A 144,179-nucleotide genomic window follows, 5' to 3' on the forward strand; every position below is an offset into this window, starting at 1 on the left:
TGATACTCAAACCCAAATTTACTTTTTCTTTTATCTAAAATCTCAAGATAATATATTTATATATATATATTTCTTATACTTTGTCTAAATTTTTCATTTTTATTCTCCATCTCACTTAGATTTCCTTGTATTCACGTTTGAATTTCTGAAATGTTTTATCACATTCAATGATAGTTTAACTTCACGGTTCAAATGATTGAATTGTATATACAAATATTCGGATGTGAAATAAGCATACCAAAGAATAATAACAGCCTTTCTAAAACCTGGTGACATATTCTTTTATAGGAACTTATAGTAATCTTTATAAATCGGCACAAATGGATGCTTTCATATTCATTCTCTGTGTATTGTTCAAATATTTTTCTATTTTTAATTGATACAAAAATATATTAATATGAGAGTACTAGATATTGTATTATTTTAGACCAAACGAAATGGTATAACGATAAACTAATAAATCAGATGTTTGTAATTAAGAGTTTGATATTAGTTTACACACACGTAAGTAATTTATAATGTTGTATGATACATTCCTTGTGAACTTGACAAAAAAGGTATAATTCAGGAAAAAAGGTGATATTATAACTATTAAAGCGCATACGTGATAATTACGTTGTACAGAAAAGATGCTATATATAATTTTAAAATTATATATTGTTTTACCTGAAACATCCTTTAAAACTCAACCCTTTTCTCGGCTGTTTTTACTTATTATATTGAGCTCCCTTTGGTTCTCTAAATTCCAAAATATATATATATATATATATATATATATATATATATATATATATATATATATATATATAAAGGAGTAGTTTCACCTTTACATTATAATAGATTTCATGAATTACAATAAATAAAATATATAATGAAGCTATTCAACTTAATTTCTTTCAATCGATAGTTAATATTACATGCTTTTAATTTAAAGTGCATAATGTAGATGACGAAACATCATTTCTCGAGTACAGATATATATAATTTTAAAGCTTTAGTAAAGCTAATGTTGATTATTTAATTTCACATAAGTACTCTCATATGTCCATCTTCTAAGATTTCTGTCTAGAAGCATCTTTGTTGATGAGTAAAATTACGTTAGTACTTTTGTTCTTTCCTTGAAGCCTAAATTTTTCTGATCCTATTTGGGAAGCGGCATCATCTTTTTCTAAAGTTTTGCGAACTTGCAACAAATTGCCTATGATATCCTTTGTCATCCCACATTTCCCATGAACCTCATAAGGGGTAGGTTATGAAAATCACACTAGAAGGCACATTTCACGCCTTGAAAGGCCCCAGCAGAAGCTACTTCGTATATTGTCTTTTTTCGAAACTCTTCATTTACCAATAAAGTAATTATACCAAATCTACACTCTTGTGCCCTCTTCAGCTTATGTGTGTATATATATATATATACGTGGATGAACCAACCAAACCCCACAAGGCATCCTTTGCTTTCAGATTTTACAAGTTCAAGAATACTTGCTTTGCTCCCAAAACCTGGTTCACCATGTCACTGTCCAATGGAGCTGATGCTATTTCCAAGCAGCAAAAACCCCAGCTGCCGAACCCCTTTGATCTCACCGACTCTGAGATCCTTGAGAAAGTTTATGTCACCCACCTCCATGATGATGACAAGTGCGATGTAGATGTCCTTTTCGATGTTGTGTCCAGTGTTGTACTTAAGGTACGATGTAGTTCACTTCCTTTCATTCATTCATTCTTCCTCCGACAAATGCAAATCTTCCTTGATAGGTTGTTTCTTCTATATATAGATTTATAGGTAGTATCACCTTTTCAATGTATATTAGCTATAAATATTCACACTACGGATGTTTAATTATCGTATAAATCTAATTAACGTAATTGGTTGTATCGTGAGTGACAGACAAGGTTAACTGAAAGCAAAGCTTATCAGACCGTTTTCCAACCAGAGTTTCGTACAATGAAGCTGATTTCCTGTCAGGTTATCTCATGGCACAATCATTATTCCTTACTTTATTTCCACATATATTAATATGCTTTATTTTTGTTCATTCAAAAAGGGTGAGTTCGTTTGTATTATATTATGATCTCGCGTTTGCAAAAGCACAAATTTAATATACTTCAAGAATATTTTAAACAAGTAATAGAATGATATGATAACAGATGATAACCACACCCCGTGGTGAACGTTACGTGCACCAAGCGACAATGTGCATTCTTCATCACCTCAGAAACTACTCGTGGGATGCCAAGGCACTAGTGACTCTAGCTGCTTTCGCTTTGGAGTATGGGAATCTTCTGCACCTCAGTGATGCTGCAACACCAGATAACCTACTTACAAACTCCTTGAAACAACTGAATCAAATTCAAACCCGAAAGGACCCTGCCACCATTTTGGTGGCATTGGTGACGAAGGTGCTTCACGACATCCAAGAGTGGACAAGATTGTCTTCTTTTGGTTATGACATACTGGATGTGCCATCTTTGTCTGATGCCCTTCATGAGGTTCCTGTTGTTGTATATTGGATAATTTCTTCCCTTATTGCTGCCACCGGAAACCTCGTTGGTGTGTCGTAAGTTATCTTCTCAACTGTCACTGATATAATTCACTAGTGCATGTTGACGTACGTGATAGGTGTGTAGAATATATATATATATATATATTATAACTGATTATAACTCAAATTCTTTATTAATGTATTTCAGGGACTATGTATTATCACATTTTGTGGGAAGGCTTTCTTCTGCTGCTTCTAGATTCCAGGACCATCTTAAATTGAGCCGAGAGCAAAAAGGTTGCGCTATGCTTTTTATTGTATTTAATTTTATTGGAAGCCAATAAGTATGATGAAACTGATCATCAGATGCTAAAAAGAAGAATATCTATTTGTTGCAGGTTATGCAGATGAATACTACAAGCGAAAAAAGGCATTTTCTAATCCCAAAGATATTGTAGAACTCTTAAGGCTTCTGATCCAACATAATGGATCTAAGGTCCAAATATATGATGGCAGCATCAAAACCACCACGGTTAGTCTCTAAGAAATTTAGACTCCTCATCTTTTGCCTGTCTTTTGATATGATATTAATATGCCGATTAATCTATCTAAAAGTTGACGACTGTGTCAACATATTTTTATGAAAAAAATTAATCTAGCCTTTTTCACTTTGCTATATTGCCAAATTGGAATCATCTAAAGACAAAACTAATGATGATGTCTTTTTCTTTTTGCTGTATGTTCAAAACAGGATATTGAAGTCTTCGACCAGAAATATGTCTTGTTGTTCATTTCAAGCCTCGACAAGATTGAAGATGAGATTTCACTTTTGAATTCACTCTACGACAGACTGCAGGAAAATCCAAGTGAAATAATAAAAAACTACAAGAAAGAGGATTTCAAGATTTTATGGATTCCCATTGTGACTTTCTGGGACGACAAGCAAAGACTCAAATTCAATGCGTTGAAGGATACCATCAAATGGTACGCAGTGGAGTTCTTCACTGAGCTACCAGGCACTGACCTAATAAAAGAGAAATTTAATTACAGGGGTAAACCTATTATCCCAGTGCTCACCCCTCTCGCTGACACGTTGAATGAAGATGCTATGGACTTGATTTTCCAATGGGGAATCGACGCGTTCCCCTTTAGGAAATCTGATGGTATTGACCTCACTCTAAAATGGAAGTGGTTCTGGGATGCAACAAAGAAAGCAAATCTTGGAATACAGCAGGTAAACCAATTGTTCACGGCTGTTAGTTAGATATAATAGTGCATTACTTTTTAGGGATAATCATAGAGATTGATATGAAAATTAACTAATTATGTAACTTTGTTTTCAACGTGAATTAGGTCACCGGAGACAGGTATATTTTCATCTATGGAGGTTCTGACAAAAAGTGGATCCAAGACTTCGCAGTGGCAGTGGAGAAAACAAAAGGGCATGCAGCTATCTTGAACACAGATACTATAATAGATCACTATGAGTTGGGGAAGGATGACCCCAGGGTTGTTCCTCGTTTCTGGATCGAAATAGAAAGGAAGAGACTGAAGAAGCATAAGGATGTGGTGGACTGTGAGATTCAAAAAATTGTGAGGACCTTGCTTTGCCTTAAACAAGACCAACAAGGATGGGCTATTCTCACCAAAGGCTCTAACGTGAGGGTTCTGGGTCACGGTGAGCCTATGCGTCAAACTCTGGTTGAGTTTGATGCATGGAAAGACAAAGTGTTTCAAAAAGAAGGCTTTGACGTGGCCTTCGATGAATACTATAAGATTAAGCTTAACGAGGTATACGATCGTCAACAATGTGCTGTTGTTAAAAATAATGCAGATGTTCTAGTGACTATAACATGCCCAAATCCCACATGTGGACGTGTGATGGACGTGACTTCTGTTAATTACAAGTGTTGCCATCGTGATGCTCCAAACAGTGGCAACATCTGAATGTGAAGGGGAGGGGAAAGAGGTTAATTCTTAGCATCCACGATTTGGAAAACCTTTGTATTTGGATTTCTTTTTGCTGTGTCGAGTTACTGTCTATGCATGTCTTTTGTGTCAAGATGAAAGCTATATAGCCACTTGATTTGCCCATGATGAATGGGAAAATGAATAATGGCTTTGCTTCATCTTTATCTCCATTGTCAACTATAAAATTGAATAAACTTAGCTCTGCATGTTCATAAATTGAGCCCTTCTCTTCCTTCACTTTTGTGTTTGGAGCTCACTTTTTTAGTTTATGATATTGATGTGTTATATTTTCTTTTAAGTGTGAACGTGAATGACTTTGGTTACTAGTAATACAAACTCCGAGGCTAAGTCAACTGTTCCCACATTTCATTATGACGTGACTACTCAGTAAAAATTATTTTTTATAAATAAAGTGCAATTTATAAAATAGCAAAAGAAATGAGATATAAATAATTTAAATTAGTTTTAGATTATAAAGTATTTTAATATGTTAAAGAGCTAAATATATTTTTAATCGTAAGTAAATCTTGATTTTATTCCCTAAAAAATATTTCTAGGTTTTGTAGCATGAACTAAGGTTTTTAACATACGGTCAAGTGGTTTGTTAACTGAATGAGTTTAATTTGTTTTCAAAAATATTAGGATTTCCTTTAAAGAAAATTATTTATAGGATCAAGTTGTGTTGTGTAAACACAACTTTATTTTGAAGAAGTTGCCTTGTTTATGGATAACTTTGAATTATGGGAGTGAATAATTTATTTGTAAATTAAAGTTTACGTTAAATTTAATTAACGTTAATTACTCTTAATCATAAGAAATATCATTTCACATAACTAATTCAATTAAAATTTTCTAAGTAATTAAATTTTGAATTGAAATTATCATTGCTTTTGAAAATTTCGGTATAATTGAATTTGAACCGAAGTTATTATTTTATGTGATGATTTTGAACTAAAATTGTAAAAAGATAACGATTTTAGTTCAAAATTCAATTTCTTAAGAAATTTTAATTGAAATCATCATATAAAATGACGATTTCTTCTAATCAAGTGTAATTAGTGTTAATTGAATTATGTGCTCACGACGTAGATTTTAGTTTACAGAGAAGCTGTCGTCATTTGATGATTTCACTTTCATAATTAAAAGTCTTCTATGAACATAATGACTTTTTCAAAATAAAATCATGTTTAAATAACATGATTTAATGTAATTTTTTTTAAGGGAACCAGGTCGATAATTTTGAAAATAAATTATCCCTATTGATAAAAAATCTACACTATGGAAATGTCCAGTATTAATGTTATGATACAATGTTAATTCTTTGAAAACAAACACTTTAATATTTGTAAAATAAATTATACTTTATCATAAAATAAATATGAAACACTAAAAATAGTTATTTTAGATGAAAGAAAAATATTTTACAACCACTAAAATTCGAATTCCTACATTTTATAAAGATTAAAAATGATTATTTTAAAATAAAATAAATAGAAAAACGAAAAAGTTTATTATTTAAAAATAAAAAACTCTCTAAATTTATAAGAACTCAAAGCTATATATACTTAAATTTACAAATAATATTTACTCTAATAAAAGTAATAAAACATATAATGGAATTCATTTAGTATGATATTAGAACATACACGCAATTACATATACAATTTATGTCTCTTAGAAAGGAGAAAAGTGAGGGAGTTTTTAGTTTTTAAGCTCTATTTCGAGGTTTATACTTTATTCAGATTGATATTTTGGAATAAACGTTGAATAGAACAATGATCCTTTAACACATAATTTTTTTTTCTATCTTTTTTCTTTTTTTATAAATAAAAAAAAAATTATTTTTATAACTATTTTACCTTTAAAGTATTATTTCTCGTTTGAATTGAATATGGTAACAAAACTCTCACATAGTCACTTTAGCTCATTGATTTTTTATACTATTTTTTCATTTTGATTTTCCAGATTTATTTTGTATTTTAATATATATTTATATTAAAAATATAATTAATTATATACATACTTTTAAATCTTTAATTATTTAATTAATGTTTTTATATGTTAAATATTTTTTTAAGATTAATAATTAGTTTGTAAATATTAATGATTAAAATAACAATATTATTATGTATTTATATGTTTTAAGTAACATAATATAAAATGTCAATTACTTATTTATTTTTTAAACTTTTAATTTGATAAAACAAATTAGTAAATTATGTGAAATAAATTAAAGTGTATTAATGGATTAAAAATATTAATCCAATTAGTTAAACTATAAGGTGATATAACATGTCAATCATGATCTTATAATTCAAGACTTTACTTCTTATTTTATCATTAATATAGTTGTGAAGTGAATAGTTTTTATTTTATGTTTGATATTGTGATGTCTGTAACATCCCGATTATATAATAACAAATATTACATAATAAAGACGTCAACATTCCAATAAAGAGAACAGTTGGATCATGACGTGTAATTAAAGTACGAAATTACAGTCATCTAAAATAAAAGAAACGGAAAATTTAAACTTAACCAGTTTACAGATTCGAACACTACACGTGTTCCGATAGGAATTCCTAAGAAGACTACTCCGCAACCTTAGTATCCTCCAGCTCTTGCTCCAAAGGGATCTCCTCAACAACGTCTGCTCCCATCCAAGTGGATGATCATCGCCAGAGAAACATATCCAAACAGCACACAACACAAACAATGCAAGGGTGAGCTAGATATAAAAAGCATGTTATCTCATAGCACATTTAATTCATGACATCATACATAGGAACATATATAGGAACAATTACAGCATACTCATAACCCACATCTCATAACATCATACGATTCATCCTTACGCCTACATAGTTCAGCTGGCACTCCCCAACACTATGTAGAGTAAGTCACAACTCATATTTACGCTCGCATAGTTCAGCTGGCACTCCCCAACACTATGCAAGGTAAACACACACGATTTATCCTTACACCTACATAGTTCAGCTGGCACTCCCCAACACTATGTAGAGTAAGTCACAACTCATATTTACGCTCGCATAGTTCAGCTGGCACTCCCCAACACTATGCAAGGTAAACGCACACGATTTATCTTGACACTCGCATAGTTCAGCTGGCACTCCCCAACACTATGCAAGGTAAGTACACCCCAAATCACCACCATGTCTCCTTTTCTGAGGATCATGGAATTACGTCCACCACCATGTATCCCCTCCTTGAGGACCATGGAATTACGTCTGTGAATTATACTGTTACTGACAAATACCAGATATCCCCATATATTACAGTAAATCCAACACACCTAATAAATTCACATATTTTCACATAATTCTCATCACAGTATACATTCCAAACATTTGTACACGTAGTTCAATTTAATAGAAGAAAACATTAGTTATAGGGTACTATACGAACGAGCACTATTCACCCGACACCTTGGAACGAACGTTTCTGGACGAACGCCATTTAACATTTTGCACGAGCGTCTCTTCAAAATGGACGAACGCCATCTAACAATTTGGACGAACGTCCTTTCCGGATGAACGAACGTCAACAAAACAATATGGACGAACGTTGTCTAAGCAATAAGGACGAACGCTAGCTTGATGATTTGGACGAACACTACAGGACGAATGATCAACAACCGGCCGAACACTTGGACGAACGCTACGGGACGAACGCTCAACAACAGGCCGAACACTCTTTTGGACGAACGCCACGGACGAACGCTCAAGGTCGAACACTTCTTGAACGAACGCTAGGATTGATACTTAGGTCGAACGCTCACTCCGATTGAAGGACGAACGCTGCACTTATATGAAGGACGAACGCTCAGTTGGACGAAGGCGGACGAACGCGCAGTTGGACGAACGCGGACGAACGCTCGGTTGTACGAACGTGGACGAACGCTCACAATCACTACAGCAGGCCGAACGCTCAACTTAGAATAAAGGCCGAACGCTTGATCGAGCCATGTGGACGAACGTTTAATGTGGCTCAATACGGACGAACGTCCAATTTGAGTCAAATTGGACGAACGCGCTCCGCAGCATCGCGCGCTCAGGCGCGACAGATGCAGAATGCAGAATTCTGCAGAATGCAGAATTCTGCAGATTTGAGGTCATAACCTCTCTTACCATTTTCAACCCTTTTTAATTAACTTCTAACACCCTTAATTCATGTTTTATACTAGATTCGACTTACCTAACTGATTATAACCGTTCCTTATTCAATTCTTAAGGGATTCATACTCAAATTCAACCATAAAACACCAATTTTCATAACTTTGATACTCAAAATCCAATTCTACCACTTTACACCTATTTTGATCAATTTGATGGTTCTAACAAGTCACAATACAGTGGGTGAAACTGTTCCAAAGGCTCAATAACACTCTAGACCCCAAATGCTCAAAATCACTACCTCACTTCCTCTCCAAATGACTAAAAAGCTATGAAATTCCAATTTCCTTCAATTTTAAAACATACAAGATTACATACATGAATCAACACATCAATTTCAGTCCAACCATACATACAACCACAATTTTCCAGCATCCTACTCATGCAACCACTATCAACATCCAAAAATCCAACTCCCCTTACCTCTTGAAGACCTCCTAGCAAATCTTGAATGCAGTGAAATTCCAAACGTTCTCTGCCTCACCACTGGATGCAGCACCCAACACTTCACTTGAATCTACCTTCCTCAAGCTTGCAGCTGCTACGCCGGATGACTTCTGCCTCACTTCTCCCAAATCTGCAGCAAGCTTACTCTCTTCCAGATTTTTCCAACAACTCTCCTCCTCTGCAGAACTCCCCAAAAATTCCCCTGAATTCACGAACCCCTCCCTTTAAGAGGAAGAAAAAGTGCACTCCACTGCTGAACGAACCTCAGTCGTTCCCTTCCCCTTCTTAGTGTTGTGCCCATTATGAAAGTGAGGATGGTGGTCTCATGGTGGTTGAAGCACTTCAAAGTGGGAAGACCCACCATTCACCAGCTGCACCACTCTGCAGACAGGGAGCCCTTCCACTTTCTCCAAGTGCAGCCGCCCCTCCTTCCACTTCCAGGAACGTGCCTCCCTTCCCCCACCACTTCTTCTTTTATAAAATTAAAAAGGACACTCGGTTCTTACATTCTCCCCAACAACAAAAATTTTCGTCCTCGAAAATTCAGCTTAAAAGAATAAGTGGGGGTAAGCTTCTCTCATCTCGTCCTCTAACTCCCAGGTAGAGTCGCCCGTTCCACTGCTCCAGATAACTTTGACAAGTCTGACATCTCTTCCTCTAAGTTGTTTGTTTTGACTCTCCTCAATCCTTATTGGTTGCACCTCAACTGACAATTCCTTTCTCACTTGCACACTCTCAACCTTAAACACTGACCTTAGGTGATCTTCATGCTCATGTGAAGGAGGTAAACCAGAAACTTCTTCAGGAAAAACATCTTAAGAAGTCACTCACAATCACAAGTTTCACAATTCGATTCTCCTGTGCCGCAAGATCTGAAACTTGAATCGGTTCCATAGGTAATAACACTAAGAAGCACTATCATCTGCTGCGCTACTCTGATCCTTATACTTCCTTACTCACCAATTTACTTAAAAGAACACTTCCTTCATGATGAATGTAACCAGCAAAAGATCACCCTCGAAGAACCTTTTTCAGAACTTTTATGACCTTACAAAACTCTGAAAACTCTTCCCTTGCATAATAGCCTTGTCATTCATTTCCTCAACACTGTTTTCTACTCCACAAAACGACCATGCCCGAAATCACTCCTGATTGTTAAGACTTATACTAGACTATGCCAACATGTCCTCTATTTCTCTTCTACGATTCTTCAACCTTGTAGTTCTCCCTATGATTATACTGAGTCCAAATATTATTGCTCTAACTCAACCTCCATCTTCCTCTCGCACTACACGACTTAAACAGGAACCACCCAAAAATTTCGGACGCTGGTGTTGCCTAAGACCCCACTCCAAAGTGAATTCCAGTTCTCCAAGTTATAAAATCCCATACTTGTTGCAGAAAACCAACCAAAACCTTTACACCATAAAGATTTATCTTCTCTTTTTCACATATCCATGCTAATCTCTTTTGATTCCCACACCCCTTTTTCTTCACTTCTAATTTGATCCACAATTGATATATATATAACCGGTGACTTTTCTTCTTGAAATATGAAGCTTCTATTAAAGACTATAAAGCACTAGAGAACTTGTTTGAAACAACAAACCTCCCTTGAATCACACCTCAAACTTATGAAAGAACATCATCATCTCTTCTTCATTTGCAATTTACAGACATCTTGAATTCTCATAACACTTGCTTCCACCTTTCGCTCAACTATACTTGATGCACCACCTTCGTTCTCCTTCCCTGTCAAGAAACCACTCCAAATAAACTTCAAACTTGAGCCCTTAGATTAACTCCACAAACGCCACAACACTCATAATTCTTCTTGCACTCATCCCGTCCAGATTAACTTAAAACCTGCTTCGTCAAGAATTGCCCTCTTCAACTCGGAATCATCAAAATACCAACCCTATCTTTAATTCTCTAAACCTCAAGATACTCTTAACTAACAACACCAATACTCTGACCTTATCTGAACTTACCAACTCACTGCCTTCTACAATCCATCATTCAACATCCACTTCTCTCTTGATCAAACTCAGCCGAACACTGAACATCACTATAAAACCATACCCGAAGAAAATTAACTTTATCACAATCTGCAACTTCATAACTCTAAACATCTCAACCAACCCAAACTTCTCTGATTATTCTCGATACCTCCTTTAGCAACTTATACTACAGCCACCCTTTATCATCTATTCTAAAACCTTTCTCCATCCACTGTGCTCTTAATTCTCTGACCTTATACTTTCTTACCAAACTGGTATTCTGGTGTACTCCTTCCTTCAACCTTTGAAATCTCTCATCTCAGCCAATGATCAAACATTTACTAATCTTGAAACATTTCTTCTGAACTTGACTATGCATTCTCCAATAGCGATTAATGCTTAACCACTCCATTTGGTTATTCAACTCACAGTCCTATAATACTCCAATTCTCCTCACACACTTCATGTTCCCTTAACTTGGAGATCTGGCTTCTATTACACCCTCCCTAAATCCGTTCTATGTTTTACACACTGCTCCTCAAACCCTTTTCTTCTAACCTCTGACGTTATTGATACACTGAACTTAAACTGATCTCTCAAACTTTGTCACACCCATGCTTACCCAAAGCTCATTTTATTCTAACCTTCAAACCTAACTCTTCTTGTGGAATACACGGTATCTGACCTTCTGACTTTGTTTTCTTGAAATTTTCTTCATCCATAACATTACTTCCAAACTCTAATATCTTCACTAGCCCTCCGAAGCTTAACTTTTTAGTCTTCAATCTCCTATCTTCAAGGCAAGAACTTGTCTCAAATGCTTAACCCAATTCCAATAAAGGTATACAACTCAAGTCGTCCTCGAATATGCATTCCAATACTACTATAGAGCACATAACACTACCACAAAACAAGAACAAGACAGGAATTTCTAAGGGAAACAACACTGAAACTCTAACTCTTTCTCACCTCAAACCTTCAGAATTAAGAAAGGAAAATCATCTACGATAAAAGTCATGAGTGTGCACCCCCATTACTCTTATCAAGACGTTTTCTGTTCTTAAAACTTCTAGTCAGATACACACCTCACAATATAGACTTGAAGAAATGGTAAATCATACCATCCACACCCAAGTCTTCACAGAGAAGACACGGCAAACCCACAACACAAAGGTCATCCTAAGGACGAACTGCTCTGATACCATTAATGTAACATCCCGATTATATAATAACAAATATTACATAATAAAGACGTCAACATTCCAATAAAGAGAACAGTTGGATCATGACGTGTAATTAAAGTACGAAATTACAGTCATCTAAAATAAAAGAAACGGAAAATTTAAACTTAACCAGTTTACAGATTCGAACACTACACGTGTTCCGATAGGAATTCCTAAGAAGACTACTCCGCAACCTTAGTATCCTCCAGCTCTTGCTCCAAAGGGATCTCCTCAACAACGTCTGCTCCCATCCAAGTGGATGATCATCGCCAGAGAAACATACCCAAACAGCACACAACACAAACAATGCAAGGGTGAGCTAGATATAAAAAGCATGTTATCTCATAGCACATTTAATTCATGACATCATACATAGGTACATATATAGGAACAATTACAGCATACTCATAACCCACATCTCATAACATCATACGACTCATCCTTACGCCTACATAGTTCAGCTGGCACTCCCCAACACTATGTAGAGTAAGTCACAACTCATATTTACGCTCGCATAGTTCAGCTGGCACTCCCCAACACTATGCAAGGTAAACACACACGATTTATCCTTACACCTACATAGTTCAGCTGGCACTCCCCAACACTATGTAGAGTAAGTCACAACTCATATTTACGCTCGCATAGTTCAGCTGGCACTCCCCAACACTATGCAAGGTAAACGCACACGATTTATCTTGACACTCGCATAGTTCAGCTGGCACTCCCCAACACTATGCAAGGTAAGTACACCCCAAATCACCACCATGTCTCCTTTTCTGAGGATCATGGAATTACGTCCACCACCATGTATCCCCTCCTTGAGGACCATGGAATTACGTCTGTGAATTATACTGTTACTGACAAATACCAGATATCCCCATATATTACAGTAAATCCAACACACCTAATAAATTCACATATTTTCACATAATTCTCATCACAGTATACATTCCAAACATTTGTACACGTAGTTCAATTTAATAGAAGAAAACATTAGTTATAGGGTACTATACGAACGAGCACTATTCACCCGACACCTTGGAACGAACGTTTCTGGACGAACGCCATTTAACATTTTGCACGAGCGTCTCTTCAAAATGGACGAACGCCATCTAACAATTTGGACGAACGTCCTTTCCGGATGAACGAACGTCAACAAAACAATATGGACGAACGTTGTCTAAGCAATAAGGACGAACGCTAGCTTGATGATTTGGACGAACACTACAGGACGAATGATCAACAACCGGCCGAACACTTGGACGAACGCTACGGGACGAACGCTCAACAACAGGCCGAACACTCTTTTGGACGAACGCCACGGACGAACGCTCAAGGTCGAACACTTCTTGAACGAACGCTAGGATTGATACTTAGGTCGAACGCTCACTCCGATTGAAGGACGAACGCTGCACTTATATGAAGGACGAACGCTCAGTTGGACGAAGGCGGACGAACGCGCAGTTGGACGAACGCGGACGAACGCTCGGTTGTACGAACGTGGACGAACGCTCACAATCACTACAGCAGGCCGAACGCTCAACTTAGAATAAAGGCCGAACGCTTGATCGAGCCATGTGGACGAACGTTTAATGTGGCTCAATACGGACGAACGTCCAATTTGAGTCAAATTGGACGAACGCGCTCCGCAGCATCGCGCGCTCAGGCGCGACAGATGCAGAATGCAGAATTCTGCAGAATGCAGAATTCTGCAGATTTGAGGTCATAACCTCTCTTACCATTTTCAACCCTTTTTAATTAACTTCTAACACCCTTAATTCATGTTTTATACTAGATTGGACTTACCTAACTGATTATAACCGTTCCTTATTCAATTCTTAAGGGATTCATACTCAAATTCAACCATAAAACACCAATTTTCATAACTTTGATACTCAAAATCCAATTCTACCACTTTACACCTATTTTGATCAATTTGATGGTTCTAACAAGTCACAATACAGTGGGTGAAACTGTTCCAAAGGCTCAATAACACTCTAGACCCCAAATGCTCAAAATCACTACCTCACTTCCTCTCCAAATGACTAAAAAGCTATGAAATTCCAATTTCCTTCAATTTTAAAACATACAAGATTACATACATGAATCAACATATCAATTTCAGTCCAACCATACATACAACCACAATTTTCCAGCATCCTACCCATGCAACCACTATCAACATCCAAAAATCCAACTCCCCTTACCTCTTGAAGACCTCCTAGCAAATCTTGAATGCAGTGAAATTCCAAACGTTCTCTGCCTCACCACTGGATGCAGCACCCAACACTTCACTTGAATCTACCTTCCTCAAGCTTGCAGCTGCTACGCCGGATGACCTCTGCCTCACTTCTCCCAAATCTGCAGCAAGCTTACTCTCTTCCAGATTTTTCCAGCAACTCTCCCCCTCTGCAGAACTCCCCAAAAATTCCCCTGAATTCACGAACCCCTCCCTTTAAGAGGAAGAAAAAGTGCACTCCACTGCTGAACGAACCTCAGTCGTTCCCTTCCCCTTCTTAGTGTTGTGCCCATTATGAAAGTGAGGATGGTGGTCTCATGGTGGTTGAAGCACTTCAAAGTGGGAAGACCCACCATTCACCAGCTGCACCACTCTGCAGACAGGGAGCCCTTCCACTTTCTCCAAGTGCAGCCGCCCCTCCTTCCACTTCCAGGAACGTGCCTCCCTTCCCCCACCACTTCTTCTTTTATAAAATTAAAAAGGACACTCGGTCCTTACAATGTCAATAGTCTTGTTGCTGAATTTCAACCAATCAAACAACCAACCTAACTTAACTCATCACCACAGCTTAGATTTAGACTACTCCAGTTAGCCATGTACTGTTGTCGAAGAAAATTGAAAGGACAAAAAAGTAATAAGTTTTGATTAGTTGGTTAATAAATATAAATTTTCCTTATGCTTATCTTAAATAATAATATAAATTCAATTTTAAGTTTGATATTGGTTAGGGACGAGAAAATTAAATATTTATTAGAAGAAAAAGTCATAAATTTAATAGCTTAAGATTTTGATTTAGAAGTGATGTTTTGTCTTATTTGTATTTAAATTTTTTTATTTCGATTCATCAATAACATTAGAATATATTATCTGTATTAAATAATCAACTCAAATAACTAAAGTATGAGTAAATAATCATATATATAATAATTTTTGTATTTTTCTAATAAATATTTTTCGAAAGACTCATAATTAATATAAGAGTAGATAGTTTGTTTTTATGATTTGTGTGATAAAACAATGTTATAAGAAAATTAACATTTGAAATAGTTGTGATTGAAGATACAAATTGTAAGTTTATTTCTATTCTTCTAGTCACATACATGTCATTAGAAAATACACTTTTTAGAAAATAACTTTATAAGATGTAATTGGGAAAAACCTTATAAATCACAAATAATTTTTTTCTATTATATACTCCTTATAACTCTTCTTTATTAAATATTTCTTCTTGTCCTTAGTAATTATATATATATATTACGATCAAATTTCTATATTCTTATCTTTATATTTCTCAAAAGGGTTACAAACAATAACTTTGAGAATTCTAATGAGTCTTCGCATTCTTCAATATTATAGTCACTTTAATAACAAAATAAACAAATATATAATCTATTGCATCCAAAATTAAATTTTCTGATATATAAACTTATCCTTGCATGTTTCATATTAAAATTAACCGTTTATAAATATTATTTTTATTGATATTAATAGTTGATTGCACAATAATATATGGTATTATAAAGAGATCAATTGTTTGGGCCTGAGAGGAGTTTGTGAGTTGTAGATTCAAGGAGCCGCCCAATTTCTTTTTAAGTTATTATTATTTTAAATATGATAACTGCAAAAAGGAAAAAGAAATAACTGCGAGAAAAAAGAACAAGAAATAAAATGAAATTGTTGGGTGAGATGATTGGTGAGTGAATGGGAAGTAGTAGTCCATGTCCATCCAGCCCCCTATCCACTGTCGTTTTGGCCAAGCAAAAATCATAATGGATATGTATTTCCACAGAGCAAGGTGAGTAAGTAAGAAGCAGAACACACCAAAAACAGAGCAGAAAGAGAAGAAACTAGCATCACCATTTTCTTTCTCTGCATTCACTAATGCCAATGTGATTATGGCTGTTGTACCCACTCGCCCATTCTTCGATTCATTTCACTCTTCACCGTTCTTATGCAACTCTCTCTTCCGCCACTCCCTCACACCCTCTCCCAATTCCACTTTCCCCCGTCCCAAATCACTCATCATCTTTCGCTGTAATCCCGCCAAAAGTTTCTCCTCCGAAAACAATTGGTTGAAACGGTGGAGCCACCCTGCCAACCAATACCCCCGTCCCAAACCGCCACGCGCGGTTCTCGACTACCAGGGTTCCGGAAAAGGGCACGCGTCAAACGGTTTTTCGAGCTCTGACGAGGAGGGTGGTGGTAACAGCCGTGAAAGCACAATGGATAGGATTGTGGAAAAATTGAAGAAAATTGGGTACGCCGGTGACGGGATTGAGAATAAGGAGAGAGTGATAGAAAAAGGGTCAGTGGAGGATATATTTTACGTGGAAGAAGGAATGTTGCCGAATGCACGAGGTGGGTTTTCTCCAGAATCTCCATTAGGGTTTGGAAGATTTGGAAGGGATGATGGGGAAGCGAGGTTTCCGTGGGAGAAGCCAGAGGCTGAAGAGTTAGAAGAGAGGGAAGCCATAAGAAAGAGAAGTAAGACCTCTCTGGCGGAATTGACTCTTCCCCAGTCCGAATTGAAGAGGCTGCTCAGGTTGACTTTTGAGAAGAAGCACAAGACAAGAATTGGGGGAGGTGGGGTTACTCAAGCTGTTGTGGACAAGATTCACGAGAGGTGGAAGACGGCAGAGATTGTGAGGCTCAAGTTCGAAGGCGAGGCCGCGCTCAACATGCGGAGGATGCATGAAATACTGGAGGTTTGTTGTTTATCTCTGGCTTCTTGTGTGTTTTTGAAAGTATTGCTTTTGTTGCAAAACCTGTAGGGTCCATAGTGGGAATGAGAAGTGCATGTTTATTAAAGTGAAGGATGAAACACCTTTGTGAAGTGTGTATAAACTTGTTTTGGATAATTAGAATAGTTGTAAAATTGCCCATGTCCGTGCAACTTGGGAGCTTCGTAAAATTCTCTGAAGTAGATAGACCAACAGTGTCTTTGTCATGTCTTCTGTGTATGGAAGTAGTCTTTTACACCAGTAACAGAATAGGACTATGAGTTGTATTTCAATGAGCTTCCCCCAACCCCACTTTTTTACCTTCTTATGCTTGTTTCTGTCATATATTTAGCGCCAGATGGATGCCGAATTGCCATCCAATTATTATTATTTTCTGCTTTAGACATGTCAAATCAACTTGGGAAATACGATTGACAGAATAGCCGGTGACTTGTTGATATATATACATATTTCTTTAGGATTTAATCCTTAATTGCTATGATCAATTCATGCTCGTCCAAGACTTCCCCTTTCCTGGGATTGGAGCTGGGCAACCTTATTATGAATTATATAATATCAAACAGGTTTTTCGTAAGATGTTTTCATGACCTTTTCTGATGTCTGTAATTTTTTCTTTGGCCGTGACATCTATTTTTACAAATTTTCCTGTGTACTGATAAATAACTGAGTCGAGAACTAAGTGTGTTTGAGTTTGGTAATACTTTTCGTCTTCAACCTTAACATTTGTCAGAGAGATGAGTTTATCCTAGGGATTGATTTGAACACTTAATCTGTAGAATGTGTATATTGCCAACACTGCTTGCTGTGTGCCATTGATTAGAATGTGTATATTTCCAGTTTTTCATTATATGCTCACTACACTACTTTGACTATCAATAACTATTGTTGTATTCTTGTTTATTCTTAAAATCACATTCAGAGAAAAACTGGTGGTCTTGTAATTTGGAGGTCTGGCAATTCTGTTTCCTTATACAGGGGTGTGAGCTATGAAGTTCCTTCAGTACAACAAAACAAACAAATGTATAAGAAAAGCGAGAACTCTTCTAATTTTTTGCCAACACCTTCTTATAATTCTGTGAGGAGTTCTCCCAACATTGCTTCTAATTCTGAAACAAGTGAACCATTGGCAAATTTGGAATCTATAAATGACCAGAAAGAAAGAGATTATCTTCCCAAAGTCAGTTATGAACTTGAAGTAGACAAGTTATTGGATGGTCTTGGCCCTAGATACACAGATTGGTCTGGATGTGATCCATTACCTGTTGATGCGGATATGCTTCCTGCAACTGTTCCTGGTTACCAACCTCCCTTTAGAGTTCTTCCTTTTGGTGTGAGATCAACACTTGGCTTAAGGGAGGCAACTGCTCTACGACGGATTGCAAGGACCCTTCCTCCACATTTTGCATTAGGTTTGATGTTGTTTCCCTTGTGCATGTGTAGTTTTTGAATTTTATTCTGACTATACTAAATTAATAATGATATTTAGGTAGAAACAGACAACTTCAAGGATTAGCTGTAGCAATGATTAAATTGTGGGAAGTAAGTTCTATTGCAAAGGTTGCCCTCAAACGAGGTGTACAGCTAACTACCAGTGAGAGAATGGCAGAAGAGATCAAGGTGATTAATCATGCACTTTCCTATTCAATTAATCAAAATTATTGTCTCTGTTTTTGTGGCTTTGACTTTTCATTATTCCAGAGTTGGTTTTCCATTTCCTAATGCATAATCTATCCTTTTACGTATGAAAATATTCATAACTTGTGTCATTGGTAGAAAGAAAGTTTGTAGTTTTTCAGTAAACTGGATTTTAGAAAGTATGTTTTCCATGCTTGGTTTACCTTTTAATAATTAACATTCCTTGGAAATAATGTTTCCCAGGAAATTGTGTTTGGTCAATTTTCCTACAGGAAGAGGCGAGAACCTAACTTTCCTGGGTAAAAATAAAAACTGTATGGAAAAAATATACAATGTTATCCTTATACAATCTTTAATACTTGGTTGTAGAGAGGCTCTAGTAAAATGTCGACCACTATCCATATTGGTATAGATTCATATCAATGTGAATATTATGATGAATAAATAATGTAGATTAATGCACATATTGGCATGGTGTTGGATGAAAAATTTTGCTGCTAGTGTGCCAACATATCAGATATGAATATCGCGTTACTTATTATTATCATTTACTGACATAAACTTTGGGTAGTTTGTTATATGCATTTTTAAGTACATATAGTTGATGATTTGTATAACATCCCACTATTTCTATTAATTAATGAATGACATAAACTATATATTTCTATAAACTTAATTTAATATTAAAAAATTATGGGTCCTTGCAATTTGTTGATCAATGATTGGTTTGTTTCTGGCTACAGAAATTGACTGGTGGTATACTACTGTCCAGAAATAAAGATTTCTTGGTCTTCTTTCGAGGAAAGAATTTTCTATCAGCAGATGTCACTCAAACCTTGCTGGAGAGGGAAAGAACTGCAAAAATAATGCAAGATGAGGAGGAGCAAGCGAGATTGAGAGCATCATCACTACTCATACCGAGTAATAATACATCAGAACTGTCAGCCGAGGCAGGGACACTTGGTGAAACTTTGGATGCAGATGCAAAGTGGGGGAAAACATTAGATGAGCGTCACAAGCAAAAAATAATGAGGGAAGTAGAACAACTACGGCATGCCAACCTTGTTAAAAAATTAGAACAGAAACTTTCCTTGGTAAGTACATTAATTTCCGATAATCAAGGAAGCCTATAATTGTCGTGCCAGTGGCTGTTGCATTTGATCTCTCATCATCCTGGGTGATTGTAATGATTTTTCCTCAAACGATAATTTTTTTCAACTTAAATAAAACTGATAATTGAGCTGGAGTTTGACTACTGGCTGAACCATTTCATAATATTTTGGTGAATTTTTAATGAAATTGGAAGGGGGATTTCTTTTAAGTGAAGTCTCATTATGTGTTATTGAAATAGTTATCAATATTTGGTGGAGGTTGCAGTACAGGCAATACTGCATTATCGATGCCTGTTAATTTGGAAATTAACTTCATTGGGCTGGTAACACTTTCTCTAGTATAGATGTAACTTTAACAATTATTTGTGAATGCCCCCTTCCCAAAATAACTCACCAACGGACTTTCCCTACTTTCAAGTTTACTTTTTCCTACTTAGATTCGGTAGTAATAATAATGTAACTACTCAAAACGCACCATATAAAAGGTGAAGAATCATATTTGTCTCCTTAAATGATGACATGGCCAATCAGCCAATGATATGGAAGAGAATGAAGTAAGGATCGTTGTAGGAAATGGGCTAATGATTAATAGAACAGAAACTTATTATTTATGTTTTCATCTGATATTTGTTCTTCACATTATCAACGAGGGTAAAACTTTTGTTACAGCTATTAGACTTGTTTAATTTTCTAATGTGTTTAATTAGGCTCTCACATAAACCCTAGACAATAGATGGTTTTAAATATCATTACAGTGTCTGATTCGTGTAGGTCTTGATAATCTTTTTTGTCTCTTTCTGTATCTAACTTCACTCTAGGATTACTCTCTAAGTTTGAATTTTTTTGATTGTAATCACTGGATTTTGGTTACCAGGCTGAAAGAAAGTTAATGAGAGCTGAAAAGGCCTTAATGAAGGTGGAGTTGTCTTTGAAGCCTTCAGAATACAAAGCAGATCCTGATAGTATAACTGATGAAGAGAGATTTATGTTTCGCAAATTAGGATTGAAGATGAAAGCCTTCTTACTTCTAGGTAGAACTCTATTCTAAATTAATTTACATATTTTAGGACCATTTGGCTCACTTAACTAAGTTGGTTGGAAGAAATCAGATAGAGAAGAGTTGATCTTATAAATCTAATCCGTGGTAATGTTTTACCTAAATATTTCATCTCTAAAAGTTGAGAATCCATTCTTAAAAGTTTATAAATCAGCTTTATCTCTCCTTAACCCGTGTCCTTCTCAATCATTCCATTTCTCAGGTTACCGTGTGTGGCCTATACAAATCTAATAATAACTTATGGATTCAGGTAGACGTGAAGTTTTTGATGGTACTATTGAGAATATGCACTTGCACTGGAAGTACCGGGAACTGGTCAAGATAATTTTAAAGGCTAAAAGCTTTGAACATGTAAAGAAAATTGCTCTAGCACTTGAAGCAGAGAGTGGAGGTGTTCTGGTCTCAGTTGACAAAATTTCAAAAGGATACGCTATAATTGTTTTTCGGGGTAAGGATTATCAGCGTCCTTCAACGTTGAGACCCAAAAATCTTTTGACAAAAAGAAAGGCTTTGGCACGTTCAATTGAGCTCCAACGACATGAGGTACATATACAAACTCATACTTTATAATATCATTTTTCATTTAGATCTGGAGATAAACATTTGCAGCAGACAGTTATACGTTTCACTGTACCTCAAACAACAATTTGCAGCAATATCAGCCCACACGGCCACTGGATTATGGAGACCAAAATAATGGATATTCTATTTTTAACTTCAATAGTAGTAAAATAAAATAAGGTTTTAATGTCAGTCTAGTTGGTTTATCCGTCTCTCCCTCCATGCAGACCTGTATGCACATTCATACTTGTTGAGCCAAATGATGAATTAACTCTTTCTGTTGACATACAGGCGATCATGAAACATATTACTACTATTCAAGCTAAAGTGCGGAAGCTAAGATCCGAAATAGTATGTTTTACTGATCTTAACATTTTTAGTATTTCTTTGCAAGCCAAGTCGTATGTTTAATGGAACACCGGTTTCCTGATGTTATTTGGCTTGAATCACTTACCATATGGCTTAAATCACTTTTATAGGAACAAATGGAGAGGGTAAAGGATGAAGGAGATGAATCCTTGTATGACGAATTGGATTCTGCCTATGCTACTGATGATGATAATTCTGAGGTTACTCTCTGTCATAATAACTCCCACAAAAAAACTTAGGATACTGTTTTTCATTATGTTGCGGTGTGTTGATTCTTTAATGTGTAGGTGGAGGATGGTGAGGACGAAGATGAGGCTTATCTCGAGACCTATAATAGCGAAAATGGCAGTGAAATTCAAAGTGAAGTTGAAAATGATAACATGTATTCTCCAATATGAGGAATTTGCCTCACGAAATTGAGGTCAAGGATCATGCGATCTGAGGGGACTCCTATCACTTCTGTATTACAGCTTCAGATCGAACCACCGAGAAGAACATGCTAGATTCAATGATATTGTTATAGGGCACACAATTAGATACGGTCCTGAATCTAATAAGAAGCATTGAAGTTTCCTTGAGATGTATGTATATACATTTGTTTGTAATGATATTCTCTGGAATTGAATTAATTCCACGGGTCTGTTAATACATGGCGGATGACTTGGAACACGGTTATCTCAGGGAATATCTGCTCACTTAGAATTTCGTTTCATGGAGTTTATAACTTGCATCGGATAATTTATTTTTAGATTTTAGCACGAAAACGGCGCAGTAATCTTCTTTATCTTGATAAATCTATAGTATTAATAGAAATAAAGCTAAACTTCAAAACATAAAAGTGATAGTTTAGCATTGTTCCACTGTATCATGCAACAATTTGGTTAAAATATTTAGGATGATTTTTCTATTTTCTTAATCGATTCCCTCAATTCTTTTTGAACATCTGCCCTTGAAGGTGACAGAATAATATCACCCCACACCGAACCAGGTTTCGTTATGAGATTGGGTTCTTTATGAAGTTCGAGGATGGAGTCAGCTTCAGGATTCAAATTGCGTAATATTTCCAAGCATTTGAATTCTTCAGGATCTACAAGTAGATTGTGATCACCATCCTTCCACCCTATAAGCTGTAATGTATTACAAAAAAGTTATTTTCATGACATTTTAATATTGACACTAAAATCAAAGTTTAGCCATGTGTAAGATTGTTGAAATTAACCTTTGGTGGACCACCAACAACATTTGTGGAATAGAGTCTGGCATTATCAACCAGATTGCAGTATTTTGGAAATGCATTAGCAAATCTTTTGTGAGATTTTAATTGGGAATTCACTCTTACTGCCCTTCCTGTCATAATTGCTCTCCTGTAAATTCCAATGTGAAATGTTAACGGTCAAGTCACAAAACCAATTACCTAACTAGTCATTTGGTAGAACTAATATTATACCTAATGGCTCTGACAACAGCAAGATAGCCATCACAAACCACGCCAACTAGCTCAATTCTGTAAGGCTTCCGTGTGCGTGGTTCTCCATTAGACACTTCCTTTGTTTGATCTTCTTCTGTGTCACCTACTTGCTCCCAGTAATTTTCAGTGATTGTTCCATCTTCATCTACTTTATATCCTACTCCCATTCTGTATCTGTACTTATGAACATTTCTTGCCATGGCAATAGTCTGTTCTACAAATGGCTCCCATGATAAGGTACCATCCATTATTACATCCCTACCTTCGTTAAGAGCTGTCACCAACAGCGATGACGCAGCATCAGTGGAAGATTGATGCACCTATATAGAATTTGATAAATATAAACTATCATCAGTTAAAAATAATTAATAAGGATGTAACTTGAACCATTCGTCATGTCTAATTTATAAAGGAAAACTTTATGTAAATATGTAAATGTGGAGGTTCTTTATCATCTATTTGTAACATTTGTAACATGTGGCACACATAATAAAGACAAACTTAGAGGAAAAGTGATAAAAACAACATGAGAGTGCTTAAACAGATACCAATTCAGCAGTTTGGAGCATGTCACCATGATGACCTCTAGAGCTAAGGGCCCTATATATGACGTCACTCTCCTTAAATGCATCTGCCTCAACCACCACAGCATTTGTAGCCGCCCCAGACCAAAATGGCCTGCCAAAGTCATTTGATATGTATAAATAATTCTTATTATTTTGAATTGAGACAAAATTTTGTATAACAATTAGTATTAGAGAATGGAATTAGGTCGAGTGATACTCTTTAAGAATGTCTTTAAGCACAGTGCTCTTTCCAGCTCCCATACCACCTCCCATAAATAACAAAACTGGACTCCTCTCACTCAAGGCCATGGGCACCATCACGTCTGAATATTGCAAGTCACCATTTATTGCTTTCATCTCTTCCACCAAAGTAGAAAACACTCTTGTCACCTGCAAATTCTTGCTTACTCTTGCAAACCTCTGTTTCCTGCAAACATACCATCATGTTGGCTATAACAAATATTTAATACATGTATATTTATTTCCATAGGGCATTCCTCAGCTACTTAGAAGCAATATATCTCATCAAAACTTTGAAAACCTTTAGTTTCATTACAATAATTAATTTGAACTATTTTAAAAATAATTTGTACAGATGAAAGAAAATAAAATTTTACCTTGTAGCTGCCAATAGAATTTCTTTTAGTTTTTTTTTGTGTTGAGACTCGACACTCAAAGCCTGTAAATCAACCAATAAAAAAGTAATGATTAATATAGTAAGTTAAAAAGAAAAAGCACCATTAGCCAAGCAAGGGAAAAAATGTTTTACTACTTTGAAGAAGCTAATATGAACTTTTAGATGATTGTTATTTATTGTATTATAGCAACCAAACCCAACTAATGACAATTTCAAACCAACCTTATATTAAAATTTGGTACAATTGATTGTAACTAACGACCATCATAGACATATATTTTCTTTATTAATTTGTCATGTGTTTAAGGTTTTGTTTTAGAACGTATTATCAAATAAAGGAAGCACTCTCCATCGAAAGCAAGAGTCCCACTAACTTTCTGCTTAATATTAATGATAACCATGAGCGTGAGTGTGCTTGTAATATCATTCAATTTGTGAATGAAAATTCTTTAAGTACTGATTTTATATTTTAATGAATATTTGTTTGAAATTTAATGATGAAGTTTAGCTATTTGTAATATTAAGATATCTAAATATTTTTATTGAAATATTTTTGTACAGGAAAAAAAAAGAGAAAAAAAAAGATAAATGAAGAAGAGTTAAGATATATATACCATACTAACAAGAGACGTAGCTTGATTCCAATGAAATGCTAAATAACTGAGAATGCATCTCTCAAATTCGTCAACCAATTTCATATAGAGAGAATCAGTGTTGTCTTCAGTGGCATTGGAAATGTATTCATAGATGTTTTCGTCGCATTCTTTGGACTTTCTCAAATACTCTTGGGCCAATATGCACAGTTCAGGAACTTTGGTAGCATCTTCAAATCCCATTTGTCTTGCTACAACCACATCAATTATACACAATATTATAAACATTACCTAACATATATTACGCACAAACCTACCTATTTATGTTTGTTATTAATATAAGATTTTTCATTTCAACTATTACAACCATCTCAATTAAAGAAAACCTTTTTTATGTTACATTAGTAGTTATTCTAATCACTGAGGTCCATCCGGGATGATTCCTCTGAAAATAGAGTGATATTTTAGTCTCTCTATTTATATGTCCATAAATATTTACTTTTATAGAATTAAGTTTTTTAATAAATAAATATATCAAAGTGGTGGATTGTAAAATAAGTTTTATTTTTCATTATTAAGATTATTTTAAAATTATTGAAATTTAATTAATAAAAAGGCGATTAAGAAAATTAGATATATATCTACAAATAAAATAAACTATCTTTTATTATAACTAAGAAAAAATATTTTCGAAACTATAAGCGTCTTGTTTGGATATCATTGTTGCTTATAAATATGTTCAATCATGATCGTCACATCTATTATTTCATTTCGTGTACATGTTGGAATATATAATACCAAATTATTTGGTGGAGTTAGCATCTAAGACAAATAACGACATATAATAAACTTTAAATAGTTCTTGATTCAGACGTGATTAGAACTGACACATCGTTCGATATCTTTTCGTATCACAGACGAAAGGGAGATGGTCTAAAACTTCACTATAACTTTTTATTACATTTTTATTATAAATAATTATCTATTTTAATTTTAAATAAATAAAAACTCAATTTTCCACTATATTTTATTTTTTAATTCTAGAATAACTAAACTAGTTATTAAATCAAAATAAGAGCAAATCAAAATTTGATTTCAAAATTTAAAATAAAATATTTTATTTTAAAATTATTAAAAGTTTCATTCTTAGAAGGTGGCTTACTTTTCTTTTTGACTCAGTTTTGAAAACTATTTTATTAAATAAATAAACATTTCGGAAGCAAAATAAAAATCTATTAAGTTTCTAAATATTTACAGAAGAACTGAAAAAAATAGAAAGAGGGTAAAGACATTTTCCCATCCCTTTCTCTTGTCTGATTTTTTCTTCCATGTTAAATGCGTGGACTATCAGCTGTGAGCTTGGTTTCTGATTATATTACTTTGGGAGGATTTATTTAAAAAAAATAAAAATACATTTATAAAATAAAAATCAACCACAATCGAAAAATTCTAGCTTGGGAAAAAGTGTGAATTTTTAATTTACTGCATAAGAGTGGTAGAGAGAGTAGAGAGGAATTGAAACCCCCAAAGCAAACATCTTACCAAAATAGTGGGAGAATTTTTCGATCTCTCCAAGACGACCAGATTCGGTCCTTTGGAGTAGTGGAACCACCTTTTTGTTCTTCTTGTTCTTCTGATCTCCTATCACCGTCGACCAGTGGCTGAAGGCCGCGGCAGTGACGGCGGCAATTAAACCGGCCGAAACAACAAGAACATGAGACAACTTCATTACTTTTCCAATAGAACAATCTGAAAAATTTTGTTCTAATATTAATGTCATAAAAAAATGATATAGATGTCATAAACTTGTGCATGAATGAAATGAAAAAATCTAAAAGGAGAAGAGAAGAAAGAGCAGCAGAGAGACCACTGACCTTGCTCCATCTTTCTTGAGTTTTCAGAATCAGAAATGACAGCTTCTTGGTTATCACATGCTTAAATATTGACTTAAATGGATAAAACAGTAGAAAAATAAATAAAATAAAACTGTCAAGAAAAGAAACATGGAGCATGTCCAAACCATAATTTTTTACCATCCTGTTCGTGTGATTAGATTTAGAAAATGATAAAAATAAAATATTAAAGAGGTTAACAAATCTAAATATTTAAATTTAGCGTAATACTAAAATGTTGGATTAAATATTTCTTTGATCTTTCTAAAACATATAGGGTTGACTTTAAAATTAGAGAAACTAAGAACAACATTTTAAAAATATATATATTTTATAAAATAAAAATCGAATTTAAATACTTCAAAGTAAGAAAATATAATGGTCAACAGTTATCATTTTTTAAAATAATCAACTATCACCATAAAAGTTAATATTCTCAGCTTTTTTAAAATGTTCAGAACTTTCTAAGAGGATGTGCTGTTTAATATTTTATTACATCATAAAATATTTGAAGTTTTTAATATCTTAAATATTTTATTTTCTACTAAAGACTTTCTTTATTTTTCATTTAGCTAAAGCAGTGAAGAAAACAACTTTATTTAATAATTTATGAGGTACAATCTTCTTTTAATTTAATCAACATGGACGTTGGACACGTTTTTTTTTTTTAAATTCCAATCTTAACCATTGGTAGCTTTAGTAGGTTTAGGTTTAGTGAATGCTGGAGCGGATGGAGACAAAACTGACAGAAGACTCTGTCAAACTTGCACCATTAATAATTATAGCTTGTGGCAGTTAAAATCCAACGGCAGGTATTTTTCTTGATTTTCTTTTTTATAAAAATTCTAAATTTTAACAAGCAACGATTTCCAGATTTCAACCCACGTGACCACAAAGAATTGTCCTTAAAGTATTCTTCACTTTCAAGCACAATTTATGATAAAATCATAAAAGAGGTGTGGTGTATTTTTAAATATTATTTTTGTTTGATTTCAAAAAGTATTTTAATAATTTATTCATTTTAATAATAAACAGTAACACCAATCAAAGTTTATGATTGATTTTAATATGCCACGTGTAGTTTTTAAAACAAAAACGTGAAGCATGACAACACTGATGAGTTGGAATTTATAATAGAATTAATAATTTGAATAATATTTTGTCTCTTTGGAGCGTGATCTCCCCGAGATATGATAGTGATAAAAATCTTGAATTTTATTCCTCCACAAAAGTTATAAGAATAACATTGTTCCAAATTTTTTGATCAATTTGATTCTCTAAGTTAAATTCTCACTCTTTTTTTTTTACGGGAAAATCGAAAAATTAAATTATAGCTTCTTTTTACTACATTTTTAAGAAACCGAAAATTAAAATATGTTTATAAAATTGAAAATAAATAATTAATCAATAAAAAAATAATTTACAATAAATTAATTCATAATTTTACACCAAAATTCGTCCTGTCAATTAAAAAATGTTAAAAAAAACAGTAGAATTTATTTTGGAAAATATAAAAATAGAGAAAATTAAAAATAAAATAAAAATAAAAAATGTGAAAAAAGAAATTGAAAAATAAATATTTTTATAATAAAACGCATGTCTATTATTTAAGTAGTAAAAATCTAACAACTTAAAAAAAATGATTTCCTTTATTCTATTTTTTTAGTGTTTTTTTATATATAAAAGAAATAGTATCAGTAAATGAAAACAAAGCAAAATAACAATAGTGTTTATATATATATATATATATATATATATATATATATATATATATATATATATATATATATATATATATATATATAAATAAATTGGTTAAATAAAAGGAAAATAAAAATTTCTTTTTACATGAGAATTTTTTTTACTAAATTCATGTTTCTATTTAAAAATTTTGACTTTTCACTTGGTCTTTTGATCCGCTACTGGAGATATACAAACTTTGAATGTTTCTCTAATCTTGATTAATATTGGTACTTTAGGCTCTTACTCTGATAATTTTGCACACCACCTTTTCCCACTCAAATTTACATACCAGTTTTGTGCAGCCACGTTTAGTTTCCTTACCGCTTACTGAAAAATGTTTTCACTCCCACATACCACAACGCTCATTTTCTACCCAGTTTGCAACTTCAAAATGAGAAAATTTTTAAACCTTTATAAAAATCCGTAATATGTTTAGAACCACTGTTTCCAAATGATGAATAAATTTTTGTTTTAAACATGACTTTCAAATTATTATATTGAAGTCGTGTTCTAAAGTACGGTTTCTACAATGTATTTTTTTTAATGAGAGTCGTGTTTAGATGTATGAGTTTAATTTATTTATTTTTGTTAAAGTTGTACATTTTAGTATGAATTTGGTTTGTGTTTTTTTTTTCTCAAAATTGTGGGTATCATGGGAAGACATTATGAACCTACAATGTTCAATTGAAGGTAATTAATAATAATGATGATGCCGAAGATAATGTTCAAACTTAAATTAATATACAACTTGATCAATACAAACAAAAATTTAGAGCATAAATTAGAAAACCACCTCTTAGAAGTAAATACTCATAGTATGTATGGTTTGGTCAATTATAGTTTGGGTAGTCAACTAGTGAGTCTAGTCAATCGTGTATCAATTTGAGACTCAAACTAGTGAATTCGGTTGAAATGTCAAATAAGTTGACTAATCATAGTCTGGATAAGCATACCAAAGTTCGAAGTTCACATTCACAGTTTGGAGCACACTGTCAAGACTGGTCGGTCACCAAATAGGGTGGCCGACCATGTATCAACTTGGATAGTCAACTACCAGCTCGATGAGCATGACAATGAATCCGACCGACCACCAAAGAGTCTAGTTAGTCATGGATTGAACTGATCAGGATGAATTATTTGAGAGTATATTAGTCTTAAAACTTATCAACTTAAGAGTAAAGTATAATTACTTATAATTGGACAATAATTAGATTAACCTTAACTAAAATTCCTCCACGAAACCTATAAATAAAGGTTTGAGGTAAAGTTACATGTATTTACTATTAGATTAATTGTTATCGGTCAAACTTTAGCATCACAATATCTTTTGCAAGTATCCTCCAAAAAGTTTGATCGAATTAGAGCTTGCTTTTTGGATAACATTTAGACTTCAAATGACACAATGCAACTTGAATAGTTGACCTCAATCTCACAAAATACAAATACTAATTTAAAAATTAAAACAATATATTTATTTTAAAATAAAAAATAATAAAACATTTAAGTTAAAAAAACAAACATTAAATAAAAAATTTAAAAAAGGTCTAAAACAATTGCTAAAAAGTTAAAATTTAAAATGTGCTTCACAGTTCCTCTAGCTTGGCTATTAAAGAAGATTGAAGTTTTGATTGCATCTATTATTCTCTATTATCATTTTATGATTTGTGAATAGGTGTTTGTACTAAATTGAATCATTTTGAAAGTTTCTAAAAGAGTCATTTAACTTCATCTTTAAACTTCATCAAATATGACAACTTTGAGTACAATTATTTGAGTAAAATGAGACCTACATATGTAGCTAGCAGAAAATACACGTTAGAAAATTCTCATAGCTAAAGGATGTACAAGAGTTTTGTCATTTTTTTTATCATAAAAAAAACTCTTTTGAAGAATATTTACTAAAGTTACCATATGAAAATACTTTCTAAAGATTATTACACCATAGGATTTCAACAGTTCTATCCCTCTCACTCCTTTTTTATATATATATTTGATTACTCCCTTTTTATATAGATATTTGGTTACTCTTTTTAATTTGTTGTTCATTTAAGACCCTTTGAATCTAACAAATTTGAACTTTTGTCCTCTTTTCTTTTTGAAATAAGTACTTTGCAAATGTATATTTTTTTTTTACTTTTTAACTTAAAAGAATAATATAAAAAATTTTAAAATAAAGTTATAAAGTGTTTTTTTTTCTGTAGCCTATTAAATTCGAGGTGCAAGCTAATGTTCGAGTGAGATCATAATATTTTACCAACATACCTTCATATTACAAATTTAACAATATTTTGTAACTCCTCTTTATTTTAGTTCCATTTTGTGATTCAACACGTTATTTATATACAAGTGATAGAGTCTTCGACATGTCCTTGAACACTTGATTGAGCCTTCTTCTAGTGGCTTCAGGCAACCTCTGGATTCATGAACGTATTTCTTAAGAACATCGTGCTTTGTTCATTTTTGTTTAGGTTACAACGCCAGACTTTGATTTAATCAGAGAGTATTATATACAACTAAAAAGGCTGCAATGAAGCCAGCATGTTTCAAAAGTTTACACACACACCACATATGTACATTAGCAAACTTTAATGACCACATTGATGACGAGAAAACGATTTCATTGCAGAACTCGTTCTTCTCACTCATTTTCTTCGCTCGCTAAACCATACGAATGACAATTAAAAGAAACTTGATACCTCAAACTTAGTTAGATACTCCAAAATTTGGCTTTGGGAAACATATGATGCAACAATATTAGTTATTATTTTCTAATGGATTTTTCTATTTTTTGAATGAATTTCCTTAATTTCTTTTGATCATTAGACCTTGAAGGCAAAAGAACAATGTCTTTCCAAACAGAACTTGGTTTCATTATTAGACTTGGTTCTTTGTAAAGTTCGTAGATGGAATCAGCTTCAACATTGACTCTGTCCATCATTTTCAAGCAATCTATTTCTTTGAGATCTGGCACATTATGATCAACATCCTTCCACCATATGAGCTGTAATGTGTTACTAGCTTGTTAGCTTTTTGACATTACATTAATAGGACTGAAGTATATAATTAATCATTTATTTCATCACAAGAGTTTCCAAAAATGTTTGAATTTACCTTTGGTGGACCACCGATAGCATTTGTGCAATAAAGCCTAGCATCATCAACTATTTTGCAATATTTAGGAAATGCATTCGCAAATCTTTGGTGAGATTGCAACTGTGAATTGACCCTCACTGCCCTCCTGGTCATAATAGCTCTCCTGTCAAAATAATAGTAAATGTGGTTCATGATGATATCCACAAAACTAATTCACAAATTATTAATATGTTAAAACTCACAAACATATATACCTAATCCCTCTAACAACAGCAAGATATCCATCACAAACCACACCAACTAGCTCAATTCTATAAGGCTTTCGTGTCTGTGGTTGATGTCCCTCATTTACTTGCTCCCAGTAATTTTCAGTAACTATTGTGCCGTCTTCTGATACTTTGTACCCTACTCCCATTCTATATTTATATTTGTGAACATTTCTTGCCATAGCAATAGTTTGTTGCACAAATGGTTCCCATGATAAGGTACCATCCATAATAACATCTCGACCCTCATTTAAAGCTGTCACTAGCAGAGACGATGCAGCATCAGTGGACGATTGATGCACCTATTCAAATTTCAAAACAAAAATGTTAGTTAAAAGTAGCTTGTAAGGGTCTGGGATATGTAATCTTTTGTTATAACTAAATTACAAAGGAAACTTTGGGTGAATCCACCAGTTTTCTAGTCTATTTTGGATTTGTATGTAGTTTCAACATGCATACTTCATATAAAATGGTGAAATTGAAGAAAAAATGAGAGTAATATAGTAGAAGGAGGTTTTCAAACAAAAACATACAAGTTCGGCAGTTTGCAGCATGTCATCATGGTGACCTCTAGAGCTAAGGGCTTTAAATATGACGTCACGCTCCTTAAACGCATCTGCCTCGACAATCACAGGATTTGAAGTTGTTCCCGACCAAAATGATCTGCAAAACCAGTAGATACATATAAATTAAATGTATATAAATTTGCAAAGTTAGATCAATTCAATCATGTTTGTAACCTTGAATTATCTTATCTAGAGACATTCATACATTTAGGACATTGTTATCGACATATACATCTTTCCGTAGATCTTATTGATCGTACTTGAATTTATATAGGTAACGTTATTAGCTTTGTATTTGTATAACTTACAAAACCATAAATTTGATGAGAAATATCCTTCAATTATTCATTTTTCATATTGAGTATTTTTCCCTAAGACATGTAAATTTGAATAATGATAATACTGAAATAGTGGAGTTAAGATGTTCATTACTCTTTTAGAATGTTTTTAAGAACTGTGCTTTTTCCAGCTCCCATGCCACCTCCCATGAATAAAAGCACCGGACTTCTCTCATTTTGAATACCGGAGGTCGTCTCGTTCGTCTTTTGTGAATCACCATTTATTGCTTTCATTTCTTCCACTAAAGTAGCAAACACTCTTGTCACTTTCAGATTTTTGCTCACTCTCTCAAACCTCTGTTCTCTGTACATGAACAACCACCACCATTATTTTTAGTCTATATAATTCATTAACATTCCAATTTATAAATTTCAATGTTATTATTATTAAAAACTTTTTCTGTCGCTAAATAGGTTATATATAGTCTTCTAAATTTACCTTGTTGCTGCCAATAGAAACTTTTTTAGCTCTATTTTCTCCGGTGACTCGGCACTCAATACCTGCAATTGAGACCAGGAAATTAAACGTAAGTACCTTTCACATTGCATTATATACCTATGGCTATGCACTCTATAACTCTGTCACTGAGTTCCGACCACTACCTCCTCAGTCAGGGGACGCAACACCACGCTCACGTTACACCCTTCTCCCTCTCATTTTCATGATGTAGATTTCAATGAGAGGAGTGATAGTTTGACACTCCTTAAATTTATACTCCCTTATCACAACTCTTAATAATATTTTTTTATAAAACAATTTAATTTATATTTTAATTTAATATTTTACTATTAAATACAATTATGAAATGTGTATATTTTCAAACGAGGGTGTTAAATAACATTTTCATTTCAATAATGTCTTAGATGTTGAGATTTGTATATAATATTTCTTTTACTTATTTGTTAAATAGAATACACAATATAAAAGTTGAAACACTAATGAGTACGAAAACTAAATTGACATCATAAAATGTATGAATTGGGGTACTTTTCTGCCCCAATATGTAAATGCAAGTAAAGCCTACTTAGTAAAACTGGGTTGCTTTACGCCCAAAAAAACATTTTTACGTGCTCAATATACTTTGAAAATTCAGTAAAAAACTTTAAAATAAAGAACTTAATTTCCTAAAAATAATATTAAATTATCAAGAGTTAAATGTTTCCCTTAGAAGCTCTATATCTCTTTCTCAATAAAAGATCTTGTTAATCCCTTTATAATCTCAATTTGTTATTTATGATTAGTTTGGAGAAGTAAAAAAATACAATAATTTTCTTATAGAGTAGCTAAAATTGTTGAACTTTTTAGTTTGGTCTTTTTCCGTATTAATAATAATCTTTTACAAACCTGACGGTTAAAAAGAAACAAGTATTATTAATTAACGCTTCTCTTAGTTTAGTCTTTTTCCGTATTAATTCTCCAGTTGTAACACTTTTCTTCTATTTCCTTTATTTGTGCTCTAGTTGATATAAGACGTACGTTAGAATCTAGAAAATATTTACTGATAATGAGAATCAAAATTTCCTCAATATAAAGTCTATTAAGAAAACTGATAAGACGTTTTGAAAATTAAAATTAACAAAATCTTATCTAAGATCAGTATATAATATCTTAGTAAAAGAAGTTTAAGTAAACAAAAATTATTTTTATCCAAAATTTTAAACAAGAACAGTCATAAAAAATAATCAACATTTTGCATTTCAAAAAACATTTAACATTTATCTTTATATTTAATTAGATATATTGAATATATAGATTGCAATCAATACCTTTAAATCCTATTGGATAGATCTTACATTACATGTAGTAAATAATGAGATAACAACAGTAGAGAGAATGAAAATATACCTGACTAATGACATAGGAAGCGTGATTCCAATGAAATGCAAAATAACTGAGGATGCATCGCTCAAACTCATCAATCAATTTTCCTGATAAAGTAGGGTCCTTTTGGTCGGAAAAATATTCAACAACACTTTCCTCACATTCCTTCCATTTTATCAAATATTCATCTGCCAATCTGCACAGTGCTGGAACCTCGCTCTCTTCCAATCCCATTTGCCTAGCTGAAAAACACACATTCACCCTTCAACGAACTCATCATCAGTGTTTTCTGTTTTTTTTTTTTTTTTTAAATTATACTTGTTTTTCTTTCCTTCTCTTAATTATAATCAACAAAATCACGAGGTTTGAATTCTAGTAAAAATAATTCTCCGCAGAATGAAAAGGTCAAAGCATGATACAGAATTTCAAACGGGGTGTGCATACACGACAAATTTCAGCTGCACTTCCTTCTTTTAATATTGTAAAAATTATCACCGCATGGAACATCAATGTCTCATTGAAAACAATATATGCTGTAGTAATAGTTCGTGACCGCCCTAAGATTACGTCTCATTCTTTTCTCTCTTTTTTTCCGGAAAGGGAAAATGAAATCTGATTTGATTGGTTATGCATGTGTATAAATTAGATGACTCCAACCAGTTTAATGCTAATTTCTTTTAAGTAAAAGAAAAAAAAATTGGACCAAATAAATTTAAAGAAAAAGTCCTTTTAATCTGTACTGTTCCTTTCTTTATCTCAACATTTAATAATTATCATTTAAGTTTAAGCTCTAAAACTGTAGGTGAATCGCTTTATTTGTGCAATAAAGTTGATGTAATATGCCGATAAAGTTTATGTAATAATGAGAAACAGACAAGACCAGTCTGCTGTTAGCCCCTGAAACACAATCAATGAATGGAGCAAACTAAATGTCAGAGAGAGTGGCTGTAATTTTCTTCTTAATGTGAGTTTTACTAACGTCCTTAACGCGCTTAATTTTGAACTTTCTCATATCCAACCAATTCAGAAATATTAAAAGTATGTATAGTAGCTTTGAATTGAACGTGGGTGTAATGTTTTAGAAAATGAAATCAAACACGGCTTGGTTATTATTTCTGGGTAGCACATATAATTCTATCAAAATTAATTTTAAAGAAAGCTTAAATCTTATGAAACACGCGTTATTGTAAAAACCTTTATTTTCGAAGAGATTACTGCCTAAATGAAACGACGCATGCTGGAAAAAAGACTCTCTCGTGCCGAGAAATTGAAGGAGAAGAAGAGTCATTATTCCATTCCGTTTCATTCACCAGGGCTTAAAATTAATTTAAATTAAATAAGATAAGTTCTAATCAAATTCCCAACATAATCTTATATTAAAATAAAAAACAATGTCTAATTTAGAAAAAAAAAAAAAAATATATATATATATATATATATATATATATATATATATAATTATTCTCCTGCTTTGGCACAACTATTCTGGGGTTTTTGAAGGAAAAGGTGAATAATTTCACTTTGAACAAAAAAATTGATCTCTTATTTCTTATCCAAACCGTTCTCTTGCTTTTAGGTGGGAGTGCATCCATTGATGTTATTTGGAGTTCGGTTTGATGTTGATTATTAGATATACGCAAGGATTGATTTGAAGGAAGTATAGGCTGAAAAATAATTAAGAGATAATTACCGACATAGTGAGAGAACTTCTCAATCTTGATGAGACGGCCAGAGCCCGATGTGCGTAGGTGGGGAATGATGTTGTGGTCTACGACCTCCATTGACTGCTCAGAAATTATTCCGGCGAAGGACGCAGTGACAACATGTGAGGCTATGAAGCAAATCATATTACCGACAGAAGCATCTGAAACAACAGACAAAGCGAGGTTTATTAACGATTGAATTGAAGAATAGGTAGGTTTAGTATGATAAGACATACCTTGCAGCTGCATGTTGTTGTTGCTGTTGAAGATTGATTTTGGATGGTTGAAGCAGAGTGAATGGAAGTGGAGCGAAGGGACCAATGATGGCGTGGCTGCCCAACCTTATTTTATTCTTTCTATCAATCTCTCTTTATATATACTATTATAGGATTGCATCAAATGAATTTAAATGAAATGAAATGAAATGCCAAAGGATAAACAAAAGTCGCTGCACTCGTAACGTGCTTATTGCGAGCGTGTTTTCGGTCTTTGCTATAACTTTTTAAAAGTAAACCAAACACGTATTTCCGACTTTTTCTATTGTTTTAGCGGGGTGCGGACTGGACTGTGTTAATGTTAAGAATTTCTGTTTCTTTTAAAAATTTAGATGATATAAACAAGTTTTTGTCGTATTAATATTGTTTAGAAACAGGTCTTCAAAATTATACTAAATTTGACGGATTACTTTCTGAAACGAATTCGATGAAGTACATATATTAATATCACGCACATCCCTTTACCTTTCTCCCGACTTTTGTTACTTATCTAGACTTTCACTTCTTTTTTCAATGATCGGATAAAATGTAAGTACAATACTATATCATTTTTTTTTTCAATCCTCCCAAGCAAATAAATGCAAATAAATTGAGTGAAAATTTTCTTTCGATTTAGCAGAAATGATTCCTAAAGCTAATAAAAATTAAAATTTTAAATTATATTAAGTACAGACATTAAAATTTTAATTATTCAAAAACATGGTATTTTTATAACCTTTTTATTTTCTTTCTACTTTTTTTAGTTTATTCTATTCTTTTCACGGTTGGACAAAATTAACGAAACAGCGGCAAAGTGATAAGATCAATTAAAATTTATAATAAAATAAATTTATTTCAACTTTATGTTGGGAATCCAAGTGTGAGTTTTAGTCCGACATTGGATAGAAATGAGAAAGTAGAATAGTATATAAAGGTGAAAACCCATTAACCCATTACCTTAAGGTTTTGGGTAAAGAGTGGTGTCAATCTCTTATATATGGTGGACTCATATCTCATTGGTGTTTGCAACTCCCCGGTAAAACCTCCTCCTCGGTAACCTAACACTTTATATATACCTTTTTAGTATTTTCTAGTTTTTGTTTTGAATGTTTAGAGATATCACAAGTTTTATGAAATAGGTTTAATACATCATTTGGTCCCTATTTTTGGGGTTTTGTTCAAAATGGTCCCACCTTTTGAAAAAGTTCAGTAAGGTCCCATATTTTGTTTAAAAATGTTCAATTCAGTCCTTTTCGTGGACGCCGTTAAAAACTTAACGGTGCTGATGCCACTGTGGCCAAACCTGAATGAGTTGTTATGTTTGATGATTACGTGGCACAACTGAGTTGGTGGAAATCTTTTAAAAAGAAAAAATGATGTAATTTGGGGGTTAGGGTTTTAAGTTGACGTTGTATTTGGGGGTTAGGGTTTAATTATATTTTGTTTGATGGAGACTCTCAATCCATGTCAAGGTCGAATAAGTTATTTGATCAGGCTAGTTGTATTGCCGAGTCGATGAATGATTTTCGCGAACTGGGTTGACTTGCCATTGCTGAAAATGTTGATGAATTGGAAGCTCCACCTCCTATGGACAATAGGGTTATAACAAAAGGGTTCTTTTGCCGAACGGTTTGGGTGAAGGATGAGAACTGAACAGAGTTTGAAGGGGAAATTGTGACTCTGTAAGTGGTAGCGTTAATGTCGGTAAAGGCACAAAAGAGATGGGTGAATAATGTGGAGTTGATGTTTGATACAGGAAAACCACTACCAGCGAACTAATACCCTCCTATGTTTTGTGCAGTGGATGCATGGAGATGCAACATGAAGAGGAAAAAGGGAATCAGAAATTGAAACTTTTTAGAGAAAACCATTGTTGTAAGATTATTTTTCTTCTCTGGTTGTGATTGTTCTTGTTAGCCATATTTATAATTTAATTTTACAACCCTAACCCCCAAATACAACAACAACATCAGCTTAAAACCCTAACCCCCAAATTACGTCATTTTTTCTTTTTAAAAGATTTCCACCAACTCAATTGTGTCACGTAATCATCAAACATAACAACTCATTCAGGTTTGGCCATAGTGGCATCAGCACCGTTAAGTTTTTAACGGCGTCCACAAAAAGGACTGAATTGAACATTTTTAAACAAAATATGGGACTTTACTGAACTTTTTCAAAAGGTGGGACCATTTTGAACAAAACCCCCAAAAATAGGGATCAAATGATGTATTAAACCTATGAAATAAGGTGATGTTCATCAAAATCAATATTTGATTTTGATATTTTGCATGTTTATAAATGATTAGAGTTTAAGGAGTAATTTTATTTTTTCCTATTTATGACATCTTTATATTTTGGAGAATAAAGTATTATTAAGATGAGTTGATAACTTAAGCAATATACAATTTTAATGAGTTTATATTTGATGGATTTTTAAGTTTCAATGTTAAACTAGTTGGAGAATTTAAAGTATTCATTTAAATTACCACTTGTTTTTTTTATAGAACATTTTGAATCAATTATATCTTGACATTTTAATCTTGTTAGAACATAGCGAGTAAAAGAATATTTGAAATTGAATGCTTTTGATCATGAGATTGTATGTTGAGATACATAATAGTGCTTTTGATCTTGAGATTGTATGTTGAGATACATAATAGTGCTTTTGAGGGAATATTTAGGTTAAAATACTATAAATTTAATTTTTCAACTTGTTAATAAATGTCAAATTTACTCAATTAATTAGGTTTTTTCACTTATTAACTTAACTTTTAAAAGAAATTTTCTCTTAATATTTAATATATTTTTTAAATATTACAAAGATACATAAATATTTAATTTTATTAAAAGTCAATAGATTTTGTATCCACAAAGTCTTGTTTTATTATAAAATTTGATTAAGATTCACAATGTTTATAAAAATAAAAAAAAATGTTGAGTCATTTTTCATGTTTGGTAGTCTAGAAAAGAACATTATGAGTGCCAGATTCTCACTGAACAGAAACAAACCCAAAGAGAGAGTAAGAAAGTCATCAAACAAATAACACTGAATCATGTGCAAAATGCTCAATGGTTTGGTTTTCTTCAAAATGAAGAAATTTTCCTTTTATACGAAGATGTAAAAGGAAAGTATTCCAAAAATAATAATAACGAGAGCATGAAATTAACTGAAAAAACAGTAGGAAAATAGAAAGAAAGAGAAAAAGTTGAACCGACAACCTATGATCAAATTATATTTTTATAAAGATTACAACGAATTATTTATTTTTACAGATGAGTTAGATATAGACGGGTATGTCTCTTATTTATTTCATCTAAAAGAATTCATTCTAATACTCTTATATTTTTTTATATTTAGAATATTGTATAGTAGATATTTTTATATTTTATTTAAAAAAAATCTTTATAAATATAAATTTAGATAAAAAAAGATTAATTTTTAAGTATCATTCAATCAAATTACATTAATAAAATATTAATGTAAATAAATTAATCTTTTTTAAACATAAATTTAAATGAGTTCCATTAAAATATTAATTTAAAAAAAATATTTTGTTTTTCATCAAAAACTTCAATTTCATGAATTTAAATAAAAAATAAAAATATATGAAATCTGTGATGTCCGGGCACTGACGAGGGCGGGGAGTGATCGCCGGTGCAAAGCGTCACGGACAATGAGCGGCTCCTGGCAGACTTCCAGTGGAAGGGGTACATGGACGAATCGGACATACACCAGAATGAAAGGGATCTGGAGACTGTATAGGTATGAGACTATACAGTTGAAAGATAGCTTAAAGGAATTGATTTGGCTACTCATATCACCAAAATGCATTTGCTTTTCGGTAGACTAACCCATAAGAACTCCATGATTAAGCGTGCTTAGCCTGGAACAATTTAAAACACACTGGAAAGCCACGTGGTGATCTGTGGGAGCAGTCGACATTCCCTGTAAGCTGCCGGGGGCGTTACAAAATCAAATTTTAAAAAAATTACTTCATTATTAATATCTTTTTACTACTAATTTTATTATAATGAATTTAATTAAAAAAATACTAAATAAAATTCACTTACAATTATATAGACAATAAATATCTATAAGTTGGATATTATAACATCCATCATTATTTCCTTAACAAATAATTAAATATACATATTTATTATTCAAGATATTCATTAAAAATATCTATTTAGTATTTCTCACAAATTTTATTTACAAATATTCACGATTTTTTTTTCTTCATCAGTATTTTTTTTTGTTCGTATTTCATTTGTAGACTAAAATTATGAGTAACTAGTATTTTACTGGCTATTCTTTTGAGATCACGCTCACTTTATACCTATAGAGAAATTTATGATATTTTATTTTATTTCTCTTAAAAATTATAAAAAAAAAAAACCTAAACATCCATAAAGGATTGCAGATTAGGAGAGATGATGTCATTGGTGATGGTATAAGATGATGTTGGTGGCAATTGAGGATAATGGTATGACTTTCTTTATTCACCTTTTTTAAAGAGGATAACACTTTCTTTTGTTCTAAACACTACAATAGATGCAACAGAATTTCCATTATTTCTTGGAAAAATTAAACAAACAAAAGGAAAAGTTTCAAACTTTCAAACTTTTAAAGTGTTTCTTAAAGTAAGTCGTGGATGGAACTACTCCACTTTATTTTATTATCATCATCGCCCACTTACCGATATTTTAAATTTTAATAAATTAGAAATATTAATTTTAGATTTTATAAATTTTTATTTTCATCGTTAAAGGGAGCTGAATTAATCATTTTAGTCTCTAGCGTTATAAAGCACTCGATAATTGCTCAAGGAAGGTTGTTATAATCCTAAAATACTTTCTACTATTAATTTTTAGGTGTCTAAAACAAATATGATTTATAAATTTATTTATTTATTTTAAATGAATGTTAAAAATAAAATAAAAATAGTTAGAGTCGAATTTCAATGGGACGAAAATTAGTTTCTTTTTATAAGAATCGAAAATAATATTTCTTCATTTTATAGGAAAAATCATTTTTTTAATTTTATAATCTTGGTAAACAGAAAAAAAATACAAACTAATATCAATGCACATTTCTTGTGTAAAACCAAAATCATTTTTAAACTGTATTAATATTTCAGAGTTAATTAGTCTAACAACCAAGTACTTTTATGAAAGTTCCCTATAAAAAAAAGACTATTGGATGCAAGTCACTTTAAGAAAAAAAAAACACTTTAGGAATTAGAGGAGTTAAACTAATAAATAATTTAACATAACTAATTTAAAAGAACTTTACTATAGTTTCGGAGAACTTGCCTCCAAATATAGAAGCAACTACTCATAGCAAAAAGAATTTACAAAGCAAGTTTGAGTTTATATTTTATGAATCAATGCTAAATAGAAGAAACCACGTGAAAGTGTCTTATTCACAAGCAACGTACAAAGTTATAAATTTCGGCTGAAAGTAATGTACATTTGCACTACTTAATTTCATTTCAAACAAGCAATTTCTTGGAATAGCTCCTCTTTCATTATGCATGTTGGGTGGTGGGGTTAAACGCCTTTAACTTTAAGCGTCTTCCTTTCACATACAACTAATTATAATTATATAAGAAACAAATGAAACAAACTTTCTCAACAAAAACATAGAATAATCTCCAGCTTTTAACTTTAATGCTTTATAATTCTCCTTCAAATCGGATGTCTATCATTTCCTTAGTTTCCTTTTTTTTTTTTACTGGATCTTCTTAAGTCGGAATCTCAGCAAAGTAAGCTGAATTAACTGTTCATGTAAATCACGATATGATTAACTAACTTTTATAATCGAATAGTGGAAACAAAAGAACACAAGAAGCTCTTCGCAATTGATTCTCAATAAAAGCAACACCACTAGGTGGTAAACTTTCTGAGACACGACCTTTGACAGAATGTGCCCAGAAAAAGCAAAAGTTAAGTTTACTGTTGTTCTCATCCACTCATACCCACACATGATACTGTTGCAGAACAAAAAGTTTCACATTATACTTAGGAACACATAAAAATGATGTGTACAACAAGAATAAATATTTTAAACATTAAGATTTTCTTACGAATTCTTAGGCATCACCAGCTCATAAAATATTATTAAATTATTATTGACTTGACCAAGGATTTGTTTTAATGTATCAGCTCCTTATTTTTTTACTTCGATTATTTTGCTCATGTGACACAATATTTCAAATGAAGAAATTGAGTTTACCAAGGATTTGCTTTGATATGTTGCTTAAAAAGTTCCTTTGCCCTATCTAGAATCTAGAGACAAAAAAATGCATTCCCTTGCACATGATCATATACAATCACGGTAATTATTCTTCCAATGATTTATTTATTATTAAAAAATTAGTTCATAATGATTTGAAGTTAAATTCTAATAATTTAATTATTTTGTTATCTTATCTTCAATATATTACTAGTATTACACGGGTCGGTTTTTCTTCTTCTTTCTTGTGTTAAGAGAAATAATTATATATATTTATGAAGATAATAATAAATTTAGTTTTTGATAATATGGAACATATGAAATTATTAATGAGAAGTATTTTCACTATACGAGTAATCTAAGATAGATGATTGTGCAGCTAAAAGCATGAAAAGAATTGTGTATGTTTATACAATTAGTGCTCCCTTGGTTACGACCACCACTTGACACTTCTGTTCAGGTTAGATAATGAATAGTCAGTGAAAATGTTAAATCCATTTTTTCTTTGGACTAACAAATGCCAGTAGTACCATATTGCTCCGAAAGCTAATGAAAACATTGTTCGAATTGTTCAGCAGACTATCTGATTTCACAAATCTTTTCTTTATTGCAGAAGATGTTAAAATCTTCATTTCTCTGAAACAATGACAGAACCACACCAATTGTATTATGATAATGCACAGTGAATAAGCCCTATATTTAGGCTTATTCACTGCAGCTGGTGGCTTCTCTAGGAAGATCATCCTGTTGCTGAAGCACCAGTCAGTCTGATACTCCTCAAGCTTCAGGCATGTTCTGAAATTGAAACAAAAAATCAAAATTAAATCAAGTAAATCAAGTTCTTGCTGACCTAATAGAAAATATGTTCAGTCATTCAATAATTTTCATTATATAGGCAAATCTACATTATCTGAATATAAGATTCTTTATAATCAGAACACATCCCATGTATTTGAGACCCAAATTAATCAATTATGAAGTTCCTCATTAAGTAAAAACTGGAAAAACAATTGGCAATGCAATGTTACACAACTGAAGCCCTAAGGTACCGCCATAAAAGTGTTTTGAACGCTTTCACAAAATAATAGAGTGATTTTAAATTACCATCTCCCAACCATCAAGCAAATGCAGTAGAGTGAGCTATTATTGATAACAAATCAAACACACATAAAAAAAAAATGAGAGGTAAAGTGTGAAAGGATCCAATGACTGAAGAAACTTCAACCTGTATCTTATTTAGTTCAAGTTAGCTCATTTCATGACAGTAATTTATACGTAGTTAAATCATGCTTGCTAGAACAACTTTCACTGGTAGGATTATAAAAATTCTTGTTGCACTCACTGTTCACCTCCTGCAGTAAGCACCATTGATCATTTTGAGGTGTTTACTCGTGTGACGAGATTAGATACAATTTGTATGATTATCTCTCTATCAGTCCACAATAATTGGAAAATTCATCAAATGATATTAAGTTTGCTTTCCTAAATGATACTTTGAAAGAAGAAGTGTATGTTAAACCTGTAGGACATGATAGTGAAAGCAAACAAGATAAAGTCTACATATTAAAGAAGACACTATAGAGCTTAAAGCAGGCATCCGGAACGTGTTATAAGAAGTTTGATTCTTAATATGTGCAAAATGGTTTTTGGAAATGTTTGTTTGAACATACTTTGTATACCAAATTTGTTGATGTTGATAATATTCTATGTGCCTTTATGTTGATGATATGATTTTTACTGACAATAATTTAAAGATGATTACAAAATTCAGGAGATCATGATTAAATATTTTGAGACGAGACAATATGCAAAAGCAGAATACATGACAAAGTTGTACAACTGAGACTATATGATTAAGAAGAATTCTTGAAGTAAAGCATAAAATACAAGATACTCCCATAGTGATATTTTATGATAAGAAGTCACTAATTACATTATGCAAAAATTCAATATTTCATATATAGTCAAAACATATAAACCTTCGATTTCACGACATTTAGAAACTAGTAACCGAGAAAGTAACCGAGAAAGAAGTGATGATCGAGTATTGTTCTACTGAATAACAAGTTACTAATTTTTTACAAAGTCATTAAAAACTTAGTTATTCTACCAGGAAGAAAATGCTTAGCAATCTTATAATTAAATCAAGAACATGATGACAATGGGCCCACAATTGCTTTAAGGATGAAAAGAAATTTGTTTGCACTTGAAAATTTAACACCCACTACAACCTGTGAATGCACCACCAATGTTTGTGTTTTGTTTTATGCACCTTCTTTCTTTCATAAATAAGTAACCAAGAAATGCATAATGTGTTTGTGATCATTTGTAAAACAATAGAAGGTCTGTGTTTAAGAGTGAAAACGTGAGTTCTTTGTTAGTTTCTTATATATGTCTCACTTATATCACTCACTGTGTTCTACTTCACCCCTCGTCACCTTCATTTGATACATACCAGTGAACCTTCGTTTATACCAAAAAACAAAAAAATACATACCAGCTTCAAATCTTAAACCCGATACAACAAAATAAATAATGCAACTTGAAGCATAGTATCTATTACACAGTAAGCTCGCAGTAACACCGCCTGTTCGTCAATCATAATCGCAAAATTCAAAACAGAGAAAGAGAGAGAAAGAAAGGGAGGAGGTAATCCCATATTTCACCTTCTAGCTTGTGCAGTGGCTGAAGCAGGATATGGTGGCGACACCGGAGTAGAGTGGAAGCGACATTGAAGGAGTTTCAGTCCGGCGAATGTCTGGTAGTGCCCGATTTTGGGGGATGGAGTCGACGATGCAGAGGGTGAGTGAACAGGTGACCGCGCGGTGAAGCCGTCGCCTCTGCTGACCGTCGAGGCTCGTCGGAATCTCGCCGGTGTTTGAGTGAAGTGATGGATGAAGGGATCGAGAGGAGGTTTGTGGAGTGAAGAAGATGAAGGTGTGATTGGAGAAGAAAATGGTAAAGATTGGTTTGGGGAGAAAAAAGAGATGGAAGGTGAGGGGCGTATAGAAGAGACTGTTGGTGGGTTCTGTACGTGAAGAATGAGAGTGGTTCTTCAGTGAATGAGTTTTTCGGAATTGGTTTTTTGTGTGAAAAAGGAGATTTGTTTTTTGTGCCTTCTCTGACCGCATGAAGAAGAAGAAAAAATGTTGAAGCCTTCATCTGCAGAACGTCAATCATACACAGTGTCTATGGGGAGAAGCGGGAAAGTTTCAATATGGAAAATCAAATGACAAAAAGATCTGATATATAGTAGATATATTAGATAGTAGATTTGATTAGAATATCACCGTAAGTTGTTATACAATTATCCAAATGTTGCTTGGAGCTGCTAAGTATGGATTTTTACATAATCAAATGTTTCAGCCCCTATACAGGGATTCTAATTAATGTAGTATTCATCACACTTGCCACCAAAGGAAAGAAACAAGAGAATAGGAGTATTGAAACAACAATACATAGAAATTTATAGACAATGAGATACTCCAATTCTCCTAAATGTATTTCTATTTTTATAAGATCATGAATTATTTCCTGTAACCTTTTTAGTAAATCACAAGTCAGTGACCTCTAGTAAGCATAAGCAAGAGATGTTTATCTGTGGTAGACTACTCTTTATGGTATTGTTTGATGGCACCTAATGTTCTTGCAAACATGGACACCATTGGCCTTGAATCTCTCAATCCTGGGAAATGTGTAATGGAGTTGAACTTATGCTTTGCAAACTGATATTGACTTCCCTTATCCTTAAGGACAGTGGAATCCTCTTCATTGATACAACACTGTAAATTTTGAGCCTCGTTAAATAGTTGGTCATCATCAGATTGTTCTCTGGCCTTTTCTATCTTGCAGTTGGTCAGAGAAACGTGTTTATGGGATTGTGTATTCTTTGAGAAAGACGTGGAATGGTCTCCAGAATCACCTCTCTCATTCAGGTGATCAAACACTATCGAGGGTGAAGTTGACTTTGGTAAAAAACGATTTATCCAGAGTCCTTCCACAGTGTCACTTTTATGACAGATTTCCCTTCTCTCATGCTGTGCATTCGATTCAGCATTCTCATTATTATTTCTGTTTTTTCCAGTTGAGGGTGAATGCAGTGGTAGTGATGTCATTCCTTCCTTCTCCTTAGTTATCCCCACCTTGTAATAATTTTCATTCTCCAATGAGTTATTTACCCACTGTTCATGACTGTTGAGAGAATTTATAGGACTAGTCTGAAGTCTCCCTTCAGATACTTCAAGTTTATTTGATGGGAAATACCGTCTGTAAAGGCTATTGTTCTCTGCAAAGAAGGTAATTGGAGCAACATCTATTCCATGTACCTTATTTCGTAGCTCAAAATCTTTAGAAGCATCTCCTACTTGAAATTTTCTTGCTCCAACATTCTTAAACTTTGCACCAGCCACTGACTGAAAATTGGATCTGAACCCTGCATTTTTTAGCTTCGGATCTTGACTCGTGTTGCATGTGAGAAGTTTCTGATCAGGCTGTTGAAGATGGTGATTAGGATTTTCAAGGTTAAGAGCCAATGACTTGTTCTCATCTTGAGTTGATTGTGAACATCTTTTCAGCATGTTTGAAACCAAGTTCATGAATGAGCTATCCGGTTGAACATAGGATTTAGAACATGAAGTTTCTTGAATATGCTTTTTTAATTTTTTACTCCCAATTATCACTTGCTGAAAGTTGCTTCTCTTCTTACCTGCCAAAATTAACTCAGAACGACGGAAACTTTCAACACTTAAATGGAAGTCATTCTCCTTTGGTAAACTGACATTGGAGTCTCCATCTGATAATGACTTCTCCTTACCTTCATTTCTTGTCATACGAATCCTGCTATTACATGGAGAAGTAATGATTGTAGGGTTCTTACTACGTAGTAGCATCATTTCATTTCCAGTGAATTTGTTTTTCTTCTCATTGGATTTTGACTCACTGTTGAAAGTTTGCAAATCATTCTCTGTCGTTGATTCTAGTTTTGGTAAAGGGTTGACGCCAGAAGATATTAAATTTGTTCCGTGAGTAGCGGAACCATTACATTCGATTACATGCTCAACCCTAGCACATAATCCATCTTCTATTTCAACTACCTTGTTGAGAACATCAGTTTCTGTACCTGCGTTGCAATGTTTCGTAGAAGGATTTTCTTCCAAGCTACATTTAGGTTCATCTGCTTGAAGTAATAAATTACTTATTGGCCTTTCGCCAATCTGACCTGTAGGAAAATCATGATGCAGGTGATATTTCAGGGATACACAAAAGAACGAACTTGCATTTTCTTTAACAAAAAGTTTCAGCGTGTACCCTTTAAACATGAAGAAATTGTTTTAAATCTAGAACCTATGTTATAAAAAAAGAAACTAAAAGTGCCCCAATGATGAGAATTGTTTTATATGATCTAGGGATATTGATATAATCTGTTTACAAAAAACAAGAATGCAGAACATGCACCGAGAAAGAGTAACAAAAGTTTCCAAAAATTCCTAAATTCCAGTCCTGCCATTATCATAGAAATGATGATTAGAGTGTTGAAATAATCGTTTGAGTTTTATTTTATTTGTTTTCTGTGGCCAATTTTGTTTTCAGTTGTCGCATAATTAAACTTGAACTAATAAATATCGACTTGTGTGGACTGACTATTCCTGGTTCATTCAGCGGTAAGAAGTATTTCGTTTCATTTGTAGATTATTTTTGTCGAAAGGCTTGAGTTATTTCTTATAGCAGAAGTCAAAGGTGTCTGTGGTATTCAAAAAGTTCAGTTTGATGGTTGAGAAGGCGACAAAAAAATATAAAAGTTGTGCTGAGACAAGTTCATGTCAGAAAAGTTTATGAAGTAGTGTGAGGAGCACCACATAGATGGTTCTTAACATATCCATACTCACTACAACAAAACGATGTGGCTGGAAGAAAAAAATTGAATCATCCTTGATATGATTCGAACCATGCTCAAAGGTAAGAATATGTTAGAGAAGTTATATGTTAGAGAAGTTATCAGAAGCAATACAATGTGCAGAATAGATGTCCACATACTAAACTGGATGGAATGACACCACAAAAAGTGTGAAGTAGAAAGAAGCCGAGCGCGAGTCATATCAAAGTATTGTAGGGAGGGACAACACACACATAAGACTCCACACTGGTAAGATATTGTCCGCTTTGGGTCAAGCCCTCACGGATTTGCTTTTTATGTGTATATAAACTCATGTTCATCTCTTATTTTATAAGATGTGAGACTTTGTTTGTACCCAATATCCTCTCCTCAAACAAAGGAGGTATCTTATGTGTATATAAACTCATTCAAACAAAGGACTTTGGTTCCTACCTCCCCTACAGCGGAAGGCATCTCTTGCTCCACCTCTCATGACTCATCTGGCTGGCTTCACCTGATCATGGAGAGACATACTCGTCTGAGCCCGGTCTCTGATACTATTTGTAGGGAGGTTCAACACATTGGTAATATATTGTCCGCTTTGGGCCAAGCCCTCACTGATTTGTTTTTGGTACCACTCCAAAAGGCCTCTTACAAATGGAGGTATCTTATGTGTATATAAATTCATGTTCATCTCTTATTTTATTCAATGTGAGACTTTGTTTGTACCCAACAAAGTATTTGGCAGTGTGGCTTATGGCCATCTTCCAACTCAACACAAAACAAAACTTGAAGATAGAAGTAAAAAGTATGTTTTTATTGGATACGATGAAAAAGCAAAAGCACATAAACTATATAACCCAATTACAGACAAGATTCTTGTAAGTCGGGATGTCTAGGTTGACGAGGAGAATGAATGAAGCTGAGACGATATGAAGGACAAGCTCTCCAAAAGCTTAGAATCTTGGGGAGAGAGCTCAAAAATAGATAGCAGGAGCTCAAATATTGGTTGAAGGAGCTCGAAGTCTATTGTTGGGAGGAACAATGAGAATTTTGATGAAGAAAAGGAATCTTTATAACCCAAAACTTGAAATTTACGAGACATTTATAGCTCCTATAATGAGGTACACATGTGATATGTCTATTAGTAGGTGTAGAAGATCTTAAATTTAAAGAAGTCGTGTTTGATGACAAGTGAAAGAAAGTAATTGGTGAAGAGATTAATTCAATAAAACAAAATGATACATAAGAGCTACCAAATTTACCCATAAGAGCCCGCCTAATTAATGCAAAGTGGGTATACAAGAAGAAAATCAACGTAGAGAAGTGGAACGTTACAAAGTTTGACTTGTGGGGGAAAGGCTACAAATAACATAATGAAATTGATTATGATGATCTTTTTTCTCCTGTGACAAGAATGGAGACAATTTGGTTGTTGTTCTCCTTAAGAGCCCAACATAGATGGAAGATACAGTAGATGAACGTAAATTCGACATTTCTGAATGGAGTTATGGAAGAGCAGGTCTACATGAAGCAACCTCTTAGCTACATGCAAAGAGGTGAAGAAAAGAAGGCGCTATATAGTTTAAAACAGGCCTCGAGCATGGAATGAGAGGATTGACAAAAAATTATTATGAGCCGTGTCCATATGAGCATGCTCTATACTTAAAGAAAAATAAAGAGGATATGATGATCGTCCCTATACGTAGATGACTTAATATTCATGGGAAGTAGAGTCGAGCTAATTGAAGAGTTTAAAGAGATAATGAAAAAGGAATTTAAGATGATCGATCTAAGTGTCATGAAGTACTTTCTTATTTTGGAGGTCGACCAAAGCATGAAAATAATTTGTGTCCCAAAAAAGGTATGCCGAAGAGATATTGAAGAAGTTGAAAAGTGCAACTCGGTTTCTACTCTTATGGAACTCGACATAAAACTGTCCATACATGAAAATGGAGACCGAGTTGATGCAAGCATGTATCGCGACTTAATTAGATATGCGGTAGTTGACAAACACGAGACTTGACACAGGATTACAAATTGGTTTATGGAGGAGTTGAGGAAACCATTGAAACGAATATTAAGGTATGTGAAAGGAACAATATCATTTGGGCTGTTTTATACCACTTCATACGATTATTGACTTAGTGAGTACAGAGATAGTGACTAGTGCGGAGACATTGACCGAAAAAACATGATAGGTTATGTTTTCTTCGTACCTTTACCTAGATTTGGAAGAAATAGTCTATTGTGATACTATTGACATGTGAGTGTGAGGTTGAGTACATTACAACATCTTGGAAGAAAGAAGGATGGAGCTTAAATACGTAGGAAGTACATAACAAATTATTGACATGTTCACAAAACCAATACCTACATTATTGCTCGTGCAGGAAGGTAACCGGGATAAAAGATGGGAGTATTTAAATTTACGAGAGAATTTTGTTGAAATAAACTTAAATTTGGAAATTTATTTATAATTTCGTTTGAGTTTTATTTTATTTGTTTTTTTGTTGCAGTTTTTGTTTTCAATTGTTGCTATTGTAATCGATTCTGTTTTTATTTTATACTTGGGTCTGTTACAATTTGCGGCTATTTAAAGACCTGTTTCATTCAATGAAAATACACAATGAGTGACACGGAATACAATAAAGAGGTGTGTGTCATATATTTTACATACAGCACATACCTGAAATAGTAGATTTCTTTCCCTTTCTCTCAGATATTATAGCTGTTCCAATGTCAGCTTGAGCACAAAGATTATTCTCCCAATCATTCATCACAATCTCCTTCCCACCGTTTGGCAAATGAAGTGTTTCCGTTGGAATGTTAATTTTCTCCATGTTATCACCGAATCCTGTCAGATCATTGTTCTGGGGGATTGAGCAAAAGTAGTTTACAGGAAAAAAGTGACAATAAGTAAACCAAACAAATTGACAAGTTCCAATAAATCAACTACTTGAAATCAAAGATGTATTGTAAATCCTCCTTTCCCTACATCTACAGTGACCACGGTAGATGTTACTTTTACCTGTACCATTATCATCTTCACATGTTTTATGTTCGGGAATGACGACAACTGAATCACTTGATGGGTGCCCAGAGGGAGTATCTGTGGAGGAAACATCATTCTTTGAGCATATGACTGCAATAGGTTCTACAAAAACGTCATTTACTGGTTTATCCGTTGCAGAACTTCCATCAGTAACGCTTTGGAGCAGAGCAAGAACCATACTGCTTGGTTCAAAATCCCGGAACAGGGAGGATTTTTTATTAAAACTTGAATCAACACATTTGAGACTGAAACCTTCATCAGGAGACCAAACTATTTCTGACAGGGGATCAGTGGCAGAAAATGTCTTGTCTATTTTACAAGCTGCATTTGCACCTGCACAGGAGTCATTTTTCAATTTTTTCCAGATGCATCGATTAGAATAATTTACAACGAGTTCAAAATCAGTCTTTGGTTTTATTTTCTTGTTCTCTGAACTCATCTTCACCCTTCAGTAGAAGGGGACGGTCCTGCAATATTATAACAATCAAAGTTAGCCTTTTAAGTAGTCATCTGAATAAAAATTCTATGTAGAAATGAACAGCAACACAGCTAGCTCCTTAACTCTAAGGGAACCATCAAATTACTTGATTCATAAATTACTCAAGTCATTTTTGAGATGCATCTTACAAGGCATGTTGAATACATGCATATGATTTGTTCCATTTTTTACCTCATAAAAATCATAAATGTCTTGCATGAACAATCTTATAGGAGACAGAAAAACACCATAACACTGTCATTTTTAATTCACAGGTTTTGTTTTAGTGCAAGCATCTTAAAAATTCTGCATATTTTAAAACTTTGTAGTTATATACTTCAATTTTTACAACTTAAAGAATTGATTTATTACATTATATTAAAATTTGAAGAATATTTCTTTAGACCTAAAAACCTATATGTACCATCAATATACTTTACTGTAAACATTTTATGAGATTCAGGTTTTAAATTTCAATTTAACATTCTGATTATGACTTTAATACACATCTCCATGAATATGTTTTATTTCATTCATGGACCTCCTAACAAGAGATGAAACTTCAGCTGCATGCATAGGGGCAACAATTTTTTTCTTTACAACTTTGTATAAATTTGACAACTACCTTCACACAAACTAAAACCTCAATCTTCAGATAACATTCTTGGCAATGGCATAGAAAAAAACTCAAGATTTTTCTGAAACTTAATCCATACATAAAACATGACTTCCTTTCCTACAAGATATTCCCAAAAATTTTGTGCATGACTGTGCTGCTTGGAACCACAAACAAAAAATTGTTTAAAAAATTTAAACTGTCATTTCCCAAAGTGATCCATCCAATATTTTTACAAAATTTAATCCTCCCAAATAAAATATTATACAATTGGCTCTTGATGTTTGCACTCTTTAATATAATAAATTCTCATATATTCTTTTTTTTATTCTTTTAAATTCAGCTTATCATCATCAATAAGATTTTATGCACTCAAAGACATTGTTTTGAGTGAACTTACTGTTTATAATGCTTAAAATTCAGGAACAGCAAAGACAGGTACAAACTTGAATCTAAAATTGGTAGACTGGTGTTGTCTTCTCTGCGTTACAGTTGAACATAAGGAAATCAATAAGCTCAGGGAAGAAGTAAATAATTAGATCTGATCAAGTTCAAGGCCTCAAAGCTCATGCAGAGTCAATTCTATATACATATCCATTGCATATATATAAGACCAAATATTACAAACTTTATAGTTATAAAACAATGGACGTGATGCACATGCACACCCTATAATCAGGTGAAAATAAGCAATCGAACAAAAATAGAAAAGATATACACTTCCAAAAAAGGAAATTTATATGTCTTATATCATATAAAGCTGAACATAACTATGGCATATGAGAAGAACATTATCTTGTACATATGAATGTAATAGAACACAAGAAGATAAACATTAAACAAGGCCCTAAGAAGATGAAGAAAGGATTGAAAAGAAACATACCTCTTGTAGATTACAAAACAGAAAAAGAAAATTTGGTTTGGTGGTGTGTGTGGCTGTTAGAGAAAGATGAGAGAATCCAGTTGAAGTTGCCAAAGATCCTAGAATGGCATTAGCTGGCACCAGAAGCTGTTCATGTGAGGTCTATTATCTGCCACGTAGAAACATGCCATTCCACTCACACCCTAAGTTATTCTACACTATAGAATAGGTGTAGTGTACCTTCAACTTTTCATTATTTGCTTTTAGTCCTTTTTTTCCTTGAAAAATGTGATCTATCTAAGGAGCTTCTTTTATCCTACTTATCATATATATATATATATATATATATATATATATATATATATATATATATATATATATATATATATATATATATATATATATATATATATATATATAAAAGTTTTGTTGGGATGGTCTGTTTTATTCTACTTATCAATATTTATTTACTGGTAAACTTTTATATAACTTGGATTTTTTTTTACTCTCCTATTCTCTTTTAAACATATTATTTTCAGACTATCTCCTAAACTATTGTTCTTCATCAAACATTTAAAAATTACCATTGTTTTTTATTTTGTATATGATAAATGCTTCATGTACCCATATTATGAGGTTGGGTGTGACATTCAGGACCACTTTGCAATTTCAGTGAATTCAAATGCCTGATTGACCCGTTTTACAAGTTGCAGATAGCGATATCAACCCTACATTCATTATGCATTACATCAAACAACAAATAGGGATGGTGTTTCGCCGCTCGAAAGGAAAGAAGGAAGAAGATTTTAGCTACCTTTCGGATGTGACAATGAGTATTTATTGATTAGGTCAAACATCACCCTTTCAACATTCTTATCATTAATATTGATCTAACTTTTCCTCATCAACTAATTCTAAGTTAGTTACCATTAAAATGAATGAAGTATTAATCATAATGCATTTTTAAAATTTGATATGATGCAATTGATACTAACTTTTTTTTTACAAGCTCTTTTGTAAAAATATAAATATGAATATTTTTGTAATTTTGAAACACCTTGTAGTCATAAATCATATTTTCATATATATAAATTATATAGGAACAAGAAAATTGTTCCATTCCCTTTAGAAAAAGAAAAGAGAGTAAAAAACTATTTTATTTGGAAAAAAAAGACTATTTCAATTATAATAATAAAAAAGAAACTAATCTTATTAAATGAAAAAAAAGATATATATATTTTATCAAAGGTTTTGAACCTAGATTTCTAAATAAATTTGAAAGAATGAAATAAGTTTTTTTTATACATTCGAGTACTTGTTGAACCTATAAGTTTATATTTCCAAATTATCAGTAGAAGGAGTTAAATCTCCAACATTTTCATTATTCCTGTATCTACACCACATATTTTCTCATAAAACTTATCCTTAATTTGAAAATTACATCTAAGACTATTTAATTATTATGTATAGTCCTGACAGCAACATATAGGTCTCATAATAAATAAAACATTGAATTAAAATGAAAATTCTAATATTCTTTAAAAAAAAATATTGACCATAATTATAACTATGTAGATTAGAATAGACTTTTACAATTTACAGACAATTTCTTTTATAAATGAAAAATACCTGAACCTTGTTCACATAAATTGGCTTCTTCACTTTAGTTCAAAATGATGAATTCTTATCATAATAAATATGTTAATGAATAATAACATGTTCGGAACAAAATTAACAGGAATGAAATCTTAATATACATAAATTAAAAATATGTCTACCTTCATCATCAAAATCTCGTAACAAATATTGTTTATACGTGTTATTTTTCAAATTTGAAGCACCATATATTTAAAACCCATTAATTTAAGATGATCATTGATAAATAAAGAAGATAAAATAAAAAGAATTTAAATTTAAAAGATGATGGTTTCATTAAAAAAAAGGTTTAATTGCTTCCTTTGTCCCCAGTTTGGTTGAATTGTGTCAAATTCATCCTCATTTTTAAAAAAGTTTCATTATCGTCCTCACGTGGTATAAAAGTGTCAATTGAATCCAAACATAGAAAAAATTTGTGTCAAAGTAGTCATTTTTCCTATATCTCTGTGTCTTCCTTTCATATGTCACTTCTCTGGAGCTATGAAAAGCCTTAAATTGGATAAGGTAAAATGAATATCTGTACTTGATTGTATGAAAGGAAGACACAGAGATATAGGAAAAATGACTACTTTGACACAAATTTTTTCTATGTTTGGATTCAATTGACACTTTTACACCACGTGAGGACGACAATGAAACTTTTACACCACGTGAGGACGACAATGAAACTTTTTTAAAAATGAGGATGAATTTGACACAATTCAACCAAACTGAGGACAAAGGAAGCAATTAAACCTAAAAAAAAACATTGTATGATAAGTCAGTTTAAACTTGTTCCGAATTCAGAGCAACAGAGAAATCTGAGAACTCCTTGCTTTCAAAAGAATAAATGTGATAACTCCTCACATTGATAAATTTTCTTCAAAGAGTTAAAGGTGGAAAAAAAATCATATTAACTCTTCCTATATATTCATCATATACCATGTTAACATTTCCTTAACTGGATAATCATCAAAAACAACATTGAACATTCTTAATCAAATCATATTTCTAAGTCATTTAAAAAAAAAAAACTCACAAATTAAAATAATTAACCTGTAATAAATAAAGTCATGACAAAATTATTAGTCACTATCTTTTCATATCCTCAAAAACATTTAAATGTGAAACTAAACGATTCGTAATTATTTAAATGTATTATTCAATATTATTACAGAACTATAAAATCAATCAACCAAACACACACACACACACTTTTACACAAATTCTATAATATTACATATTACATAATTTACGATTATGTTGCTTAAATTATAGAAATGTATACTTTTATAGAATTTTACAATATATATGATTAACCTATTTCAAAAAACTCAATTAAATTAGTTTATAGTTTATCTTTAAAAAACTAAATTAAAATTATGATTTGATGCACTATTCAAATTATCATAAACATTTAAAAATAAATGTATTCACATAATTGTCTATTATTTGTTCTTGAAGTCACTGATTTTTCATGTAAGTTTTCATATAACTTTTATCAAATTAATTATTGTTTCGGTGTACATTTTCCTGTGTGTCTCTGTTGCTCCTGGATGTCTGGGATGCTTGCATTTCTTCAACTGTTGTCCTTCGTATTCACCAAAGGAGGGGGAGGTACCTGCAAAGATACTCCGACGCTCAAGTCAGATATGAGTTATGGAGCTGAAGCTCAGAAGAAGGTAATTGGATACTGCTCTGAAGTATTATTCAGGATCTCTAGAGCATAAAGAGAACGTACCTGGACTTGGGTCCTGTCACTGTATTTATAAAGAATAAAAATAACCACCTTACCTAAAAGTGTGGTTAGTGGCTTTGACTGATATTTTAACTGTCTAAAATATCTAAGATATTTATGTTATTACATAAATATCCTTACTACATAACATGCCCCCCAAGTCCGAGTTAACCGTTGACGTGGTAACTATAGGACTTATGAGTTTGAGGGAGGCTGTCTTTGCTGTAATTAGAGAGCGTGTTCCTGGTCATTGCTCATGTGTGGATTGAACGTGACCGAGTGGTTGAATTTGATGGACCAAAAGGAGGCGAAGCCAAACAGCAAAAAGCTGGAACAAGTGAGGCCGAACGTGAGGATACGTATGACCGAGCGGTAGAGGCCGAGTGGCATGCGAGGCCGATCATGAGGACGCTCTTTGACAATTGAATGTTGAGCGTTGAGGCCGAACGACTGACTGAGTGGACGCTCGCTGACAATTGAATGTCGAGCGTTGAAGCCGAACGACTGACTGAGTGGACGTTCGTTGATAATCGAATGTCGAGCGTTGAGGCCGAACGACTGACCGAGTGGACGCTCGCTGACAATTGAATGTCGAGCGTTGAAGCCGAACGACTGACTGAGTGGACGCTCGCTGACAATTGAATGTCGAGCGTTGAGGCCGAACGACTGACTGAGTGGACGCTCGCTGACAATTGAATGTCGAGCGTTGAAGCCGAACGACTGACTGAGTGGACGCTCGCTGACAATTGAATGTCGAGCGTTGAAGCCGAACGACTGACTGAGTGGACGCTCGCTGACAATTGAATGTCGAGCGTTGAAGCCCAACGACTGACTGAGTGGACGCTCGCTGACAATTGAATGTCGAGCGTTGAAGCCGAACGACTGACTGAGTGGACGCTCGCTGACAATTGAATGTCGAGCGTTGAAACCAAATGACGAACGCCTTCGATGTTGAACGACAGATTCTTTGAAAGTAGATGTTCTTGGGCGAACATAAGCTAGGCTATGGGGATGGTCCCCTAAGTTTGATTGTTTGGGTGTTCTGGGGCGAACATCTACCAGCGAGAGTGTGTCCCTTTGTTCGATGCAGCTGGGTGTTCTAGGGCGAACATCGGCCAGCGGGAGTGTATCCCTTTATGCACGTGTTGCTCGATGCAGCTGGGTGTTCTAGGGCGAACATCGGCCAGCGGGAGTGTATCCCTTTATGTACGTGTTGCTCGATGCAGCTGGGTGTTCTAGGGCGAACATCGGCCAGCGGGAGTGTATCCCTTTGTTCGATGCACCTGGGTGTTCTAGGGCGAACATCGGCCAGCGGGAGTGTATCCCTTTATGCACGTGTTGCTCGATGCAGCTGGGTGTTCTAGGGCGAACATCGGCCAGCGGGAGTGTATCCCTTTATGTACGTGTTGCTCGATGCAGCTGGGTGTTCTAGGGCGAACATCGGCCAGCGGGAGTGTATCCCTTTATGCACGTGTTGCTCGATGCAGCTGGGTGTTCTAGGGCGAACATCGGCCAGCGGGAGTGTATCCCTTTATGTACGTGTTGCTCGATGCAGCTGGGTGTTCTAGGGCGAACATCGGCCAGCGGGAGTGTATCCCTTTGTTCGATGCACCTGGGTGTTCTAGGGCGAACATCGGCCAGCGGGAGTGTATCCCTTTATGCACGTGTTGCTCGATGCAGCTGGGTGTTCTAGGGCGAACATCGGCCAGCGGGAGTGTATCCCTTTATGCACGTGTTGCTCGATGCAGCTGGGTGTTCTAGGGCGAACATCGGCCAGCGGGAGTGTATCCCTTTATGCACGTGTTGCTCGATGCAGCTGGGTGTTCTAGGGCGAACATCGGCCAGCGGGAGTGTATCCCTTTATGCACGTGTTGCTCGATGCAGCTGGGTGTTCTAGGGCGAACATCGGCCAGCGGGAGTGTATCCCTTTATGCACGTGTTGCTCGATGCAGCTGGGTGTTCTAGGGCGAACATCTACCAGCGAGAGTGTGTCCCTTTGTTCGATGCACCTGGGTGTTCTAGGGCGAACATCGGCCAGCGGGAGTGTATCCCTTTATGCACGTGTTGCTCGATGCAGCTGGGTGTTCTAGGGCGAACATCGGCCAGCGGGAGTGTATCCCTTTATGAACATTCGCCCTAGAACACCCAGCTGCATCGAGCAACACGTACATAAAGGGATACACTCCCGCTGGCCGATGTTCGCCCTAGAACACCCAGCTGCATCGAGCAACACGTGCAATTATAATTTAAGTTGTAAAATTTGATCCCTAAATTTTGTTTTAATTTAAGAATATGTCCAGTCAATATTTACACAAAGATAATGGTGGCATTTTCTTTACTGAACTGGAAATGCTACATTTTGGAATAGTTTATTTCTTCTTTGTTAAGATCTCCATTTACATTGTTTTATTATAAATGATTTCACTAACAAAATTGAGACCGTGTATTTTTTTTAATAAACGAATGTATATATAAATTTAAATCAATTAAAAACAAAAATTATTTTTATCTCATTTTACATAGTAAATAAAAGAATTAAATACATTTTTATCCAAAATTATTTTTTAAAAATGTATTTTATTCTAAAATAAATATATATATTTATTTTTCTACATCCTATCAGTCATATAAAACTTTCATAGAATACAGAATATATATTTAACAGTAAAACTTTGGTCATCATATGTTAAAGATGTTTTATATGACTTTCATAGAGTACAGAATATATGTATATAATTTAAGAACAAAACACAACTATTAAAAATAAAAAATATATTTAACCCTACATAAAATAATAATTTAGATCATTGATTAGTTTAATTTAAAAAAAAGGTAATCCATTAAAAAATAAAAAATATGGTTAATTAAACTAAAAAATAGTTAAGTTTAATTAGTTTGAATTATTTGTTGGTTGATGTAATTGTAAAAGAATGAATTAGAAATATTTGATATATTAAGGTAAGAGTGTAATAGTGAATGGAGGATTTGAGTGTGGGAAAAGTTGTGTGACAGTGATTGGCAAGAAAATGTGTGTTTGAGTTAGGTTTTGAAAGTTGTTGGAGAGTTGTGTTGAATGCTTTATGTTAGTATGTTAATGGGCTTTATCGAGCATAGGAATAAACTTTATCTTTCTGTTTGTGATCACATACTCAATGTGTCTCTCTTATCTTTTGACTCCTCTTCTCTCAAATCCCAACTACACTTATTTGTGTGCCAATATTCATCTTATTTGCTTCTTCATCATTGCATCCATCACAAAGCCTATGCTGCACCTATCTACTATTTCACTTCCTCTTTAATTTTTCCATCAACATCATCTTTAAATTTTTCTTCAATATTACCCTATAATTTACAATGTTCATGCAAATTAACATATGGATTAACTGTTTTCTTCTCTTGATGTATTTCTGTTATCTTACATATATTCAATTCAGGTTATGCAATTTGAGTACAAAAAGTTTTCCCAGCCATGAAGACTTCTTATAATTACAGAAAATAATAAATAGAAGCTGTCCTTTTATGAAGTCGTCCTCAAATAAATTTAAATTTAAAATTAATGTCTGTTAAAAATTTAAAAGAAAATTCAAAAACAGTGTTTGTATGGTGTGATCTCTTTTGAATATGATTTATCCAAATAAAAAAAATTAAAATTTTACTCACATTCATAATTTCCTTTCCAAATTGTGGTGCAAAAACCTTGACCACCATATATGGTGTGCATTGGTTTCACTGGGTACTATATATAAGGTGATGTCATCCATATTAGCTTACCGAAAGTCAAAGAAACATTTATTTCTAACACTCATCATGGTTATACGAGGTATCTCTTCAATGAAGACACTAATTATGGCAAAAGAAATCCGAGTTGCATATCTATGTCTGATTATGTACATAAAAATAAAAATAGCTGCATAAAGCAGTTTGTCGTAGTTTGTCAGACATTTGAGATCATTTTTGTATTTTAAAAGTCATTAAATAATAAAAAAATATGATGATAGATTTTTTCTAAAAACTCACTGAAAAGATGTACTGTAGTGATATGAGTATTTGAGGTAATTTAATGGTATCCTCTTTAGCAGATTTTGCAGTATGAGTGTATGAGGAAAGGTGGAATGAATAAATTGACGTGGGGTGAGGATTGTAGCGTAGAGGATTACGTTAGGACTGAGAATGAGAGGAAGTTGAACGGACCCATATGGTGTTATGAGAGTTTGATGAATCATGCAGAGTAGTCTGACCCATATGGTATTATGAGGTTTTCATGCACAATCTATGACCCACACGGCATTAAAAGTTAGGAATGGGCTGAGAGTAAGGCAATGGTTATGATGGCAGTCTTAAGCTTGAAAAAAGACTAAAATTCAAAGCTTCACTCTAAAAGAACTTCTACCCTACAATTGCAACAAATAAAGTGAAAGGTCTAAATCTTATATTCTTTGCAACTCTCCACAAGCAAACCCAATCGACAAAAATTCAACTTTAAAAAGATAAGCCTCAACTTTTTTACATATCTATTGCATTTTCCCTTTTCAGTCTTCATTTCACACCAACAACTCTGTTTTTCAACGAATTTGGTGAAAACAACACAAGGGTCGGCAATCAGGACCGTGTTTCACATACCAATTCCAAACAAAACTTAATGATCAGCTTTTTGTTTTATTTAACCACATTCTCATTTTCCCAATTACTCTATTTATATATATAGCAATAAAAGCAGATTGGATATAGCATTTAAGAACTAAACATAAACAGAAGGACTATAATGACTATTCGAAACATAGAAATTTCACGTTTGACCAAGGAAATTACGAAATATGATGGACAAACATATTTTAAAGAGAATTAAAACGAAGCCAATCAAGTAATCTTTGAGTATCCAGCAGATTATGTCATAATCCATGTCATTTTTTTCTGCCAATTTTAAGAAAGAAACACATGAACTTCCGATGAAAAAGATTAGAGAAAAGAGATTTGAACTTACACGTTCCTAGGCAATTGAATTCTGTTGGAGATGAAAGAATGAATATTAAATGGTTAGTCGCTAGATCATGGGAAAAAGAATGAATTAGATTGTTAATGGGAAGATGAGGACAGATACTTTGAGCTAGGGGGAATGAAGCCTGGTCCGAGATCATTCTCTGATACGATGGATGAACTTTGCTTTAGAATGAATGGTCTCGAACCAGACACCATTCCCCTCAACTCCTTCATACGTCTGTGTGGAACAAATTGTGGGAGAGAAAGACTTGGTTTGAGACAGAAGCAGTGAGGACTGTTTGATTTTGATTTGGCCATGCATTGTTTTTCATGGGCCCTTATATACGTGAAGATGGGGAATATGTGGGTCAGAAAACGGTGTGTCCCACATGCCATGGCTCCCCCATCTTGTCAAGCTTTTCACACAGATTTTAAGTGTGTATTACACAATATTTTACCCTGGTTTTTAGTTCAAATGATCTATGTAAGTACTATAACCTTCTTTGGGGAAAAGATTTTTACTTCTTTCCTTCTGTTTTTTTAGTTTGTGTTCTTCTTCGTGTTCTAACTACCTAAACGACTGTTCACTTTCGTTGTTATTATTCATTCCATGTGTATATCAGTGGCAAAGTTATACATCTGACGTAGATGTCAACTGTTATCTTTGAAAATTCAAACATACTGATTATGTCTTGGAAAATGAAAAAAGGAGTTAAATAAGGTATGTTTTCCTTATTTTGATGGTAAATGGTTTCAAATCAATAAAGGTTAAGGTGGATTAGTGATGCAAAAGTAAACAGATCTTTTAGCATCTGTTAAAGGCTCAGTAGCAAAGTTCCCTTTAAGTCCTACCTGCCTTGCCAATCTCTTACCAAACAACACCGCCAAGTCCTATCACAGACGTGGCCAGCAATAGTATAATCCTATTGCTTGGAAGACTTAATACCATCTACACAAGTCTTGCTGTTGCATTTGACTTTAATAGCTCCGTCTAAGTTCAGAAGATTACCTTAAACTGTTCCTTGCAAAAAACTTAGGTAGAATTACTTGTACATTTTGTAAAATCATGTCAGCAGGGTCCGTGCTCCACAATATTATTCTGATGGAGCCAGTTGTGTATTGTGATCAATAGTGACTTTGGTTCTGTACATATTATTGCTTTCTTTTTATGCATTATTGTAAAATAAATAATAAGACGTAGTTTCTTTCTTGCTTACGGGGTTGATGTTGTCAGAATGACTTAAGCAGTGAGTAAAAGTGATACAACACAAATTATTGTGTATCATGGTATTGAGATGAGTGTTTAAAGGGATTCTCTTTTGCTTTCCACTTAGAAAAAGGGGCAAATGAAGAGTGAATAGGTTCTTTCATTGATGAATGAAAGAAATACTGTTATTGCCAGACCTATATAATCTTAAGCGTAGGTAGTGGCAAGTGGAAAGTGGACAGTGGACAGTGGACAGTAAAACAGAACGTGTTTTGAAGAAAAAAAAATATTACTGAAAAGTGAGGGCAAAAAGTGTAGGTATTAGATACGCACAAATATATAATTTCAATAGTATGTTGTGATTTGAATTTCTTGATATGTTTTCAGCTTATAATTCCTCGAAGCTCTAAACATGCAGAAAGTATTGTTGTGGTCCTAACGGGGGAAAAAAGGAAAGAAAAATGCAGTTAGGCAAAGTAAGCATGATGATGAGATTGAGCGAAAGAAGCCCAAAATTGAGTTAGGGATGAAACCGAGAGTTTGACCTAGTTGTTAAGCAGAAGTAGAAGTTCTTCCTACGTTGACTATTAACGTTTAGAGATTATAGAATGGCGAGCGAAAAACTGGTCCAAGAAAGAATTTTGGAAGGAAAGTGAGGAAAGTCGTGAAGTGAGGGAATATAATGATAGAAGCAATGAGTAGAAAAAAAGAAAGAATGAATAAAAAAATTTAGAGCATGCGGGTGATTGATTTAGAATGAAGGATAGGATGGTGTTTGTCCGCTTTGAAGTGTGTGGGACAGTTAAATTGGAGAATAACAAACGATAAAAACAGGGAGAAGGAAACAAATTGAGTAACTGATGATGCGGGGGAAGATGGAAGGAAATAAAACTCACATGCAAAAAGTAAGAGTTAAAGGACGATAGCAACTTGTCATGGAACTTGAGAAGGACGATGGCCCCTCTAACCCCAACACCATCAAATTGCTTTCTTCTTCTTCCTTCACATTTTCATACTCTGCAATCTGCATTCTCAGTTTCTCAACCCTACAAAAAATGTTATGCTAATAACCCTCTGTTACCAAAGAAGGGTCACTCTCTCACTCTCATCCATCCTTTTCTTGTAGATACTCGAGATTATGCCGACTCATTATTGTAGACTGGACACACAATCACACCCTCTGCATCTAACGTAACACTTCACTATGCCGATCAAAGAAACTTCTCCGTACTTCATCACCTAATATCAATACCATTTTTTTAATATAAACAATCCATCCTTATATTTTCTGTTTCTTCTAAACTAAACCCTTTCAATGTGTCGGTGAAAAACATTAACTACATTGAATGGAATCTCGCTGTTCTTTTCTCTAAAATAACAAAACCACCTTTTAATATCACTCAAGATTTCAGTTCTCAATAATTTAGCATGTGAACTGTAGTTAAACTCAGCTGATGAATTATTCACATGATATTCATCGATATTGATAGATATCTTAATATTTTCATACGAATTTCAAATAACATGCCGTGATATCCTTCGCTTAAAAATATCACACCCAGGATACAAAGGTTAGATTGAGAGACTCAGAACTATTATTCACAAAGGTCTAAATCAATAAATGGTATATCTTTAAAGAGCTGCAAAAGCATTTTTAATTTAATAAAATTATATATAGTCCTTTTTTTTAGTTTATATTGTAATTTATTTTGGTTTATATTTGTTTTTATAAAAAACAGAGAGACTTAAAAGTTAAAATATTCAATTTTTTTTATAGTGTAGATAGTTATTTATAAACCTAGAAATAGTTAACGTTACCTTCCTTTTAAGGGTGGATCTTGAGTGTTAAGACATTCCTGTATGTTGGGTTCAGTTTGAAATTATCTTTGTGAGAATTAGTTTACCAAAGTATACTAATATTCTGAGAAAGATGATATCCGTATTATCTTGTATTTAAACTTATTTACTGTAACCTAATTAATTTATCTAAGACATCTTTCAATGTCTGAGTTAAAGAAAATCCTCACAATAAAATATTAAAGAATTTTTTCTTCAATTAATTTTTATATATTCATGTGTAACATGTCCATGAAGCATTAAGATTAGCATTACACTAATATGTTAAGTAAAATTAACTATTAAAAATAATTATTGTGATGCTAAAAGTTAAAAGAAAAATTGATTACTAGAAAACTTTATTAGTTTTCAGAAAAATAATTGCAGAAAACTAAAAAAAATTATAAGTGAATATATTGAATTAGAAGTATTTAGGATAACTAATTTTAAATGTTATAGTAAAATGATATAAAAGGAAATATTTTCATATTTTTTATAGATAAATTTGATCTTTTTATGAAAAAATGCTTTTTAGTAGTGAATTCTTATATTTTTTATTTATAGATAAAATGTTTTATTACATATTAAAATAAATAGTATAAATAATGTAATAATTAACATAAATAAATAATACACTAGTTACAAATAACTCCATGGTTATTATATACTCTAATTGAAAATAAATATATACAAATGTTGAAACAAAAATGTTTTCTAAGGCTGTATGCACTTAAACTAATTGTATAAAGGATCTACATTAAAAAATGTTAAAATGTTGTTTGTTCACATGTTACTTAGACATTTACGTCATTTAGATTTAACTCTATCAGGCGAATAAAATTTCGTGCTTAACTCATACTCAAAATAATAATTTACACTCTGTATTTTACCACTTCTACTCATTATGACAGTATACAATAATTGTACCAATATCAAACACAAATCTGGTTTGACCTCTAAGAAAACTTTTCTTGATCAGAAAATCCTACAACGAAACAAGGTTTTAGAATATGCTTCAACAAACTAAACTACATGGATATGGAGGCACTATCCCTTAGACCAGAAGTGCTGCTTTTACAAATGGGGTATCCTTTGTTCAAAAGGGTTTCTCTTTTGCCGTGCAAAAACAAAACAATACAAGCAATAGACATAAAATTTTTATTTCTGCTTTCTACCGTAACTACTAGACATTAATGTCCCACCTAAAGGCAGAAAGCACTTGACCCTTCAGCAAAGTTGCACGTTATTCCTCTGCCATTATGGCCATAGTATGCCAATGTGAGTGATGTCACTGAAAGAAAGGAAATGGTCATCTAGACGGATGATCATCTTAATTTTAAACAAGGTTCCTTTTATGTTGCATGTAATGTCCATATACTCCCATAAAGTTGGAGGTGAAAATCATAGCTATGGCACTATCTTATCTTTCGTACACTACTACTAAAACCCCAAACGGCTTTGCTAATGCGAGAAAAAGTAGCAAAAGAAATGGCAACAATGAAGCATAATAATTACTTTACTGCTAATCGAACAGCATTATTTGATGATGACTTCAAACAATCTGATCCTGGACTTCAGGCAGACAAACAAATGCTGAAATTGCTCTTATGAGCAATAGGATTTAATTTTACAAATAATTTGAAATAAATTACAAATAAACATTTTACTACTTACGCAATGCACACAGCAGCAAGTGCCTTATAAGTTAAAGGAAAAACATGTTTGTTGGGAGAAACAAGACCGCAGTCCCCAGATACATATAAATTAGAAAAATGAGGAACTAATCTCACTGAAAATTTCACTGGCTGCCAATCTTCAAGTCTGCTTGTCCAGTTACTTTTGCCATATCAATTTCTTCAATATGATTGGCCTTGTTTTTTGGGTCACACAAGTCATTCACTTCACTCTTAACATCATAGTTGTTGGTCTTCAGTGTGTGATGCTTTCTCCGGATACCAGATCCTTTCTCCTTACCCCCTTCAGATAAATTAACTGCACCATTGTCGCTCTTTTGCCGGCCCAGCTTTGGAGATTTTGCTCGCGTGGCTGGTAGCTGACCCAGACATAATACTCAACTTTTGTCAAGCACAGAAGTTGAAAATATGTCTATGTAATTAGATCTTTCACAATTATAATGAGCAGTTTTTCAGTTACAGTTGAAATTTAGTTCTAGAGCTTAAGATGAACACAACATTGTTTTTTTTTTAAACTGCGCCCCATACATGATATTATAACAAGTACAAGAACATTACATACCTTCTTCAGTTCAACCTTGGGAGGAGGCCCCTCATGGTAAAAGCTAGGCATAGGGCTTGCTTTAAAAGTTAAACTCTTCCTTAGCTGCTTGATAGCTTCCTCCATCTCTTCCTTAAATGTTTAGAAATTGATGAAGGAATTGGAATGAGAAAACAAACTTATGTTGTTAAAGAAAGTAACAAGTTGGCAATGTATTCCTAAGTTTTGAATATACAGGATAAAGTGTTGCACCTTGGTCCTTGCTTCACTTTGATTCTTCTCAGCTTCCATTGCTTGGTGCTTTTCCTCCAATTTTGTATAAAACTATGGAAGGGACCATGAACAAATCAATTTGAGGTAGGAAAACCTATTCAAACAAAGCTAACTAACACACAGGTTGTTACCTCCTTCCTTTTTTCTGCACGTTCAGTGGACCGAAACACAGGAGCAGAAGAAACAGTTGCCCTGGATTTGATGGACCGAACAGAAGTTCCGGTTCTTTACATTGTCAAGTAGTAATAGAAATGTCAAATTCTAAAAGCAAGTAGACCCATTGCCAAAATAAGAAAAAACATGACATGAGAATTTGATACTTATCAACTTAAACATTTTTAAGAGGATACATTGAAGCTACGGAGCAAGCATCATCCTCATCAGGATGCTTCTTGTTATCAGGTTGCAATGGCTTTCTTGAAACTAACAACTGCAAGTGAAAGCAGAGAAAATAAAAGATTTAAGACTGACTATGAATAAATAGTAACAAGGAAAAAGCTAACCATACACAGTTCACCAATGACTTGGTCAAATAAAATTTAATTTCATTTAATCGCGATGTTTATAGCAATCCTTATAAGTTATAAGATAACAATTTTACCATTCTGTGGAATCGCTTAATGGGATAGACGTAAAAAGCTTAAGCTGTCTGGTTCTGAACTTTGTATGAATATACAAGAGATAATTTATAAACTTAAAAAGTTTTTCTTCCCTGATGATATACTTAAGAAATCACAGTGTTAGAAGGGTTTATTTTTAAAACCTTCCACAAATATAAAGATATCAGAACGATTAAAGATGGAAATAAATTTAACACATTAGCATATACCTGATTCTGTTTATACATATTGGGAGATAGCACGCTTTTTTTATTTAAAGATTTTCTCTCATTATTGCCCTTGTCTTCTTCAAAAGCAGGACGAGTTCCAACCGAAGCACGCTTCTCGGTTGCTAAGGAAAACGGCTGTGGAACTGTGGGCTTGATTTGGGCACTGCCTGTACACCTGCTATGAATATTTCCAGCAGGAGGTCGTGATCCATTCTTCACAGTGTCTCGTGGCTTGTGTTTGCCCCGTATTTTGTGGGATTTAAAACTTTTCTCACTGACAACATCCTCAGAATCTGAGGTTAACTTCTCCTCGCACTTTTTAAGATTATTGACATCAGAGACCTTAACAGAAACTTCTGTGGTGCATTCCTTCACCTCATACTCCTTTGCACTCTCCTCTGAACTATGATGTTCAGTTGTCTCGTTGATTTGTTCATAAGACTCTGTAATATTGTGATGCTCACCTCCAGCTTCATGACCTGAATCATGGGAAACGCCATCCGAATATACTACCACATGATCTGGCTCCTTGATGATACAAATATCTGTATCTTCTATTCCCATCGCTCTATAGCAAAGAAATGTGAAAACTATATAAATTGAATTGGCTGAAATGTCACAAATAATAAGGATAGTTTGTTTTACAGTTCTCTGTTACGATTGACATACATAACAGAAAAATAAGTACATGCATAATTGAGAAGGGGCGGAATCGAGATGTCCTTATTTTTTATTTTGTAAGCACCCAAAAAAAGACAATAGTCTTGTAGGATTCATTATTTTTTATATAATGTAGATCAACACAATTGACTCATTTAAAAGAAAATTTGAGCAATATAATACATATAATAATATTTTTGGATTTCGTTTAGCATTGAGAGACTCGGTTCATTCTAAGATCAATACCTGAAATTACATTACAAACATCTATAAACTTCATCTAAAATATGATAATTCTTACGATGTTGATGGTGAAATTGAGTTTGAAGAATTAAAGTTCATTTGAGAGATTCTAAAAATTAAATCAAAATCAAGTTTTATGATATTGAATTCTTTGAAGACATTTAGTTGTTTCCCTAATGCATGGCATACCTTGTAGAATAATATTAACTATTCCTATTATTCTTGCACGCACTAAAAGAAGTTTTTTGAAATTAAAATTGTTTAAATCTTATTTGCAATCTGCTAAAGTAGATTAAATAGTGCTGCTCTAACTTCTATTGAAATATTTAAAAAAAAAGGTAATATGAAAGAATTATAGGTGTTTTCGCAACAAAAAGAAAATACAAAAAGAACAATATTTATCAGTTTTCCACAAGACACCCAAAATTTGAGGTCAACCCTGAACCTATTTTGGGTAGAAAGATAAGAAAAATTAACCCACAAAAGATATGCGCCAAACCATTTCAAAAGAATTTATTTCTAAAATAATCAAATAAAGAAGTATTACAAAGAACACGATATTTTCTAAATGTTCCTTCATGAAATCTATAATTACACATTTCTCTGAATTTGTTCGGAGAATTATCTAGATGTTATCCTTGAAACTATTGTTCTCTCCTGGAAATATTCATTAGAACTATCTTCTCCTCACTACAACCACAATTGATTCTGACACTCACAATTTAAACACTGTTACTACTAACATGCCTAAATGTACTTATAAATTTAATAAACACAAGGCAAGATGAGAATATTCTCTAAAATCCTTAATCGTTGCGTTCAACTACAAAAGGTGAAACCAAGGGGCAAAAGATTATTTTAAAACTCAAGAAATGAGCATGACAAGTCTTTTTGTATGAAAGCATATGTGCATTATTTAACATAAATCATATGGAATAGAATTAATTGTCTACCTAATTCCAGGCTTAAAAGCACTCAGATAAACTAAAACATGCAAAAGGAAAGCCATCAAATTGGTTGGTGGGTGTCTCCAATCAATGATTAAGACTCTAATAATTAAAAAATCAACAATTCAAGTATCTCATAAACAAGACATCATATGTGCAAGAAAAAATATGGGTGTTAGCAAGGAAAATAAGAATAGCCCGGTTTATTTTCTTTTTAAGTGTAACCACGAAGATCATCCCAAGGAAAACATGTTGTGGTTTAGAGAAATTAAAATACATTGAATTTTCTCAAACTCCAAAATGAACGAAGAGAATATCTTACATAAACGGTGTCCACCGACAAATTCAATATAAACATAGATCACACGTGAAGAGCGGTTATAGTATATATTTCAAGTTACAGCAGAAATGGCAAAGTTTAAATCTCGATGGATTCATTATTTTTCCAAAACTGGATCAAAACATGCAAAGATTTAGGTGCAAAATGCTTCCCAGGAAAAGAACCAAAACCCAAAAAAGAGGGGAAAAAACTCAAACTTTAAATTATCTATACTTTGCAATAGAGAAACAATAAAGAAAAAGCGAATTCCAAAATTCAACATGTAAACAGATTTGTCTTCTTCTTCCTCAGCCACATTAGACATTTTCTCAACAAGTAACTAAACCTTCACTTAAATTTTTTTTCCCATCAACCAAACAGAGCCCGATTTCTAAAGAAAATCAACCCAAAGGGTCAATGAACCAGAAAACTATAAAAGAAATAATTGAACAACCCATTAAAGTAAGCAATAAAATAAAGAAGACACAGAAACAGGGAGTAGGAGGATCTCAGAAAGAAAAAAAAAATGTACATTTTGAAGAATAGGAATGGAGAAGAGAGCAGAATGACTCACATTGTTAGTTGGATCTGGAAAGAAATAATGCAACTGTATTGATGTGTTGTGTTTTGAGTTTGAGTTTATGCCTGAGTTTTGTCCTGTACTGTGTATGTTGTGTTGTCGCGCGTTTATATCAGCCTCGTCGGTCACTCGCCGTTTCTTAACGGTGTTAAATTTCGTCTTTCCAATTTTGAATTTGGATTCATCCCCTTTTGTTGTGGTGAACAATTGTAAATAATTCTTTCCTTAAGCCACTGGATAAAATTATCAACGAATCCCTTAGATTAAATTTAAATATTCTACCAAATACTTTTTGTCTTCATCTCTCTTTTTCTTTATAATAATTGATAGTGCAATGTTTAATCAAATAGACAAACACCCTCTCGTTTTTGTCTTTACAATTGGATATTTGTGTACAGATACATCATTGCGTGTTTTTAGTCTTTTCTTTTCTCTCTCATTACCACAAAACCTCATAATTCATACACTTTTTTTGCATACCCCTTTTCCAAGTCATTACTTACTAAAATTACTGAATGCTAAGTTAAAGTTCACAACTTTAATTTGAATTTAAATGAAATTCTGTAGAATTCAGTTTGAAAAAGTATTCTCTTTTTTTTTTTCATGTCAAATTGAATTTTCAAGATAAAATTAAATATTCGATCTACTTGGTGCGTTGTTATCCCAATCATTTTACTCATCTAAGAATTATTGGAATAATTAAAATTCCGTTATTTAACACCTGAAATTAGAAAATAAGTGGATCCTTCATTTATTTTATTTTTTTACTTAAAGAGAATAAAGCCGAAAAAAACCAAATAAAAATAATCTATACATATTCATTTTTTTTATTTTTTTTTAAATAACCATCATTTTAAACTAAAATAATTATATTTCTATTTTTATTCTTTAAACAATCGTTAATTTAAATTTAACTATTTTTAAATTAAAATAATTATTTTATCATTTTAATTTTTAAAATTAATATTTATTTAAATTCAGTTATTTTTTAATTAAATTAATCATCTATAATAAAAAAAGGCCCACATACATCTTGTATTTCCCTTGTTTCCAGTAACATTTTTTAAACTAGCACTGAATCAACCAATTAAAAACCGAACACAACCTTAGGATTTAAGTTGTTTTTTTTCAAAGGCAACAAAATGAGTTTATTGCTAAAATCAAGATTAGGAGTATAAATCAAACAATAAATTGGAAAGCTGAAAAACACGTTTGACAGGTGCCTGATAAAATTCGTCAATAATCAACAGATGGTCCCCTCCTATATAAAAATGTTAATCTCTGCTATAAGTTTTATTTTTCCAAAAAAAAAAGGTTAAATCCCATATAAACATCATGCACAACTCACACTTATATATAGATAGAATTGCATCATAACGTGTATAAGAGTGGCAAAGTTTTATTCATTACTAAATGAGTATATTCAACTAAAGAATGACGTCATGAATCCTAGAATCGCCACTATAAGAAGACTTCTATTTAGTTATTATTTGCACTTAAGGATTGTTCTCACGGTTGAATTTGTATATATATCCGGTTTTTAATACTAAAAATGGAAGGTATAATATGTGTCTATAAAATTTACCTAACTAGAGAAATCACATCAAATTGCCTAATAAGATAATCTATCATTGGAAATATTTGTATCAAAATGTTTATTAATCGAAATTTAAATATAAATAAGTTCTTAGACTTTAAGTGTGTAACTCAACTCCCGGTGAAAGTGGTGTATCATTATTAGTCAAATACTAATTACTAATAAGGGTAAGGTTTTCAACAATGCCCCTTGTGCTAAAGTTTGGAAATTTTTAAAATATGACTAAACATTTATAGCTATGGTTTGATTTCTATCTTAGAATTTATGTTTAAATCAAACTCAATTCGAAAAACTAGTTTAAGAGGGACATTTCTGGTGTTTGTATACACTTGTTGAATGAGGTTTCTATCATTTCAACGTGGTATCTCCATCATAAATAAATAATAGTAGTTATGATCTGGTTGATGACATAAAACACTAATTAATTTTGCCAGTAAGGATCACTAAATCATGATGGTAATGTCTTTGCAGAAAAGCAATTAGAGAAAAGACATTCCATCTAATGCATTGCTTAGATCCTATCCATGACTGTTCCTGCGTAACCCCTCGAAAAATGCCCAACACCCTCCCATCATTTATTAAATTGTTAATAATTCATTCAAGTTCTTGAATTGTCTTTAGCCCTCGATCATTTGCAAATTAATATTTTTTAACATCCAGTGCAAATAACGGACACAAATTTTGAATTTCGTGGCTTGGGTTTTTTCAAACGAAAGCTTGAAGCTTAAATCAAAGCATATGCATGAAAAAGTAGCAAAGCTTTCCTGGGATGTGCATGTTTGTTGTTCGGTTTGCATTGATTTTTCATTAGGAAAGTGCGTGCATTACATTCTTTAAATATTAATAATGCACTTCACATACAACTCCATCATCACGTAGAAAATTATGGATATTGAAAAAGTAACCAATGTTAGTTAAAATGATAGCTAGATTTTCATGAGAAAAAATTTGCATTCATTTGTTCGTCTGGCAAGAAACTTAACAAGAGAAATAATGAGCAATTATACATTTCAGCATTCACATCCAGAAGGTAATTCGTGAGTTAAAAGGATTACGATAAACTTAAATTTTAAAAGTGTATTAGTAATTTTATTTAAATTTTATTGTATTAGTTCTAATAATATTTAGTTCAATTTTAATAAAGGTAAAATAAGGATGAATAGTTTTAATTTTTCATTAATTTAAATACAATATTTTATTTTCTTAAAATAAGATAGATATATATTAAATAATTGTTTTTATTTTGAGTTAATTAATATTTTGTTTTTAGTTTTTGTTATTTGTATTTGGTGAAAGTTCTATTTACATTTATTTAAAAGTTGTCAAAATTAAGTAAAAGTTACAAAAAAAAATTTGAAGAATCCTGTTATAATGTAAGTCACGTTTATTTTCTACAAAGTGATTTCAGATAAGGGAGGGTCAAACACTCTCGAGAAAACAATAAATGCTTGAGTGTTTTTGTAAGAAAGATGTCAAAGGTTCTCAACATAATTAGTGTGCACAACTTAAGAAAAAACCAAAATAAATGTGCCCAACTCACATATGTTTCATCTCTCTTTCTTTTTTCCTCTCTCACTAAAGTTTTGATACCACTTTGTAAAAAATAAACCTGACACACACACTATAATAGGACTCTTAGTTTTTATTATTTGTATTTAGTCTAAAATCTTATTTACACCTATTTAAAAAACTGTCAAAGTTCAATTATAATTTGTACTGTCCAAGATCCTATTTACACCTATTTTCCTATTTACACCTATTTTAAAGTCAGGCAAAGTTCAATAAAAATTAACACAATGAATTGAAAAGTCCTGTTATAATGTGTGTCACGATTATTTTCTACAAAAATTGCTTTACCCTGTTTTGTCTGTTGAAAAGTCATTATTAGTTTAACAGTAGAAAGTTAAGAATATAAAGGCTACATTAAAAAACAATGGTTTAGAGGTCAAATAAATCACAATCTAAGTCAATTGAAGTACAAAATAGTAGGTACAAACCTTCCCACGTCAAGGTTGAGTTTGAGTCATAATTTGAGAGTGAAGAATGAGCGGTTTGTTCTTTTGAATCTCTCCGTAGTTTAAGCAATAAACATAGGCATGGGCGAAACTACCCACCTGGAGCATCACAACTAAAATTCATCCTTACTTTACTAACTTCCTTCTTCTTGAGGAAGATCTTACAACCCACAATATCATTTTCTCACTCAAAGGATCCATGAAGGGCTATTCCAACCACCAAACTAAAAATATGTATTTTTCCCACTTATATTCTAATCACTTTTATTTATTGAATCCAGCTGTTTTGACCATTATAATCAGATGGGATTTTAAAATGTAATATGGACAATAGAGAAAAGTAAGATGTCTTTTGTCTCCATACAAAGTGGTCCAACTATTTAAGATTTAAAAAGGCTATTCTGGTTGGGGTGTATGCAACTGGGTTCTACAATACCAGTAGTTTCTTTGTCTTTTAAGCAGTTTGGTGAAGTAAAATTCACTCTTGTGAGTCCTTCTCCACAGGCAGGCAATTATCATTTTACAACATTAAAAAGTGTTTCTAATAAATCTTCTTGTCATATTGAATAGTTCAACCCCTCATCTTGATAGAAAAAAGGGGGGATTAAGTTTTAAATTATTTAATCAGTAAGCTATAACAGTCAACAGTCTAACAGAAATAAATTACGTTTTTTCAACAATGATAGTCCACATGAACTCACTTCAGAATATGTAACTGACTGGACAATTTAGCTAGGGTGAGCGCCAATACTTTTACACCATTAGACATATCTTGAATGCTGGCAAACTCTTCAGGCTTATGGCTGTACCCTGTAAAAGCAAGAAAAAGAATATTGACAAATTCTTTTCTTTATGAAGCTCTTAAAAACATTTGAGTTTGAGATTTAAGACAGACATCTGAATCTTCAAACTATTAACAAGATAAGGTCAAATTTGAGTTTGAGACAGACATCTGAATCTTCAAACCCACTTGGCACCCTCCATTTACTAGTTGGGGAAAACCCAATCCTCAACCAGTTAAATTGGATTTTCCAGTCAAAAGTTGGGTATGGTAGGATGGGGATGGGGATCAAAGGCTATGACTATAAGTGTTTTTGCCATGTCTAACTTAACATGAAAAAGATTATATTAAATGTTTCTGAATTCTTAGTTCATTCATTAGATGTTTATTTACACAAGATTACAGCTCTACTTTTCAATCACTATAGGTCTTTAAAATAATTATAAGAAGAGCACAAACTACATTTTGTTCCCTTTCTTTTAGCTATGGATTGCACAAGAAATGCTGAAAGTGCAAGTGGTTCGCAATAAGAAAAGTAAATACCTTTGTAACAAGGAATGAAAATCATGCCCATCGGAGACAGCCTGCAATTAAAAAATGGGCGTACATGAGCAGCAGATATTTAATTCATATAATAGCAAACCCCTTGTTGTGTTCTTGTAACATAATATAATTGGATTAAATTATGCCAATGGAGGTCTTTCAACTGCTGTCAGAATGTTTGCAAGCATTAAACTTGTACGTGGCTATAGGATGAAAAGAGAGACAGGAGGCTCTCAATAATATTCTTCTGAATGTATGAAATTATATTAAATTCATACAATAAGCATTGAAACAAGAAAAAAAAAACTAAGCATCAAATTATAGCAATAATTAGGACAAGTACCAGCGTAACGCTACCACTAGTACAAGACCACCCCCAACAAGTCTAAAAACATGACAAGACTCCAAGCATAATAAGAATCCCAATATTCTACAAAATTAAAATGTGTGCAGTTTATGAGCAAGTAAAAATTGTGAGAAAATGTTTTGTGGGTCCAAATAACTTATCCAATCCATTCACTAGCATGCTCAAAACAAGACTTCTCCTTATTTTTATATTTCCTCCCATTTGGTCTCCATTCTGATTACCATTATGGTCAAGGTTTAGTCCTTGTATAAAGAGAAAGAAATTAAATATATTAGAATAAAGCAGTATTCCCCCAGCTCATGGAAATCACGGAACCTTTGCATGAACATTTTTCTTAGTTAGATCTTAGGATCTTTTCAACATTTGAAAATTTAATAATGGATATTTTCGGGCACTTCATACAAAAATAATATCTGCTCTAGTAAAACAAACTGTCATCTTTCTCTCTCTCCAGCATTACCTGGCCATAAACAATGAATCATGATAGGCTCTACTGATCATCAATTTGCTTGTCAAGTTTAGTTCTTTTGTTGCAATTTCAACTGCCTTTGTGACAGCTTCATCAGAAAGAGCCGGTGGATCCTGATTAATGACACGAAAGTCAGAGAGCTTGACACCACGGGTTTTGGTTATTTTAATTGCTGATTGATGAATTTTCTCCACCACTTTGTTTCTTCTTTCCTCATCAATGTCTCTTGTGTCTATGGCAATACAGAACAATTACAATCTAAATATTGTATGAATGATTATAATAAATTAGTAACTGGAATTATCCATAGGTAGTGAAAGAAAAAGTAAACAATAATCTGTAACAAGCACAATGAAACAACTATTGTATGGTAAAACCAGTTGTAATTTAACATTGTCAGAATGCCTGGTACAACTGAAGTTGTCCCGTAAATACACACCAATTTCGAGGTGAGATTTGCTAGGGATGCTGTTGATTGCTCCAGGATGCAGTTCCAGGATACCTTGTAAAATAAAAGAGATTAGTTTAAATGAAAGTTCTAGATTAACCGAGGCACTTCAATAATAACTTACCAACAGTGCCAACGGTATCAATTGACCCAGACTCCAGCACATGCCTCTCCACAGCCAGGGCTAGTTCAGAAGCAGCAAGACCAGCATCATTTCTGCTCAAAAGGATATATAAAGTGTAATTAAAGCATTAGAGTTTGTCCATTAAGAAGTTTCAATTTCAAAAGGGATCAAATAGTGGACTAGAAAATGTAATGGATTCAAAAGATAGAATGTTACTATTTGGTCTCTCAAAAATCATGGAAAGATATTGAACAACATAAAAAATTCTGAAAACTATAGAAAAAAGATATCTGCATGTTCAGTTCAAGTTACTGCGATAATAGAAAAGGATAAGTGTGTAATGTAAAAAAATAATATCTAATTTAAGATGGACCTGTTAGGCATGAGGACCGCGCCTGCATGGCCCCCATTTCCTTCAAATTCAACCTTTAGACTTGCTGGAGCTGCAATGGCAGTAACTATGCCTATAGATATACCTGGGTCAAGAAACATATTACGTCTGATCATTGAAGTTATGGCTATTTTAAGGTTATGTTAGCTCCAAGATGCGTACCTTCATCTTCCAGAATAGGTCCTTGCTCTATGTGCAGTTCTATAAAAGCAGAATATGTTCCTTTCTTTAAAAATACACTGGATAAGTCGTCTCCATTTTTCCCATACCCAGCAGATCTTGCAGCATCTAGGAAGGATATGTTTTGAATATCAGTTGTTGTCTTTAGAGCATTTGCAAGATCCTCACTCCCGGCCAATAAGCGGCTGCACAAAAGTAACAAATGATGAAGCTAGACGTAGCTTGGTTATCATGTCAGTGAGACAACACGAGAGGAAAAAAACGAATTATGGATTTGTTGATAAAAATAACTACAAAGAGGAATCCTGTTCGAAGACAGTACATAAACGCAGTTCCTTACCTTCCCAAGCAACCTATCCCAAAGCGTGTTGGTTCTTCTGATGTGAATGATATGACTTCCAATGATCTTCTAGGTTTAAAACCAGACCTGTAAAGGTTTACAATCAATATCACAAACATCACTACTCCCCAAAAAAGTGGATAATGAATTATTGTACATTATAAGTCTCATCTTGGCAATTTGGATCTTTCATGAATATAAGCAAATGCAAGGAATTAGTTAATCTGTGGAACATCTCATTTCTCTCCAGTTGTATGAGTTGATATTTCGGTATTTGCCAGAACATAACTTATTCCTGTCTTTTGTAAAATAGTTTAGAGACATGGTATGTTGTTTAACATCGAGTCATCCACAACACAACAAATCCATTGCTATTGTTCTGGTCAAGCATGAGACTTATAATGTACAATAATTCTAAGGCCAAGATGTTTGAATAGAAAATACAAGTTAGCTTTATCTTGATTCAATGTTTCTAAGGCCAAGATGTTTGAACTTTGAAATTATTGTACTGAAAGAGATGAGTATCTATTTGAACTAACTTCTGCAGAGGCTAATGCAGAACACCAGGACAGTGAAAATACATTAGGAATTAAATGTGCTAATAGACAAGAATTAAACATTTTTGTATTCTGAACATTCAATTAAGTTCTACAAATAATAAGGAAAATAAAAAAAATGAAACCTTTTTAGGACTCTGATGGCTTCAATAGCGCCTAAAACACCAACAACTCCATCATACTTTCCAGAGTATGGTATGGCATCAACGTGCGAACCTGTTGCAACTGCAGCAAGCTCAGGCTCGAGGCCCTCCCTGAATAATGCGATAAAGCGAAATAGAAGGTTACGAGGTTCACATATGCTTGACGACCAGATGATATTGTGTTTCGAAAGCTTTTAGGAACAATGGGCACTCACCAACGACCAAATATGTTACCAACAGCATCCTCTCTCACAGATAGACCAGCAAGTTCCATCTGGGTTTTTACATAGCTACAGATAAAAAGACGAGTAAAAGTCTATAAAGGCAGATTATGTTCAAGGCATATCTTCATAAGATTGAATAGTTTATTCATGCGTAAAAAAAAACACTTGCACCTCCTTTCTGCACTAACGTAAATTCACCTTTGCATCAGTCTATGCAGTGTTACATCAACAGGGTTCTTTTCACAATACCACAGCCAAAATATAAAGCACGGCCATGGTAATAAAATTAAAAAGAAAAATGGAATTTGATTCACGTACTTGCGACCCAAAACATCCTTGTCAGTGAACAAGACTCTGGTCACTGATGGAGCAGGTGAGTCAGAAAAAGCTGCAAGCTCGTCAATCTAAGAACAATACACAGTCAATAAGACTATAAACAATCATCACCGCCAAAAAACCAAAAACCAAAAGCCCCAGTTGCGTAAGTAGATTACTACCTGGTTCTGCAGAGCTTGAGCATCAACGGAGAGTGAAGTGAGTTGGAAAGAGTGAGGTTCGTTGATTGCGTAGCCAGAAAATTTCTCCATGGTGGCTGTGATAGAAGGGTCATCATACTGATGTTGCTGAGCAGAGACAGCAGTTAGAGTGAGAACTAGAAATAGGAGCACAGAGTGAACCATTTTTTGAGGTATTAATTGATTGGCGTTGCTATCAGCAGCCACACCTACCTCATCGGCGGTAATAAAGGATTCCTCTGCACGTGTTCTGTCTATTCACGTGCAGATAGCACTCTTGATTCGTGAAAGTGAATGACATAAGCCCCACAAACCTAATATCCCATGATCTCAAAAAGGTTTTCAGAAAATAAAAATATAACTGTTTTCAAATAAAACCAAATAACATTTTACTTTTTATATATTTTATAGATGTTTAGAAAGGGAGGATATGGTTTAATTTCTTTGTTTGCATTTTTATCTAAAACTAGTCTCATCGCCCGTGAGTACGGTTTTTTTTTAACTTTTTTTTTCTAAGTAGTGACAAAAGATAGGCAGGCATGACGAGTTTTCATTTCGACATCTGATCAGTTTATTCATTTTGGTTAATCCGTTTATTTCATGAGTCCGGCAATATGTTAATTTGGTCATTGAGTCCATTCTAGCAAGATCAATTAGTTTGTCTATCTCGACAATTAGTCAGCTTATATCATCACCTCACTCTGTGACCATTGTTTCTATCTCGATTCGGTAGAAATTTAAGTCTGAATTTAAGTATCAGAATTGAAAAAGTATAATAGTATATAAAGGTTGAAGTCACGTTAACATATTATTTTAAAGTTTTTGGTAACTGAGTAGAGAATGATGTTAATTGTAACATCCCAAATAACATTACATTTACGGTAACATTCCGTAATCTCATCCTTTAAAATTTCCTAGTTGATATAAGTCTATACATGTAAAAAGGTTCTAATTATAGTTCTTCTACTCCTCCCTTTTCTTGGCACTGTGTGAGGCGACATTCCTTCATCTGCTCCCGTATAACGAATTATACGATCATCGCACATACCCAAACACAAACAAGTAGGGTGAGCTAACATGCAACCAATCATTTATAAAACATGCATGCAAACCTTATATAATAATTATGTCAGACATATTCATATCATCATATAACAATCACATCATACATACTCATCTATTACTTTGATACACATGATAAAATGACATCACAAAACTTGTTACTTTATACCCCGACTCGTCCGGACTAGAATGATTACCGAGCTATGGCGGGTCTTGCACTCGTGGTGGCTTTTTGAAACTTGGGCACTACCGCCCTACACTACCGCCTTATGAAACTTGGGTACTACCGCCCGACACTACCGCCTTATGAAACTTGGGCACTACCGCCTTATGAAACTTGGACACTACCGCCCGGCACTACCGCCTTATGAAACTTGGGCACTACCGCCTTATGAAACTTGGGCACTACCGCCCGACCACAGTCACGAGGTTAATCCGTCATCACTCACCTTGGATCATATGGAAGCACCCAAGACTAGGACCTCCTGCTACTCCTCACCACATGGTTCAATCCTCTCTACATGAGAAGAAAGACCATTGGAGTTTCAGGATGACCCCCAAAACTGAGCTACCATGCAATCATTCTATACACCCACAAAATCACCACCATGTATCCTCTCATTGAGGATCATGGAATTACGTATATGAACCATACTATCACTTTGAAACTTAACCCAAGACATGAATAATAGATACTATCATATTATCACAGTGAATCCAACATATCTCATGCATTCACATACTTCCCATATAAATCACATCATTATAGTTCACAACCATGTTCAGATGCATAATTCAAATGTAATAAAATCCAATCATTTTAGAAATCATACAAACTGAATATATCACAAAATAAATTAACAGTACATAATCTGTTCAATATGATTTAAGTTAAAAACTTGTCGAGTAGACTTCCAGGAAAGAGAGGTGCGTCACAATGGACAACTTAAGTACCAAATCTTTCCTTAGCCAAAGCGTTCCTCAACTAGTTTTTAACAAATTTCTTATTTACAGATTCAAAACAACAACATATAATATTTACACCGAATTTCAATATAGATAAACATACAGTAAGCATTAACAATATTCACACATAATTTCAAGACATGAATAGTAATAAAACAGTACTAAATCATAATATAAAAGCTTATAAAAGTTAGCTCCCCTACCTCTATTCCAGACTTAATCTCTTGCTCCGAATTTGTTTCCCCGAAAATTCTTCAGAATCTCTACTCTTCTTGCAACTAAAAATTTCTCCCTAACTCTTTCTTCTATATTTCTCAAGCTCTCACTTGATTCCTCTTTTCTTGGTGTAGAATACCCTTCCCTCCCATGGCTATTTATAGGTAAAAAAATTTACTATTCATTAATTATTTTAATATTATTTATTATTTTAATATTATTTAAAAATAATATTTTAATTAGCAACTTGATTAAATCTGAACCTAATTCCATCTATGCTAAGGAATCCTAATTTCTTCCATGCTAAGAAATTCTTAATTATTTTTTTTTTATTTTTTTTTTACTATTCACTATTCACTTTTTACTATTCAATTTTCTAAAAAAAATTCTAAATAAGTTATCAAAATTTTGAAGCTCTCCTTCTAGAATTACTATAATTTTATATCCAAAATTTACATTTTTTTTTCTATCCATTAAAATTATTATTACTAATAAAATGCTAAAATTTACTATTATAAATATTTTTCATGAGTCTTACAAATGAAGCTACCAAAATTTCTTATTAATTTTTTTTTCCACATTTTATAAACTTATTATATTTTCCATTCACAAATAAATTTATTACTACTAGTAATGAAATTATTACTATTAAGGTAAATATTTTTCATGGGTCTTACATTCTCCCCAACAACAAAAATTTTCGTCCTCAAAAATTCGACACTTCACAAAAATAAATTGGGATAAGAATACATCATCTTCTAATTCCCATGTATAGTCACCTATTTTCCTATCCCAAACCACTCTGACTAAGTTGATATTTCTCCTAAACCATTTTATCGTAAGGCCTTCTATACCGAATGGTTAAATTTCTACTAGGAGATCCTTTCTAATTTGAATATTTTATACTTCCAAAATGCGGAAAAATCAGATACTACTACCATTTATATATATATATATATATATATATATATATATATATATATATATATATATATATATATATATATATATATATATATATATATATATATATATATTTACCGATACTATTGAAGCCTCTGGTATGCATGACCGGAACTATGGACACAGTGAGATTTTTGGCTATATAAGGAGGAGCGAACTGCGTTGAGCGACACTTTGAGGCGTTGCGATTTGTAGCGTGTGAGAGATTATGAGATCCTCTAAGTGAGAGAGCTTTCGGGCGATCCTCTGGGTGTGAGTGAAATCTGACTGCTGAGAGTTTTGAGTGTGAGAGCTTGTGGGATCTGAACACGAGTGAGATCCTCCTTCGAGCGTGTCTAAGAGCTTCTCAGTGAACCCTCTATCAAGTGAGACCCTGCCTCTACTTCCGCGTTCGTAAGTTTTTCTCTCTCTCAACCCTTATTCTCTTTCTTCAAGCTTTCCTTCTATGTTTTTCTGCTTTACGCTTATTTAGTATTATGTTCATTACTTCTCTTTCCTTTTTCTTACTCGTTATATATATATATATATATATATATATATATATATATATATATATATATATATATATATATATATATATATATTGTCATATTAATGAACACTTTGCCTTAAAACACGGGGTATATAGGCTGGAAAACCGTTGTTAATCTCCCTTCGTTTGAAGGTATGAAAGAGACATTCGGGTAGAACAACGCCACGTACCCCAATTAAAACAAACCAAAACAAACTTTTATTTCAACTTAAACAACAATAAAAATATGGACTCTATGGACTTAGATCTAGTTAAGATCCGTTGCGAGGACCGTGAAACAGATCTATTTCTGGACATTGAGACTTCAAAGGCTGGACAATTAAACTAAAATGAGAAGAAGCAAAATGGAAAACTTGACTTAAAATGGAAACTTGACTTGAACGTAATAAATCTTTTTACTTTTACTTTACTTTGTGAAAAAACTTAGAAAAATAGATATCGAAGCCAAGACAGTTTATAAACGATGGCGGTCCACCCCGGAACAAGTTAACATCTTGTTGAATATCTTCAATCATGGGATCACCAATCCTAGTCGAGATCAGATTCGTGAGATTACAGGACGACTCAAGGAGTACGGGGAAATCGGAGAATACAGCGTCTACTGTTGGTTTCAAAACCATGGAAATCGGTTGAAACATCGACGCTTGCCGCAAAACGTCCCTGGTACATCTAAACCTTCATATCTCCTCCTTCCGCCGTTTATGTATGGTAAACTTTCTTTCTTTTTTTTTTCTTTTTTTTTTCTAATTTTGTTTATTTATTTTATTTTATTTTATTTATCTCTCACTACTATTATTAATATATATATATATATATATATTTTTTTTTTTTCACTACCGTAGATCCTTCATGGGTAATTCCACATGCCCCAAGGCTCCTAGATCTCTTTCCCATCCCCCCTATACCTGAAGAAGAAGAGAAAGTTACTCCACCCATGCCGTTTCGCATCAAAGCTCCTTCCACGGAGCTTTCTTTGGGATTATCGTTCGCCGATCAATAGTCTCCTTAAGGAGACTATTTTTATTTAATTATTATATATATATTTATGGACTGTACTCTTAACGGTCACTTGTGGCCGACACTTGAACATTTTATTTTTATTTATGTACTGTGATCTTTATCTGCTTTGTTTTATATGCAAGTTAATGATTATTATTATTATTATTAATTTTTTTTTAACTATACTCATATTGGTGTTTCTTCAGCAATAATTCTCTAGATGTTCAATCTTCCTCCCTCGGTTTAAGGTAAATTTGGATATTGGAAGAGTTGTATAAATTTTGGGGATTTACAAGACCCAAGACAGAAGTGAAATTCTCAGAGGCTTAAGAGAAAAATCTATTATTGTAATTTTATTTTATTTATTTATATTTGTTTTCTCTCATAATGAAATTAATTAAATCTTATGTTTTTCCTTGATTCATTCAGTCTAAACATCTTCTAATTATGTTTATATATATGTGTCTTAGCCGATTTAATTTGCAGTGGTAGTTATTACTTAATTCACTTAACTGGTATCTATACTTAAAATTTTAAGACCTATTCTAATATAATTTAATACACTATCCAGAAATACCTCAGGTTTATAACTCGTAATACTATCTTGTATTCATACCCTAGAATTTTAAATTACACAAGTAAATGACAAATAATAGTTGAAAATGCATCAAACATGTTTATAAATTTGAAGTTCACTCAAAACAACTATGAATCGCTATACCATAAAATAATAACAAGCAGTACATGTTCATCATATGAATTATGAAATCATGAGCAGCCGTATACTAAACATAATATATGTAAATTTCACATAAACTAATAACCAAAGATAATATTATGTGAAAATCAGTAGCAAAAGATTGACTTCATTTACTTAATTAATTTTAATAAATAGTCAAACATATACACAATCGTAATATCAAAGTAATTAATTTCAATCTTCTCATTCGGTACACATACTAGAAACTAGATGAGTTCACCCCCTAAACCCTTGCCAAGCTAGGTATATTACAGGTTTCATGGTTGGGTTGGGTGCAATTTATTTCTCCGTTCACACAGAGAATTATGATTTATAATGAGTTCGTAGGATAAATTCACTCCTGTCACCATAACATGGTTGATTCCTTAAACCTTGTTACACTAATTCTTTCCCAAAGCTCTTTTTATTCTAGCCTTTGAACTCAACTCTTCTTATGAAACATAATATATCCCACCTCCTCATTTTGTTCTCGAAAATTTCTTAAAACATTACTTCTAAACACTAACATCTCCACTCATCCTTGGAAACTCAAACTCTAGTATTATATCTCCCTATGAAGGCTTTAACTAATTCTAATATCTTTCATAAACCTTGAGAATTAAGAAAGGAAAATCATATCTCCTAAAAGTCATGAGTAGCTAGACACAATACTCTACTATCTAGACTTGGAGGAAATGGTAAAGTATACCATTTAGACTCAATTCTTCACAGAGAAGACACGACAGACCCACGACACAAAGGTCATCCTAAGGACGAACTGCTCTGATACCATTAATGTAACATCCCAAATTCTCACATTAATGTAACATTACATTTACGGTAACATCCCGTAATCTCACCCTTTAAAATTTCCTAGTTGATATAAGTCTATACATGTAAAAAGGTTCTAATTATAGTTCTTCTACTCCTCCCTTTCCTTGGCACTGTGTGAGGCGACATTCCTTCATCTGCTCCCGTATAACGAATTATACGATCATCGCACATACCCAAACACAAACAAGTAGGGTGAGCTAACATGCAACCAATCATTTATAAAACATGCATGCAAACCTCATATAATAATTATGTCAGACATACTCATACCATCATACAACAATCACATCATACATACTCATCTATTACTTTGATACACATGATAAAATGACATCACAAAACTTGTTACTTTATACCCCGACTCGTCCGGACTAGAATGATTACCGAGCTATGGCGCGTCTTGCACTCGTGGTGGCTTTTTGAAACTTGGGCACTACCGCCTGGCACTACCGCCTTATGAAACTTGGGCACTACCGCCTTATGAAACTTGGACACTACCGCCCGGCACTACCGCCTTATGAAACTTGGGCACTACCGCCTTATGAAACTTGGGCACTACCGCCCGACCACAGTCACGAGGTTAATCCGTCATCACTCACCTTGGATCATATGGAAGCACCCAAGACTAGGATCTCCTGCTACTCCTCACCACATGGTTCAATCCTCTCTACATGAGAAGAAAGACCATTGGAGTTTCAGGATGACCCCCAAAACTGAGCTACCATGCAATCATTCTATACACCCCCAAAATCACCACCATGTATCCTCTCCTTGAGGATCATGGAATTACGTATATGAACCATACTATCACTTTGAAACTTAACCCAAGACATGAATAATAGATACTATCATATTATCACAGTGAATCCAACATATCTCATGCATTCACATACTTCCCATATAAATCACATCATTATAGTTCACAACCATGTTCAGATGCATAATTCAAATGTAATAAAATCCAATCATTTTAGAAATCATACAAACTGAATATATCACAAAATAAATTAACAGTACATAATCTGTTCAATATGATTTAAGTTAAAAACTTGTCGAGTAGACTTCCAGGAAAGAGAGGTGCGTCACAATGGACAACTTAAGTACCAAATCTTTCCTTAGCCAAAGCGTTCCTCAACTAGTTTTTAACAAATTTCTTATTTACAGATTCAAAACAACAACATATAATATTTACACCGAATTTCAATATAGATAAACATACAGTAAGCATTAACAATATTCACACATAATTTCAAGACATGAATAGTAATAAAACAGTACTAAATCATAATATAAAAGCTTAGAAAAGTTAGCTCCCCTACCTCTATTCCATACTTAATCTCTTGCTCCGAATTTGTTTCCCCGAAAACTCTTCAGAACCTCTACTCTTCTTGCAACTAAAAATTTCTCCCTAACTCTTTCTTCTATATTTTTCAAGCTCTCACTTGATTCCTCTTTTCTTGGTGTAGAATACCCTTCCCTTCCATGGCTATTTATAGGTAAAAAAATTTACTATTCATTAATTATTTTAATATTATTTATTATTTTAATATTATTTAAAAATAATATTTTAATTAGCCACTTGATTAAATCTGAACCTAATTCCATCCATGCTAAGGAATCCTAATTTCTTTCATGCTAAGAAATTCTTAATTATTTTTTTTTACTATTCACTATTCACTTTTTACTATTCACTATTCACTTTTTACTATTCAATTTTCTAAAAAAATTCTAAATAAGTTATCAAAATTTTGAAGCTCTCCTTCTAGAATTACTATAATTTTATATCCAAAATTTACATTTTTTTTTCTATCCATTAAAATTATTATTACTAATAAAATGCTAAAATTTACTATTATAAATATTTTTCATGAGTCTTACAAATGAAGCTACCAAAATTTCTTATTAATTTTTTTTTCCACATTTTATAAACTTGTTATATTTTCCATTCACAAATAAATTTATTACTACTAGTAATGAAATTATTACTATTAAGGTAAATATTTTTCATGTGTCTTACATTAATTCAACCGATGGTTGAGCTTAGATGTTTGTTTGTATTTCTGGTGACAAAAATTTTAAAAGAGAAAAATTTTAAATGACAAAAAGATAAATGAAAAAAAAATGTATAATTATCATGAAACCAGGCTAAGCATTTTAGGTAGTTTATATAATATTGCTTTCTTAGTCGATAATAAAGAAAAAATGTCAAAATCAAAAGAATAAAATGTTTTATGTTATGAAGAAATCTTTTTTTAGAACACGTGGAATAAGGAGCTCATTTATTTGCAATATTTGTTAGTACAAAGTTATTGAATATCGTTTTCTTATCATAATTGAGATATTAATAATTTTTATAAATAAAATCATGTACCTAACAAACTAATAATTATTAACGGTAAAAAATTGTAACTTTTGTAGCAGTAAATTTTCCACCACATTATTTATAAAAACTGTAGAGCATCAAAGAAATAATGTTAAATTTCAAAAGTTTGGAAACAATAAATTACTAATTACTAATTATTAACAACCTTTCGTTTTAAGTCTTGGAATAAAATGGATTAAAGTGCTAATCTGATTACAAAAACTTTTCAAAATACTCAAAATCCCAATTCATTCGCTATAGTAGGATTTTTCTTAAGATGGCTGATATTTCGTGTTAGACATTATTTATTTATATAACAGCAGAAATATAATTTTAGAATAATGAGGAATGAAAATGTTTATGATTAGGTTTAAAATAAATTATTATTCTTTTTACTAAAATTCCATAATTTAAACTTTTTTAGTTGATCACACATTTTTATCAATAAATTATATTTATAAGGAGACATTGGTCATTAACTTATATGACATGTCAATAATAATTTTGGTTTGGATAATTTTTTTTTATTGTTGTTTTTTTTTTCCTTTTTAGAGCGTTAAGTGCCATTTATCATAATCAACTGAGGAATAGAAATAGTAGTAATTTGAATATGAGAAAATGTTGGTTGTAGTATTAATTAGAATAAGGAAATATTGGTTACATTTTATATTATTACTTTACAAGCTATTGAATTTTGGAATTTTTCACCTCACATGACAGATTATTTTCAGGTAATGAGAGTTGATAATTTTCATACATTTAGTTAATTTGATAATTTGATTTAGATATGTTGAGATGAAATTAATAGACTAGAGTTGTATTTTCCTATGAATTTAAATTATATGGAGTTGTGATCTAATTGGTGTATACTTATTTTGGAATAAATTTTAGTATTTGAATAAGTGAAACATACTTAGAGTTAATCCATATTTGGGTGCATATCAGATTTATTTTTATGATTGAAATATGTTAGAATGTTGAAAATGATAATTTTTGTCATTTTTTTGTCTGCATATTTTTCTTGAATGTGGGTAAATACTCAAGTGATCGCGTCAAGCAGTTGCAATCATTGTTTGCATATAACAATATTACTTAAGTTCACAATGGTTGATTAGACTATAATGTTTTCCACTCAAGTTGCGTCTTAAGGTTTTGACGAAACAGATACAATTTTCTCTTATTTGAAACTTTTATTGTTCAAGTAATGAAAAATTAGAGTTTTCACAAGTGTTGATTATGAGATTTTTGTAAATTGGGTAACAAGTCACTTCAGTGAGTAATGGTGAGATGCTTGAACAAGAAAAAAAAATTAATATTAATGTTAATACTCACGAGAGAGATTATGTCATTATCACTTGAGTGAAAAGAGATGTTATTCAGAAAATAATTTCACATTGTATCTAGTAAAGATTATGTTGTTTAAATAGATAAACGAATTCAAGCCATATATACTATTGTATGTTATCATATGATTATTGGTACGTAATTTAATCATATATATGATATATTGATAATTCATTTTATATAGTTGAATGTATGACATATGCGATGAGATGAAATTTAATGAAACATACAACGGATATATATATATATATATATATATATATATATATATATATATATATATATATATATATATATATATATATATATATATATATATATATATATATATATATATATATATATATATATATTGTATGATAGTTAGTAGGAATGATATTTTGAGTAATAGTTGTTATAATATGTTAATGTTTTAAGAATAAGACATTGATAGTTAGTTTAATTCATGTTTGGGGACAAGTGACAAGTGTAATAAAATATAACGAATATTATATTATTTTAAATGATATGTAATTGAATATTAATATATTTTTAATTATGATAAAGTGTTCTATGATGAGAAAAGAAGAATGTATATAGTTATGATTAATGTAAGGCGATATATATTACATTATTATTAATAACGTCCTTTGTCTGAAATATATTATCACGCAACATATTATGGTAACAACCTTACAAAACTTAAGATGAATTATATATAATATAATATATTATATTTCTAAAATAGGAAGATTATATATATATATATATATATATATATATATATATATATATATATTGTGACGTTGGCGTGTGTGATATTTATACAAGGACAATGATGTGTATATGTATGTTTGTCACAGTAAAGTTAAGTTCTAAGGGAATCTCAAGATACGGTGACACAATTTAATGTAATGCGTTTTATAATAAAGTGCAATCAATGAACTATAATAACCAAATCACAGTAATAAAAGAGTAATGAATACCAATTCAATGTCCAGCTACTTGATAGTACTGCTTACTAGCAATTGTCCAATATTCTTTATTCATAGGAGACAAATTATCTATGAAGAGAGAAATTCGATAAAGTACAATGAATAAAACGAAAAACTTAATATAGTAATCAAGGTTAAAAATATTAAGTAAAAATTTTATTGTAGCCTATTTTTTTTATCCATTGGATTTCAATCATTAATTGAGCTTTTGGACTAAAGTTTACTTGTACGAAAAACAAAAAAATATTGCTCGTAGTCTTTAGAATATATCATCTAAAAATACTGAAGATAATTATCATTCACATTCAAAGAAAAACAATTAACTTTAGAAATAATCAAACTCAAAGAGCCCTGTATGATTTCTCCATTCACAAAAAGAATTAGTTAGTAAGAACTGAAAACAAAGAAATCAAAGTTTGTCAAACTTAAACATTTTTTTTAACAAATCAATAGTAATCTGAAAAAAATATTTAGATTTCTTTTTTCTTTTTACTAAATCTGAACTTTATGATGTTTAATATTCATCGAAAGGTGAGATTTATCGATAAATATATATATATATATATATATATATATATATATATATATATATTTTAATTATTGATGAACGATATTTGTTATAGTAATGTCATGACTTAGGTATAATTCATCCTATAGAATTGTTGAGTTCATCCATAACTAAGCTCTTCCATCTAATATACATACACAGCTAACAAATTTAATTAAACCATAATTGAGTAAAAATTGTTATTAAGTTCATAATATATAACAACTTTAAAAATTCAAAAGAAAAATTATTGGTAATTAATATTTATTGATGAATTTTTTTTCTATCTATAAAATTTTGTCCATAATTTTAATAACTTTTGTAATAAAAATAAATAACTTCTTTTAAATAAATTAGTTGGTTTCAAAATGTTTTTTCTAATAAAAACAATTAATTACTTTGTTTTTGTCCTAAAAAAAGTGTGTTGTGGTTAGATAACAAGAGATTAAAACGATTGTAATTAGTGTAATTATCATGATTTAGAATATGAAAAATTATAATAGATTTCAAGTTACAATATTTTTTAATTTGTTCATATTTGTATTTCTAATATTATCTTTTAATGTTATTAATTATTGTAACTATTATAATTATCAATTAATGATTGTAAAATTACTTGGTTTTTCAAATTCTTTCAATAATAATAAAATTAGAATTATATATACATATATATATATATATTATCTATATATTAATACATTATTCTCTTACTTTCAACACTTTTTTAATTCACTTGTCTTAATTTAAGTACACACTACAAAAATCTGTATTTTTACCGGGGGTTTTTCTAAATATTACCGGCGGTTTTAACCCCTGCAAATCATATTTCTCGCGGTTGGAAAAACCGGTGGGAAAACGTCCGTCGCCAAGCAAGTACCGGCGGTTCTGGAAAAAACCGCCAGTATTAGCGGGGGTTTCCAGAAACCGCCGGAATTTCCAGGGGTTTTGTAGAAACCGCCGGAATTAGTTGGGGTTTTATTAAAACCGCCGGAAATAGCGGGGCTACTCAAAAACCGCCGGAACTAGCTGGGGTTATCTTAAAACCGCCCCTATTTTTGATGGTTTTGTTTACCGGGGTTTTAAAACCGCCGGGAATTTGTATAGTTCATTTTTTTTTATTGTAATAAAATTATATTATAATAAAAATGATTTTATTGACAAAACAAACAATAAATTAATATGAACTAAAATTTAATAATATTGCATAAAATAAACTACATTGTTCAACCTAATATCATTCATATAACTAATTGTTCATACATAAAAATTAAAAAGAAACCGGTTCATTATGTTCAATACTAAAAGTATGACTCATAAAAGTATTCAATAACAATATCTAATTTTTTTCTTCATTACATCTATTGTTTGGCCCACTCTCTTGATCAGATACCTACAATATAAGATAATAGTTAGTCGATAATATATTTAATAAAAAAATCATACAAATAAATTTAACAATTAAAAAAATCATATGTGCAACATACTCCTAGTGTTTACATGATCATATAAAACACCATTTCAGGTCCACATGTACATGTATCCCCTTCATCACCCTTCAGTGTATCTTTTCAATCTTTCAATTAGTTTCCAGTCTCATGTATGACATTCAATTAATCGAGAAATCATTTTATTTTTGAACAGAGGTGAAATGGATTAATTTTTTAACTTCGTAATAATGACTTCTTTTATTTTATTCAATAGAATTTAGAAGCAATAATTTGGGGATGACCTGCTTCTTATTATATCTTTTCTACTATATAATATAAAATAATAATCAGTTTTACAAATTTGTATTTGATAATTTAAAATTAAAAACATGTATATATAATATAATTTGTAAAGAGGGTATTGCTACTGTTTTTATCAGTGAACAGTAGTATTATCCAGTATAATATAATCAGATTATATCCCAGTTCTGAGTTGAATTAAATTTTGAGATTATTTATAATTTCAAAGACTGAATTCACATTATAACTTATATTTTTAATTCTGCTTTCTTAAGACATTAATTCTAAGGTGATTTAAGAGGAAGTGGCTATGTGTTGAGTGTGTCCCACACTAATCTTATATTTTGCTATATCACATAATGATAAATAACCTTTTTATCATCACGTCAATGATATTTTCATAGCTATATATATATATATATATATATATATATATATATATATATATATTCAACAAATGAAACACTGATATAAATACTGTAAATTTAATTATATCAGTTGTGTCAAATTATATGTACAGTACACACATGCATTTCTAAGATCAAGAATATGGTTGACATTTGCAGGAACAACTTGAACAAGAAATAGATAAGGATATTCTTACCAGAAGCTGTAGTCTCACCAAGAATATCCTTGAATTGGTGTGAATCAAGTTTAGGACCTGAACAAAGCATTGAATAGAATAACCTGCAAAGGGAGGGAAGTTTACCAGATATCAAGCTAGAATCCTTTATCTGACAAAAACGTTCTTGCTATCACAATGTCTCTACCTATTAATTATATTAGAAAAATAATTACAAATTTGACACTTCATATTGTTTTCTTAAAAAAATATTTTTCATATATTTTATTACTGTTTTTTGTGTTGCCAATTAATATCCTAAATTAGTAGTTAAAGAGTTAAAAATATATAATGAAAATATGACGAGTTGATGATATTAAATAATTAAAGGAAAAATATATTGATAAAATATAAATAATACGGGAATGAATCAGATAATAAAGTTGTTTTTATTAAAGATAGAAAAGATAGGAGAAACGTCTAATTACAGGAATTAACCGATAGTAGCTTACGAACTTGAATCATTACAGCTATAAAATCACAAGGTTCCTTTCATCAATTCCTAAATGGAACAAACTTCATTATGATCAGAAGCCACAAGGTCCCAAGCAACTTCCATCCACTACTTTTTTCCATGCAAATTTTGTCCTTGTTCATTTTATTTATTTTCGGAACACAGCCCAAGATGTTGAAGATAATGCTCTAAATACTTGCAATAAGAATTTAGTTAAATAAAATATCACCAAAATATCAGAAAAGATGAATTTAATTAAAAACTATAAAACCAAAACCAACGGAGAAGATTTAAATAAAATACCTCTTCATCTGAATCACTAGTACTTGAGGTCTTAACAGGCTGCTTAGACACAGGCATTGACTTGGCATTGGAAACCTTTTTGGCAGCCTTCTTCTGGAAACACAGACACATTGGGTTTGTTTAAGTTCAATATCTGATTTACTTGATAAAAACAATCACAAACAACTAATCATTTGACTTCCAGAACATGAACCAAAAAGCACTATTAAAAGATAAATAAAATTAGTAAATTTACATTGTCTTCATCAAAGCTGCTATCATCAGAATCAAAACTATCAACTTTCTTCTTTGACACAGCAGGCTTTGACACAGTAGTTGCAGAGGGCTTGACATCCTGTATATTAACAATTATAAGAACAGAACATAACGCCCAATAACAAATTTATAAGAGTAAAATAAGCTCAGTTATCAATTGCATCCAATCACCCACAACTTACATCGTCTTCATCAGAGTCTTCACTTGAATCATCGTCTGATGAAGCAGGCAGCTTTGTAGTTGCAGATATTTTCTTTTTCTAATATTATCAAGCAAGTAAACCACGAGACAAAAAATAGAAAATTATTGCACAATGTTCCCACATATATTGGCGAAATAAAGATTGTCCAAACAGAAACACACTGAACAATCTACTTGATATAATTTCTTATTTTAATTCCAGATAAAATATACAACAATTTGGTGATGTCCCACTGAGTATAAAACTTACATCGTCCTCATCAGAGCTGCTATCAGAATCAGAATCAGAACTTCCACTTGGCTGAGTTTTCTTGTTAGAAGAAGTTATATTCTTTGCTGCAGCAGGGACCGCCTTAGTTTTTGGAACCTTAAAACAATATGGAAAAAAGAGGAACCGTAAATATTTCAACAAACAAAAATCCCAAATACTGAGTTGGTTTTCTCCAGTTGAGACATGATGAAACGTGTTACTCACATCATCCTCGTCAGAGGATGCCTCAGATAAATCAGAAGAGCTTGCAGCTGCAGCTGGCTTGCCTTTCTTTGCAAAGGCAGTTATAGAGCCATTCTTGGCAGCAGGTTTCTGAAACCAAAAAGAAAAAAGATGACAAAGCCCATAAAAATACAAATGTGAGTGATATTTCAACTGACGTAAAATTTATATTCTGGACCAAATAACAATAAAAAATAGTGAGAAACGATAACAATCACATGAAAGTTAGGCCTACTAATGCATGAAACCATGAATATAAAAAAACAGTAATTATATTCTCAATAACTCTGTCTGCAATTCAACAACTTATTTTTCTAAAGAACGAGTACCAACGTCAAAATCCTGAAACTCCTCATATCACCTTCTTGATTTTCGGGGTTTGTCACAAAAAGAAGAAAACAAAGCTAAACAAAAACCAACTATAAACTAACACTGAAACCAAATACCAAATTCATAAAACATGCATCATGTAAATAGAGAAGAAAAAAGCTTTTTGAAGCCATTCCACACTCAAGTATTTGACTTACTAATGAATGAATAAGTGAACTAACATTATTCTTACAATGTACAACAATCAAACACATATATGGGATGTACCTTTCACAGGGATCTCTTCATCACTTTCACTTTCCTCATCACTCTCGCTATCATCATCCATATACAATTTTCAATGATGGAAATTATCACATAATCAGATAAGAAAAAACAAGTCATTATTTCCATAACAAATTTACCATTATCTTGACCTTTCACTGGAAGATCCTCCTCCTCCTCTTCTTCACTGTCTACTCAAATTACACAAAACAAAAACATGCTTGACTATAAAAACATGCCATAGTGTATGCTTTCTAGGTTGAGGACTAGTCTCCTTGAAGAAAAAAGGTTGTCTTGCGAGTTGCAATACACAAACACATCAATAGTTCAATGAAAATGAAACTGAACATTCAGCCACAACATACGTGTTTGTATTATTGCATTGTAAAAGAACACTCAAAGTAAGTATACAGAGAGGTATGTGAACAAATTACAGCTACAATCAACGAGCTAGGTCCCATATCAAGACAATTTTCCTTAAGTGACATGATATCTGACCACTGGATTTCCATATTTCTCTTTAGTTTGCCTTCAAGAACTTTCCAAACTAGATTTCGTTTAACGAAGTAACATTTTGCCACTAAATCACCCTCATGTTTTAATTTATACTGCCACAAAGAGAGACATCTTTGAGTTATTTAAAACTCAATGAAAATAATAGTTTCCCAAAATTCTAGAGACAAGTAGTTATATCTAGAATATACCTTCCACGAAGCAATTCTTAAAAGTGAAGTTGGGAAATTTGAAGCCTTAAGCTTTTCAACAGAGCTTGATGCAGCCGCAGCCGCAGCCGGACTTTCCCTTTTCAAACTAGAGCTTAAATTTTCATTTTGTGTATATGCAATAAAAGGTAAGTCATGAAACTCGTTAGTAGAACCATGAAAAACTTTGAGTGAAGCAAGAAATGGTGAGTCACAAAAACCCTTAAAAAAGAAAAAGAAAACCCTTTCAACCTCTTTTCTTCAAGACGGAACTGTGTTTTCACAGTTTGGGTGGCGCAATGTTGCTCGTGGTAGCGGATTGCAATATTTGGTTTTTTGCAGGTGCTGATTTGTGATTTGTGGTTGATATATTCGTAGACTGTGGTGGTGATTTAGGGCTTTGCGTTTTGATTCAATGAGGGAACAAAAATGACGTTGTTGTTGATTCTGATGACTCACGGTGATCGATACGGGCGCGAGGTGGTGGCTGGAAGGTGAAGAAGATGGAGATCTAATGAAGGTGGCGCAGTGAATGACGGCGTGAAGGAGATGGTGGCCGACAAAGATGAAGAGTCGAAGTGGAAATGAAGAGTTGAAGTGGAGATGAAGAGATGAACTCAAAACGGCAGTGAAGGAAAATAAAAACGCGCTAAGGAAGGCAGATTAGGTTAACCAAAATAATATTTTACTCCGAAAGTGATTTTTTTTTAAAATATTTATAACTTAACTGCGGTTGCACGAAACCGCCAAAACTTAGCGGAGGTTTCCCAAACCGCCGGAAATAAACCTCTGGTAAAATTGAATGTTTTTGTAGTGACATGTTTCGGTATTTTTAGAAGGAATTAAGGTAAATATATTTGTATTTTTCAACTTTTGTTAAAAATATAGATTCCTATTTATACTAAATTTGGATTTATGTAAGTTTATTGTTGTTGAGGAACTTGTTTTAAGTAATGTAGTTTAATTTTTTATTCATAAATAATAATATAAATAATTTTGTATTTTATTTTTATATATTTATTTTGATTTTCTTTATAATCTATATAATTTGTTTATATTTTTTAAATTTTGATTCTTTATCATGAATTTGATGTAATTGTTATGTTTTGTATTATTTTTTTATTTTAATAATATTTTATTTGATGATAAATAATTAACGAGTTTTTGGGATGTCAGCTTATATGTTAAATTTGGTCTAAGATAAAGTTGTTTGAAACTTTAAATTAGTTATCCTTAATTGATTACATTAATTAATAAGTTATTGGTTAAATCAAGAAGTTACAAGTTAGATTGTACAATTAAATACGATAAATGTGTTAAATTATAACACCTGTAACGTAAATAATTGTATTAAACTATGAACCGATTTGATAAGTTGATTTTCGTGGTTTTAAACACTAGAAAGTGACTTGACAATGTTCAAATTTCTCATAATAGTTTTTTTTTTCATTTACATTTTCGTCCACAAGACTGAGTTTATCAGGCAGTTGAAAAACATTATATATAACAAGTTTAATATTTTTTTATTAAAATATATATTTTTAATTTGATCAAACTATTTTAAATGGTATTCCGTTAATCCCATTTTTTTTAAAATTCTTTAACTCAAATTTAGAGTGACAATGTTACTATGATAACTCACTATTTTTAAAAGAAATGAAATCAAATGGAAAAAAATAAAAAAACTGAAAGTTATCGTATGAAAGAAAAAAAAAAGCTATTAAACATATGTAACTTTTAAGTTTTGTTTGTTTTTAATATTTTAGAATTTGTTTTTATCTTTTAAGGAGAAAAAAACAGAATAAGTAAGAAATGAAATGAACTTCTTTTGTAAATTAGTATTAACTTATTTACAAGTTAATTTATAATTTTTTATTAATTTTTTTGAATCTGATTTTTAATTATATATTAGTTAAAACTGTTTTTTATGTATATTTTTTTTCCTTTGAGAAACAGTTCAAAGATGTATAAATTTTGGTTTGTTATTTATGTGAAAGTCAAACCAGAAAGATGAGATTGACAAAAGAAGACAGACAGAGAGAGGTGGAAGTGCAGGGCAAAGGCATCCATGGCGGAGGAAACAGAGAGGTACTCCTGCTCCAAGCTTCTCATCCCAAACGCTCACACTGCAAAAGAACAACCCATTTTCGTGAAGGTCACTTGGTTTCCCACCCACTTCCACCTTGCCGTCACCGATGGCCTCACCGCCTGGCATTGCCACCGTACATCCCTTTTTGCTCTTTTCTCATTTTCAGCTACCCATTTCCGATTTCTTGCAAAAGCAATCTTCAAGTTCTGATTTTTCTTTTCTTTTTAATTTTAAGCATCGGAGGAGGAGGTGAAGCAGCGCGCCGCTCAGTGGGACCTCGCAGTTTCAGAATACCTGGACTTGTCTGGGCGCTATTTGGGGCTTCAACAACAGGGCTCTGTCTACGCCTTTGACGATGCTGGTGATGGCCATAAGAGGGTTATTATTACTCACTCACTCACTCTTATCCATGTTAATGCTTTGAAAACTGGTGTTTTAATATCTGTTTGCTACTTTTGGTATTGGTTTTGGTACGACTGTTGCAGTTGTCGTGGACGTTTGAAAAGGAAGGAATTACTATGCTTTGGAGATGGAAATGCTTGCTGTCTCCTGATTCCAAGAAAAGTAATGTGGAAATATTGGACTTTCTCATGGGCTCGAACGATAACATAAGTGTAAATTCTGCTTAACTTGTGCAAAGTCTTTGCCTTAATGTGTTCTTTATACAAGTTATTTCAGGTTCGCTGTGTATGTGTGTGACATTCACTTGTCTGTTTTATGTTTGTCTGTTTATATTTGGCATTATGCTAGTGATGTCTTGAATATCCTCTGTTTATTTCAGACAAAAGGAAATAAAGGAGGGGATACAATTTTGAAATTTTAATTGAAGAGAAGATGAAAGATTTTTTTTTTTTTTGAACTGTTGTTTCTAGAAGTTTATTTTTTTTCGTTCACTTTGTTAGCCTTATTTGTTTTCTACCACATAAAAGAGAGAGCAGTGTATCACCATTTACATTTCCTTTACTGTTTATTTTCTTTCCTCTCATCCAAACAAACCAACCATTTAGTAGAAGTTATAGTTTCCGCTTGACCAGGAAAGTAAGTTTCTCACAAATTGTCTTTCTGGTATTAGTCAGTAAGTGAAGACGGCAACATATTTTTAGTTAACTAGCTTCTATATACTGGTGAACTTTTAATAGAACTTATGCATCACATTTTTAGCAACTTGTAGAAAATATAAACACACGAGAAGCTTTGAGAGGTAACAAATAGGACTCTTCAATGTGGTGAAATATGGGGGGTAAAAGGCTGCCTTGTCATTTATAATATTCTTTATTTTAGGAAAGACAGGATGAAATTGCAAAAGTCTGCATGCCATTGTTCCCTTGTCATTGGTTCAAGTTACATTTTCTGTCTGTGTGAGGAATCATTGTTTATAGAAAGACTGATAAGCATTATTGTTTGTAGAAAAACTTGGTTCTAATCTTGAGAAGGTGCAAAACAGATAAAGTAGCTAGAACTGAATCAGGAAAGGATATAAACTCTTATTCAGTCTTATTTTGCTCAGATTTCTATCATCTGCGTGACTCTATGAGGGATAGTCTTGTACATACAACAATTGATTTCTTCTTGAATCATTATGGGAGGTTAAAATATCACCTTTCCTTAAGAACAAAATGGGCAACATTCTTTCTTATGTATTCTAACCCTGCATATATTTGTCAATAATAGTTTAATAGTATAGGAATAGTGTAGGTACTCAATGGTGGCCCTGAGCATAATCAAGGTGGGCGACCTACCACAGCCCAATTTATAACAATAGAATGAAAATCAAGTTTTAAGATATTTACTTCTTTGAAGATATTTAGTTGTTTCCCTAATGCATGCATAACTTACATATTAACTATTCCTATTGCACCTGTTGGAAGATGTTTGTCAAAATTAACTATTCCTAAATTTTGTTGATTTTTCTTTTTTTAAATCTTGATTATGAAGCCATTATGGATTATTTTGCAACAAAAAAATACAAGAGCTGTACTTAAATGACTAGAAGGACATTGTTTTACCAGTTTGTGCTGGACACCAAAGTTCTCAGGACCAGCTGTAGATACCTAAGACCTTCCTCCCTTTCCATTAATTTTGAACATCACAGTTAGTCGTGTTTGTTTACATCCATGTACAGGGCAAAGTTGTCGGAGAAAATGAATTGTTTGAGAAGATGAAAGTGGAAGCTGAGAAGTGCTTAGCCCAGAGTGAGAGAATTGCCAATGAGAGGCTGGAATTTGAATCTGAAATCTATGCAAAGGTAACTTCTTAACTGTTAGATTTTAATTGTTTTATTGTAAATTCGCATAGCACGGCTCAGCCTTGTGTCAAGAGGGCAGGTTGGTCCAGAAGATGAGTGAGGCTGTTAACTGATTTGAAAATCTTCTTGCTATTTTAGCCAATCTTAAATATATGTTCAATTCCCAAAACAAGTTCATCGTAACCATTTTGTGCTTGAAATGTTAAAGATTTATAGTCCACCCAAGGCATGGTGTAACTTGTGTTGTCTTTTTGGTTCTTTTGCTGACCGCTTTATATGGCTTTGTGCATGAGAGCCTTTTCTGTTTTCTTGTAAAACTTATTGTTATAAATACTTTTAATTACTTGTTCTCTTCTTGACCTCTTTCAATATTTATAAATTTTTAAAAGTGAGGTGATTGACTTAGCAAGCGAGTTTGGGGTGTTCACTTGAATTATTCTAGACCAAGAAATTTTACCATTAACTTATGAGGTTTTGAATACTTTATGCAAATCTTATGCTTTCAAAATTATGTAGCTTGAATAAGTTTTACTTGTTAGAGTGTTGTACTTTTTAATAGACAAAAGAACTCTGTAGCTTTTTCTAGTGTACAATCATGAAATGAAGCAAAGTATCTGAGTAAGACAGTACCTGGATGCCAGGTCTGCAAACTCATTTGAATCTTAATGCTAAAACAACTCTATAGCTGTTTTTTATTATATTATCATGATATGAAAAAAAAAATCCGAGCAAGGCAATACTCGTTGGATGCAAGGTCTGCAAACTTATTTGAGATTACTATATCTCTTTCCATGCTAACCTTTTTGTTTCCCTTAAAATTTCCTTTCCTTTCTTTTCAACAATGATATATTTTTTGTTAAAATATACTTGGAGTTCCTCTATTTTGGGCAAACACATTTTTACTTAAATGGTTTTTCCTTTAGTATAATGTAGAGACTAGGTGATGTCACAATAAATATACTAGCATAGTATACGAGCCTTCTGCCAATATTATTTCAGGCTATGGAAAGGGTCAGATGTAACAATGTAATTGTAAAATATTAGTGTTTTGACCACAACACATTGGTTATAAATGATATAGATGTAATTAGTTTTCTCTGAAATACTCTTATACTGTATCTCAAGTATTTTGATACCTTTTTCTTGATTAGGTTGTAGATAATTTCATTAAGTTTCTACAAATACTTAACTAAAAGTATTTGTTTATGACGTTGTCCTTTACGATGACAAAAACTTGAACATTGAGACTAAAGATTAATGTACTTCTTCTTCTGAATAGGGTCACTTCCTAAACCAAAAATTTATCTTTTTCTTTTCATATTTTTCTGTGGCAATGCCTAAATCACTGGCTGATGGCCATTCTCTCAAGATAGTAAAATAGTTTACCAAGGACAAGGACTGTACCAAGTTCCTGACAACTTGTATTATTTTGTTGTGTTCGAATAGTCATGAGTGGAAACACAATTAATAAATAAATGGGTTGAGGAATTTAATTTGAGTAGAGCACCTCTTTCACCAATACCTGGTTATTGAGGCCAACTTAACTAGCCGAAGGATGATGCTGTGTTAATATTGAAATTTCTTCATTGTCTTTGGATGCTTTTCATTACATGCAGTGTTACTAATTTTGCATTCCCTTTTTTCTGAGTTTCAACCATCAAGGATGACCTTCCGTTTTGTTTTGTTTTATTGTGTTTTTAGTTTCTGAGGGTTTTAAATTCCAAGAAATCAAAACTGAGAGAGCTTCGAGATAAGCTGTCAAAACAAGAGAATACTGAGAAATATCCTCAAGAGGAAGACACAGACAAAACTGAGAGTTTTGGTGAAGAAAGTGATTTTGACAGAAGTGATGAAGATCCTCAAAAGGACATTACTAGTTCTTCAACGGATGTCATGGCAAATAAGCCTTCTCGTACAAAAAGAACTAAACGGACGTGATAATATCTGCAGCAAGCAAGAGTTTATTTACATCTGGGAATTGACATCATTACAGAAATTAGTTAACTAAGATAAGCACGATGTGCTCCTTGTCAACCTTTGTCTTGTCTTGTGTACAGGTTTGTTTACTTCTTAGGTTCTATGTACAATGTTTACACCGGCTTCAAGGTTGCATGCCACTGCTAACTAAGCTTCTTACTAATTTTTACTTTTACGCTAGAAATATATTGATCTTTTGTTTATTTAATCGTAATATTGATTCTAATTGTTTATAAGTTTTGTTATAATAACTAATTTCTTAAGAAATTTGGTTCGTTACTTTTTTGGTATATTTCTTCCTATTTCTTATTTTTAGAATTCAAACTTTAGTTTACGTAAGAAGTTCGAATACAGATTTACATGGAAAAATGCAATTAAAGATATTATTGATTTTGTTTATTTTGAAAGATATCTTGACAACAACCACCTAAAAAATTCAAATTTTTAATTCAAAACTTATTTAAGGTACTCTTTTTAATTTCATTTGTACCAGTAACATGTGGAAGTATATCAACAACTTAGGTTGACGTACCTATGCTCTAGGATTTAGTTAAGATATTTTACTTTTCCATTGAAGATGTTTTCTAATTCCAGCAACCTATTCAAGATGATTTTGTAACAATTTTGTTGTATTGTTTTCTGATTTCACCAATTATAAATGCTTGACCGCATAAGTCTATTTTTTTAACGTTTTGTGTGTGTAATAAATATTAATATGACATGAAGTTTAAAACGAATCTTTAATAATGTCATGTATTAACAGAATATGGTTTAATTTTAAAATTTTGATAAATCAAATTGAAAGTAATATTTTTAAAGTGTAGAATTTATAATTTTTATATTAAAATAAAATTACAAAAAGGTTTTAAAACGGTAAGAACTAAGTGATTAATAAAGTTGTTTCTTATACAAATAGAGTGGAATGATGGAAAAATCAGAGTCCATGTGGCTTTCAAATTAATCCAGTGTCGATATCTTACATTTACATGCAACTGCACTTCCAAAACGTGTCTTCAATTATAAATCCTCTTCCAGTCCGTACACATTGAAATGGATTTTTAGAATTGGTAAAACCTTGGACACCGACTCTGACTTATATTATTATAGATTCATACTTCTCATATTGAAATAGCTAGTTGGTGTCAATCTATATATGTATTTATGTCAAAACTTTGAACTGCAAATTCAACTTCTCGATCACGTTACAGGTTGTTGTTATCTTTGGACATTAAGGATGCATCATAAATTTAGATGTGAAATGGAACGAATAGAAAATAGCAGCATATATTGAATTGTGATAGTGTGATATTATTTATAAGTTTTGGCAAAAACGTGTTTAACTAGAGGAATGACGTCCATCAACGGTGAGCTAACCACATATTAAAAACTATAAATAGCCTCAGACCCCAAGAAGTCTGATTATTTATGACTATTTATGGGAAGAATGCAAACTTATTAAATGAGTTAGACTTATGGAAAGTTGTGGATGAAGATGATGTTCTTTTGCCTGATAATTTTCAAATCAAAATATACAAGGAAAAAAAGATAAGGAAGATAAAGGCAAATTTATGCTTGTTTTGAAAGTGTTTCAAAAGTTATCCTTACCATAATTATAACTTTAAAATCATCCAAAAAATTTAAAAAGATAATATGAAGGAAACTAGAATATTTAAAACATTGAAAGTTTTAAACTTGATAAATGAGTTTGAGATGTAAAAGATAAAAATATATGAGATAATTAAAGAATATTCAAACAAATTATTAAGTTTTGTTAACAAGGTAAAACTTTTGGGGAAGAAGTTTTTAGATTTCAAACTTGTTAGGAAAATTATGATGAAAATGCTAGAAAAATATGAAATATCCATTATTTTGTTAGAAAACATAAAAGATTTGTCACAATTACTTTAATAGAGGTGATACATGCCTGGCAAGCCGGAGAGCAAGACATATTAGTGAGAAAAGATTATATCATTAAAGTTGCTTATTTCATACTTCATAGTCATAAACAACAAAAGGAGTAAATAGAATAACGCACAAGTTTTTCCACCTTGCCTCTATTGCAAGAAAATAATCACCAATCCAACAAATGTTGGTTCAGGCAAAATGTAAAATGTCACACATGTAATTTGGGACATGTAAAAATGATATGCAAATCCTAAGATCCTCAAGAAGATGTCAAGATTGTAGAGAATAAATAAGAAGATGAATTATTTTTTATTATCATGTGTTACAACCAACCAATCTACAAAAGATTGAATTATAGATAGTGATTATAAATCGGTTATTATTTTTCTATAGTTATTATTTCTCTCTTAATATTTAATATTGATGAAAAGAAAAAATAATTATTTTAATATTGAATATTTAATAATATAATATTGAACCAAAACAAAATATTTACGTTTATACTTTGCTTCATTACCAAACCAAAATTTCACTATTTTTATTATTTTGTCTTGTTTCGATTGGAAATTTGAAACCTAGTAATGTTCAAAATAATAATTATTGTATTCTTTTTCTACACTAATGAATTTCATACATAGCCACGTTAAAACTCTTCTTTATTTTTATATCTCTTGTATCAAACTATAGTTAGAGTTTATTGTCTATGTAATTAAATCAATTAACTTAATTCTACAACTCATTTTGTATATTTTGTAAGAATGAAAAATAAAAAATTCTTTTCATGAATAAAAACTGTAAAATCAACTTGTGCATTTATTTATTTATTTATTTTCTGGCTACTTATTTATTCTCACATTTGCTAATGTCGAATATACTTTTATTTATACTATTGCAGTGGTTTAGGTACTTGAATGAGTAGCTTGTGAATATCACGACGCTTGGAGATTGAATACAACTACGTATTTTTCAATTGCAAACTCCAAACATGGTGGGAGCCTCCTGTTCTTTATCGTCCACTTTGAATATCACAAGTTGATATAAAAAAGTGAATAAAATTAAACAAGACGATGGTTTTACCTTTTTCTAATATCTCAAAATGTTGTACATATTTTTTTTATAATAGTAGAAATGACCATAAACTTCGAAAGAGATGAAATACGTTAAAAGTATATATGTGGATAGGTTAGAATTTTGAAGGTTTATTCAGCCAGACAATTCAGCGGTAAAAGAGTTTCAAATAGAACAGTTGCGTGACATTGTACGGTTTGACAAATCTTTTCTGTATAAATTTTGATAACGTGATTAATATTATTAACTTACGTCACAGCAAAACATGATGCACAGTTCAGGGGGCCACACATAGGATTGGTACCAAAACAAACAAACTATAAATCGACTAAAACAAAGCAACTTTTACTTGAAATTACTGATCAGAATAATTTTAAAAATATCATCTATTTATTAACACTTCCTTATTTACGCATTTTGTTGGAACGACAAAATCCCTATTCTCAATAGATTTAGCTATGCGTAAATAAGAAATCTGTAGTTGCAATTACAAAAATCGCAATAAGAAAAAACATATTCTCCAAAAAGAGAATAAGAAATCCAGTACCGTACACATTTAGTACCTTATGCAAGAGGATGTATTACTCGTTTCGGAAAGTATCTCAGGGTTTTTTAATGGAAGAGTAATTATATAATTTATATAATTTGTATATTTCTGGTTGAAAAATCTTTTTATGTGAGAATCTCGTCATTTTAAATCATTCAACTAGATTTTGTTGTGCTTTTATCCTTGTTTCGAAAATAGAGTCGGAGTTAATGGTTTGAGTTGTATTGTGTCGTTTGATTGTTGTCTAAAAATCCAAAATAATGTATCAAACCGTTCGGAGTACTTATAAAAGGCACTTTAAGTTAACTGTTATATCTAGTAGTATATATACGTAAACTGTCTTTCTATTTCAAACTTTAATTTATATGTTAGAGAATATATTTTTTATTAATCTTTTGTCTAATTACAATTCAAATATGAATAATTATATTTTACTTTTAAATTGATTAACCTTCTTAAAGAGTTTGTAGTTCAATCCATAACCTCGATGATTAATTGATTTGACTAGAATCATTGGTTACGAACCATCCGGTATGTAACTAAACAAACGGTAATACGATCGATAGAATTCTAATTAAAATGATACACTTATCCGATAAAATCAATTTTAATGAATTACCTTTTATACCTATACATATATCTTACTTTAAAAAGAAAGTGGTTTATATTTTTCGCAAAATAAATGCAAGAGGGTACATATTGATATAAATTATAACATATATATGTTATGGTAAGCAATTAATAGAGGGGCGAAGAACCACATATTTTGGACTTAGTTGAGGAAACAGTATGCGGTTAGATTAGAAATTTGAAGTTATGTGTGTAAAGATTTGAAGGAGAATTGAGTAGAAAAAGAGTTTCAAAAGATGGAAATGTTTGACAAATCTTGTTTGTATCCTCAGGCGTACGTAACAAGTAATTAATTTTGAAAAATAGACACACGGTTGTCTTCATGACCAGAAGAAACTATAAATAGCTGCACACATGAACGCATGTAAATGAGAGAAAAGAATTGCATAAAGAAAGAAGAGAAACGATGTGGTGCGAAGGTAAATATGTTGTATAGGAAGCATGAATGAATAGAAAAAGGGTTGTTGATATTTGATGTGTGTGTGCAGGTAAGCGGTCATGGCCTGAGTTAGTAGGAGTTAAAGGATCGGTGGCAGTGGCTACAATTGAGAGGGAGAATCCTTATGTGGATGCTCACACTGTGCTTAAGGGATCCGCAGTCACCTTTGATTACCGTTGTGACAGGGTTCGGGTTTGAGTCACTAAAGAGGGAATCCTTTATCAGCCTCCCATCATTGGATAGCCACTTCACACTCTTCCATATAATACTTAAATAACGACTTATCTCCATTTATGTTACCTCTTTCAAAATGAAACAAACTACCTTCTTCTTCTCATTTTTCATTATTTATCTTCAAATTCTGTGTCATTTTCCTTCTCCAAGGAATTAACTATATATCTCCATTTATTGCTGCTTAATTAAGAAAATTAATCTAATATAATAAAATTTGACTTATGCAATAAAGTTTCAATATTCATGAATGATTATGTCACTAAGTGTGTTTATATTTTTTTAATGTTTTCTTAAGGTGATAATACACAAACACCTTAATTTCTATTCTACCTAATAAAATAATATTTTTATTTTAAAATATAAAATAGTTTAGAGTAAATCAACTAGAAAAGTAAAAATAATATTTTTTATTAGGTATTAGATATAACTAAGGAAATTGAGAAGTATATACGAAAAATTTTTCTAATTTTTTTTTTGTTATGGAATGGTTTCTTTTTAAAACTTTAATCCAAGTGTTTATGTGGAAATGGAATTGCGGTCTGTCCATCCTGTATTTGCCCGTCCTGTATAACGTTTGGTCTGCCAATTTGTTCGTCAATTGGTGACTTGCATAATTTCAATAATTTTATTTTTATTTAATTAAATTAGTATAAATAATAATTTCTATAAGTTATTTTTTAAATTAAATAATATTTATAATTATATAATTTATAATTTATAATTTTTAAATATAAATCTATTAAAAATAGAAATGATTTTAAATTGAATTGAAACAAGAAAATAAATGTCAATTAATTGAACTTTTTGACGAATTAGACGCAAATGAATGAATTATTTTTGAATAAACTAGAAAAAAAAGAAAATAGAAAAGTTGCTTAAAAGAAATATAAACAACTTGTACTGATTCTAATAGATTTTAAGAATTTAAATTAATGTAAACTATATATATATATAACAAATTATTAGTAATTTGGTATTATTGCATTAACAGATATTTTCATTTTTTTACTTAATATTTAATATAGATTATATTAATAACAATCTTGATACATATTATCGATATGCACTAACTTGAGAAAAATATATATTATATTTAATTTTTATTTTATATTTATCTTTTATATTTAATTAGTGTATTATTATTTTTCATTTATATTTTAGATTTAATTCACATTTCTATTATTATAAATTGAGGACCATGTATATTCAATCCCGAGTTATACAAAACATGCTTAAGATGATTAATATATTAAAATATTCAATTCATCTCGTAATTTTCGGCATGACTCTTCTTGTATCGTCCTCCGTAGTAAAATTTGTTTCAAATAAAATTAGAATAATTAAATAACTTTTTATTAATAAACTCAGCAGGTAATTGTTTAATCAGTACAAACAGAGTATGTTAGGTATATTTGAATCCGTGTAGTTTTTTTTTCTTCTTTTTTTCAAAACTAGATTTGTTATTAACATTTCGTTCTCTTCTTCGTTAGTTTAATCTTTCTTTATCAATTAAATTAATTTAGTAAAAAAAAAAATACAAAAGATAATATAGATAGAAGTTTATTAAAAGAACCATCGATATTTCAATTTGTATTTATAAATAGGAATTACAAATACTATCTAAGAAGGGGCCGTAACTCCGTCCATGTAGAAAATCAACATTGAAATAAGACGTTTTTTCTTCCGGAGGAAAATAAGAATTTAAACAGGCAAACTTGTGTTAATCTTGATTTTATGAAAAATTCATAAACATTATGTATTCTTTCGACATCTTCAATAATTTTAGTGAGATTTTTTTCAACACATGAATCACCATTCATGCCTTTAATGAACATATTTTCACCAAAAATACTGGGACCAATTTTTTTTTTCTTAAATGGATTGTTGAATATAATAATGCGAATAATTTAGTGCAAAAAAAGAAGATATTTAATATATTCAAAATTACGAGCATATTTAATATGTTTAATTAAATAACTAAAAGTACTTAATACACTGCATTAATTTTTTATAAATATTTTCAGTACATTTATGGTTAAAACAGTAAGCTACCAATCCAAGTTAACTTAAGCCGCTAAACCTTTTGACCCTTGCAGTAAAAATAATTGCTATATGGTCCCAAATGGCTATGAATAAGCATATCATACAAGAATTATTCATTTTTATTTTTTAAAAATGTAGAGAAATCGTATAGAGATTTGCGTAGCAAAAACTTAAATAGAGAAATAAAATGTTTTCAAGCGTCTTCGAGCATAACCAATATGCTGGTCTAGCCAAAAGTTTTCAAGAGGACACTTTTTTGTTTGCAGAACTCGGCGGCCATTTGTTAAAAAAAATTCATCCAAAGCATTTCAATCATTTCTTTTGCTTGATCAGTTTTTTTTTTCTTTCTTGCTAAGCCAAAGTGTGAAAAACAAATTTAAACACTTATTCTACAGTTCACTTATCCTAACATCATTCCTAATTTTTTTTCGTTGTCTTAAAACTCACCAAAACAATTCCCAATCAAAGAACAATGACGTACATTTTCAAATCACAACTTATCCCGTGATCAAGATTTTCGCACACCATCTTTTTTAATCATTAGTTTAGTATTGACTTTTAAAATCATATTATGTGTTTCAATTTTAGAGTAAATATAATTTTAAAATTTTTACAAGATTTAAGCTTTTGAAAAAGTCAAAGTCTATAAACCTTTACTGTTTCTTAAAAATCAAGACATAAAAGTTTGCTAAAATTTCAAAATTTATTATCTTTTTAAATTATTTTATCAGAGAAAAAAGATATATACTCTAGCTGTTAAAAAAAATAAAGCATAAAATCTTTATTTTTTGAGTTCTAAATAACCAAGACCTAATGATTCACAAAAATTTCATGTTTGTCACGGAGATAAAAATTTTAGGTATAAATTATTTTTAAAACCAAACTCTACTGTCTTTTATGATGCAATTTTACTATAATATTTGAGGTCTAAAATTTTTTCCAGGTTAATATTTGCAAAAGTTGTACAATGACCTTCATTACTTATTCTTTGTGAGAATACTATAGTTTCTTCTTCTTCTAAATTTTTGTTTCGCAATTTTTTCTTCTTTTTCTTCTTAATCCTTGTCATTTCATCTTCTTAAAATTCATTAATATTTGTTAATTATGTTTTATACTTAGATGTATATTTGATTGTAAGATAACATATTATTGTATTTAGATTTTTACTGATTGCAAGTGTGATAAATATAACGTGTCCATTCTTTCTAATTTTGTGCAATTTAATATGTAGTTAGAAAAAAAAAAGTATTTAAATAAACTTTCTAGTAATAATTGATGCTTAATATTCTTTCTTATTTAAAATATTTTATAATTTTAAAGTATCAGATTTTGCTTATGGTAATAATCAAAATCTAATACTCTTAAAATAAATAAAAAATTAGAAAGAAATTAGGTTTCGATTTTCACGAGAATCGAAGTCAATTTTTTTTTATTATTTATTTATGTTTTCATGCTTCGATTCTCCTAAAATTGAAACATAATATTGAATTTTATGCTTTGGTTCATAACTGAAACAAAAAATTAACTATTCTTTTTTTTTTATCTCATTTGAATATGTTAAAAAAATTATTTTTTTTCATTTCATCTAAATATGTTTCGATTGTTGAACCAAAATACAATATCCAAAATAACCGGTGTCAAAACTCTTTTCTACCAGCAAAGTACACACTTAGTAAATATGTGATGTACCCACTTAAGATGATATAGTTAATCAAGTAATGATATATCCAATCATATTATTATTTAGTTATAAAACCGAATTATTAATTCTAACTAACAATTAACCAAGTAACATACTTAATGTTAGACTTTCTTGAGAAGTATTTCCATAATTATACCGATGAATAGGATGATGTATTTCTTGTGAACTACATATTTTACAAAAATTTTGTTATCTTGATGGGAAGTTCTTTACATATTATGCAAAGAAAAAGATAAATGCAAATTTATTTTATATTAGATAGAGTTCTACAGAGGAATATAACACCTTTCTTGTTAATAATTATTGAAAGGGAGATGAAGAAATAGTGTATTAGAGATATTATAGTTCTAAAAGTCCTCATCTAGAAGATACTCATTTCAAATTTTCAAATTCATAAAATAATTTTGGCACGTTATTAAGATTACTTTTACACTTTTGTTCACAAGCTCATTCAAGTGAAAAATTCCTAAGACGAAGGAATTCATTTTTCATCACACTAATTCTAAGTTTGAGGAATAAACATGTTTAGGAGAGTTTAGATCAATCTCTTTGATTGAGTGTATGTAGGGATGGTAACGTGAACCGTCTTACCTCGTTTTAGCTTGACAAAATGGAACAATGTAAGCTAACCTCTATAAAACTTGTCCACCCCAACATAACTACGAATCGTGACTAAGCTCACATAATTTTTTGAATTTATCAACGAAGTTCTTTTGTGTTTTTTAATCCAAATCTATTACCTTACAAAAATTTGATTACGTTGCAAAAATAAAACATCTTGCGAACACTTCCATATATGTGGATAGGTTAGAATTTTGAAGGTTTGTGATTACAGTCAGACAATTCAGCTGCAAAAGATTTTCAAATAGCACAGTTGCGTGACATTATATAGTTTGACAAATCATTCTGTATAAATTTTGACAACGTGATTATTATGATTAGCTTCCATCCTACGTCACAGCAAAACATGCACGACGCATAGGATTGGTACCAAAATGAAGCAACTTTTGCTAGAAATTACTGATCACAATAATTTTAAAAATATTGTTAATAGATAAATTGAGTATTTTTTGGAAGAATGGTGAAGAGTGACTATATATATTAACACTTCTTTATTGAGAAACCAATAATATATATATATATATATATATATATATATATATATATATATAATGAATATGTGGACTCATATCTGAAGAAAAAGTTCTTTTTAAACTTTTATTATTGGGATTGATTTTGGACTATCTGCAACTTAGATTAGGGTAATTAAAACTTTCTTTTAGGTTTTGTTCACTTGAATGGATTTGGGAAGAGTGATTGAGGGAATTTGAAGGTAAATTTTTTTATTGTTTGTTTGAGTAGATTTGGAGGTAAGTGAGAGTGAATTTGAAAGTAAAGTTTGTGAAGATTAGTGTAAGATTTGATTGATGTGACAGATTAAAAAAATTTACCTTCAAATTCTCTCAAATCTCCTCAAACACTCTCTCCCAAATCCATTCTTTAGGAATCAAAAGTATTGGGGAAATAAAATTCTAAATGAGCTAAAATTTTAATTTTGTGACAATATTTACGATCGCCCTAAGAATGCCTATAGTTCCTGGAAATAGTTACTACTAGTGAAAAATTCCCTCATGCTCCCTGAAAAGGCGTATGAGGCAATCTTTCTTTTACTTTTGCAATCCTAAAAGTTGATCAAGTCCTGCTTCTCTCAGTTCCTATCTTGTACTATATTTTTTTTTTCTAATCCTTAACCTTTCTTTCTTACAGTGGTGATGACGCTCTCAAATCGCTTCAACTTGGGTGAAACTGGATGCCACCTTATAAACCTGCTGTCCAAATACCAAAAAGAGAATAGAAAATCCAACAACAATGTCCAACTTACATAATCTATATAATTTCTATATTTTGGTTAGAAAATCTTCTTTTAAGTGATATCCACAATTTGAATGAATTCTGGTTAAAAGGATATATAATAGTTATGATTTTGTATGTACGTGAATATCTCTTCATAAATCTAACCTTTAAGTCATTCAAATAGACTTTGTTGTGCTTTTATCCTAATTAAAATATCAGATAAAATTAATTTTAATCAATTAACTTATGTATATCATATATTATTTTTAAGAAAGTGATTTATATTTTTTGCAAAAGTAAATGCAAAAGCTTACATATTGATAAATTATAATATAACTGTAATATACGTTATGGCAAGCAATTATACAACGCCACAACTTACTTTGGGTCATGAAAGAGTAAGCGGCAAGATTAGAAATTGAAATCTATGTGTGTAAACATTTGAAGGGTTGATGAGCAGCTAAGAGTTTCAAAATAGAAGACTGTTTGCGTGAGATCGAAAATGTTTGACAAATGTTGTTTGGATGAATATTGAGAATCTGATTAACTTGAAGCGTACATAATTGAAAAGTAGGCACATAAGATTGCCTTAGAAGAAACTATAAATACCCCCTCATATCAACGCATCTAAATCACACAGAGAAGAATTGCATTAAGAAAGCAGAAGAGAAAAAATGTCGGAGTGCAAAGGTAAATCTGTTGTATGGGAAGCATGAATAGAATAAGGGTTGTGGGTTTGATATAAAATTTGATATTTGATATGTGTGCAGGTAAGAGTTCATGGCCTGAGTTGGTCGGAGTTGAAGGATCGGTGGCAGTGGCTACGATTGAGAGAGAGAATCCTTATGTGGAAGCTGAAACTGTGCTGAAGGGATCCATTGTCACCACTGATTTCCGTTGTGACAGGGTTCGGGTTTGGGTCACTAAAGAGGGAATCGTTTATCAGACTCCCATCATTGGATAGCAACTTCACACTCACCCACTTCATATCTTATAAGTCATCAATATACTATTTAAATAACGACTTATATTCAATTATGTTATTTCTTTCAAAATAAAACAAGGATCATCATATATAACAAATTACCTTCTTCTTCTTCTTCTCATTTTTCATTATGTTCAAACTATGTTTCATTTTTTCTCCAAGGAATTAACTATTTATCTCCATTTATTGCTGGTTAATTAAGAAAATTAATCTAATATAATAAAATTTGTACGTTATGACTTATGCATAAAAGTTTCAATATTCATGACATGAATGAATCTGCCATTAAAAAGTGTGCTCTACTCCTTCTGGATTTTTTCTGGTAACAGGATAATATAACTAAAGAACGAGAGCACTTCTGATCGTCAGATTTAATCATAAAAAATAGATGGTTTCGATGGTTTCGATTGATGATTTGTCTCCGGTTAGAAAAGTGAATATGGAATTCTTCTATTTTAAAATTTTAACCCACGTGTTTCTAAAAATGATGTAGAATTTGTTTCAAATTAAACTAAAATTAATTTAATATGTTTTTATCAAATAAAAAATTAAATAAACTGAACTGTAATTTTTGAATTAGTACAAACCAGAGTATATGTACGTATTTTTGAATCTGTAGGAGGTTTTTTTTTTCAAATATTTGTTATTGAATTTTTTTTCTCTCTTCTTCTTTAGTTTAATTTCTTATTTTAATTAAATATATTTTAGTAAAAAAACCAACACAAAAGATAATATAGATAAAAATTTATTAAACAAAACATCAATATTTTAATTTATATTTATGAATAGAAATTAACAAATACAGTCTAAGAAGGGGACCGTAGCTCCGTCCATGTAGTAAGTCAACATGAAATAGGAAGTTTTTTCTTCGGAGGAATAAGAAGTTAAATATGCGAACTTGTGCTAATCTTGATTTTATGAAAATTAATAAACATTATGTATTCCCTCGACATCTTCGATAGTTTAAATTAAAAATTTTCAACACATAAATCACGATTCATGCTTTTAATGAAAATATTTTGGCCAAAAATAGTGATAAATTTTTTTTTTCTTAAATAATGGATGGTGAATATCATAATGGTAGAATAATTAAATGCCATAAAAAAGATACGTAATATATTAAAAATTACAAACATATTTAATATTTTTCAATAACTAAAAGGTCTTAATAACACTGTACTATTTTCAATAAATACTTTCATTTATGGTTAAAACAGTAAGCTATCAATCCAAGTTATCTTAAGCAGCTAAACATTTTGCATAAAATTTTGAATAGATACAAAGATATAGATGAGTTATAATTGACCCTTGCTGTAAAACATTATTGCTATGGCCCTTTCACAAATAGCTTAGATGAGGTCATACTTGTTACTTTTATTTATAAACTCTTGATTATTTAGTTTTTATTTTTGAAATTTTGATTAAATTTAGTTTTATAATTTTTAAAATACGTGTATAAAATCATTTTAATTAAATTTTGTTAAATTACGTTTTAAATATATTTTATAATAATATTTGAATTATTTATCAGTTTAGTTTAAAATTTTGGAAGAGCTTAATTTTAATTTATAAAAAATATTAAGAAACTGAGAATATATTTTCATAGGAGTTTACTTTTCCTTCTTTGTTAAGGTCTATTTTAAACATTTTATTTATACTATTTAAGCTATTTGGCCGGTTAAATCAAGAAGCTAAGATCGTTGTCGTCACTCCTAATTCTTAATTCAACTTCAATTACAAGTCTCTCTGTCCGTCTACGTTGTCGTAAACTGAGTCGGTCGGATATTAAATTACCATCAATATGTTTTGGGTTTCAATATAATCATTATATTTTAAATTAAATAGAATAATTTAATCTATCTTTTTGAATTTTATATACAATTCTTCTCTGTTAAGTCTTTTTATTTTGTATAATGTCATAAGATGTCCTATATGTTTAAAAAAAATAGATTTATAAAAGTTTATTAATAAATATCTATCATAGCATCGATAGGCCTGCAAACTCATTCATAATTGTATTAAACTAAGTCATATAAATTTGGACAAATGTCACGAAACAAACTATAAATAGCCCCCACACAACAAGGCATGTATATCTGGAACACAAGAATTATCAAGAAAGGCGAAAGAAAATGTCGGAGTGCAAAGGTAAAAGTATATGTTGGATGAAGTGCATAGATAGCAGTTAGTATGTTGTATTAGTTTGATGATGGTTGTTGTATACATGTGCAGGTAAGAGGTCATGGCCAGAGTTGGTTGGAGCGAAAGGAACAGTGGCAGAGGCTACAATTGAGAGAGAGAATCCTTTGGTGAATGCTATAATTGTGCCTGAAGGATCCTCGGTCATAGCTAATTTCCAATGTGATAGGGTTTGGGTTTGGATCAATAAAGAGGGATTTGTTTATCAGGTTCCAACAATTGGATAGAAACTCTTTACACCTTCACTTCTTATTATCTCATCTACAATAAGGACGTACTTTTTCTCGGCTTAGCCCGGCTTTGGAACTTACATAATAGCCCAAACTTCATCAGAATTTACTGATCAAGCAAAGTCTGTATTCCCTGTTTCTCGGAGAAACATTTTTTATCGTTAACAATAAACTTAAGGATATTTTTTTCATAAGCCGAACTAAATCTTCAATGTAAAATATAATAAAAATGTTTTCTATCACCACAATAATAGTAAAATGAATATTCAATTTTGTATGGAATTTATTGCAACTTCGTTAATTCACAAAATTTCTGTAGATAGAACTTTCATTTGTAGAAATTAAACATGATTATTTATTTCATTCTATATAATTCGCAACAATTTTTTTTTACTGTTTTAATCTTTGTGTATTAATCCTCTTCTATTTTCTTTTTATTGTTATTTCTTCACTTTACATTTAAATTCTAAATCAACTCTCTTGCTTACATCCAACGTTAGTTCGTAGATTCTAACAATTATAAGAATTGTCTCTTAGCTCAAAATATGGGAGCAATTATTTGTCCTTCTAAATGAAAGTATGAATTTTTTGAATAATAACAAAATCTACTTAAATTATCCTATTTATATTTTAAATTCATCATCTTTCATGGTTCATGTATGCAAATGATAATAGGAAATATATAATTATGAAGAAGTGGAAAATGAAAGTTCTTTCAAGATTGTATCCAATATTATTGAAATAAAAAAATAAAAATTATGTTTTCGAAGTCAATACAAAATGGTGGTTAATTATTATAGTTTTTATGTAGCTTAATAATTTTTTTTTGTTTTCTTGTTAATGAAAGATTTAACTTTTCTAACATATTTATTTGATAGTTATTAATCTTGTGCTTATTTAGTTTGTTTCAGTTGTCAATTGTATACTCAAGGAAGCAAATATGTAACATATTATAATAAAGTTATTATTAAGACATTTGTACCGGTACCTAATTTTCTTTTTCAAGATTCTACTCTTACATGTTAGACTATAGACATGCGAGCTATTCCTATTGATGAATCTTGTGTTTTCATTAGTATAAAGGATACTTAACTATACTAACCACATCTTAGGTATTTTAAAATAAAAGCTAAGCCTTTGATATTAAAAAAATTAAGTATTTAATCATATTTGAAACTAGATCGAAATTTAATGTGAGTCCTTGATATCAAACATCTCACGTGAAATCATAAAAACATAAATACTTCAGATGTTGCAGTAGATCATCTACAAGTGACAAGACCATAGGTTGTATGTTATCTCAAGTTTATCTATGAGTAGGGATGGAAAAAATGAATTGCACATTATATTATTAAACACTGTATTCAACCAAAACCTAATTTGTTTGAATTGAACTAAAAATTAGTTCAGACGAATTGAATAGAACTATTTTTTGTTCTATCAAACTATAATACAATAAACTGTATTGAACTATAATATGACTTGAATTGCTATGTACCTTAATATTTTATTTAAACTGCACAAATTCTGAATCAAATTACACTAATTTTAAATTGAATTGTAATATTTTTTAACTAAAAAATTAAAAAAAGTTGTGATGAGTCGGGTCAAACCAAATGTTAAGACTATCCAAGTTAGGCAAAATTTTGAAATAGGTTAGGGTCGAAATTCGATCAAATTCGATTGAAAAGACACAGTTGAAACTCAGTTAAGTCAACTCCAGCCTAAAATCAATTGAATTAGGTCACGAAGGCCACAAGCAAAACTCAACAAAGTTGATCTTGGCCGAAATTCGACTGAGTTGGCCCTTGTACTATATAAAATATACCGATTGGAATTAATTGTCATTTATGGACAATTAACAGGTATTAATAGGTCAGATTGCCTTACGCTTTACAAATATACGTATTATTGGGTTTGATTGCCTAAAAATATATTGCACTAATGGTTAATCAATGGACTTGGCTGTCACAAGTCCTATAAATATACAATTGATCTCCAGGTACAATCATCTTTTTCTATCACAATAAGATAATGACCTCTTTTTATGAAACATATCTGACTTGAGTGTTGGAGTGTCTTCTGCAGGTCAACAACTCATCAAAGTGGATTGCATTCTCGGAGAGGATTGAAGATAAAAAGAGAATAGAGCAAGGAAGGACGACCGACCCTCAGACCAATTTAACCGAAACAGCTCTTATTGAATATCAAACAAATTCGATTGAAACAACCACAGTCGAAACTCGCTCGATTCAATCCTGACTAGAAATCGGTCAAATTTGGCCAAGCTGACCCTCGACCAAATTTGGCTGGGATGACCATGACCAAAGTTTGATCTAATCGGTAATAGTCAAAACTAAATTACAACTTTAGAGACTATCAAACAAGTAAAAAATATAAAATGAATTAATTTTAAGTTAATGAATAGTTAACTAAAATATAACTTTAGGGGTTCACTTTTTTAAAATTGAACTATAAAATAATATAATTCAGTTTTTATTATAACACAATTAATTTTTTTAGTTCACTAAAGTATAATTAGTTATAGTTCAGTACAATTAAAATAATTTTGTCCATCCTATGTATGAGCTTAATTGTTCTTAGGATGAGTTGTTGCAATTTTGTTCCCAATTATAGCTTTACAAGCCGAAGCGTGAGAGTGCTTATATGGAATAGGGATGACTTGGACATTGTGGAAACAATTTACCTCGTCTACACGCCTTTGAGGTGAGGTCGACCCAATTGTCTAACGTTAGTTGTTGATTATATTGGGTAATAATTTGATTTGTTGAATTTTTACAAATAACATTAATAATGCATCCGAAATATAGCTTGATCAAACTTGGCCGATGTTGATTGAATTACTCTACCTGGTTTGAAATGTGAGATCTTAAGACAAAGGTGTAATTCTCTAACATAATTAAGACATCATATGAGAAAAGGCACATGATCAATAAAGAGAATAAAGAGTGAGTAATGACTTCAAATAAATACTTACCCACTGTACTGGTGTTGATTGTATTTATTATATTTTCGGATAGGTTGGATTTGCTACACGAAGTCCAAGGCCTCTCAAACAATGTTACTTTATAGGGAGGTAATGACAAAGTAATTATCAAGTCTAGATACCGTCTATTGTTCATAAATATATCTCTATAGCCCCGCTTCAAAATATTGACTTCAATCAACACTACAATTTGGAATGATGCAACACTTTCACTTCTAACCCAATTTGGAATTCATAGGATTCGAACAAACTAAACAAAACTTGAATTTATTGAATGCAAGATAATGGAGGTAATCGAATCTTACACGATTCTGACATAGCTTAGACTTCATATAACAATGTGATTTAAACTTCATAATATAAGTTACTCAATGATGTTGGAAAAAAAAATAGAAACTTGGGTATATATATGCGTGCTAACTCTAATTTTCTTATAATACTTTCCTACGAAATTTTCTACTAATTAAAAAAATGAATCTTTCATGTTTCTAAATATTAAATGTAATTAATTTTTGTTTAATAATTACTTTGTCAAGTGTATCCCTTCCAAACATTTTAAACTTTTTTTATTTGTTGAAAATTTGTTTAACTATGTGTTAATAGTGATTTTGTAAAATAAGCTTAATTATTTTAATAACTTTTAATACTTTCTGATACGCCACTTCAAGATGCCATTTTAGCTTTTAGTTTCTGATTTCTGAACCTTAAAATATATTTAAATTTACTTTTTACCATTCTTACGAAAGGTAACGTTTTATTACACTTTTTTTTTTTGTTTATCTCCTTTCCCTTTTTTGGTATAATATATATTCATTTTATTTTCGATTTACTTAAGAAAAATTTAAGATATAATATAAGATTAATTATAAAATACATGACAAAAAACATAATAATGAGAACTAAAAACTTATTTCCAAAGTAATTGATCTTTAAATGAAAGGCTACAAAATTTCAAAAATTACAAAAATATATTTTTATCTATAGGTAAAGTTGGAATTAATAAACTATTTTAACAATTTTTAATTAACAAATTTGAACTGCTTTTAGAGTTCATCTAACTTTTCACCTTTTATCACTATTAGGAAACGTAATCTATAGGAAATTATAACAGGAAGATATTTTAGTATTCCTTGTTCCTGTAACGCGATTGGAGAAGAACTGACCATGTCTTTGGAAACGCAGGCGTAAGAAAAAATGATGATAATTAAGTCCATGACAACCTTAACTACATGCTGGAAAGACAATGCAAGCTGTAGTTCAGCACTCATGTAATTGTCAGTGACAGACCCCAGTGTTTCATCCCATACCCAATTGTGATTATTATTCTCATGAGGATTGAATACTTAGTCTTTATCATATCTAGGATAACGTCACACTAAAACTTGGAATGAATTGATTTTGGGATTTAGTTAGCTTTTTCTACAAGGAAGCTGATTAATCACTGGTCGTTTCAAACGTATACTCTTTCTACAAAAAATATTATATGAAAATGCCAACATTGATCACTATACTTGATCAGGCACCAGCTAAAGAGCTGTTGTACAAGGAGACATTTGGTCGAGTAGAGAATTCTTGTGTTTAAAATAACCAATAGGTTATCCTCAATATATATGATTCCTTTTGAACTGGCTCCATTCCCCTCCTTTTGGTCATTAATTTGAAACAGGGTACAGTGATATGTGTTTAGTTGGGGATATTAATTCAGTTTGAATGAATGAAAGTTAGTGATATAATAAATTGAGTATATTTCATCGCATGCAAATGTAGGTTGGCTTGGGATCAAATTAGGGTACACCCTACTACGCTAGATGGATGATGCTAATAGTTCACATGTCTCTTCCTTTTGAAGAAGGGCTAGGAAGCCAGTTAAATGCAAGAAAATCACTAGCGCTAACATAAATGCAGCATATCAAAAATACTATTTTCTTTTAGGAGAATGATAAAGACATCCAGGGATACTTCAACGCGTTTTCTGCTTGCATGTCACATTGTGCATCATATCCTCGGAATGTCCTTCATTTGTTAAATTTTGCTTTCACATGCAACACTCCAATATTTATATTTAGAAGAATTACGCCGTAAAGCATGTGCATGGGATCATGCAAAACAGTAAAATCTTCTTATTCTTTTTACTTTAGGTGATGTGAATCATAGTGCATTTGTTAAACAAGGAAAAAGTATATCGCATTCTCTTGCGCATTCTGTTTGCATTTTGAATCAAATATAGTAAGTTAATTGACAGCTATGAATTAAGTTGGAAACACTAAAAAGTGATAAGTTTCTTCATAATATCGTTGTTAAGAATAGAATTGTTGTGAGTAACCGAGAATCAGTCACATTGACGCGGCAAAGGAAATTACAAGCGATGCCAAAAGAAAACCACCTCCACGTCATGAAAGCAACATAAGAAGAAATTTTTATCAAATGAAATGGAAGAGAGAGAGGTGGAACTGATAAAAATATTCTCAAGGTTTAGACCCATCATAGAGCCGGCTAAATGGAAAATACCATGACAAAACGCCAAAATCACACTCTCTCTTCATACAAAACCGCTACTCTTCTACAGTTTTACCCAACGTTTTCTTCTTGTCTCTATATCTCACACCTTTCTTACACATCCTTTTCTCAATATAAAGCCCTCACATCTTGCAATTCTCTTTGAGCGTAAGAGATTCACAAATTTATTTCTTTCTGAGAGAAAAGAGTGTGTTCATTGATCAACACTGCTATGAATTCAGAGAAGCCAGTCAGCCCTGAGAATTTAAGTGATGAAAATGATCAAGAAGAAGCACAAGATGACACTGGTGGAACTAAACGCTCTTATGAGTGCACATTCTGCAAAAGAGGTTTCACAAACGCTCAGGCTTTGGGGGGTCATATGAATATCCATAGGAAAGACAGGGCCAAGGCCAAGCAATTCACACTCGACGCTTCACCTTCAATTAACAAATTCAACAGTCATGAATCCATAGTCTTTCCTTTTGTCTCAGAAACTTTGAACCAACAACACGCAAGGCCTAATTACTCCGTTTTGGAGTCTCAGAGGAACTGTGACAAACACTTTCATCCCCCAGCTCCTGCAAGTGCCTTTTATTATGAGTTTTATGAGTCAAGGTCTCGGTCTTTGAGTTTGAACCAAGAGCTTCGCGGTGCCAACCTGAGTCTCCAAATTGGTCCAAGTCATCATGTGGGTGATGATATTCATCAAGTGAGAGGAAACCAGAAAGATAGTGAAGTGGACTTGGAGCTAAGACTTGGCCATCATCCATACTGAAAAGGCTATTTGTAATTTCAGGTAATTCAAATTTCTGTAGGTCTTTATATAATTAATTGAGAAGATTGCGTGAAGCAGAAATCAAATTAAATTCTTAGAAAAAAATTTAGGGCAAGCGTCTTTTCTCCAATTAAGACATGTATAACAAACGGAATAATTTGAAAGCTGATCACAAATTCTCCACATATTATCAGGTTGGATGCCTAGAAAGGTTTGAAGAAGTATCAGAACTAACACTGAGGTATATATAAATTATATTGTTGTACGCTACTATATATATACATATATCTGAAGAAGTAAGAGTACTATAAAGAAAAAGGCAGCTAAATGCTTAACCTCCAAGTATATGCACGAGCATTTGACAGTTGAATATGTGTATATAAGGGAGCAGCAATAACCTAGGTTTTTATCCTTTTGCTTGTATTTCGTATGTGTGTTTTCGGATTCTTATTATAAGATACAATTAACAGTTGGTATATTGAATTTATTATCTTGTTTTCCTACCAGTCTTTCTTTCATTCTGGCAATTTAGTTTTTGTAAGGCGATAGAGGTTCATGTTAATTAGTTAAGAGGATTGAAATTTGCAATAAGACATGTCTTTTTTCTTGTTTTCAGTTTATTATGCATTCAAATCATGATTCATTCATACTAATCAGAAGATTGATTTTGACTCGTAGACAGGATATTCTCCCATTTACATATCCTCTGCACATAAGCACATGCTACGACTGTCATTGACCAGGTTTGAATTTATTAGGGTAGATTAAAGTACCTCAAGATCTAGAATTCCAATTTGCTGATTTTGAAAACTAAATATGATAATAATAGGGCCTAAAATTAACGAAGAACACTCATAGCCCATATATACGCATGACAATCCATCATATACACCTTTTATAATGTTCATCTAAAATTTTGACAAGGGTAAATCATGTTGTATGAGATTTTTGTTGAAGAGTGTCTCTTATGTAAAAAGTGAATAGCAAAACAAATGGATGTGTAGATTCTTATGACAGTTCCTTTCTATATATTTTTATATATCAATTCGTTTTCGCTGTATAGGAGGCACTGTAGACCAGAATATGCATTTTCGGATAAAAGGAAACCTAAAAGAAATAGATAGGACAAAGGTTAAATTAATGAATACAAATCAGTAAATCAAAATGAGATCAGTTTCACGTGGGTTTCATTGTCTTGATACCAAAATATTTGGTGGTAAAAATTAAAAAGACAAGTAAGAAATATATTTCAGAATATCTTTAATGCTATGCAAGCTAGTAAGGATAATTATTAAATGAGTGTTTTGTAGTGATTAGTTTCTACATCAAACCAGTCTCTAAATGTATCGTTGCACGATTTGTGTTTGTAGAAAAGGATTGTTGGAAGCCTTTGAAATATCAAAAGAATATATATTCAGGCAAACATTTTCTTAACCCTAACAATGTTATAGTATGTGATTAATAAAATAGGTTGCAGAACTTTATGATCGGTTATAGCTATAAATGTAGATTGAATGGATGAAATACAAATACTATAAAAACACTACAAGAATATATATATATATATATATATATATATATATATATATATATATATATATATATGAATTTTAGTAAAAAAGTAATGATAAATCAATGGACTAATCAATTTACAAAAATTAAAAATTATTAGTTTTTAAAATAATCAATATTATAAATAAAAAATTATAATTAAATTATAAATTGATTTTTAAAATTAACTATCAAGATTTTGACTATCAAAAAATTAAAATTTTAAATTAGTATATAATAATAACTAATTTAGAAACTAATTCTTTGAATAGACAGTTAATTTTAAAACCAATTTATAAACTAATTATACCGATCGAATAATTCAAGGATTTCAAAAAAATGCGAGATAAAAAGAATTAGAAGCATTTTATAAATTTTATTTTAAATAAACATTTGTACATATTATACTCATGTAATAATAGGTTAAGAATATATATATAGAGAGAGAGGGAGGGAGGGAGAGAGATAGGGCGAGGGAGAGAGAAAGAGGGAGAGGGAGAGGGAGAGAGAGAAATTGATTGAAATATTCCAAATGTTGGACTTATAATATAAATATATTAATTTTGTTAAAATATGCGATTGAATAATTTATATGATTCATTATATAAAAGTAGATATCCATTTATAGTAAAAGTAAATGGAATCTATCCATTTTAGTTATCTTTATATTTATAGTAAAATGTATTCCTAAGTATTGCAATCCTCTCTCATCTTCATATTGGTAAAAAAGAAGAAATAGAAATCAGAAGAGAAGAAAAGAAAAAATGTGCATCTTATCACTCAAACAACCTATCTATTTTTTACTTGACATATGTAAAATAATTATGATATTCAAAATATTGTAATTTTAAAATATAATTTAATATTATAAAGTATATAATCCTTTTACACATAATTTATTTCATATTCATTTTATAAAGGATGATTTCCTTTGAAATAAAACAATGTTTGTACGCATTATTAATTCCAATTTAATTGTTTGAGAAAAGATACCAATCTCCGTAATTTCAAAAGCAAATGGGTACATTTATTTCACACATAAAAAATAAAATATATTCTAGACAAATAATTATGAATATATATAAATATTTTATAATTAAAATTCAGATTGACAGATAGATATCGTTTACATATAAATTATATATTAGATCACCGATAAATAATTTAATTATATTAAAAACCCTTAATTATTAATATTTTTTAAGAAAAATATAAATTAAAATTAAAGGTGTCAAAATTATATATATATATATATATATATATATATATATATATATATATATATATATATATATATATATATATATATATATATATATATATATATATCTGTGTGTGTGTGTGTGTATATGTATGTATATGTATGTATATTTTAAAAGATCTTCAAGTGCTTGCTTGAGTTATTATGTACTAGTTCTTTTATATGTTGAATACTTAAATGTCTTGGACAGGGTAGGTTATATTGAATACTTACCATCAAATTTTGTATATTTGAAACTTATATGTAGAAGTATGTCATGGCATCCAAAAGAAAATAGAAATTTAAAAAATATTTGAGATTTTAGCTCCTTGAACTCAAAGGTTGTCTCCACCACTATCAGTTGATATTTTGGATATTAATCTAAGTTTATTTAAGATCGATAGACTAAATGACAATTACTGACTTTAGCTTTAGTTTTAACATTATTTCCTTCCAAAACGTTTTACCAGTAATTTTCTCCATCATTTTTGTTGCAAATACTCAAAACAGTGAAATATTATTTTATAAACTAAAAATTCTTAATGTCTAAAATGATTTTTATGAATACAAATTTATAATTAATTTATAAATTGAAGTTTAAATTTATTTTTAATATTAAGTTAATTAAATTTAATATTGGTTTGTAAAATGAAATTTATATCTATTTATATATTAAAAAATTATTTTATTTTTAATTGACGTAACGTATTATTAATTTTAAATTAGTTTTTAATTTTAAATTGAACTAATTTTTTGAAAGCCAGAACTTTTTTAATCATCATATTGTTAGTTATTGCAGAAGCTTACTTTCTTTCTCAAAATTTAATTTTAGAAAATATTTTAATTATCTAATATAAAAACATATAACATTAAATTAACTTAAATTTATAAAACATAACAATTTTTGTTTCAATGTCTATCTTATCCAAATTAAATAGACAAAATAAATATGTATTTGATATATCTCGAAGTCAATTTTAAACTAGATTCAGAAAATATAAATCAATTTAATTAATCTATTTAAAAGGATTTAAAGTTTAAAACAAAATGTATTTTTATTGAGCTTGTACTGAACATAGATTGTAATTCTAAAAATCTATTGTTCACTCCTTTAGAAGTTATTTTTGTATGCGATTCTCAATTCAACTTAACTGGGAAGAGAAGGCATGAAGTTCGGAACTAATTTACTTTTGGTTAGAGAATTAACTTCTGTGAAATTTAATGTGACGTGAGTTCTCTTCATTCAACATTAATCAGATGGACTGAAATCAATAGTGTAATGTACTTCCACGACCATCGCATTATATATACTCAAAAAAATGATTTAAAGATAAAATAGTGAGTGATAATGCAACTTTTATAACATCTGAAGCTGACAAAAGAGTCTCTATTTCTGTCGTGTTTTTTACTGACAAAAGAAACACACGAAAAAGGAAAACAAAATGACAACTAAATGAGTTATGTTTAGGAGGGTTAGATAAGCAGATCAAAACTGGTTCTCAATATTTTTTTACATATACATTAAGTTTTCTACTCAGCTGATAATTTGATATCTTGTATCAGAATAAGGTAGAAACTACTAATTGAAATAAATGGAGATATAGATTGCAGATACAGAACCTTAAATAGGGAAGGTTTCTTCAGTAATGTAACTAATAAATTTGCATTCAATATGTACTGTACTAATCTTTTCTCTAGGAACTGCAACGTCATTAAGCCAGAATTTAATGTGTTTCATGCGTCATTAATTAGTTTGTAACCTTATACTAAATGCTTATCAATCTCCATAAATATATTAAGACATCTGCTATTGGTACAGAACAATGTTATTTTTACTTGCTATAACATATCATTTTGTACAATGTGAAATGACTATATTCAATTTCTTGTGTCAAGTAATACATTTGAATAGACCAGATTTGATATAACTATAACACTTTCGCATCTCATTCAACCCAAACCATTAAAACAGCAGGTTTTAATATTTTTTTTTTATGCTTTTTCTTACTCATTTTTATCTCATATGCTAGGTCATTTAACTTCACAGCTCACATGACATAATTTGAATTTTGTCATCATAAATTCAGCGAAGAGATATTCCTATGATATTTTTTTTATGTTAAGTTATGATTAATGAATCGAACTATATACAAGCGTAACGTGAGTTATATATATATGCTATAATTGAAAATTGTAGTCTATAGTACATAATAGACTACAGTTCCTAAAAAATCACAGGTTATTCATTATTTAGTTGATCGTAAGTTATTATGATTTGTTTAAAATGTTTTCATTTTAGTACTTGTGTACTTTATTAAACAATTTGAATAATCAAACAAAGAATTAACAACACCAAATGTATTATTGAACCAGAAATAAACAACATGAAAATTCAATTTTCATCACTAATACTGATTTTGAAACACCTATTAAAAACAAGTAGAAGTTGATTTTGAGTCAATTTTTTTTTATTAACTTATATTATTATATATTAGTTTGTAGAGTGCGTACATTGCACATATTTATCACATGTTTTGTTTTGGCAAGGTTTTCACTGTAAAGCTGGTAAAGCTGGCAGACCAAAATTCAATCTTTTACTATCTCTTTTCTATTTTTTTAGTTTTTTTTTCTCTAATATTTATACATCGCATACATTTATTTTACTTGCCTATACTCTTCAGAAAATTCTAAAAAAATTTCTAACATTATATAAAGATTTTTCATGCTTTTACATTTTACATTTTACAAACAAATTTTAAGACTATAGGCTACAGTTTGATAATCTATACTTTGGTAATTAGAATATACCTTGTCAAAAATTGTAAAAATGTCATTACGTTTTTATAGATTACATTTCTTAAAACTGTAGCCTACGTGGCGTAGTCAAATGCAATATTTACACTAGTGTTGGAGTAGTTCATGAGTTTCCTCAATTCACTGTGCCAAAATTATGTACGACTACACTACAGTTTTGCACTCAATTTTTAAAACCTTTAGAACACCATAGTTCAATGAATCATAAACAAATAATTGTTCTGTATTTTGGTTTAATACAGAGAGTAATCCCATGGAACTCTACACTTCAATCATAAACAACTTTGATTCTTTTTACGTGTTTTTTTTGTGATCTTTAATTAATTAATGACCAATTTAGACTTTAGTTTCTTTTGTACTTAATGTTAGAAATCAATTTAAAATTTAATTCATAAAATAATTATAATTTTTTATTCATAATAAAAATTATATAGATATTAATAACTTTTAGTTTATAAACTCTCTAAATTAGTCACTGTGATTAATTAGTTTTTATTTCTAGAATTGGTAACTATTTAAGAATTTTTCATATAGTGTTTTATTATATTTTTTTAATAAATTTTTATATGATTACAAATCATTAATGGATTGAGGTGTAAGCATTTTCAAAGTTCATTATGATATTTAAAATGAGGTTGAAAAGATGAGACAAAGTTAAAAATTTATATATCAATGCTTTTACGGTTAAAATATATTTAATTGCTTATAGATAAGCTCTTATATATTTTATTTTCAGGGTATTTTTTATTGATAATAAACAATATATTAGAAAGAGCAAAAAAAAAAATTGTCCCAAACCATATATTGGAAAACAGAGAAGAAAATAAGAAAAAAAAAGCAAGAGAATAAAACTATCTTGTGCTCCTTCTTCCCCTACTTATAACTAAAGAGTCTAGAAATGTATTAGTTAAAGGTGAAATTACGAAAAAAATAAGTTTTAAATCTTCCATTTATTTTTATATAGATCATATATAACATATAAGTTAAAATTTTAGGATGTGTGATATAAAAGCCGAAGAAAATGAAGAAAATAAATAGAAAAATCACCGAAGTGGATACCTTTAAAAAGAATATTTGCCCCAATAACAATGAAGGTGATAGAAGGAATTGGTGGTAGAGTGTGAAAAATAAGAATCATTGGAAAGATTTAACATAAAGAGAAAGTGATATAAATGTTTTTTGTCTGAATGGCAATGACATTAATTAATATGATTGTGAAAAGTGAATCGAACCACAGGAAGAGGAGCACTATCAGCAATGAATGGCCTTGGAGGTTCAGCTACGTATCCAATTATTAAACCAATGACCTCAACAACTTATATATTCTTGTGAAGAAATTAGGAAATTTGTAAGGATTTTGATGGGGCAGTTTGTGCACTATATTCATTCTCATCTCGAACTGGATAACCACAATCACTAGTGGGTATGTGATCCTTCAACCTATCTTCGTCCCCACCATTTTTATTCTCTCAAACATACCTTTTCATTGTGGAAAACAGGTCCCCACCATTAATTTTACCTCTTTCATACCTTATCTCTCTACTCATACAACTACTCACTATACATACCAATTATTCACACCAGTACACAACATCTATCATTCTCTGTCACAATTCATTCTAATGTCATCAATCCAATTTGTCTGTGTGTATAGTATATACACACATCGTCTGATATATTTTTGCTGTTTTCGTTTAGACCATTAATACAATGTCAATGTCTAATATATTTATTTTCCATTCGCTCATAAAATGATTGCTAATATTTAGTTTTCTCGTTCGTGCAATCTTTCGAGTTTCGATATAGAAACCATCGATCACGTAGCTAAGAATATATTTACTTTATTACAACTTCCAAAAAGAAAATCTAAGAAATATATTTTGTCATTTATTAATATAAATTTTTGGATGTTAAGTAGAATTATCATTTGATTTCACGAAATACGCGTAATGAAAGTACATATTTTATTCAAAATATAGACATATCATTGTAAAATAATTAAAAATTGCTTAATTTCATAATCATAGTAAATCGAGATAAATCTTAATCTTTATTTTGTTAGTTTGATTGTAAATATATATTGTTCAAAATATCTTTTTCTATTATTAGCAAACAGAGTATATAAATAAAAGAGTATTTTAAATATATAAAAGTATTCCAAGTTATCGTGCATGTATTATGAATGATTATTCAATCATTTTCTTTAAAACTACTTTAACCATTACAAAGAAATTATGAAGAGAATACATGACATTCTTATCTAAAATGTGAAGGAGAAAGATTCATCAGAAAAAGATCGTATAAAGGTTGTATAAAGAATTAACATCATTTTAATTCAAAACTTTGAATCAATGAATTGATGAGTCTTCTTTTATATCTTCTTTTAACTTTCTGCATTAAATATGGAACTTATACTTAGATTTCAACATGATCTAGTGGATGATGGTTCTAATAGTGTGGAATGTTTGAGTTTTTCTCATGATGCTGCTATTTGTTATGGCTGTTTTGCACGTGTAAAACTGAGGAAAAACATAAGATTGTTTATAACTGTCATTCATGATGATCAGATGTATCGCTAGAGTTATACATCTAGTACGTCATAGTTTGCCAATTGCGAAGTGCATATAAGTCATGAACCGTAATCATTGTAAAGAGTAAAATTTAAAAGCCAGCATGATTTGTTCTGATACAATACAAAACTTGTTGGTATGTAACACTAAAGTCACATTACTTGCATTTTTGCTGGGGAGAATTTCCATGATCGTTTCTTTACGTGCATGATATCCACAGAGTTTAATGTGGTTGATCCCACTTAACATGTCTACCTCCACGAAGGAGAGAGGTCAAATCTAGTACGAACAACATTACAATTCAACTTTTGAATCAAAAAGTTAACAAATTGACCCTCCACCACTACAACTTTGCACGGATAAAGCTGTTATTCCTCTCCCACTACGAACAACATTACAATTCAGGTTTTAAGTAAATATCTTCTGATAGCTCTCGCATATCTTTCTCATTTATCACTCTTTTTTCACGTATCTTATTAACGAATTATGCATCTTCCACTAAAATGGAATACTTTAACTTAATCTAGAATTACAAATCTGGATATAAAGTCAATAATTTGTGACTTCACTGATGAAAACAGTGTCGAGGGGTCCAATGATGCACATAACATTTCTAGTTATCCAAAAACATAAACCTTTGATTTCCCTTCAGACACGTTCAGTCGCAGTGGCAAGTGGTCCTTAATTAGGAGCATTTTGAAAGGTTTTTAAGATTCGTCTATGGTGCACACACTGGATTATCATAACTCTTGCATCAATGATATATGCTGACAATGTTATACACATAAAAGATGGTTCGCAACTGTCTGGATCCATTGACTAATGTAGAAACATTTTCGAAAATAAAATAAAAGGTCAAACTACCATTGATAGAGAAGCAAAAGCAGCAAATTCTTTTAGCCAACATCAGCATCTTCAAAAGGATTGATGCTTTCTTTACACTCAACAAAAACTAATGAAAACCAAACTTCCCAGATTCCCTGTCAACATCCAATCCAAAATAATGAAAAACATTCTCAACTCACATCTTTTTTCTTAGTTAATCATATAAAACAACCAAAAATGAAGCCGGTTGCGTTTTCCTCAAGTGTAACTTCTAGAAATATTTGAATGTGTTAAGTTATATTGTTTATAGAACTCGCTCTCAAAAGTACCTTCTTTTTTCATTGAACATTTACTTCAATATAACCAGATTGTTCGCAGGGCAATTTATAAAATCATTAAGCAAACTTCGCCTTGCAGCAACACAAGACCTTACGTATGACGAAATGTTCTTGTTAACTTAATAAACGACCATATCCAAATGCAGTCCCAATGAACCACTAATACGATTGATGACAATATTATTATTCTCTCGCCGTCTTTTCAATAAGACGGATTTAATTACACTGACATTAAAAAATTTATTAGTTTAGTTTATAACATTAAATATACTTTAAATTTATGTTTTTCTTAAATATCTAAAATTGTTATTAATTCTTTTTTTTAATACTTTATACATGTGAACTTTAATTGGACTCTGTTTTAACTATTTTTTTTGCAATTTTTTTTCTTTAATTTAGTTTTTATTTACTCTTGCATCGTTGTTATTTTTTTCTTTTTAAAGTATGGATTGAAGTATCATTTGTGAAAGGAACTTTATAACTTTTACAACCTTAAAATAGGAAAAATGAAATCTGTTGTTTGAACATTAAGTTGTTTAAAATGTTACAAGAATATTTTTTTTTTCTAATAGAGGTTATGAGGCACATTTATAGATAATTTAAATCAATCCTCAGAAGAAAATAATAAGCTTTTTAGAATCCTTAAACGATTTATTTTTAAGATAGCTTAAGCACCTTTATAAAATTTGTATAGCAGGAAAAACCCAATGTCGAATCCTATTGGTGGTTGAGTTATTTTTTCCAAAATTTCTTTTTCCGTGCCTGTTAATAATAAAGTTTTTTCTTTTGATGATATTTTATATAATCGCTACTCATTATTGTTTCAGTTATCAATTTTTTATTACCCGTATTATTGTATATTACTACTTGTGTTGCTCCAATTGAGAAACTAAAACAATGATATCATTTTTATAATTTTATTTGTAATTACCATTATTGATATTGATAGGTGTAGTGTTGGAACAATTTTTCAAGAACTTAAGAAAACAAGATGAACAACAATGTAGACTTGATATAATTTTTTAGGCATGAATACATACTTTTCTAAAAGCAATATTTCGTCCCTTATAAAAGTAGAGTGAAGGGGATCACGAAATCCGCTTTTGAGATACAAAAAAGAAATACAACGATAAAACTCACTCTTAGTATTAACCTCAAACAAGAATAAAATTCTCACAAATTGAGTTGTGTTAAGTGAATGACAAAATATAGAAAAGAGTCTCATATCATCAATAGAGCACAGGATCTCTTTATATAAATGTTGATCAAGCATCTTTTAAATCCAAGAGATACCAGGTTACATTTCTTCATAAATAATTATAACTTTTCATGAATGATTGTAACCCTTCATAAATAATTGTAACTTTTTCATGAATGGTTGTAACCCTTCATAAATAAAAATAATTGTAACTTTTCATGAATGGTTGTAACCCTTTATGAATAATTGTAACTCAATACTCTTAATTTCCAACATTTAGTTATCATTAAAAATAATTTATTACATTCATTCAAGAGATTGATAATAAATTAAAAAACTTACATTTTGTTTAGATTTAATAATGGATTAGAGAGAATATAAGGGAAAATAAAAAGAATGAAATGTAAGATTGACTAGACAAGCCGAGTAAAAGGTAAAAATAAATTAGTGAATGATTTATAATAGATATGATTAATTTTGTATAATAAATAAATAGTTTGTTTAATATAATAAATTATCAAAATATTTTTAGTTAAAATTGAAGTATTATTGAATATGAATTAATTATTTTATAAAATTTAAAATATTGAAATTTTATTAAAAAGTAAAAGTTTTATCATTAAGATGTGAAGTTTATTGTATTAATTAGTCTTTAATCTATCATTATATCATAAGTTGCTTCTCATATTGTTGTCATGAGTTTTTCCTGTGGTTGTGCCTATTTTTGAGAGCTTGAGCTATGCGTAGGAATTGCAACGGGTCGGGTAGGGTCAGATCCGCAATCCAACTCACCGGATAAAATTGTATTCACTACCCGCACGAATATCCATTTAGAAAATACCTGCGGGTATTTTAAAACCCGTGAATACCCGCAAAAAATTTTAAAAAAATTATATATTTTTAAAATAAAATTTAAATTAAATTACAAAATATATATAATATAAATTAAAATTTAATTTTAATTAAATTTATACATTTTTAACCTAATTTAATTTAATTTTTAATTAAATATATAAAAATTAATTATTTTTATTATTTTTGTGGGTAATGGGTATCCGTAGGTCAAATAATATACTACCTACACCCGACCCGTTTAGAAGCGGATATTAAAATATCCACTATCCATTATCCGCGAGTAATAAATATCCTCAAACAGTAACTACCCGTCACGGATTTTACCCGCGGATACCCGTGTCCGTAGAATTGTGTCCGTAGAATTGTTTGTCATCCCTACTAACGAATAAGGAACTAATGTTGAGATGTGTAATATTCTTACCATTTAGCGCCACATGATATGGAGTGTATAAGATTATAATATTATCTTTAATTGAAAATTTTAATACAAAGAATTATAAGTTTGTTAATATGTTATTTTTCTGACCCATACCTATAGCACTTGGGAGTCTAGAAGTTTGTATGTCTGGTGGCAGATGGCCTTCATCATCCTCACGTTGAATTCAGGCAGCCACTATCTAGCAATTACAAAATAATTAATAGCCAAATATTCTCATAAAAATACTAAATAAATCGATTGCAAAAATACATTGCATTCCCGTATTTCTGAGCTCTTCAAACCATACAAACTACTGATTAATTATTATGCATCAGCATATGAACATACGCAAACTTTGTGTTAAAGAATATTAATATATAACTTAAAGGATATCATATTAAGAGATGTTTTATTTTAATTTTTTCTATGTAAAGTAATTTTTTTTTTTGTCAAACTCGTGTAATTTACTGATATGAATAAGCATTTAAAAAGTATATATACATAAATGAGTAAATTGTTTTGAATTCACAATGAAAAAAAAGAATGTTTTTTAAGTATAATTATAAGTTAAATTACTTCTAAATTTGTTTTAGGGAAGTTATTGTCTAAATATACGACTTTACTCTTTTTTTCATATAGAAGTATTTGGTATGTATAATTTTTTTTAAAAATTTGTTATGTTTCTTTTTCATAGAAATTATGTTTCGAATGCTTGATTATTTCAAAAAAAATTAATCTTTTAAAAATTTTATGCATTTTTATGAAAATATTTTTTATTTTGATATTTTTTTGATAATTTGATTAATGAATTAAAATTTTAAAAATACTTTTTTTTTTACTTTTTAAATTTTTCATGCTTTTTTGAAATTTTATAAAAATTTATTTTTTATTTTTGACAATTTTTTCGATAATTTGACTAAGAAATTTTAATTTAATTTTTTTATGACGACATAATAAAAAACCTTGAACTTTTTTTTGTTAATAATGGAATAGAGAAATAAATTGGCAATAATTTGTGTTAACTATTCAATATTTAGACAACCTCAATCTCAGTATTTATAAACTAAATTAAAATAGTAAAGATTTTTTTTACATTGTATATGTAAAATACGTTAAAATTAACGACTTTATTAGACTAAAAATTAAGTTTAATTATTTTTATTTATTAAAATTATATATGTGAATATTTAAAAAAAATTATGCGATACTGTTTTAATAGTTAAATTTCAATTCATCAATCAGTTTATAGAAAAAAAAGGTATTCTAAAATAAAATACTTCAATCAATACTAAAATTCTGTAAAAAAAAAAAGTTAAGCGAGGAAGTTGTGTTTTCAAAGTATTTACTTTGAAAGTTGTATTTTCAAAGTACAACTTATTTATATTATTAATAAATTTGAGTCGAAAAGCTTAAAAATTTAAGCTTGTGAACGTATTTATTGAACGAAGTAGCGAACTTATAACAACATGCCATGCCCATTTATATATGAAGTCCTTAATGTAACATTTTGTTTATGTTGCGAAAAAGTGGTAAAGCAGTAGTTATTGAATCTGTGTGTAGTCATCGTCATCAAAATCAGTGTGTAAAGGATAATAATACGTGGCCTCCTATGGCTCCAAATGCTTCCCACAAATGGAACTTCCAACAACAAAAGATAAGAGGAAAAAAGGAAATTCTGCAAGTTTACTTATCGTGTTCGAATCATAAATTTTTAACTTTTCATGAAAATATTTATAATTGTAATTTTCTTAACGTATATCTTTCTCATATCTTATTTCTTATTTTCATTATTATTTGTAAGAGTTTTCAAATTAGAATAAAAACGAAAATCAATTTGTAGTCTTTAGCTGCCGACAAAGAAATCGCTTTAATATTAAAAGGAAAATTTATTGTATGAATGAAATAAAAATCTAACCTGATAGATTTTGTCTTCAACCCTTTATTGTACAATTTCTTAACTAAAGAAAAGCTTGAGTGGCCAGAGAAGTTCTAAAAAAGATAAACATCAAAGACATTACATTTCTTTTTCCCAATATTGTTTTTTTGGTGATGCATGTGACATTTCTCGAAGGTTACAAAGGATAAGGAAAAACGATCACATGCTAAAACGACCTCCAATAACTATAACTTGATTAGGTTCTCTTCTGAAGTGGCTTCCAATGACCAAAACCATTCCAAAGTCAACACCCACACACCCCACAGACACACACATACTTAGTTCGTTGGCCATCCAAATTTGTACATAACAGCAAGTTTTGAAACTACTAGTCTCTGGGATTCACAACGTTGGACACGGTCTTTTCCTTCAGTTCTTTGGCAAGCACGTCAATGGAATCTGAAACTTCAACCCTATATACATAGAACCTTGTAACAAACGCGAAGAAGATGAGGTTGAGGAAGTTTAGTACTGCGAAAAATGCATAGTAGTAGTCAAGATGAGACTCGTTCAGGTTGTTCAAAATCCACCCCTTGTGACCATTTCTCTGGGTGACATGTGACACTGTTGAGAGAAGAAAGGAACTGATGAAGTTACCAATGCCCAAGGTAGTTGTGGAATACGAAGTTCCGATGCTCTTCATGTGTTCTGGGGCTTGATCATAGAAAAACTCGATTTTGGCAACCTCTAAGAAGGCATCGGCAGTTCCCATCAGTATAAACTGAGGAAGCAAAATGAATATGCTCAAAGGAACCTGTGCTCCACTTTCAACTACTCCATGTTCTCTTGCAACCTTTAGTCTATAGCTTTCTGTCCCAGATGCAATGATCATGATCAGTGTGTGGATTACAAGGCCAATTCCCATCCTCTGAAGAAGGGTAATGCCTCTGGGGTTCTTGGTAAACCTTTGCATGATCTTCACAAAGAAACGATCATAGAGCACAACACACACAAGCAAGGACACAGTAACAAATGCAGCCAAACTAGCAGGGGGAATTTTGAAGCTTCCGATATGTCTGTCAAGAGTAGTTCCTTGCTTCACAAAAAGGGTATTTATCTGAGCCATCATTGTACTAGGAACAAAAGTAGCAACCAAGATAGGAATCATCCTTAGCATTTGTTTTGTCTCCTCCACTTGTGTAACTGTGCAAAGCATCCATGGACTAGTGTTTGAATCTGTTTTAACGCAGGCCTTATCAAGGAACCTACACGAATATGCATTATTATTATTACTAAAGACATGAAAATTGCATTGTAAAACTACGCTCATCGTGTATACAAAACCGCATGCTCCATGTACAAGTGTCATTTATTATATTATTCAGTAAATTGAAAAAGAAAATACTCATGTAACGAAGGTATGGTAGAGTTTTGTACTTGAGTGTTGGAGTGTGATCAATTCTGTAGTTCACTTTCTTTGCATAGTCTTCCTTGTCAAGTTCATATAGTTCTTTAGAGTTACTAGGGACAGGCACTTCCCATTTCCTCAAAGCAGCCACAATGACCCTAGCCATTCTAGTGAAGGTACTACCAGCAGGCACTTTGTGCCTGTAGAAGGGTGTGCCTGCCAGGAATATCATGATTGATACTAAAAGGCCAAGTGTTGGAAGAGCATACCCAAGAGTCCAGCCCACATTATCTTGGATATACACCAGAACGCTGTTTGCAAAGAGGGTCCCAAAGAAGATGCTGAACATCCACCAATTGAAGAAAGAGAGCTTATGCAACTTCTCTTTAGGGTGAAAATCATCAAACTGATCAGCTCCTATGGTGGAGATGTTGGGCTTGGTTCCTCCAGTTCCCACTGCTAGAGTGTAAAGTGCACCATAGAACACTGCTAGCTGTAGTGTGGAGGCTTTCGCGCATTTTGTCACATCCTTTTCGAAGCATGCAGGTGGCTTTAGGCTCGGAAGGGACACTGCCAGTGTAAGCAGAGACATACCCTGCCATTAACGATCCCAATACAGATCAAACAATCAGACAACCGCAACTAACTAATTTGACAGTTTAAACAGTTTGCATAACCACCAAATTAGTACAAAAAGTTATCCTACTCTTTAAAAATTTTCCGATGCTACAAAACCTACTTTATGGCTCTAACTCTGACTTTAACGTCTCAATCTACATTGCCTTTCTCCTTATGCATACATATAGAGATTAAAAGAACAATTGGGGAGCCAAACTCATCATTGTTCAGATTTTTCTATATGCAAACAAAAATTTATCTGAATATATGTTTGGATTTATTGAGTGAAAATATTAAGATTAGGATGAAGGTTATCATATAATTACTTACATAAATAACACAGAGGGTGTTATAAAAACACGTGTCGGATTTTTCACTTTTTATATGTAATTATTTAGACACTTTTGTCTTGTTATCAGATTCTCCTATACAACTTGTTAGTTATCTTTATTCGTGGCTCACTCTGACGCCCCACGACCGCACCTGCCCCAGTAACTGACTTGAGCTTGATAAATAGTTTTGGACTTAGTGTGGTTTACTTGTGGATGGCTAGACTTTTACTTGTTGCAGGTACAAAAACATGATAACCTATATTGTGGACCATAAAACCATACATACTTTAGAAGGGTGTACACACAACCATGAAAAGCGCGGTCCACTAGCGTCACAAGTATGAAAAGAATGCCACATGCTTTGAACCAAATTAGACAGTAGATAGTGACCGGGACACTTTCCTACTACCTTCCGTGTCGTTTTCTTAGACAACACTGTCATGAGGTCAAATTCTAATATTTTTCCAATATCTTAACATCTTCTATCTCAATTCTATTACAGATTCATTTACAAAATTTTAATTATACATGGGATTAGATTTAATCATGTAAAAACGTACTCTCAAGTTTAATCACATATATATGTAAAATAATTATTGATAAAGATAAGAATTTTTGTGGTCTATCAATTATATTTAATAGAGCTAAAATACTTAATATGAAATTAGCAATATTTAAATATTTTATAATTCATTAAACATCATAGTCATAAAAATAGTATGCCATCTCAATAATCATTCATCCTCAAAAGTCAAGTTCCGATTCACTGGCTGAGCAGCAAGATTCTTTTGTTTATCTAGAATCAGTAATCAAACTCGAGAATTAGTGTATTATTGGTCCAGCGATAGCTATTGTCCATTTATCATACTAGCAATATTGCAAAAAGAAAAGAAAATGTCAAGTCTTTGATCGAAAAGGATGAAAGTGTTATGGCATATGGTAGCTTCATTTGGTTGGTTGGTTCTTGACAGATTTTTGTGTTGAGTAATCAGCAAGTGACATGCAACATGGTATCAAAATACTAAATCATTTTAATTAATCTCATAATGAAATATACATATATATACAAGAATCAGGGTTATGGTCAAAATATGCGGACTTAAAAAATGATTTTGTAAGATATAACTTTATGATATTTTTTATATTAAGAAGAACAAGCACCAAGGATCTTGAGCGAGACTTTTCCTAGTTTCTAACATGTGGGAGTGGGGTGTTGAAAGGTGGTGATAATGCCACCGGGGTCTGTGGTATGGGATTCACCAAAGGCAGACAGAGTGTGCTTTGACTTAAATCAACTTTACACTCACACTTTCCATAATTTTCAAATATATATTGATAGAATAATCAATTGTTTCATACTACCTATTAATAATTAAACAAATATAATATGATTTACACAAACGTAAGCTTGAGAGAGGACATAAACTTCAAACATTTTATATGTCCCACCCATGTGAGATTAGAAGGGATGAACACTTGAGATCCGAATAATTGAGGTTAAATTGTCAAAGGCCTACCTAGACACTTTACATATGTTTTTTTGTGACAAGATTTCAATGACCGGAGTAAACTATTTTTGACATATTATAGAAAATGGAATACGCTAATAATAGTTAACATGAGAAGTCAAACAAGTTGAACGATGTGGTATCAAGTTGTTAGTAGATTAATATAGGAGGAGGTTACACCAAATGAATGAATGAAGAGTGTTATTTGAGGCGCAAAAGAGAAAGAGTTGGAGTTAATTACCGAGAGATAAATGGTAGAGGCTATGGTAAAAGTCCAATAGCGGCCGAGGAAAGCGTCAGCAACATAGGCACCTAAAATTGGTGTCATCCAAATGGTGCCAACCCAGTTGGTGACATTGTTTGAAGATGATACTGTCCCTTGATGAAGCTTTTTTGTAAGATACACGACCAAATTTGATGATATTCCATAGTACGCCATCCTTTCGAATACCTCATACACTGCATCAACATATATCAATTCAAACCTCAATTTTCTTCTTTCAAATTATAAATAACTAGTTTTTGCTATAACCACCCTGCTCATTTTGCTAATTAAATTAAGTTACGTGTGCATACAAAAACACGAGTTACGTCATCTCGTCAAATATATCACACTAATTATATAACTCTACGAATTGGTATCCGTGACAATTCAATCAGAAGCGTGGTATGTTCGTCAACGGTTTGTTTCCAATCCAAACCCTTTTTCCCAGCCTAGTTCCTGATAATAAAATATTCACTATCTTTCAATAATACAAGTAATAACAATAATACTTTTTTAATATTCTTGGAGAGATATTTTTGTTTTATGTAATTCAATACGTTAAACATCGTATGCTATCCAAAAATAATTAAAATAAGCCCAAATGACTTATATAATAAAAACAAACAGTACGACGAGTCTGGAAATAAAATATCACGCATTATTTAATCCAGCTAACATACAATAATAGGCATCGTTGAAAGTGCAAGAAGGCTTTTTTAGTTGATTCTGTTTTTATTTTTTAAAACTAGTTTTTAGGAATAGCTTTCAGATAAGAACTAGCTAGGAAAGAGATGAAAAAAATTGTTAAACCAGTCTTGATTGAAATAAAAAATGTTTGAAAAAGAAGTTTATGATTATGGGAAGCATGCGTCTGGTTCGTGTGGTTATGGAAATTTGGCATGATCGAAATGGAGAAAACGGCTACTTCCAGGCCTAAACCTAATCTACTTTGTACGATTGATAAACATCTGTTCGAATTCCATTAACGCAGAATAAGAGCTTCTGATTCTCTCGCTCACGAGCGAGCCCACCAGCCACTACCATGGAGACCACCACTCTGAGAGGGACAACTCCAACTTCCATGCATTCCTTTCCAACACCCTTTTTCGATCCATAAAACAAAACTTATATCTTCACAACTATTTTAATCAACAATTTTTTTAGTAATAATAATAAATAATATTTAAATGAATTAATCATGCTTTAATAAATAATTATAATTACTTATATAACTAATATTAATTGTCAGTATATTAGTATTCATTTTAAAATCACAAAGAAAGCCCACACCCTCGTGAACAAAGAGCGACAACGACACCCTACGAAAATATTCCTTGCCTTAGCTTCTAAAAGGCTTCACCCAAACAGATTAATCTTTCAAAAAAAATAATATTATTTTATAAAAGATAATACACTTTACAAATATAAAAGATTCTTACTTTCTCAATAAATACAAATAGTTTAGTATAATAAATTTATTCAGCTTTACTAGTACTTCAAAATGTCATTTTTCTTTATCAATTTATAAACATAAGACTGTATATATAAATTAAACTTGATTTATAAACTAATAACGTATTGGACGGATTTATTAATAAATTTACTTTAGAGTAAAAAGTAGTATATATATACGGTTCTAAGGATCACTGCGAAAAAAAATACTTTTAGGAAAGGAAAGGCAAATAATTTATTAAAAATTAAATTACATATTATTAACTTCAATTGATATGATGTGGAGAACATAATATTTATTTGGAAAAATATAAGGACGTGTGAATGTTTTTGTTGACTTCATCCATTAAATTACAAAAAAGGACAAAATATGTATACAAAACTAATACGTATGTGGATAACATAACATGTAGAAAATATATATATAAAAAAAAGAGAGTGTACTACTAAAGGAAAGAAGGTTTGTTTAATGGTAAAATATACTTGTTAGAAGTAGTTTGAGTGAAAGAGAAAATGACAAACTCCTTTTGTCTTTTTCTTTCTTTTTTTTAATGTTATGCCAAGAGATATTTAATGCAAGGACTGAAGCTGCAGGTACACCATCACTTCGCTGCCCAGCTAAGCAAAGCAAAACCCCAAATTGCAGCCAAAAATAGGAAATGCGAAGCGAAGGACAAAGGTAAAAAATGGAGCGAGTAAATTTCTCTTGTCAGTTCTCACCAAATCTTGCAGTGGTACTGAGTTCAAAGTTTGGAAATTGGAGAAACAATCACAGATAAAAGAAAAAGAAGGAATAGTCATACGAGAGACATGGATGGGAAGGTTTGCGTTAACATGATAGGGGTGCGTGTGTTGTCTATGAGTGTTGGAAGCTTGCTTAGAGTTGTTAAATGGTTTGTGATAGAATGAAATGTAAGAAAGGTTTTAATTTAATAAAATAGTTGTACATTTGTAGAAGAAAAGGAAAGCAAAAGGAGGAAGTGAAAGAGTTAAAAGGTGGAAGGAGAGGGTTTGTTAATTAGCAAGACAGAGAGAAAGAGTTGATAGTTAATGAGGAAAATGAGGATAGAAAAAGGTTACCGACTACAAAGGAACAAGCTTTCCAACCACCACTGTTGGATCTAAGAATAGGTTTGCCTTTAATGTTGACAGTTCCATCTTGTGTGTAGTCCTGGTTCACCACCGTCCCCTCTTCCATGGTCATCTTTGCTTAACTCAGTAACACAAGTAGAACTTAGATTCCAAACTCAGAAAGGTTTTGAGGATGGGAAGGAGAAATGAGAGAAGTGAAAGTGTGGTGGCATGGTCTTCGTTCATAAAAACTATAC

At 31.4% G+C, this 144,179-nt stretch overlaps 12 protein-coding genes across 19 annotated transcripts; 4 read left to right on the forward strand and 8 right to left on the reverse strand.

Moving 5' to 3' along the window:
- Positions 1–1,424: 1,424 nt before the first annotated feature.
- LOC108324930 (protein SIEVE ELEMENT OCCLUSION B) lies at positions 1,425–4,665 on the forward strand. Its single transcript, XM_017557883.2, has 7 exons — positions 1,425–1,687; positions 1,889–1,966; positions 2,149–2,558; positions 2,692–2,780; positions 2,882–3,015; positions 3,235–3,717; positions 3,837–4,665. Exons 1-7 carry the CDS (start codon positions 1,511–1,513, stop codon positions 4,428–4,430), a joined length of 1,965 nt encoding a protein of 654 aa, XP_017413372.1. The 5' UTR covers positions 1,425–1,510; the 3' UTR covers positions 4,431–4,665.
- An 11,588-nt stretch (positions 4,666–16,253) lies between these two features.
- On the forward strand, positions 16,254–22,743 carry LOC108326044 (CRM-domain containing factor CFM3A, chloroplastic/mitochondrial). The gene is made up of 9 exons (XM_017559284.2): positions 16,254–17,261; positions 18,217–18,706; positions 18,784–18,914; positions 19,676–20,026; positions 20,919–21,075; positions 21,352–21,644; positions 21,954–22,013; positions 22,142–22,231; positions 22,319–22,743. The coding sequence occupies exons 1-9, from the start codon at positions 16,452–16,454 to the stop codon at positions 22,427–22,429; spliced, it is 2,493 nt and encodes an 830-aa protein (XP_017414773.1). The 5' UTR covers positions 16,254–16,451; the 3' UTR covers positions 22,430–22,743.
- A 107-nt stretch (positions 22,744–22,850) lies between these two features.
- LOC108326045 (calmodulin calcium-dependent NAD kinase-like) lies at positions 22,851–27,240 on the reverse strand. The gene is made up of 9 exons (XM_017559285.2): positions 27,170–27,240; positions 26,838–27,044; positions 25,317–25,546; positions 24,683–24,744; positions 24,283–24,492; positions 24,048–24,177; positions 23,479–23,819; positions 23,251–23,395; positions 22,851–23,158 (listed from the first exon to the last, which is right to left on the reverse strand). Exons 1-9 carry the CDS (start codon positions 27,177–27,179, stop codon positions 22,922–22,924), a joined length of 1,572 nt encoding a protein of 523 aa, XP_017414774.1. The 5' UTR covers positions 27,180–27,240; the 3' UTR covers positions 22,851–22,921.
- Positions 27,241–31,413: 4,173 nt separating this feature from the next.
- Positions 31,414–37,112, reverse strand: LOC108324164 (calmodulin calcium-dependent NAD kinase). Of its 3 annotated transcripts, XM_017557020.2 has the most exons (9): positions 36,955–37,112; positions 36,706–36,879; positions 35,040–35,257; positions 33,633–33,694; positions 33,288–33,497; positions 32,823–32,952; positions 32,278–32,591; positions 32,042–32,186; positions 31,414–31,931 (listed from the first exon to the last, which is right to left on the reverse strand). In XM_017557020.2, the coding sequence occupies exons 1-9, from the start codon at positions 36,965–36,967 to the stop codon at positions 31,692–31,694; spliced, it is 1,506 nt and encodes a 501-aa protein (XP_017412509.1). In that variant the 5' UTR covers positions 36,968–37,112; the 3' UTR covers positions 31,414–31,691. The 3 variants fall into 3 exon arrangements, with proteins under 3 accessions (XP_017412509.1, XP_052731053.1, XP_017412510.1); XM_052875093.1 differs by lacking the exon at positions 33,288–33,497; XM_017557021.2 differs by lacking the exon at positions 36,955–37,112 and having other exon boundaries at positions 36,710–36,845.
- Positions 37,113–43,568: 6,456 nt separating this feature from the next.
- On the reverse strand, positions 43,569–46,341 carry LOC108324701 (uncharacterized). The gene is made up of 3 exons (XM_017557638.1): positions 46,337–46,341; positions 45,877–46,263; positions 43,569–44,005 (listed from the first exon to the last, which is right to left on the reverse strand). Exons 1-3 carry the CDS (start codon positions 46,339–46,341, stop codon positions 43,699–43,701), a joined length of 699 nt encoding a protein of 232 aa, XP_017413127.1. The 3' UTR covers positions 43,569–43,698.
- A 112-nt stretch (positions 46,342–46,453) lies between these two features.
- Positions 46,454–54,272, reverse strand: LOC108326017 (uncharacterized). Of its 4 annotated transcripts, XM_017559239.2 has the most exons (5): positions 54,115–54,272; positions 53,632–53,712; positions 52,114–52,604; positions 51,772–51,939; positions 46,454–48,428 (listed from the first exon to the last, which is right to left on the reverse strand). In XM_017559239.2, the coding sequence occupies exons 3-5, from the start codon at positions 52,574–52,576 to the stop codon at positions 46,819–46,821; spliced, it is 2,241 nt and encodes a 746-aa protein (XP_017414728.1). In that variant the 5' UTR covers positions 52,577–52,604; positions 53,632–53,712; positions 54,115–54,272; the 3' UTR covers positions 46,454–46,818. The 4 variants fall into 4 exon arrangements, with proteins under 4 accessions (XP_017414728.1, XP_017414729.1, XP_017414727.1 ...); XM_017559240.2 differs by lacking the exon at positions 53,632–53,712; XM_017559238.2 differs by lacking the exon at positions 54,115–54,272 and having other exon boundaries at positions 53,632–54,082.
- Positions 54,273–66,984: 12,712 nt separating this feature from the next.
- LOC108324026 (protein WVD2-like 3) lies at positions 66,985–71,730 on the reverse strand. 3 transcript variants are annotated; one of them, XM_017556807.2, is made up of 7 exons: positions 71,567–71,727; positions 68,824–69,391; positions 68,345–68,424; positions 68,126–68,219; positions 67,974–68,045; positions 67,743–67,853; positions 66,985–67,539 (listed from the first exon to the last, which is right to left on the reverse strand). In XM_017556807.2, the coding sequence occupies exons 2-7, from the start codon at positions 69,385–69,387 to the stop codon at positions 67,285–67,287; spliced, it is 1,176 nt and encodes a 391-aa protein (XP_017412296.1). In that variant the 5' UTR covers positions 69,388–69,391; positions 71,567–71,727; the 3' UTR covers positions 66,985–67,284. The 3 variants fall into 3 exon arrangements, with proteins under 3 accessions (XP_017412296.1, XP_017412297.1, XP_017412298.1); XM_017556808.2 differs by lacking the exon at positions 71,567–71,727 and adding an exon at positions 71,525–71,543; XM_017556809.2 differs by having other exon boundaries at positions 67,325–67,561; positions 71,567–71,730.
- Positions 71,731–75,720: 3,990 nt separating this feature from the next.
- On the reverse strand, positions 75,721–80,562 carry LOC108324130 (ureidoglycolate hydrolase). The gene is made up of 12 exons (XM_017556966.2): positions 80,249–80,562; positions 80,070–80,155; positions 79,743–79,817; positions 79,510–79,638; positions 78,828–78,914; positions 78,470–78,672; positions 78,290–78,392; positions 77,917–78,008; positions 77,784–77,846; positions 77,336–77,576; positions 76,509–76,549; positions 75,721–75,994 (listed from the first exon to the last, which is right to left on the reverse strand). The coding sequence occupies exons 1-12, from the start codon at positions 80,429–80,431 to the stop codon at positions 75,882–75,884; spliced, it is 1,416 nt and encodes a 471-aa protein (XP_017412455.1). The 5' UTR covers positions 80,432–80,562; the 3' UTR covers positions 75,721–75,881.
- A 14,069-nt stretch (positions 80,563–94,631) lies between these two features.
- LOC128195796 (nucleolin 2-like) lies at positions 94,632–96,518 on the reverse strand. Its single transcript, XM_052874469.1, has 7 exons — positions 96,465–96,518; positions 95,843–95,950; positions 95,618–95,734; positions 95,348–95,425; positions 95,146–95,244; positions 94,911–95,003; positions 94,632–94,655 (listed from the first exon to the last, which is right to left on the reverse strand). The coding sequence occupies exons 1-7, from the start codon at positions 96,516–96,518 to the stop codon at positions 94,632–94,634; spliced, it is 573 nt and encodes a 190-aa protein (XP_052730429.1).
- Positions 96,519–99,152: 2,634 nt separating this feature from the next.
- LOC108325039 (DNA repair protein XRCC4) lies at positions 99,153–103,674 on the forward strand. The gene is made up of 5 exons (XM_017558024.2): positions 99,153–99,377; positions 99,480–99,622; positions 99,730–99,858; positions 101,367–101,489; positions 103,191–103,674. The coding sequence occupies exons 1-5, from the start codon at positions 99,224–99,226 to the stop codon at positions 103,425–103,427; spliced, it is 786 nt and encodes a 261-aa protein (XP_017413513.1). The 5' UTR covers positions 99,153–99,223; the 3' UTR covers positions 103,428–103,674.
- A 19,315-nt stretch (positions 103,675–122,989) lies between these two features.
- On the forward strand, positions 122,990–124,094 carry LOC108324702 (transcriptional regulator TAC1). Its single transcript, XM_017557639.2, has 2 exons — positions 122,990–123,604; positions 123,778–124,094. The coding sequence occupies exon 1, from the start codon at positions 123,038–123,040 to the stop codon at positions 123,581–123,583; it is 546 nt and encodes a 181-aa protein (XP_017413128.1). The 5' UTR covers positions 122,990–123,037; the 3' UTR covers positions 123,584–123,604; positions 123,778–124,094.
- Positions 124,095–137,379: 13,285 nt separating this feature from the next.
- LOC108326055 (protein NRT1/ PTR FAMILY 5.2) lies at positions 137,380–144,173 on the reverse strand. Its single transcript, XM_017559299.2, has 4 exons — positions 143,932–144,173; positions 141,376–141,593; positions 138,706–139,271; positions 137,380–138,533 (listed from the first exon to the last, which is right to left on the reverse strand). The coding sequence occupies exons 1-4, from the start codon at positions 144,053–144,055 to the stop codon at positions 137,657–137,659; spliced, it is 1,785 nt and encodes a 594-aa protein (XP_017414788.1). The 5' UTR covers positions 144,056–144,173; the 3' UTR covers positions 137,380–137,656.
- Positions 144,174–144,179: the final 6 nt, after the last annotated feature.

Source organism: Vigna angularis, chromosome 3 (assembly GCF_016808095.1).
Source record: "Vigna angularis cultivar LongXiaoDou No.4 chromosome 3, ASM1680809v1, whole genome shotgun sequence".
Classification (NCBI taxonomy): domain Eukaryota; kingdom Viridiplantae; phylum Streptophyta; class Magnoliopsida; order Fabales; family Fabaceae; genus Vigna; species Vigna angularis.

Bases quoted from the DNA above. Each gene is read 5' to 3' on its own strand.
- LOC108324930 (XM_017557883.2), top strand. From the start codon at position 1,511: ATGTCACTGTCCAATGGAGCTGATGCTATTTCCAAGCAGCAAAAACCC. The intron at 2,559-2,691 runs GTAAGTTATCTT...AATGTATTTCAG, and splicing joins GGAAACCTCGTTGGTGTGTC to GGACTATGTATTATCACATT. The intron at 3,718-3,836 runs GTAAACCAATTG...AACGTGAATTAG, and splicing joins CAAATCTTGGAATACAGCAG to GTCACCGGAGACAGGTATAT.
- LOC108326044 (XM_017559284.2), top strand. From the start codon at position 16,452: ATGGCTGTTGTACCCACTCGCCCATTCTTCGATTCATTTCACTCTTCA. The intron at 20,027-20,918 runs GTAAGTACATTA...TTTGGTTACCAG, and splicing joins TAGAACAGAAACTTTCCTTG to GCTGAAAGAAAGTTAATGAG. The intron at 22,232-22,318 runs GTTACTCTCTGT...TTTAATGTGTAG, and splicing joins CTGATGATGATAATTCTGAG to GTGGAGGATGGTGAGGACGA.
- LOC108326045 (XM_017559285.2), bottom strand. The intron at 24,493-24,682 runs GTAAAATTTTAT...GTATGTTTGCAG, and splicing joins ATTCTATTGGCAGCTACAAG to GAAACAGAGGTTTGCAAGAG. The intron at 23,159-23,250 runs GTTAATTTCAAC...AATACATTACAG, and splicing joins TTGTTGGTGGTCCACCAAAG to CTTATAGGGTGGAAGGATGG.
- LOC108324164 (XM_017557020.2), bottom strand. The intron at 35,258-36,705 runs GTAATTATCTCT...TGTGTTTTTCAG, and splicing joins GAAGTTCTCTCACTATGTCG to CTAGGCAAATGGGATTGGAA. The intron at 31,932-32,041 runs GTAAATTCAAAC...AACACATTACAG, and splicing joins CTATCGGTGGTCCACCAAAG to CTCATATGGTGGAAGGATGT.
- LOC108324701 (XM_017557638.1), bottom strand. The intron at 44,006-45,876 runs GTGAAATATGGG...TTTCAATTTCAG, and splicing joins GCCACTGCACAAGCTAGAAG to AACATGCCTGAAGCTTGAGG.
- LOC108326017 (XM_017559240.2), bottom strand. From the start codon at position 52,576: ATGAGTTCAGAGAACAAGAAAATAAAACCAAAGACTGATTTTGAACTC. The intron at 51,940-52,113 runs GTAAAAGTAACA...ATGATCTGACAG, and splicing joins TGAAGATGATAATGGTACAG to GATTCGGTGATAACATGGAG. The intron at 48,429-51,771 runs GTATGTGCTGTA...ATTTTCCTACAG, and splicing joins AAAGAAATCTACTATTTCAG to GTCAGATTGGCGAAAGGCCA.
- LOC108324026 (XM_017556807.2), bottom strand. From the start codon at position 69,387: ATGGGAATAGAAGATACAGATATTTGTATCATCAAGGAGCCAGATCAT. The intron at 68,220-68,344 runs GTATCCTCTTAA...GACAATGTAAAG, and splicing joins GCTTGCTCCGTAGCTTCAAT to AACCGGAACTTCTGTTCGGT. The intron at 67,540-67,742 runs GTATGTAATGTT...TGTCTGGGTCAG, and splicing joins CCAAGGTTGAACTGAAGAAG to CTACCAGCCACGCGAGCAAA.
- LOC108324130 (XM_017556966.2), bottom strand. From the start codon at position 80,431: ATGGTTCACTCTGTGCTCCTATTTCTAGTTCTCACTCTAACTGCTGTC. The intron at 79,639-79,742 runs GTGAGTGCCCAT...CGCATTATTCAG, and splicing joins GGTAACATATTTGGTCGTTG to GGAGGGCCTCGAGCCTGAGC. The intron at 76,550-77,335 runs GTAATGCTGGAG...TTTTAATTGCAG, and splicing joins GATTCATTGTTTATGGCCAG to GCTGTCTCCGATGGGCATGA.
- LOC128195796 (XM_052874469.1), bottom strand. From the start codon at position 96,518: ATGGATGATGATAGCGAGAGTGATGAGGAAAGTGAAAGTGATGAAGAG. The intron at 95,735-95,842 runs GTGAGTAACACG...TATTGTTTTAAG, and splicing joins CATCCTCTGACGAGGATGAT to GTTCCAAAAACTAAGGCGGT. The intron at 95,004-95,145 runs GTAAATTTACTA...CTGTGTTTCCAG, and splicing joins GCAGCTTTGATGAAGACAAT to AAGAAGGCTGCCAAAAAGGT.
- LOC108325039 (XM_017558024.2), top strand. From the start codon at position 99,224: ATGGCGGAGGAAACAGAGAGGTACTCCTGCTCCAAGCTTCTCATCCCA. The intron at 99,378-99,479 runs GTACATCCCTTT...TTTAATTTTAAG, and splicing joins CACCGCCTGGCATTGCCACC to CATCGGAGGAGGAGGTGAAG. The intron at 99,859-101,366 runs GTAAATTCTGCT...ATCCATGTACAG, and splicing joins GCTCGAACGATAACATAAGT to GGCAAAGTTGTCGGAGAAAA.
- LOC108324702 (XM_017557639.2), top strand. From the start codon at position 123,038: ATGAATTCAGAGAAGCCAGTCAGCCCTGAGAATTTAAGTGATGAAAAT.
- LOC108326055 (XM_017559299.2), bottom strand. From the start codon at position 144,055: ATGACCATGGAAGAGGGGACGGTGGTGAACCAGGACTACACACAAGAT. The intron at 141,594-143,931 runs GTAACCTTTTTC...ATGTTGATGCAG, and splicing joins AGCTTGTTCCTTTGTAGTCG to TGTATGAGGTATTCGAAAGG. The intron at 139,272-141,375 runs GTAATTAACTCC...CGTTAATGGCAG, and splicing joins CCTCTACCATTTATCTCTCG to GGTATGTCTCTGCTTACACT.